The 101,747-nt window shown below is 50.3% G+C and overlaps 2 protein-coding genes and 3 non-coding genes across 10 annotated transcripts in view; 2 read left to right on the top strand and 3 right to left on the bottom strand.

Annotated features, from left to right (window-relative positions):
* The first annotated feature begins 2,880 nt into the window (after positions 1–2,880).
* Positions 2,881–80,479, top strand: LOC140403928 (BAR/IMD domain-containing adapter protein 2-like 2). Of its 4 annotated transcripts, none has more exons than XM_072492189.1 (14): positions 2,881–3,037; positions 23,900–24,035; positions 33,486–33,572; positions 45,223–45,284; positions 48,405–48,476; positions 50,203–50,319; positions 53,623–53,769; positions 55,312–55,434; positions 56,369–56,501; positions 59,499–59,706; positions 63,792–63,863; positions 66,057–66,279; positions 77,836–77,876; positions 80,260–80,479. In XM_072492189.1, exons 4-14 carry the CDS (start codon positions 45,240–45,242, stop codon positions 80,333–80,335), a joined length of 1,257 nt encoding a protein of 418 aa, XP_072348290.1. In that variant the 5' UTR covers positions 2,881–3,037; positions 23,900–24,035; positions 33,486–33,572; positions 45,223–45,239; the 3' UTR covers positions 80,336–80,479. The 4 variants fall into 4 exon arrangements, with proteins under 4 accessions (XP_072348290.1, XP_072348288.1, XP_072348287.1 ...); XM_072492187.1 differs by having other exon boundaries at positions 2,883–3,037; positions 23,900–23,975; XM_072492185.1 differs by lacking the exon at positions 2,881–3,037 and adding an exon at positions 17,608–18,001 and having other exon boundaries at positions 23,900–23,975.
* Positions 21,523–21,626, bottom strand: LOC140404163 (U6 spliceosomal RNA). The gene has a single exon (XR_011938463.1). It is a non-coding gene; the product is annotated as a U6 spliceosomal RNA (small nuclear RNA).
* LOC140404173 (U2 spliceosomal RNA) lies at positions 67,895–68,088 on the bottom strand. The gene has a single exon (XR_011938473.1). It is a non-coding gene; the product is annotated as a U2 spliceosomal RNA (small nuclear RNA).
* A 10,297-nt stretch (positions 80,480–90,776) lies between the features above and the next one.
* LOC140404171 (U2 spliceosomal RNA) lies at positions 90,777–90,959 on the bottom strand. The gene has a single exon (XR_011938471.1). It is a non-coding gene; the product is annotated as a U2 spliceosomal RNA (small nuclear RNA).
* Positions 90,960–95,825: 4,866 nt separating this feature from the next.
* Positions 95,826–101,747, top strand: part of LOC140403739 (cytochrome P450 3A5-like) — a 36,452-nt gene continuing 30,530 nt past the window's right edge. For 2 of the 3 annotated variants that reach the window (XM_072491899.1, XM_072491900.1), the window contains exon 1: positions 95,826–95,987. In XM_072491899.1, the coding sequence (XP_072348000.1) occupies positions 95,854–95,987 (134 nt within the window). In that variant the 5' untranslated portion in view covers positions 95,826–95,853. The remainder of the gene's footprint in view (positions 95,988–101,747) is intronic. The other variant, XM_072491901.1, reaches the window with a different exon arrangement.

Here is a 101,747-nt window from a genome sequence, read left to right on the forward strand (position 1 = left end):
ATGCTAATATGCTACACCACAGTTTCCCAAACCTTTCGAGCCTCGGAACCCCTCGTGATGTCCCAAGTGCTTCAGGGAACCCCAACCATTCCAATAATGTTGGCACCCTTTAATGCCACAAAATCGGTGCAAACACAGAAATAATTGTAGACACATCTTTTCAAGCTAAATCTATCTATACACATGTCACCACCACACACAAGCACATGTTCTCCCCCCACATGCACTATGTCCCCCCTCTCTTTCTTTTAAAAAATAAATTTAGAGTACCCAATTATTATTTTTTCCAATTAAGGGGCAATTTAGCGTGGCCAATCCACCTAACCTGCACATCTTTGGGTTGTGGGGGTGAAACCCACGCAGACATGCTGTAGCCCTTCACCGGTACCGGAATCGATGAGGGGTCCGCTCCGATTTTCCTGTCGTGAACCTCCCGTGGATTCTGCGTTCGTGCCGGCACTTAGCCTCGGGAACGGAGAATCCAGCCCAAAGGGTGGGATTTTCCCCCTCGCTGTAGCACGGCTGGCGTGATCTTCCGGTCCCACCGATGTCTTGCGACACTTTACGTTGGTCACCCGTCCCGTGGGTGGGACATCGGGCTGCAAAGGTCCTCCCCAAGACTTCTGTGGAAAATAACTTTGAAAACATTTGCTATCAATGTGGAGACATTTCATATTCCCATGACGTATCCGGAGTGGCGAGGTGCGTGAGCAGCACTAGTGAATTCACTGCTCTGTTTAAAAAGGAAAAACAATGACATCAGCGCCTCTGCGGTGTGCTTAACGAGGAACAACCTCTAGATTTCCGTCGCATGTTTGAAACGCCTGAAGTGGCAGCGAATTTCAATGGGGTAATGACCTCAAAAGCTGACGGTTGAAGTGCGATTGACACAACAAATTCTGGGTCACTGTTTGATGCAATGCACTTAATAGCCAATTGATAAGGAAGCAAATTCTGTCTTCCCTCCAAAGCACAGTCTTAGTCACTTAATTATATTCCAGGTCAAATTCCACTTTGGTTATGGCACGCATGAATAATAAAGTAAAAAGGTCTCTTTGTCCGGAATTCGTTTCCGTGAATGTTGCACAAGACGTTCTCAGTGGTCTACCGATGCACACCGGAATAGAAGGGGGGTGGGGGGTTGCGGGAAGGTTAGGGCTGAAGCTGAGACTTGCCGGAGCAGGTAACTGTCGTGGAGAACTGTACGATGTCACCAGCAGCAAGCGCCTTCCCTTTTTGAACCCCAGTTGGACACTAGGAATTTCACACGTCCAATTATTGTCAATGAATGCCCACCATTGACGAGGGACATTCAAAGACACCCTTGAAACCAATTTAGTCGTTGCCGGGCATCCCTGAAGGGGGAGCGTGCGGTGTCCACTGACATTATCGAGACCTTCCGTGCTCGTTGGGCGCCGCAGGAACTGGCTACTTTAATCACATTTTGGGTTGATGTTTTCAGTTTGGTTTGTGAATTGTTTCTGCTTAGGGCACTGTCCCTTTAAGGGGCTGCCTCTTTTAATTTGTCCCTCAGTTCATTTGATTTAGTTGAAATTGTTTTGACACAAAATAGTTGAGACCCATTTATTTGCTACATGAAAATGAAATGAAAACCGCTTATTGTCACAAGTAGGCTTCAAATGAAGTTACTGTGAAAAGCCCCTAGTCGCCACATTCCGGCGCCTGTTCGGTGAGGCTGTTACGGGAATTGAACCCGCACTGCTGGCCTGCCTTGGTCTGCTTTAAAAGCCAGCTCTTTAGCCCTGTGCTAAATCAGCCCCATACTATTGCTTAGGAGTCTGCACGTTCTCTCCATGTCTGCGTGGGTTTCCTCCGGGTGCTCCGGTTCCCTCCCACAAGTCCCGAAAGGCATACTTGTTGGGTGAATTGGACATTTTGAATTCTCACTGTGTATCCGAACAGGCGCCGGAGTGTGGCGACGAGGGGCTTTTCACAGTAACTTCATTGCAGTGTTAATGTAAGCCTACTAGTGACAATAAAGATTATTATTATTCCTAGGGCAGCACGGTGGCACAATGGGGCTGTTTAGCACAGGGCTAAATCGCTGGCTTTGAAAGCAGACCAAGGCAGGCCAGCAGCACGGTTAAATTCCCGTAACAGCCTCCCCGAACAGGCGCCGGAATGTGGCGACTAGGGGCTTTTCACAGTAACTTAACTGAACCCTACTTGTGACAATAAGCAATTTTCATTTTCATTGCATTTCATTTCACAATGGTTAGCACTGCTGCATACGGCGCTGAGGACCCAGGTTCAGCCCCGGGTCACTGTCTGTGGGGAGTTTGCACATTTCCCCCATGTCTGCGTGGGTTTCACTGCTACAACCCAAAGATGTGCACGTTAGGTGGATTGGCCATGCTAAATTGCCCCTAAATTGGAAAAAAATAATTAATTTGGTATTCTAAATTTATATTAAAAAAAACATTGCTTATTCCTGCATTTCGACAGTGACCACAATTGAAAAGTGCTTCACAGGCTAAATAGTAGTTTTCGATGTTCCTGATATTGTGTAAGGGGTTATATAAATGCAATTTTCTCTCTTTAAAAGGTAACAGTAAGATACCAGCCTTGCGTCTTCTAAGATCAGATAAGACCACCTCTGTGCTCATGTTGGACTGGAGGAACATGGTGGCAGTTTTGCCTCTCCTGTTGCTAAAATCACGAGTATTAACAATCCCCGCGGGGAAACCTTTGATCAAATTTACTGATTGAGCCCCAAATAAAAAAGCATGCCAACAAGATTCCACTTTGTTGTAGCTTTTACTTAACCGTGAACCAGACTCCGTAACATTCATTAACAGGCAAATAATGTTCAGTACTGACTATAAATGACACGTGGGTTAGCAGATCAAACAAAAGTTGCCTTACGAGATAACAAGCATTCATATCGCTCCTCACACAAATGTGGCACCAAGTGCGATCTCCGTCTTTCCAACTTGGGCTCTGATGTGTTAGGCAGGTTGGTTCGATGTGGGCTGCACTCGATGCAGGGAAGTTAGAAACAGACGTCTAACACAGGGTAAGATCCAACACTGTTTTATTCAACTAGATGAACTGCTGTACATATTCAGCTGTGGGTCGACACTGTGAGGAGCGGTTGAATAAACTCGGTTTGTTCTTCACTGGAACGACGGAGGTTGAGGGGAGACCTGATAGAGGTATGCAAAATTATGAGGGGCATAAACAGAGTGGATAGTGAGAGGCTTTTCCCCAGGGTAGAGGGGTCAATTACTAGGGGGCATAGGTTTAAGGTGCGAGGGGCAAAGGTTTAGAGTAGATGTACGAGGCAAGTTTTGTACACAGAGGGTAGTGGGTGCCTGGAACTCGCTGCCGGAGGAGGTGGTGGAAGCAGGGACGATAGTGACATTTAAGGGGCATCTTGACAAATGCATGAATAGGATGGGAATAGAGGGATACGGACCCAGGAAGTGTAGAAGATTGTAGTTTAGTCGGTCGGCATGGACTTGGAGGGCCGAAGGGCCTGTTCCGGTGCTGTACTTTTCTTTGTTCTTTGTTGTCATGTATGGATCAGTATTTCCTATTATTGAAGACAATTACAATTCATGCAAACTCTTTCTTTTCAAACATTCTTAAAAACGATGACAGTTGCCACAGATATTTTAAAGAAATTACAACTTCTACTGCTTTCTAGTGAAAAGTCGTCACAAAAAAACTCACTCCAGCTTCAGCACATTCTGTTGGCGGCTCCTACCATCTACTTTGATTGTGATTACTACCACTTGACCTCCATCCACCGGGTGGCGAGTTCTTAGTTCCGGAAGCTGGTGCCAGGCTCTGGGTGTTGGCAAATGGCGGCTGGAGACTGCGATGTGATGATGGTCCCGGAGCCGGAGGGGCCGTCCCGGAGAGAGTGGCTGAATGATTTTAAGAAGAACGCAATGCATTTTACGAAAGGAAGGAATGCAACGAAGGGTGTGGCATGGCGGCACAGTGGTTAGCACTGCTGCCTCATAGCGCCGGGCCCCAGGTTCAATTCCGGCCCTCGGGTAACTGTGTGGAGTTCGCACTTTCTCCCCGTGTCTGCGTGGGTTTCCTCCGGGTGCTCCGGTTTCCTCCCACAGTCCAAAGATGTGCGGGTTAGATGGATTGGCCACGCTAAATTGCCCCTTGGTGTCCGGGGATGTGCGGGTTAGGTGGGGTTATGAGAATAAGGCGAGCGAGGGGGCTTAGGTGGGGTGCTCTTTCAGAAGGTTGGTGTCGTGTTGGGTGCTCTGCTACACAGACGAACCAACATGGTTGCGGAAGGTACAACTCAGTTTTATTACTAACAATTATTAACATTTATAAACTGGTTGCTGTGGTTCGTTCATTACCCTCTAACCTGTGGACCCAGCCCTAACACTATCTTAGAGAGGCACTCAGCACATGGTGAATGTCTGAGTGGCTTGCTGTTAGCTCTGTGCCCTGAGCTGTCTCCTGCTGGAATGAATCGGAAGTGTCGTGTTCCCCGTTTTATAGTGTGTCTGCTCTTGCTTGTGATTGGCTGTGATGTTGCGTGTGTATTGATTGGTCCATTGATCTGTCCATCAGTGTGTATGTGTGTTTACACCATGATGTTTATCTGAATATCATGATATCCCCCTTTTTTACAAGAATATGTGCCTATGTGGTAATAAATATAGATGTGTACAGAGTGCAGCTGAATGTGTGTGTGCAATATCTACAACATGTACATGAGGTTAAACTGTATAGGAAGGTGTCAGGTGCAACATAGCAACGAGGTTGTACCATCAACAAAACAAGTGCAAACATCAAGCATCAAAATGAACTCCTGTAACGACAAAAGAGAAACTTATTAACATAGTGGCATAAAACTTTTAATGAGTCCAATGTTCAAACAGGCTCATAAGTCCAGCCCAGTAGGTGGGCGACGAATTTGGGTTGATCGCCTCAAGGATGGGTCAGGAACCACCGGCTGAGGAATGGGCCTGGCCACAGGCAGCAGAGGAATGGGCATGGTGGCAGGAAGCTCCACAAATTCAACATCAGGAACAGGAGGGCGTGGCACCGGCGTATCATCACGTAGCGAGCGCGGAAGCAGGGGAACAGCCCGGCGATTGCGCCGGTGAATGGAGCCATCAGGCATGCGAACCAGGAACGAGTGGGGAGCCACGCGTCGGAGAACTTCGGCAGTTGCCGACCAGCCACCCTCTGGTAGGTGAATGCGGACGTTGTCTCCAGGCGCCAAGGCAGGAAGATCAGTTGCCCGAGTGTCGTGTGCCACCTTCTGCTGAGCACGCTGCTGTCGCATCCTTTGCAGTACTGGAATGTGGTCGAGTGTAGGGACAAGAATGGATGGCACAGTGGTCCTGAGGGCACGACCCATCAACAGCTGGGCTGGTGAGAGGCCAGTGGCTAGTGGGGCCGAGCAATAGGCTAGCAGGGCTAAGCAGAAATCCAATCCGGCATCAGCAGCCTTGCAGAGGATCCGCTTGACGATATAAACGCCCTTTTCCGCCTTGCCATTTGACTGGGGATGCAGAGGGCTGGACGTCACGTGTGTGAAGCCATATGAAGCAGCAAAAGAAGACCATTCTTGGCTTGCAAAACAGGGCCCATTGTCCGACATGACAGTAATCGGAATGCCATGTTGAGCGAAGGTGTCTTTGCATGCCCTTTTGGCAGCGGACGATGTTAAATCGTGCGGGCGTATGACCTCTGGATAATTTGAAAAGTAATCTATGATGATTACGTAGTCCCTGCCAAGCGCATGAAAGAGGTCCACACCCACCTTCGCCCAGGCCCGAGAAGCTGTGTACTGGCCGGGCATCAGCGACAACATCGCCAACATGGTGCTCAACTGCCCCACCTGCCAAAGGTTTCAGCCGGCGCAACCCCCCGAAATGCTTCAGCCCCATGAGATGGCCTTTGTGCAGTTGGTCGAGGACCAGCCTGTGCATGCTGTGTGGAATCACAATCCGGTCCAGCTTTAGGAGGACACCGTCAATGACGGCCAAGGCGACCTGGACATTGTAGAATTGTGGGCACTGTCCTTTGAGCCACCCTCCCGTCATGTGGCGCATCACACGTTGTAGAAGGGGGTCAGCCGCAGTCTCCCGGCGAATACGGGCCAGATTTGAATCATTAGCTGGCAGATTGGCCGATGTGAAGGCCACCTGCGCTTCGACCTGACAGACGTACCCCTCCGAATCGGGCGGTGTGCTCACTGCTCTGGATAGGGCATCCGCGATGATGAGGTCCTTACCCGGGGTGTAGACCAGTTGGGAGTTGTACCTCCGGAGCTTGAGCAGGATGCGCTGGAGGTGAGGGGTCATCTCGTTTAGGTCTTTATGTATGATGCTGACCAGGGGACGATGGTCGGTTTCCACGGTAAACTGGGGAAGACCATACACGTAATCGTGGAACTTATCTATTCCGGTTAACAAACCCAGGCACTCCTTCTCAATCTGCGCATAGCGCTGTTCTGTGGGAGTCATGGCCCGCGAGGCATAGGCGACCGGGGCCCATGATGCAGTGTCGTCCCTTTGCAGGAGTACCGCCCCAATGCCGGACTGGATAGCATCAGTCGAGATCTTCGTGTCCCGAGAGGTGTCGAAGAACGCCAATACCGGGGCTGTGGTGAGCTTAATTTTGAGCTCCTCCCATTCCTTCTGGTGTGCGAGCAGCCATTGGAACTCCGTGGACTTCTTAACTAGGTGGCGAAGAGCCGGTGTGTGGGAGGCAAGGTTGGGTTGACCATGCCTAGAAAGCATAGCACTGCTTTCTTGTCTGCCGGCTGCGGCATGGCTGTAATGGCGCTCACCTTGTCTGCATCCGGACGCACTCCCGACCGGGATTTATGGTCCCACAGAAACTTTAGCTCAGTTTGGCCAAAGGAGCACTTTGCTCGGTCTCAACCGAGATGGACCGGATTGTGATTTTGCACAGCATGCACAAGCTGGTTCTCGACCAACTACCCGAAGGCCACCTGGGGGTTGAGAAGTGCAGACGGAGGGCTCGAGGGGCGGTATACTGGCCGGGCATCAGTGACGATATTGCCATCATGGTGCTCAACTGTCCTACCTGCCAAAGGTTTCAGCCGGCGCAACCTCCTGAAACGCTTCTGCCCCATGAGCTGGTGACGTCCCCCTGGGCGAAGGTGGGTGTGGACCTATTTCACACGCTCGGCAGAGACTATGTCATCATAGTTGACTACTTCTCCAACTACCCAGAAGTCATGCGCCTGCACGATTTGACGTCGTCTGCTGTCATAAGGGCCTGCAAAGACACCTTCGCTCGCCACGGCATTCCGATGACTGTCATGTCGGACAATGGGCCAGGAATGGTCATCGTTTGCTGCCTCGTATGGCTTTACACACGTGACGTCTAGCACTCTGCACCCCCAGTCCAATGGAAAGGCGGAGAAGGGCGTTCACGTTGTAAAGCGGCTCCTCTGCAAGGCAGGATGCAACTGCAGCGCGGTCGCCAGAAGAGGTCAATGACACACGGGCAACTGATATTCCCGCCCTGGCCCCTCGAGACGAAGTCCGCATCCACCTACCAGAAGGTGGCTGTTCAGCACCTGCCGAAGGTCTCCGACACGTGGCTCCCCGCTCGTTCCTGGTTTGCATGCCTGATGGATCCGTTCGTAGGCGCAATTGCCGGGCTCTTCGCCTACTTCCACGCTCGCTACGAGACCTTACACTGACACCGTGTCCTCCTGTTCCTGATAGCGACTTTGTGGAGCTGCCTGCTACCATGCCCCTTCCATCGCCACCCGTGGCCAGGCCCGCACCTCAGCCGGTGGTTCCAGACCTACCCTTGAGGCGGTCAACCTGAATTTGTCGCCCACCTACTAGACTGGACTTATGAGACTGTTTACACGTTGAACTCTTGCAATCACTGTGTTAACATGTTTATGTTCTTCTCGTTACAGGCATTTGTTTTATCGTTCCACATTTCCCCGTTCTTTGTTATGGTACAACCTTGTTATTATGTCACACCCGACATCGCCCCTTGTATATAGTTAAGCCCCATGTACATGCTGTAAATATTACACACACACACATTTAGCTGCACTCAGTACACATCTCTATTTATAACCACGTAGGCACATAATCTTGTAAAAAAGGGGGGATGTCATGATATTCAAGTGAACATCACAGCACATACACACGTACATAATGATGGACAGATCAACGGACCAATTAGCACACAACACGACAGCCAATCACAGACAAGAGCATACAAAGTACAAAACAAGGAACACAACACTTCCTGGGCAGTCCATCAGGAGACGGCTCAGGGCGCAGACCTCATTGCCAGCCACTCAGACAGTCACCATGTGCTGACTACCAGAGTTTACTATGTCAATAGTTAAATGAAATAAAACTGCGTTGTACCATCCGCAACCGTGTTGGTTCATCTGTGTCTCAGAGTACCCAACACTTCATGGTACCAGAAGTGAATTAATACCTACCCACAAATCTGCCATCCTGCACCATGGACACCGTTAACACACCGCAGCCGTTTCAAGTCGCTGGGAACCTGGGCGTAAATTGGACGTTGTTCAAACAGCGTTTCGAACTCTTTCTGGAAGCCAATGACAAAGAGAGCGCCTCGGACAAAAGAAAGATCGCCATCCTCCTCACCACCGCAGGTCAGCACGCCATCCATGTCTACTGTAGCCAGTTAAAATGGCTAATTCCCGATTGGAATGGCCAAACCCCGATTTAAAATGGCAAACGGAAGAGGCTGATGGGAAAATCAGCCAACAGGACTCAAACAGGCAGCTGCAGGTAAAACAGTGTATTTGCTTCTGGAGAGGCCAGACAGAATCGATACCTGCAGCCATCAGCATAACAACACACCAGCCATCTGAATATAAATGAGCAATCCCCGGGAACAATGTGCAACAAATTAGACACACAAAGCCAACCCAGACTTTTCGGTGCCAGCAGGAGTCTACACAATGAGAGGTGAACGACCACCCCAAAACCGCCCATCGACCAAGGAATCCCTCCAGCATTGGAGAATATCGAACCAAGTGATTGGGACAAAGTCCAATCACTTGGAACCAGGTACACGGTCCGCCCCGAAAGGCGGGAAGCCCCTGGGGACTATAAGAATAGAGTCCAAGTTCAAATCGGCCCTTCTTCACCCTACTGCAACCCCTGCTGCCTTCTGCTGACCCTCTGCAACAACCGCTAGAATCGTAAGTCTTACTTCAACGCTCGCTACGAGATAGGCGCTCCTGGCTACCGACCTGTACCAGCTTTGAATCCCGCAGGCTCAGAACCCATACGAAAGGCCATTCGTTTCCCTGACCTGGTGGGCCATTTCCAAAGTTAAGTATTGGCCTGTTAGTTGCAGGACGTAGCTTAGAAGTAGAATTAATGTATAAGTATTGATTACTGTATATAATAAATGTGCGTTGATTTAACTCTGACTAAGCGGTGAGTTGGATTATTGATCATTACTCGGACTTGAACCACGTGGCGGTATCAGAAAGATACCTGGCGACTCAAGAGCAAAGGTGATAGAACAAGAGCAATTAAACTAAGGCTAAAACGAGCAACACTGCAACTCCCTGGTGTTCGCGGAAGGCGAGGACAAATCTAAATACAAGACGTTCCTCCTCAAGCTCGACCAACACTTCAACGTCGAGGTCAACGAGAGCTTTGAGAGGTATGTCTTCCAGCAGCGCCTGCAAGGTAAGGATGAGCTCTTACAGTCATTCCTGACGCATCTCCGCAAACTCGCGCAGTCCTGCGGTTACGACACCACCTCAGAATCCATGATCCGGGACCAGATCATTTTTGAGATCACCTCAGGCACCTTACGCCAGCAGCTTTTAAAAATAAAAGGCCTAACCTTAGCCTCTGCAATCGAAGCCTGTGTCCTGCACGAGAACACAACTAGCCGCTATGCCCAATTTCAGGCGACCGAATCGGCGTGGAGGGGATCCTACGCGACCGGATCGGCGAGCCAGGTGCCCCACGAGGCCGAATGGGTCCAGGCGATCGAGTTCCTCCCGGCCCGCGGCCCGAACGAGGGCGGCCGTTTTGCGTGCTTTTTTGCGCGCCAAAACCTACGGCAACACCGAGGGACGTGATGCGCAGGCGCGCCCGAACGCAAGACCGAACTGCGCATGCGCAGTGGCGCAACGAATGCCATGACGTCATGACGTGCGGCAACTGTGGAGCTGCACATTTAAAAGGGCAATGTCCCGCAAGAACCCGACAATGCCTACGCTGTGGCAAGGTGGGCCACTACACTGCTTACTGTCGTGCGGCTCAACCTGTGGACCTTCCACATCTCCGACAACCTCGCAGGGAGGTGCGGACCATTCAGCCTCCACATTTCGAATCGGGCCCAGACGACATCCAGACCGGTGACACAGATGACCGAGACGCCTTCCGGGTTGCGGTCATTGATGGGAACCGAGTCAACACGATCTATCCGGGTGATGAATGGTGTGCCACCCTGATGGTCAACCGATCGCCGATCACTTTCCGCCTGGACACTGGCGCCTCCGGAACCTCATAGCATGGTCAGCCTTCTACGCCATGAAGGTCAGACCACCAATCCAGCTGTCCCGGTGCAGGATAGTTGACTACAACGGGAACGTTATCCCGGCTATGGGATCCTGCCAGCTCCAGGTGACACACAATACACACACTCTCGTTCGAGATAGTCGGCTCATCGAAGGACTCCCTGCTAGGCGCACAGGCATGCAAGGCTCTCCGCCTCGTGCAACGGGTCCACTCTCTCTCTCCAGACGGCACGTCTGACTTCCCAGATGCAGAGTTCAACGCACAGCTCCAATCGCTCCTCGCCCACAACCAGGAGGCATTCGACGGCATAGGAACACTGCCATACACCTACCGAATTCGCCTCAAACCAGACGCCATCCCGGTCAGACAAGAGCATACACAGTACAAAACAAGGAACACAGCACTTCCTGGGCAGCTCATCAGGAGACGGCTCAGGGCACAGACCTCATTGCCAGCCACTCAGACAGTCACCATGTGCTGACTACCAGAGTTTACTATGTCAATAGTTAAATGAAATAAAACTGCGTTGTACCATCCGCAACCGTGTTGGTTTGTCTGTGTCTCAGAGTACCCAACACTTCACCGCCTGCATGGCCTTCAGACCCTCCACTATCTCTTCCAACCCGATCGGGGCCCCCAGCCCTTCTACCAGCTACAAAGAGAAAATGCTGGAAAATCTCAGCAGGTCTGGCAGCATCTGTCGGGAGAGAAAAGAGCTAAAGTTTCGAGTCCGGTGACTCTTTGTCAAAGCTAACAGACAGAGAAAGTGGGAAATATTTATACTGTGGAGTGAGAATGAAAGATGAGTCATGGCCACAGAAACCCAGGGAAACCGGGTGCTAATGGCCACAGAAACCAAGGGGAAAGTGTGCTTTACTGCCCACAGTCCAAAGATGTGCAGGTTAGGTGGATTGGCCGTGATAAATTGCCCTTAGTGTCCAAAATTGCCCTTAGTGTTGGGTGGGGTTACTGGGTTATGGGGATAGGGTGGAGTTGTTGACCTTGGGTAGGGTGCTCTTTCCAAGAGCCGGTGCAGACTCGATGGGCCGAATGGCCTCCTTCTGCACTGTACATTCTATGAAACCTCTGGGACTGCTAGAAAACAACATAACAATAACATTTATCATTGGCAAATGACATTCAAAAGATTCACCCTAATGTTGATGCTGCATGATATTGCCTAATGATTTTGTGCATTACTAAGGGAATGCTGCACTGTTCAGCGTGTCAACTTTCAAATGATACCCTAAATCAGCCTCCATCTGCCCGCTTAGATGGATGCACAAGATGCCATTATTTCAAATAAGAGCAGAAGGGCTCCCCCTGCAGTTCTATATAATATTCATCTCTCAGTCAGCATCACTAATTAATGGGAGCTTGCTATGCACAAAATCGCTGCTGTGTTTCTGACATTACAACCATGACTACACTTTAAAGGAAGTTGTCATAATATACACCAGTATATCATGGTGCAGCCACACACTGATGGACACACAGTGGGACCAATCAACACACACAACACCGCAGCCAATCACCAGTGAGAGCACACGCACTATAAAGACAGGGGCATCAGAGTTCCCGCTCATTCGAGTAGCAGCTAGCTAGGAGGACAGAGCTCACAGCCTGCAACACAGACATTCACCATGTGCTGAGTGCATCGACTGGTTAGGACAAGGCAAAGGTCTTTAGTTAAAGCTACTATCGTAATAACCCACAGTCTGAGTATGTTTAAACAGTTAATGATTCAATAAAATAGTGTTGCACTATTTCAAGTGTTGGTGACCTGTATGTGATCCAGAACACCCAACACATCATGATACCAGGAGTGGTGGGATATTAGCACTTCTTAGACCTACCTGCAAGTGATCTGCCTTCCGCCAAGCATTCCGTCATCCTGCAACATGGACAACATCAGCCCGCCGCCGCCGCTCCGCGTCGCCGGCAACCTCGGGGCCAACTGGAAGATTTTCAAACAGCGCTTCCAGCTCAACCTCGCAGCCACGGACAGGGAGGGTACCTCGGACACCAGAAAGATTGCTCTTCTCCTCTCCACGGCCGGGGACCATGCCATCCACATTTTCAACTCTCTCACCTTTGCAGATGACGAAGATAAGGCGAAGTTCAAGGCGGCCCTCCGATTTCTGGGCATGGTCAACTTCCTAGGGAAGTTCATCCCTAACCTCGCCTCTTATACCATGGCTCTCAGGAACCTGGTCAGGAAGACGACAGACTTCCAATGGCTTCCTGCCCACGAGCGCGAATGGAGCGAACTCAAAACCAAACTCACCACGGCCCCGGTCTTAGCGTTTTTTGATCCAGCGAAAGAGACTAAAATTTTGACCGATGCCAGCCAGTCTGGCATTGGGGCAGTGCTCCTGCAATGCGATGAGGCCTCATCATGGGCCCCCGTTGCATATGTGTCACGCGCCATGACCCCCACGGAACAGCGCTACACGCAGATAGAAAAGGAGTGCCTGGGCCTGTTGACCGGTGTCGTCAAGTTTCATGATTATGTGTACGGCCTTCCCCAATTCACCGTCGAGACCGACCATCGCCTGCTGGCCATAATAATACAGAAAGACTTGAATGACATGACGCCTCGCCTCCAGCGTATTCTGCTCAAGCTCCGGCGATACGACTGCCAGCTGGTATACACGCCGGGGCAAAGACCTAATCATTGCCGACGCTCTCTCCAGGGCTGTTAACACTCCGTGTGACCCAGCGTGATTCGTCTGCCAGGTTGACGCCCATGTGGCCTTCGTGGCCTCCAATCTACCTGCCACGGATGAACGCCTCGTCCAAATTCGCCGCGAGACAGCGGCTGACCCTTTGCTACAGCGTGTCATGCGCCACCTAACAGACGGGTGGCTCAAGGGCCAATGTCCGCAGTTCTACATCAGAGGTGATCTGACGGTAGTCAATGGTGTTCTCCTGAAGCTGGACCGCATTGTCACCCCGCACAGCATGCGCCAGCTCGTCTTGAAACAGCTACACAAGGGCCATCTTGGCGTGGAAAAGTGCCGCCGACGGGCCCGAGAGGCAGTGTACTGGCCCGGCATCAATGACGACATCGCCAACACAGTGCTCAACTGCCCCACTTGTCAGCGCTTCCAGCCGGCCCAACCACGCGAGACCCTACAGCCCCATGAGTTGGTCACGTCCCCTTGGCCCAAGGTCGGCATCGACCTCTTCCACGCACTGGGCAGGGACTATGTCTTGATTGTAGACTACTTTTCAAACTACCCGGATGTGGTACGTTTACACATCACATCGTCTGCAGTCATCCGTGCCTGTAAGGACACCTTTGCTCGTCACGGCATCCCACTCACGGTGATGTCGGACAATGGCCCCTGCTTCGCAAGCCAGGAATGGTCCAACTTTGCCAGGAGGTACAACTTTGTGCATGTGACATCCAGTCCCCTGTACCCCCAATCCAACGGCAAAGCGGAGAAGGGCATCCACATAGTCAAACGGCTCCTCTGCAAGGCTGCCGATGCTGGGTCTGATTTCTACCTCGCCCTGCTGGCCTATCGCTCGGCCCCACTGTCCACTGGCCTGTCGCCAACCCAGCTGCTCATGGGTCGCACCCTGAGGACGACGGTGCCGTCCATTCATGTCCCAGACCTCGACCACGTTCCGGTCCTTCAACGAATGCAACTGTCTCATGCACAGCACAAGGCGGCTCATGACTCCCGTGCAGCTGATCTCCCTGCTCTGGCTCCAGATGACAACGTCTGCATCCATCTTCCGGATGGTGGCTGGTCTGCAACCGCTGTGGTTCTTCGGCAGGTGGCCCCCCTGCTCGTTCCTGGTTCGCCAACTGATGGCTCCATTCTGCGCCGCAATCGACGTGCCCTTCGTCTCGTTCCGCGCTCGCTACGTGATCCTCCACCATTGCCACGCCCTCCTGTTGCCCCTGACCTGGACTATGCAGAGATTCCGGTCACTCTGCATCCTCCTCACTCTGACGCAGTCCAGCCCGCTCCTCAGCCGGCGGCTCCCGACCCACCCTTGAGGCGGTCAACCAGAATTCGTCGCCCACCTCAGAGAATTAATTTGTGAACTTTGTGGACTTATGGACTTTCTGATTTGTTCTGTTCTTCCGTTTAATCGTTCAAGTGGTTTGTATATAGTGTTCATCTCGTTATTCTTGTGACACACTGTTTTTCTGCACCAGGCTCCTTCCCATGTAAATAGCTTAGTTTTTACGTACATAGTCCTGTAAATATTTCGCACACACGTAGTCAGGAACATTCACCACACACTATTTATTGCCACGCAGGTACGTTTTTTATAAAAGGGGGGATGCCATAATATGCACCATGATATCGTGGTGCAGACACGCACTGATGGACACACAGTGGGACCAATCAACACACACATCACCGCAGCCAATCACCAGTGAGAGCACACACACTATAAAGACAGGGGGCATCAGAGTTCCCGCTCATTCGAGTAGCAGCTAGCTCGGAGGACAGAGCTCACAGCCTGCAACACAGACATTCACCATGTGCTGAGTGCATCGACTAGTTAGGACAAGGCAAAGGTCTTTAGTTAAAGCTAGTATCGTATTAACCCACAGTCTAAGTAAGTTTAAACAGTTAATGATTCAATAAAATAGTGTTGCACTATTTCAAGTGTTGGTGACCTGTATGTGATCCAGAACACCCAACACACCAGAAGTAATTGAGTGATTGTGAGGCTGTGACAGCCGCTACACAAATGCAAGTTTATTCTTTGACTGTCTTTGCCTTTCGAATTCATACTTTTTGCTCCCTACATTATCTGCGATTGCTCGCATTCAGTTTTAAACACTAAAAAAACGATGGCCTGCCTGTTTAAAGTAAATTAGAGGGTAGTTACTGGGTATCAGTCTATAGAAGCGTGAAAAATAATTCAGCACTGGAGTTAAGAACCAGGGAAAATTGCTGAAAAAAAAGTGTTGTCGAAGCTTTTCATCTTGCATTCATCAAGACAATTCGCAAGAATGCCAAACATAAAGGGAGCATCAGTTTATACTTTAGTTAGTCAGTCATTAGTTAACTGGTGCATTCCCCATGGTGAAGCCTCTACCAATCGGAGTGCACTTTCCAACCAAATAGCACTCTCCTCTCGTGAAGTATAAATTGGTGTTTTTTTTATTCATTAAATGTGGGCGTCGCTGGCTGGGCCAGCATTTGTTACCCATCTATTTGTGTGCTATATGTAAATAAATTATTTTAAACGAAACATGAACCATTTTGATAATTGTCCTTGAACTGAGTGGGTTGCAAGGCCATTTCGGAGGGCACTTTAAGAATCAACCATACCGCTGTGGATCTGGAGTCACATATAGGCCAGACCAGGGTCAGGATGGCAGATTTCCTTCCCTAAAGGGGCATCAGGGTTTTCACGATAATCGGGAATGGTTTCATGGCCACCATTAGGCTTCTTAATTCCAGATTTTTATCGAATTCCAATTTTGCCGTCTGCTGTGGTGGGATTCAAACCCAGGGGTCCTGGCATTGCCCTGGATCTCCTGATTGCTAGTCCAGAGACAATACCACTATGCCTCCCCCATGAGCTGTCCAATTATTCCCCCCTTCTGCCTTCATCCGGTCATTACGATACAGAAGGAGGCCATTCAGCCCATCAAAGTTATTCCAGCACCCCCCCCCCCCCCCCCCCCACAAGGGCCCGGCAGGTTGATTTCCCTCCAGTGCCCAGTTATCCTTTTGAAATGGGGTAGGGAATCTGCTTTCATCGTCCTTCCAATGTAGAGTACTCCAGATCATAACACAAGAGATTGAACTGAAGGGGCTGATACATGTAGGTTAGGTGGATTGGCCCAGCTATATTGCTCCTTCCAGTCCAAAAGGTTAGGTGGTGTTTTGGGGATAGGGCGGGTGCATGTGGGCCTGGGCAGGTTGTTCTTTCGGAAGGTCGGTGCAGACTCGATGGGCTGAAAGGCCTCACCGAGGAGAGTTGGATAGGTTGGGGTAATATTCCTTGGAACAAAGAAGGCTGAGGGGTGACTTGATTGAGGCGCACAAAATTATCTGGGGAAGAGATAGAGTGGACGGGATAAAATTGTTTCCCCTGGTGGAGAATTCAAGCACCAGGGGACATACTGAAGTGGGCAGAAGGTGTAGAGGGGACATGAGGAAGAATGTTTTTTACGCAGAGGGTGGTGGGTGTCTGGAATTCGCTGCCCGAGTTGGTGGTGGAGGCAGAGACCCTAAACTTGTTTAAAAAAGTAGCTGGTGTCATGATATGCAGACATGCAGATAATGATATACAGATAGGCACAGACAGGCAGCTAATGAACACAGAGAACAGGACATGACCAATGAGCAGGCAGGGCACTCAGGGGTGGTATCTCACTATAAAAGGCACGAGGCACTCACACTCCGCCTCTTTCCACTGATGAACATCTGCAGAGTGAGTCAGGGTGTATGTACAGTATCACACCTCCAGCACGTGGCTAAGAGCTAGTCTGGTTCAATCAGACAGAGTAACCACACTTAGGTTAGCAGAGAGTCGAACTCATAGAGAACTGTGCTAACTGTGCTACTGGTTCAATAAATCAGATTGAACTAACTTCAAGGTCTGGAGTATCTTTTGGTTAAAGCTGCAGCCAGTTGCAGCCTGTGTTATCCCAGAGTACATAACACGTCAGCTGGATGATCAGTACATAACATCTTAAGCGCTGGAGGCTGCAGGGCTACGGACCGGGTGGAGGAGGGCGGGATTAGAAAGGGTGCCCTCGGACTTGCATGGACTGCGCTGTACCTTTTCCACGGTTCTGCACTGTGGGGATTCTGTGGATTTTATTCCAGGTGGTGTAAGGCAGTGTGCAGTTTAGCATTTAGAGTTTGTAACAGGGTAAGGTTGTTCAGCCAACTTCACCCAGCTCAGTTTGTAATCAAGGTCCGGGGGGGTGGTGGTGGGGGGAAGGTTTGGTGACAACAGCTGTCAACACACTCACCATCTCATTACATTCACCTTTCCTCCAGAGTCTGCATTTGCAGTTCGGCTCGTCCGGGGTGGGGGGGGGGGAATCACAGGAGGACCGAGCGAGAGAGAGAGAGAGAGAAGGAGAAAATCCGAGGATAGTAGATCTTATAAGAAGCGACCGCAAACGTTGCTGAACCTTCAGCCCTCGTTCCATTTTAATTCGAGCTCTTTAAACCGGCTTCCTGGGAAAGGGTTCAGAGCGAGGGAGGTAACAAAGAGCAAAGGAACTTCTTCGTTACCAGTTAATAAATAATTGACCGAGCGATCCGCGTTTCATCTGGACTGTAGCTCCCCCTCCGACGAGGAGGATTTTACTATCGGGAGGGGATTGAAGGAAAAGGTGTCTAATTTGTGCTCCAAAGCTTTCCCTGCATTTCCCAAATTCATAATATTTATATTTCTTCGCCCTGCTCCGCACCATGGCTCTCTCAGCGGAACAAGCCTATCGATCGACCTTGAACACCTACCAGGTGAGTCCGGAGTCTGGCTGTGCCTAGCTGTATGATAGACGGGGACTGAGTGATTGGAAGTCTGAATGCTGGTGGTCCCTGTACTGCGTTCTGGGAAGAATGGTCTGCACGCAGTGAGCTTGCAGTTATTAATTGCTCCCCACCTCCCCCTCCCCAAAGTTTCCGCAGTGTTTATCACGAATAACATTCTTGGAGCCCCGTGGTGGCTTCGTCGACCTGTAGGATCCTTTCAATCCTCGTTGAAGACCCTTCTTAAAGACCTACCCCTTCTCACTACCTGTCCCAATATCGCCTTGTGTGCGTCAGTTAAAAAAATAGAGTTGGATTTGGAGAACATTTTGGACAGACGCTGCACATCTCAGAGTGCTGTGCAGCCAGCGCAGTGCTTTCTGTAGTGTAGCCACTGTTGGATTGCAGGAAACGTGGCAGTGAATGTGTGCAGAGCAGGATCCCACAAAGAGCTGGGCGACAATGACTGGATCAGGCTCTTTTTGCGATGTTTAAAAAAAAAAAAATTTAGAGTACCCGATTATTTTTCTTTTTACAATTAAGGGGCAATTTAGCGTGGCCGGCCAATCCACTACATCTTTGGGTTGTGGGGGTGAAACCCACGCAGACATGGGGAGAACGTGCAAACTCCACACGGACAGTGACCCAGGGCCGGGATTCGAACCCGGGACCTCAGCGCCATAGTCCCAGTGCTAACCACTGATCCACCGTGCTGCCCCTTCTTTTTATGATGTTGATTGAGGCACAAATATTATCCAGGACGCTGAGGAATAAACCCCCTCCCCCTCCGCCCGCCCCACCCCTCCAATTCTTTGGGCTGGTGCCCATGAGATCCTGTTTGATTTTGTCTTGTAACGTTGGCTGCAGCAGCAGCCTGGGGCACCGAACCACGTTAAAGGCGGTATATCAATGCAAGTGGTTGTTGTTGTTCGAATCCATTGAATCCCCAATGTGCGGAAGGAGGCCATTCAGCCCATCAAATCTGCACCGGCCCTCTGAAAGAGAACTCTACCTAGGCCCGCTCCCCTGCCCTATACCCATACCCCGCCCCACCCCGCCCATTGATCATGGCCAATCCACCCTAACCTGCGCATCTTTGGACTGTGGGAGGAAACCGGAGCACCCGGAGGAAACCCACGCAGACACGGGGAGAACGTGCAGACTCCGCACAGACAGTGACCCAAGCCGGGAATCGAACCTGGGACCCGGGCGCTGTGAGGCAGCAGCGCTAACCACTGTGCCACCGTTACGGGAAACAGTTTGAGAGCAAGTAGGAGAGAAAGCAATTAGTTCGTAGAACCCAAGCAACATCTGTCCCTGCAAAGACAGTCAAAGACGTTCACGGCTGGATTTCCAGTTATTATTGCTGCTGCCTTTCAACTACCATTCCACCCATGTACATTGAGACCCGATCCTGTCACACACTCAAAGGTATTTTGCCTCCTTTTACTAGCCACCTATTCCTCACCCCTTGTTAAACAGAAAGTATCTCTCCCTCTTGCACCGTGTGGGAGTGGAAAATATCAAGTTCCATTAATCAGTTAATTGGTGATCCAAAAGCTATCAGTTTAACAACTCATTATTTATTAACACCAAACCTGGCCAGTGTTCATGTCCTATTCTTAGCTCATTGTCCTATGGGGAGGTGGTTGTGGAGCGGTATTGGCATCGGACCAACAACGCAGCTCTGCGGACAGGGGTCCGGATCTCACCATGGCAGATTCAAAAAAGAATCAAAAGCCGCATGTCAAAAACAATTCTAATGTTTAAAGCCGCATCTGGGGTGGCAGGGTGGCACAGTGGTTAGCGCTGTTGCCTCACAGTGCTCAGGACGTGGGTTCGATTCCGGCCTCGGGTGACTGTCTGCCTGGAGTCTGCACGCTCCCCCTGTGTCTGCGTGGGTTTCCTCCGGGTGCTCCAGTTTCCTCCCACAGTCCAAAGACGTGCTTGTCAGGTGGATCGGCTGCGCTAAATTGCCCCTTAGTGTCCAAAGGTTAATAATAATCTTTATTATTGTCACAAGTAGGCTTACATTAACACTGCAGTGAAGTTACTGTGAAAATCCCCTAGTCGCCACATTCCGGCGCCTGTTCGGGTACACAGAGGGAGAATTCAGAATGTCCAATTCACCTAACAAGCATGTCTTTCGGGACTTGTGGGAGGAAACCGGAGCGCCCGGAGGAAATCCACGCAGATACGGGGAGAACGTGCAGACTCCACACAGACAGTGATCCGAGGCCGGAATCATTCCCTGTGAACCCAGGAACTGTGCCGTGCGGTGCCCCCAATACTCTAACTGAGGCCTAACCAGTAACTTATAAAGATTAGAGCAGAGGATCTCTGCCGCTGTACTATCAGCCCCTATTAGAATTCCATATATTTCTTTCACAGTTTTAGCAACTTGGTTCGTTTTTTTTCCCATCTCGTGCTAACTGGAGACAGATCTCGGCCTCACCTGATGACCACGCAGGAACATCCTCGTTAGATTGCTGACTCCACTTGGCCACACTCACGGAGATGTCACAAGTAGATGACCAGGTAGAAAACAGTCGCCACATTCTGGCGCCTGTTCGGGTACACAGAGGGAGAATTCAGAATGTCCAATTCACCTAACAAGCACGTCTTTCGGGACTTGTGGGAGGAAACCGGAGCGCCCGGAGGATACCCACGCAGACACGGGGAGAACGTGCAGACTCCGTACAAACAGTGACCCAAGCCGGGAATAGAATCCGGGACCCTGCCGCTGTGCGGCAGCAGTGCTAACCCCTGTGCTACTGTGCCGCCCAGGTTTGGTGGGGTTATGGGGATAGGGTGGGGGTGTGGTGCTCTTTCAGAGGGTTGGCGCAGACCCGAGGGGCCGAATGGCCTCCTTCTGCACTATAGGGTTTCGATGGATTCTATGTATACGGATAGAGGAAGGTGCTGATGAGGGACTCTTAGTGAGTTGCCAACAGTGCAGACTACACTCAGAACTCAGTATCGCAAAATCCATAGGAGGCAAAACATCTGTGATCCCGAGAGATTACCTGGCTGTGCCAGTGATGGAGGGAGTGAATGTTTAAGGTTATAGACAGGGTGCCATTCAATTAGATCTTGGCTGACCTGCAACCCATAGTGCCTGATCTCTCTACCTTCAATAATCGAACCATAGAATAGAACCATAGAATCCCTATAATGCAGAAGGAGGAATTTGGTCCGTCGAGTCTACACCCTCCCTCAGCCCACACCCCTGTCCTATTTCCGTAATCCCACCTAACCCGCACATCTTTGGACACTAAGGGGCAATTTATCATGGCCAGTCCATCTAACCCGCACATCTGTGGACTGTGGGAGGAAACTGGCGCACCTGGAGGAAACCCACGCAGACACGGGGAGAACGTGCAAACTCCACACAGACAGTCACCCAAGGCTGGAATCGAACCCGGGTCTTTGACGCTGTGAGGAAGCAGCACGAACCACCGTGCCGCCCCCTCAAAGGCCTCATGGGCCTACTGTTTGCCTTGGTTTTTAAAAAAAATATGCAACGCTTCACGAATTTGCATGTCATCCTTGTTCAGGGGCCATGCTAATCTCTGTATCATTCCAATTTTAGTATCTGTGCTGCCAAAGCGAGCTCTTGTTTGCCTTGTTAAGCACCTAGCCAGCCAGTGGACAGGCCCAGGCCCGGGAGTGCGTGGTGCACCCACACGAATTGCCCGAGAATGGGAAATCCCGGGCATTGGTCTCCCAGCAGGCATGGCTTATAGAGGACAACCCCGCGTTAAGGTAGCTAGCGAATGATAATTAAATCTCCGCTGGTAAACTGAGCACTGGTATTGGGGGGTGATTACTGTCCCCCACCCTGAGGCAGAAAAAAGGAATGAAATGAAAATCGCTTATTGTCACAAGTCGGCTTCAAATGAAGTTACTGTGAAAAGCCCCTAGTCGCCACATTCCGGCGCCTGTTCGGGGAGGCTGTTACGGGAATGAGGAGAGGTTGGAGTTTCAAAGAAAAATCAGGAGAATTTCCTTGTCATTCTGCTTACAACAAGTTTACTCTCATTTCTGGAGACTTTGCTCGCTTGTGATGTTTCCTGGTTTTTCATGTTTTTTCAGTCACTTTATTGTCTTGCAATTTCTCGGGAGCGTTCTGCGGTGAATGTATTATGCCAATAATCCACCATTGTATTTGTATCTGTGTTGCCCTTGTATTTGTATCTGTGCTATGCTGTTGCCCTTGTGGGCTCCTCCTATGGGCCATTGTTTGGCATTATCCATAGGGGAACATGTTGAGGCCTGTAGGGGCTCCGCCCATGGCTCCTCCCCTTGAAGGGAGGTATAAAGTGCAGTCCACCTGTAGGCGGTTCTCAGTATTGGATCAGTCGCAGGCAGGCACTGTTCTAAGTTGATTAAAGCCACAGGGGTGGCACGGTGGCACAGTGGTTAGCACTGCTGCCTCACGGCACCGAGGTCCCAGGTTTGATCCCGGCTCTGGGTCACTGTCCATGTGGAGTTTGCACATTCCCCCCGTGTCTGCGTGGGTTTCAAGTCCAGCTTCAGGGGGCCTCGAACGCAAATACCGTGACGGGCAAGTCCAGTGAACTACTGGGGAATGAGTAATTTTTTTGAATGAGACTAAGGGGTCTCCTCTGCTTGGTCAGGAGGGGGCAAAAAATATCCCATGGCACTATTTTGAAGAGAGGCCATTTCTTATCCATGGAACCACCTTGTAAAACAGATGAATCCTCCCACCCAACTGTCTGCCCCTCTCCCATGGCGGCTATGTGTCCTTGGAAAGGGAGCTTATAATAATAATCTTTATTGTCACAAGTAGGCTTACATTAACACTGCAATGAAGTTACTGTGAAAATCCCCTAGTCGCCACACTCCGGCACCTGTTCGGGTACACAGAGGGAAATTCAGAATGTCTAATTCACCTAACAAGCACGTCTTTCGGGACTTGTGGGAGGAATCCGGAGCACCCGGCGGAAACCCACGCAGACGCGGGGAGAACGTGCAGGCTCCGTGATCCAAGCCGGGAATCGAACCTTCACAGCACCAGTGTCCCAGGTTCGACGCAGCCTCCACCAGCACGCATGGGGCCTTCCGCAACCAATGGCCACCATAGGGGTTGAGGTGCATTATTGGCCCCCCAATCGACATTTTAGTTTAATTGGGTAAGGTTCCTTTCAAAAAAATCCTTTAGTCACAGCGCCCCTTGGAGGGGGCATCAATTGTCTTTTATTTTCCAATTGGTTAATTTGTCAATTTGTTTGCATCACATTGCTGCCTCTGGGACTTGCTGCACGCAAATTGGCTGCCATGGTTTCTACCTCACAACACCTGACCACACTTTAAAAGCTCTCGATTGGCTGTGAGGTGCGTTGAGACGTCTGGCGCCTGGGAGAAACGCAAGTCCTCTTGGCCTCTTCAACATCAGATCCCCTCAAAAAACGAAACCTTCCACCCTTCTTCAAAATTGCTGAAGTTTTCAAAAAGTGGAGCGTGCTTCCATTTGAATCCCCCCCCCCCCCTCCCCGTTGCCCCCCTCCCTCGTTACTGACCGGGAAGGTTTTATTTTAACGTTGCTTTGCCGCCGCCTCCAGAAACCGCCACAGCTCTGGTGAGGGAAAGTAAATCCCTCTGCGTGCCTGACCAAACGCCGCAATGTTCCGTATCCGTGGGCCCAAACTCTGACCTTAGAACCGTAAGGTGATTCCCGGGAGGCCGAGGAGGGGCACAGTTTTCAGTTTCTCCTGTTGCGCGGATGATCTTGCTTCCATTCCCTGAACTCAGTAGAAATGCTCAGTGCTTCGATCGACCTCTGCAGACCGAAGCAAGATACACTTGGTCCTTGCGGTTCAATGCCTGTGACGCCTCGCTGGTTAATCGTTTTGTGTTCTATTGCAGAATATCACAGAGCAATTCAATCCCGGACTGCAGAATCTGGTGTTTCTCGGAACCAACTTTATCAGAGCCTTCAGAAGTAGGTATTTCACCGGAGGGTTCCTGTGACATTTAGCTTTCAGCTTGGCGTTGTTTTCAGGTTTGTTGAAACTCAAGATCGAACGATAACGGGAGCAGATTTATTAAAGCTTTAAAAGGCCTTCAAAAACACCAACTCCAGCTGACAAACCGGCTAACCCTTCTGATCTGGCTCTCGCCAGCTGCCCAACTGGCTGTTTGGGGAACTTTCTACGCCGTTGGTCACGCCCTGGAGGTCTTGACCATTTAGGCTGCTGTCTGTGGGACCTTGGTGCGCCCGACATGCCTGGCTTGCAAGGAGGAGCCTAACAGAGCATGAAAGCCATTCAGCACATCAAGTCCATGCAAGTTCTTTGTAAACCAATCCGCTCAGTCCTATTCCTCCCACTCTATCCTGCCAGACCTGTCCCCATCCTCCCCCAAGTGCCCGGCCAATTCTCCTTCTGAAGTCGTTCTTCGTCTCTATTTCCCCTGCCCTAGTCACCAGCAAGTTAACATTATGGGGTAGTAGTATTGTCGCTATTAATCCAGAGACCCAGGGTAATGCTCTGGGGTCGCGGGTTCAAATCCCACCACAGAAGATGGTGAAATTTGAATTCAATAAAACTCAGGATTTAAAAGTTTAACAATAGCAATGAAACCATTGTTGATTCTCGTAAAAACCCATCTGGTTCACTCATCCCCTTTAGGGAAGGAAATCTGCCGTCCTTACCCAGTCTGGCTTATATGTGACTCCAGATCCGCAGCAAAGTGATTGACTCTTAACTGCCCCTCTGAATTGGTCGAGCAAGTCACTCAGTTCAAGGGCAATCAACAATGGCCGCATCCCATGTAAGAATTAAAAAACCACTCGCTGCGTTAAAACGTGCCTCATCGCATCTCCCTTAAATCTCATATTCACCTGCGTTGCCACAGGTCGCTGAAAGTGGCAACGCAGGTGGATAAGGCAGTCAAGAAGGCATACAGCAAGTTTGCCTTCATCGGCCGGGTATATTGAGTATAAAAATTGGCAAGTTATGCTGCAGCTGTACAGAGCCTTGGTTAGGCCACATTTGGAATATTGCGCACAATTCTGGTCGCCACACTACCAGAAGTATGTGGAGGGTTTGGAGAAGGTACAGAAGAGATTTACCAGGATGTTGCCTGGTATGGAGGGCGTTAGCTATGAGGCGAGGTTGGAGAAACTCGGTTTGTTCTCACTGGAACGATGAAGGTTGAGGGACGACCTGATAGAGGTCTACAAAACTATGAGGGGCATAGACAGAGTGGATAGTCAGAAGCTCTTTCCCAGGGTGGAAGAGTCAATTACTAGCGGACATAGGTTTGAAGTGCGAGGGTCAAAGTTTAGAGGAGATCTGCAAGGTAAGTTTTTTTTTAAATGAATTTAGAATACCCAATTCATTTTTTTCCAATTAAGGGGCAATTTAGCGTGGCCAATCCACCTACCCTGCACATCTTTTGGGTTGTGGGGGCGAAACCCACGCAAACACGGGGAGAATGGGCAAACTCCACACGGACAGTGACCCAGAGCCGGGATCGAACCTGGGATTTCGGTGCCGCAAGGCTGCAGTGCTAACCACTGCGCCACCATGCTGCCCGCAAGGGAAGATTTTTTTACACAGAGGATGGTGAGTGCCTGGAACTCGCTGCCAGGGCAGGCGGTGGAAGCAGATACGATAGTGGTGTTTAAGAGGCATGTTGACGAATACATAAATAAGATGGGAAGAGAGGGATACGGACCCCTGAATTGCAGAAGGTTTTAATTTAGATGGGCTTCATGATTGGTGCAGGTTTGGAGGGCCGAAGGGCCTGTTCCTGTGCTGTATTATTCTTTAAATTTGTGTTCCTTAGTCCTTGTATCATTAGCCCATGGGAAGAGCTATTTCCTTTCTGTACCTAATCTAAACCAATGTACACATCTATTAAATGTCCCCTCAGTCTCCTTTGAGGCACCTCGGTCATAGATTCAGACCCCAACCTGTATCTAATCAGACCTCAGCTGGGAAGTGGTGGGGACGGGACAATTGGCCTTTGGGGACCATGGCTTAGCGAGGGGAGAATCAGGAAATGTTCTGCTGATTGTTATCCAGAGGTTGGGCTGGGCCAGGCCGGGGTGTAATTTCCCCATGATAGACCGACCTGGCAATTTTCAGTATCCTGGCTCAGGTAGAAATGATGGTCACTTACATAATAATAATCTTTGTTAGTGTCGCAAGTAGGCTTACATTAACACTGCAATGAAGTTACTGTGAAAAGCCCCTAGTCGCCACATTTCGCCGCCTGTTCGGGTACGCTGAGGGAGAATTCAGAATGTCCAATCCACCTACCAAGCACGTCTTTCGGGGCTTGTGGGAGGAAACCGGAGCACCCGGAGGAAACCCACGCAGACATGGAGAGAACGCTGTTGCTCGAATCCATTGAATCCCTAATGTGCGGAAGGAGGCCATTCGGCCCATCAAATCTGCACCGGCCCTCTGAAAGAGAACTCTACCTAGACCCACTCCACCGCCCTATACCCATATCCCCCTCCCCCCCCCCCCCCCCCCCCCGCCCATTGATCATGGCCAATCATGGCATCTTTGGATTGTGGGAGGAAACCGGAGCACCCGGAGGAAACCCACGCACACACGGGGAGAACGTGCAGACTCCGCACAGACAGTGACCCAAGCCGGGAATCGAACCTGGGACCCTGGCGCAGTGAGGCAACAGTGCTAACCACTGTGTAACCGTGAGGAGTTGGCGAGCACCTGTTGCCCGCGGCAACAAGGAACACCTTCAGACTGAAGACCATCAGGAGATTGGTTTGATTTTGCACATACCAGTGGCAATACTCTGAGCTATTTAAGTCTCGTTCATTTAATTTAGCCCAGCTTAGCGTATCTCATCAGAGAGTCCGCGTGGGAGAATGCGAGTGAGTGCGTGAGGGAGCGGGCAGTGACTGGGCAACCTCGGGTCCTTGATGAAAATGGCCACTCTTAAAGTCTGAGGCTGGGGACTGAGGGAGGGCGTGAATCAACATAGCTTGCAGGCCGGTAGACAGCTCCAAATGCACTTGGGCCTCGTTCCACAAGGGCATCAAGACCTCCCAAACTCAAACAGAATTAACAGAATACCAGTCAAGAACCTGTGTTCAAATCCAGTAAGGTCAGGTTTCTAGGCAATAAAATCCGTTCCTGGACACCGAACAAAGACTCATGAACACATGTTTTTTTTTTTGTTGTATTCAAGTTGACTTGCCAGTTCTGATGTGTATCACTATCGTAATGTACGATTTTTTAATGCTGCTTTGGTGCCAATTACCATATTTGTCTGACTATTTTTGCTGTGTTCAGTCTGGTATCGAGCTGGGTGGGGGGGGGGGGGCTGACATTTTGTTTTAAGTCGCCTCTTCCCCCTATTGGCTAAAATTTCTGTCAGTGTTGACTCCTGTTTTGGGGGGGTGGGGGGGGCGGTGTCAGGGGAACCAAGTACTTTCTCCTAGCCCTCCATAATAACGGTGGTCAGCATTGCCGTCTCCCGGTGCCAGGGCCCCGGGTTTGATTCCGGCCTCGGGTGACCGTCTGACTGAGGGACACAGATTTAAAGACGGTTTGTACGTCCTCCCCGTGTCTGCGTGGGTTTCCTCCGGGTGCTCCGGTTTCCTCCCATAGTCCAAAGGTGTGCAGGTTAGGTGGATTGGCCGCGCTAAATTGCTCCTTGGTGTTCAAAGGTGTGGTGGGGGTTCCAGAATTGTGGAGGTGTGGGCCTAGGCAAGGTACTCTTTCTGAGGGTGGGTGCGGACTTGATGGGCTGAATGGCCTCCTTCTGCACTGTAGTCGGGTCTATGCACCTGGTAAATCTCCTCTGCGCCCTCCAAATCATAGAATCCCTACAGCGCAGAGGAAGACCATTCGGCCCATCGAGTCTGGACCAAACCTCCGAAAGAGCCAATCCACCTAGCCTGGATCGTTGGACTGTGGGAGGAAGCCGGAGCACCCGGAGGAAACCCACGCAGACACGGGGAGAACGTGCAGACTCCACACAGACAGTGATCCGAGGCCGGAATCATTCCCTGTGAACCCACGAACTGTGCCGTGCGGTGCCCCCAATACTCTAGCTGAGGCCTAACCAGTAACTTATAAAGGTAGAGCAGAGAATCTCTGCCGCTGTACTATAAGCCCCTATTAGGATTCCACATATTTCTTTCACAGTTTTAGCAACTTGGTTCGTTTTTTTTCCCATCTCGTGCTAACTGGAGACAGATCTCGGCCTCACCTGATGACCACGCAGGAACATCCTCGTTAGATTGCTGACTCCACTTGGCCACACTCACGGAGATATCACAAGTAGATGACCAGGTAGAAAACAGGAGCAAGAGTGAGCCTGCTCTGCCCACCCAATAAGATCCTGGCTGACCTCCGACTGCAACTCCACTTCCCTGGTCTATTCTATAACCCTAGACTTCCATACCCATTGTACTGTTCGATGGTTAAATTGCTCCAGGTATGATGAGGTGAGTCTGCTAACTGATCTATGCTCACTGCACTTGATTGATTAAGACTGGGTGCTGACTCAGAGATAAGTAAACAGACACAGAAGATGAGCATTGTAGACATTTTTAAACATTATAAAAACTCGGTAAATAGATTTTGTGCACACTTAGAGACTAGTGTCATCTTTGAGTTGCTGTGAGGAAAATCAAATATATAAAATATACAGCACCCACAGGGTGGTGTGGTGGTAATGCCCCTGGACTAATAATCCAGAGGGCCAGGCTAAGGCTCTGGGGAAATGGGTTCAAATCCCACCACGGCAGCTGGTGGAATTTAAATTCAATTGATAAAATCTGGAACTGAAGACTACCACGGTGGCACAGTGGTTAGCACTGCTCCCTCATGGCGCCAGGGACCCGGGTTCGATTCCAACCTTTGCTGACTGTCTGTGGGGAGTTTGCACCTTCTCCCCGTGCCTGCGTGGGTTTCCAAGGGTGCTCCGGTTTCCTCCCACTGTCCAAAGATGTGCAGGTTAGGTGGATTGGCCATGCTAAAAAATTGTCCTTTAGTGTCCAAAGGTTAAGTGGGGTTACGGGGATAGGGCGGGGGAAGTTGGCCTAGGTGGGGTGTTCTTTCAAGGGTAGGGGTAGACTCAATGGGCTGAATGGCTTCCTTCTGCACTGTAGGGATTGTCTGATTCTAATGGTGACCATGTAACTCTTAACTGCCAGCTCTGAAGTGGCCTAATGAGCCTCTCAGCTGAGGGGCAATTAGAGATGGTCAACAAATGCTGGCCCCACCTGCAATGCCCGTATCCTATGAAAGAATTTAAAAAAAAACACTTGACCTCCAGCCTTCAGCCTCCCACCCCAGAACTCAAGCTATTGGTCACTCGTAGAATTTAGATGCAAAGCTATGGGTCAAGGCCTGGAAAAGGAGATCAGAATAGTTAGCTGGTTGTTTTTGACTGGCGCAGACGGGACGGGTCGAATGGCCTATTCTGGGCTGTGGACCCCTGCGACTCTATAACACGTCTCTCCCCGTGGCCTTGCCTTCCTGGCATTTCCATTTTTTTGTATCGGCTGTTTCTTGGGCTGGTTTAGCACACTGGGCTAAATCGCTGGCTTTTAAAGCAGACCAAGGCAGGCCAGCAGCACGGTTCAATTCCCGTACCAGGCGCCGGAATGTGGCGACTAGGGGGCTTTTCACAGTAACTTCATTTGAAGCCTACTTGTGACAATCAGCGTTTTTCATTTTGTTTCATTTTCATTTCTTGATCGCCAGCCATAGTTCCTTATCCCAGCACTTCTTAGAATTAACAAATGCACCATTGTTCTCAGACTGTCCCCTATTATTACTTCCTTGTACGTTGTTTGTTCAGGAGATTAGTATTTAATTCCTGGAGACTCCAGGAGATTCCTGGAGACTCCGGGGCGATTGTGAGGGTTTGACAACCTGACATTAATGCTTTCCTGGCATTCGCCTTGAGAGGGGTTTGTTGGAGACATGGCAGAGCGTGGCGGATCCTGGGCTATTCAGTCTGAAAGTCAGGAGTTGTTTGTGGCAGTAATTGAGTGCGTGCAACTCCCTTGTTAAAGTCATGAGTCATGGTAACATATTGATTTATTGTCCTCATTATGCTGTGCTTGAGCAACGCAGATCCACCGTGTTGCTTATTTAGTAGCCGCTTGCTCCGAAGTTCTCAAATGGCCAAGTGAGCACACACACAGTGATAAACCGATGCTCCCTTCACGCATTTTATGAAGGGGTGTTAAACCTTTAACTTTTTTCCCATTTTCTTGGGCGGCGGGGCAGCGCAGTGGTTAGCACTGCTGCCTCACGGCGCCGAGGACCCGGGTTCGAGCCCGGCCCCGGGTCACTGCCCGTGTGGAGTTTGCACATTCTCCCCGTGTCCGTATGGGTCTCACCCCCCCCCCCACACAACCCAAAAAGATGTGCAGAGTAGGTGGATTGGCCACGCTAAAATTGCTCCTTAATTGGAAAAATTAAAAAAAGAAATTCCAGTTTTCTTGCGCTTAAAAAAAAAAAAATCTATGGATGGGATGTGGGCGTCGCTGGCGAGGTCAGTATTTATTACCCATCCCTAATTGCCCTTGAGCTGAATGGCTTGCTCGGTCATTTCTGAGGGCAGCCTCATGGCTGTGGGTCTGGAGTCACCTGTAGGCCAGGCCGAGAGAGGATGGCAGGTTTCCTTCTCCGACGGGTCAGGTGGGTTTTTACGATAATCGGAAATGGTCTCGTTGGATTCAAATTCCTCCATCTGTCACGGTGGGATTTGACAGCGGGGTCTCCTGATTGATTACGAGTCCAGTGATCTTACCAGCACCTCCCCACAGCGTACAGCACCATTAACAGTCCCAAGGCACCACTCAGGAAGGAATGTGGAGACTCCGCAGGGCTCTGCTTGGTCTTTCTTACCAAACGGTAGCTTCAGCAAGGTGGGAGGCAGGGCTGGATTCTCCGGTTTTGAGGCTAAGTCCGGAGGAAGTGTCTAGTTTAACGATGAAAAGGTTAACGATGCTGCCCTTGGTGCGGGGCTAGCAGCCGCGCCACGTAAACCCCCAAGGCGTTCCCGACAGAAGCGGCTGGAGAATTGCCGGGTCCTTAGCCGCGCATGTGCATGGTGACGCCTGCAGCGCTCGCGCCGTACAACATGGTGCAGTCCGCACGTGGACCTGGCCTGCCAGATAGTGCCCCCCTGTAACACCACTCGCCACCCCCGGACCACCCCCCACCGGTCCCCACAGACCTCGCCGAAGACCCCCCCGGTCAGCGAAACGCCTCCCCCTCCCCCTCCCCCCGCCTCCGACTGTGGCGCCGCTGGACACAGTCCGCAGCCGCCACGCCAGGTTGACGAAAACTCAGAGCACAAGTGTCCCGCGTCTTCGGGAAGTCGGCCCACCGGGGGAAGAGCATCGGGGGAGGGTCTTCAGGTGACATCCTGAGGCCGTCCCAACGGCGTGCCGCATACTCACTGATGATGCGGGAGCATCTAATTTTCGTCATCAAAAGGGATTCTCCGCCCAATCGCCGAATACGATTTCAGCGTCGGCAAGCGGAGAATCCCACCCATAATCTTTATCCTGCACCCCGCTAACTCTGCACTGGAGTTTCAAAACCGCCAGGCAGACTTGCGTTTAGTTATTGGCTTTATTTAATTTGAAATATTAATTTACAGCGGAATGCTGGCCCAACCCATATCCAATCAGGTTTCCTCGGCCAATGACCTCGCCAATGTAAAACCACATCTCAATTTCGGCAGCCACAATGGCGTTCGTCCGGGCATCCTTTACAGTCCTTTGTCTGTAATGCCCAGCCTCAAACGATGCTATAAGGCCCTTGGGGCTTTTCAACAGCCAATGGAAAATGGAAAAGCACAATCAGTTCGGCCATGATCTTATCGCCTGGCGGAGCAGGCGTGATGGGCCGAATGGCCTCTTAATCCTTACGATCCTTAAGGAGGAGTGAGAGGTGCTGGCGTTCAGGTCGAGGATTTTAGATCTTTGGGACTAGCTGAAGGCTCGGCCGTCGGTTAGGGTGCAGCAGTAAATGTCGCGAGGCCAGAATGGGAGGGAGGCAGGTATCTCTGAGGGTTGGTGTGGCAGAAGGAGACATCAGGAAGAATCACGGAGTGATTTGAATGTAAGGATCGGAATTTTAAAATTGAGGCATTGCTGGCAGTGCCAGTGGGACTTTAGTGCCAATGAGGATACGGGCACTCGAGCTTTGGATCAGCGCTGATTAACAGGCCGCGTGTATTCTATGACCGAGTGCAATGGTCTGCTCCCAGATGGTAGCTGGTCCACCTCAATATAGGGCTCTAGTAGCCAGAGAGAATGATCCAGGGTAAAGAAATTCAAGAACCAGGAAGGAAAAACCTTGCCTTGCCCTTGGCGCCTTCTCATTATGAAATACAAAAAGGACGATGAACGTTTGCGTAGGTCAGCGGAGGACAACCTGCGGCCTGGGGGCCACATGCGGCCCACCTGGGTTCCGAGTGTGGCCCGCACGAGATATTTTGTTGATCGTTGCCCACGCGCAGGGTCGCCACATTCCGCTGATTTCCGTCGGGGTCGTTTTTTTTTCCTGCCGGTATGGCTGAAGTGATTCGCGCGTAAAGCGAGGGCGAGTGAGGCGAGGAGCGTGCTGATTACTCACAGCGTTGACTGTGAGAGCCGTGCGCTCCCTCTGTGTCCAAAGTGTCAATATTTCTGTTAATATATAAATGATGAAGCATTTTCTACAACTCGTTATGAAATATTTGGCGTGTATTAAATGTGTTTGATCGTATTCATGGGATCACGGTTAGTGAACGAGCCCCGACTTCAATCTTGTGGCCCCCTGAGATGAAGGAGGGCCCATCATGTGGCCCACTCACTCACCGAGATTGCCCATCACTGATATAGGACCGCGGGATGTTCCAAAGTGCTTTATAGCCACAGTGAGTAGCACTGTTGCTTCACAGCGCCAGGGTCCCAGGTTCGATTCCCGGCTTGGGTCACTGTCTGTGAGGAGTCTGCACGTGTAAGGTCAGAAATGCAGCAGCCACTTTACATCCAGAGCAAAGCCCCCAAAGACAAAGAGCTGATGATTAGATCTGTTTTTAGTGAAGGATGAGAGTTATCCCGGATGTTAGGGAGAATTTGCCTGCTCTTCTTCAAAACGGCAAAGGTAGAGTCCTCGGACGTCGACCCGGGAGAGCAGATGGGGGAGGGGAAGCATCCAAAGGTCAACGCCCCCAACACTGCAGCACTCCCTCTGTCTACACTCAATTGTCAGCGGGGAAATACGCTTCCTACGTGACAATTGGGCTGATTTTTCAGTTCAACTTGCCAATGGAGCTCACTTGGGGGCAACATGAATCTGGAAATCACATGATGTTGCCCGCTATGTTCTAACCATGGCTGGAAATCCAAGGGCGATAGTCCCACATTTTCCCTCTGCCTACCGTCACTGACCTTTGAGTGAACCCCCCCCCTTTTAAAGCCTTTCTAATTGTCTTCTTACCCTTTTTCCAGTGTTGGCCACGGCAGCTAACGCCTACTTTGTCGCGGTGGGGAAATTCGGCGAACAGGCCTTGCAGACGTCCACATCTCAGACACTGGGTAAGAGTCAATTCTCCTGAGGATCAGGTCTCCTGGGGTCCCTAGTCTCTCCTGAGGTAAGATGGCCACCTCACTTGGGGGGTGTGGGGGTGGGGGGGGCGGGGGTGGGGGTGGGGGGGGGGCGGGGGTGGGGGGGGGGGTGGGGGGGTGGGGGGGGGTGGGGGGGGGTGAGGGGGTGGGGGGTGGGGGGGCGAACCTGCTAGCAGAGTGCAACTCTCGGCGAGGTTTGGCGAAGTGTTCTCCAAGGTGAGGAGTATCAGGTGCTGTCAAATGGAGTGCTTTCATCGGACAAGGTATGGTTCAAGGGGGAAGCGATGTAAACCTTGATGACGCCCCTGAACTTCGCCAACGCGAGAGCCGTGTGTTTCCACACTTTTCTATAACCTAAATGCATTTGTCTCTTGGAGTCCATTCTCCTTATACTCCTTTTGGGCATGGGCTGATGCTGGTTAAAGTCACTTCATGCAGGGTTTCACTCACGACCAGCAGACTGAGGACGCTTTAGGTTGGACCTATTGATGCACGATCAATTGCACAAAGACTAAAGTTGGTTACAACTGTGGCTTTATTACAGTCAGATGCGAGGCCTCCTGCTGCAGCTGGCGAAATGGCTGGAGGTCATGCATATTTAGACAGTTCTCCCTGGGCGGAGCCAGCCGGCAGGAGCTACCAGCGAACCTGTAGTGCAGGTCCTACCTTACATCTCCTATTACAGTGGATCACCACATTCACCCCCTGTTAAAAATGAGTCCGGCGGGGGTGACGTGAAACTATATACAATTAGTGCAATTATGTACAGTGGTAGGGAAAGAAAAGTCCATGTTGACGGTCCGGAGTCCGTCAAAGGTTCAGCCGGTCCGGTGCTTTGGTGCTTCGTTGGGATCGGCGTAACGGTGGCGGCGAAGTTGGTGCTGGCGGTGGTGGAGGTGGCAGCGATGGCGGTGCTGATGCTGGCCAGTCATCGGGGAACTCTGGGAGCGTGCAGAAGTCCTCTTCATCCTTTTGTGCTGAAAAGGGGGGGAGGATGGGTGGGTGGTCTGGTGGGGTCAATATTGGCGGCGCGGTGGGAGGTGGGGGGGGGGGGCGCATTGGTGGGGATGGGATGTTGGGGTGGAACCTGATGGTGCCAGGTCCCTGAGTGAGACAGTATCTTGGCGGCCGTCGGGGAACTCAACGTAGGCATATTGAGGGTTGGCGTGGAGCAGGTGAACCCTGTCCACCAAGGGGTCCGCCTTGTGGAGTCGGACGTGCCTACGGAGAAGGACCAGTCCAGGAGCAGCGAGCCAAGTCGGGAGCGACACCCCGGATGTGGACCTCCTGGGGAAGGTAAAAACACGTTCATGGGGTGTGTTATTAGTGGCGGTGCACAATAGTGACTGGATGGAGTGTAGAGCGTCAGGGAGGACCTCCTCCCAGCGAGAGGCTGGGAGGTTCCTGAACCGTAGGGCCAGCTGGACGGCCCTCCAAACCGTCCCATTCTCCCGTTCTACTTGCCTGTTTCCCCGGGGGTTGTCGCTGGTCGTCCTGCTGGAGGCTATACCCCTGCTGAGCAGGAACTGATGCAGCTCATTGCTCATGAATGAGGATCCCCTGTCACTGTGGATGTAGGCGAGGAAACCTAACAGGGCGAAGATGGTGCTGAGGGCCTTGATGACGGTGGCAGACGTCATATCGGGGCATGGGATGGCGAAGGGGAACCTGGAGTACCCGTCGACCACACTGAGAATGTACATGTTACGGTCGGTGGAGGGGAGGGGCCCTTTGAAATCCACGCTGAGGCGTTCAAAGGGGTGGGAAGCCTTCACCAGGCACGCACGGTCCGGCCGGTAGAAGTGCGGCTTGCACTCCGCACAGACCTGGCAGCCCCTGGTGACTGTCCTTACTTCCTCGACGGAGTAGGGCAGATTGCGAGCTTTGACCAGATGGTACAATCGAGTGACCCCCGGGTGACAAAGGCTGTCGTGTAGGACCCGGAGTTGGTCCACTTGTGCGCTGGCACATGTACCTCGGGAGAGGGCGTCTGGGGGCTCGTTGAGTTTACCGGGGCGATACAAGATCTCATAATTATAGGTGGAGAGCTCGATTCTCCACCGCAAGATTTTATCATTTTTGATCTTGCCAAGCTATGTGTTATTGAACATGAAGGCTACCGACTGTTGGTCCGTAAGGAGAGTGAATCTCTTACCGGCCAGGTAATGCCTCCAATGCCGCACAGCGTCAACGATAGCTTGGGCCTCCTTTTCGACGGCTGAGTGTCGAATTTCAGAAGCATGAAGGGCGCGGGAAAAGAATGCCACGGGTCTGCCTGCCTGGTTTAGGGTGGCGGCAGGGGCGACGTCGGAAGCGTCGCTTTCTACTTGGAAAGGCAGTGACTCGTCCACTGCGCGCATCCCGGCCTTGGCGATGTCTGCTCCGGTGCGGGCAAAAGCGTGTTGTGCCTCGGCCGTGATGGGGAATTGGGTGGACTGGATGAGTGGGCGGGCCTTGTCCTCATAGTTTGGGACCCACTGAGCGTAGTAGGAAAAGAACCCCAGACAGCGTTTGAGGGCCTTGGGGAAGTTCCATGAGGGAGCGCATGCGGTCGGGTTCAGGCCCGAGAAGTCCGTTTTGGACTATATAGCCGAGAATGGCTAACTGGGTCGTGCTGAACACACACTTCTCTTTGTTGTAGGTCAGGTTGAGAAGAGTGGCAGTGCGGAGGAATTTATCGAGGTTGGCATCGTGGTCCTGTTGGTCATGGCTGCAGGTGGTGACATTATCTAAGTACGGAAAGGTGGCCCACAAACCGTACTGGTCAACCATTCAGTCCATCTCTCTTTGGAAGACCGAGACCCCATTTGTGACACCGAAAGGGACCCTAAGGAAGTTGTAGAGGCAACCGTCCACCTCGAAGGCAGTGTATGGCCGGTCCGACTTCCGGATGGGGAGCTGGTGGTAGGCAGATTTCAGGTAAATTGTTGAGAAGACCCGGTACTGCGCAATCTGATTGACCATATCAGATATGCGTGGGAGAGGGTACGCGTCGAGCTGCGTTTACCGATTGATGGTCTGGCTGTAATCCACGACCATCCTGTGTTTCTCCCCAGTTTTAACCACTACCACTTGGGCGCTACAGGGGCTGTTGCAGGCCTCGATAATACCCTCCTTAAGCAGCCGCTGGACTTCGGACCTGATGAAGGTCTTGTCCTGGGTGCTGTACCGTCTGCTCCTAGTGGCAACGAGCTTGCAATCTGCAGTTAGATTGGCAAAAAGGGAGGGGGGATCGACCTTGAGGGTCGCAAGGCCGCAAACGGTAAGGGGGGGGTAAGGGCCCACCGAATTTGAGGGTGAGGCTCTGGAGGTTGCACTGGAAGTCCAGGCCCAACAGGGGTGCAGCGAAGAGATTAGGAAGGACATAGAGGCGGAAGTTACTAAATTCTACGCCCTGGACCGTGAGGGTGACTGTACAAAAGCCTCGGATCGGGACGGAGTGGGATCCGGAGGCGAGGGAGATCCTTAGATTGGCAGGGTGGACCGCGAGGGAGCAGCGCCTTACCGTATCTGGGTGAACGGGCGAGATTAGTCCAGCGTCATCGAAGCGAGCTGCGGGTAGCCATTGGATGCTTCAGGTGGCGAGCGTGTGTGGTCCGATGTCGGGATGTCCGGGGACCCTGTGGGGAACAAGATGGCGGCGCCCATGGCGCACATTGCGGGGTTGAGATAAGATGGCGGCGCCCATGGTGCGCACATTGCGGGGTCGGGACAAGATGGCGGCGCCCATGGTGCGCACATTGCCGGGTCGGATCAAGATGGTGGTGCCCATGGGGCGCGCATGGCCGAAGGGGAACAAGATGGCAGTGCCCATTGGTCGCACATGGACCCAAAAGGAGAAGATGGCGGCTCCCATTGTGCGTCTGGCGTGGGGGAGGGGGGCGATAGCAGGCGTGATCGCAGCGACTGCGTGAGCCTGGCACAGAGCCGCGAAGTGGCCCTTTTTACTGCAGGCTTTACAAATTGCAGTGTGGGCCGGGCAGTGTTGGCGGGGGTACTTCTGCTGACCGCAGAAGTAGCAGCGGGGACCCCCGGGGTGCGCGGAGTGGCGTGCGGCGCAGGCGTATTGCGAAGGCAGGACCCCGGCTGAGGAGGTTGTCGGCAGGGTCCAGGAGGGGTAGGAAGGGGTAGAAGGGTGGGCAGCGCGGCGGGAGAGGTACGATTGTACATTACGAGATGCGACCATCATGGAGAGCGCCAAGGTTTTCGTCTCCGCCAGTTCGAGCGTGGCACCTTCCAGCAATCGTTCTCGGATGCGGTCCGACACAATCCCCGTCACGAAGGCATCGCGCATGAGGAGGTCCGCGTGTTCGGCGGCCGTGACGGCCTAACAGTCACAGTCCCGGACGAGCGGAATTAGGGCCCGCCAGAAGTCTTCGATGGACTCACCAGGTAGGTGCGAGCGGGTGGCAAGTACATGCCTGGCGAAGAGCGTGTCCGCCTTCTGTGTGTAGTGTTCTTTGAGGAGTTCCATTGCTTTTGTGTAAGTCGTGGCGTCTTGGATCAACGGGAACACGCTGGAGCTCAGTCTGGAGTACAGGACGTTTATCTTCTGAGCCTCTGTTGGCGCGGGGTCCGCCGCGTTGATGTACGCCTCGAAACATGCTAGCCAGTGAGCAAAGTCTTTCCTGGCGTCGGGCGAGTGCGGATTCAGCTGCAGGCGATCGGGTTTAATTCTGATATCCATTCTGTGGAAAATCTGACTGTAATAAATTGATGCACGATCAATTGCACAAAGACTAAAGTTGGGTACAACTGTGGCTTTATTACAGTCAGATGTGTGGCCTCCTGCTGCAGCTGGCGAAATGGCAGGGCACTGGAGGTCATGAATATTTATACAGTTCTCCCTGGGCGGAGCCAGCTGGCAGGAGCTACCGGCGAACCTGTAGTGCAGGTCCTACCTTACATCTCCTATTACAGTGGTTCACCACACCTATCGCTTCTTACACTCTTCTACCTGACCCGACTGTTTCAGGCCCAGAGGGTCCTGCTCCTTGGCCTACAGCAGGCAGTGTCTCCCCCTTGAGGCCTTCTCTGGAATTGTCAATCTTTGATGACTCTTTCCGTCGTGATTCAGCCAGAAGGGGGGAACTGAAACCCAAAGGCCTAAAAGAAGCTGTTACTGCAGGCCAACCATGCTAGAAATAGGCCCGATTGTAAAACCCATCTATCCGTGGAGCACCATCAACTCCCATCTATTCCCTGGGGCACCAACACAAGGACTAACTTTGCCGTCTCGTTAAAAGAAAAAAAATTGGCAAATACTTTGACCTGGGTCTTAATTTCCACTGTACAGTTTTTGTTGGTTGCTGAGTAACGATATCAGATATTATTTGCCTGAACTGGATGGCAGAGAATCAGGAACTGTTGTAAAATGTGTTTATCACAATCCTTAGATCCTGCAGGTATCATAAAATACCTGCCTCCCTGCTGCTCACGTTCTGTGCCTTTGTGCTGGAGGTGTGATGAGCTCTTCAAAGTTCTTGTCGTGTAAGGGAAACAGTCTTTATCAGTTTAGTATGCGGGAGAGTGGGTGGGAGGGGCATCCATCTCCCCCCAGTTATTTGGATTCCTCCGACATATAATGAGGTGAACTCCCAGTGGAAACTCATCTTCATAGAATCATAGAATTTACAGTGCAGAAGGAGGCCATTTAGCTCATCGAGTCTCCACCAGCCCTTGGAAAGAGCACCCTACTTAGGCCTACACCTCCACCCTATCCCCGTAACCCGACCTAACCTTTTGGACACTAAAAGCAATTTAGCACGGCCAATCCACCTAACCTGCGCTTCTTTGGACAGTGGGAGAAAACCGGAGCACCCGGAGGAAACCCACGCAGACACCGGGAGAAAGTGCAAACTTCGCACAGTGTGTAACCCGAGGCCGGAATTGAGCATGGGACCCTGGAGCTGTGAGGCAGCAGTGCTAACCACTGTGCCACCGTGCCGCCCCATCACACCCAATCCAGTGTCCACCATCCCCAATCCAGTGTCCACCATCCCCAATCCACCGTCCACCATCCCCAATCCAGTGTCCACCATCCCCAATCCACCATCCACCATCCCCAATCCAGTGTCCACCATCCCCAATCCAGTGTCCACCATCCCCAATCCAGTGTCCAACATCCCCAATCCAGTGTCCACCATCCCCAATCCAGTGTCCACCATCCCCAATCCAGTGTCCACCATCCCCAATCCACCGTCCACCATCCCCAATCCACTGTCCACCATCCCCAATCCACCGTCCACCATCCCCAATCCAGTGTCCACCATCCCCAATCCACCGTCCACCATCCCCAATCCAGTGTCCACCATCCCCAATCCACCGTCCACCATCCCCAATCCAGTGTCCACCATCCCCAATCCAGTGTCCACCATCCCCAATCCAGTGTCCACCATCCCCAATCCAGTGTCCACCATCCCCAATCCAGTGTCCACCATCCCCAATCCAGTGTCCACCATCCCCAATCCAGTGTCCACCATCCCCAATCCAGTGTCCACCATCCCCAATCCAGTGTCCACCATCCCCAATCCACCGTCCACCATCCCCAATTCAGTGTCCACCATCCCCAATCCACTGTCCACCATCCCCAATCCAGTGTCCACCATCCCCAATCCAGTGTCCACCATCCCCAATCCACCGTCCACCATCCCCAATCCAGTGTCCACCATCCCCAATCCAGTGTCCACCATCCCCAATCCAGTGTCCACCATCCCCAATCCAGTGTCCACCATCCCCAATCCAGTGTCCACCATCCCCAATCCACCGTCCACCATCCCCAATCCAATGTCCACCATCCCCAATCCACTATCCACCATCCCCAATCCAGTGTCCATCATCCCCAATCCAGTGTCCACCATCCCCAATCCACCGTCCACCATCCCCAATCCAATGTCCACCATCCCCACCCAATGCTCATCATCCCCAATCCAGTCTCCACCATCCATAATCAGTGGCTATCACCCCCACACTATGCTCTAATGGGCATCTGGACACACATCCAATTCTTCACCCCTTTCCCCACCCTTGCACGACTGGGAAAGCCCTTGGCCCCAGCACAGTGAATGTCATAGAGCTGCCTGGTCCGGGTACGGCATGTAGCTCAGCCCTCCAAACCGGGGTTATACGGCTGACTCTTCTCGGTCCCGCGGAGGTGGGTTAGGAGGCAGGACAATGGGGGGGGGGGGGAGGGGGAGCAAAGTTGCAAAACAGCGTGTCGAATGACCTTACCCGAAGCGGAGTCAACCTGGCAGAGGCCTGCCTGCCCCAGCAGTAGCCACTTAGGCCCCATTGGAGGACCCGTTGCCATGTGAGTGTCCCTTTAAGAAAGCTTATGTTCTAATCACATGGCTTGTAGCACGGCTTCAGTGATGTCATTTGTGGGTGGAGCTGGGCTGTGGCTGGCAGGTGAGAGTGAGTTTAGTGTTTTGGTTTCATTTTCGGTTTGTTCGTTTGGACGGCAGGAAGTTTCCCTGTTTTCTCTATTTTTATTTTAAAGTTGTTCCAGGGATCTGAAAGCACATTGGGTGTGGCAAACGGCCTTGGTAACCTTAAAGCTAGAGTTGCTTTCCGGAAAGAGTTTAGAATCTGCTGGTTGGAAACTGGACCAGAATCTCAGGGAAAGGACCAGTCCCATTCAAATGAGATTACAGAGTGCTGGGCCACGTCCTTGAAAGGGGTTTTGGTTTATTGGATTTTGTATTGAATTGGAACAGTTACTAAGGGGGATTCATTCAGAGTTATATACATAGATTACTGGAGCTGTTGTGTGTTTTTTCATGCTTGTAATTGAGAACAACCTCTTGCTAACTGTTTTATATAGGTTAACTACATTATTATAATAAACTTTGTTTTGATAAAAGCGCCCAGGAAGTCTGATGAGTCACACCTGAAGTGAAGTCTCTTGTGCTCATCCTAGCCAAATTCAACATAAAAGTTATAGGTCAGGTGAGCTTCATAATACACTTTGGAGTTTTTAAGCCCTGGCCCATCACACTGCTGGGATATTCCTGATGGCAGACTAACTTACACCAGCACCACCCGTTGGGATGCGTTGGGCAAGGCTGCAGCCATTAAGCCAGCCTGTGATGAAATCTGCCCTCCACAGTGCTCCCCTGGCAGGACCGGACGGGCGACGGTTTTTCACTTTTGCCCAACTCGACAGAGAGCGCCCTGATTTTGAGGTGCCCGAGCGGGCACTGGCCTGGCCCCTGGCAGCATCCTACACACCACCCGGTGGAGCTGCAGGCTAGACACTGCTGTGGATGCTCCCACTGGGCCTCCCACTTCCCTGGTCCAACCACCATCCTTAATTGGTTGGGGCACCAGGACAGGGCTTCTTAATTGACCACCCCAAGGAAGATAGCATTCAAGATCTCACCATGGCCACCGATTGGTTCCAGACCCGGAGTGAAGACTGAAATGTGAGGGTAGGGGACAGGAGTCATTCTGATCCAACTGGGTTAATTCAGCCCTTACTACGTCCCTCGTGCAATTCTCTGTTCCTCTGGTGTTCGCCTGTAAGAATTAAGATGGCTGCCTTCGTTTTCTATTGGTCCGGCTCAATAGCATGTTTATAAGGTGTCCAAAAGCTCAATGGATCACCTGAGGACTATTTAAACTCACCTCCCTGCCAGATCACAGCGATACAGAGTGTGAGGTTCAGTGGTGTGGGATGGCTTGACTGCAGTGAACTGGGGAATCAAGATTGGAGCGTTATTCCCTGGCTACTTTGCCACATTCACATTGATACCAGCAAGAAGCTGGTGTGAAGGGGCAGAATAACTGTGGACTTTTCTGATACAAAACACATCGGCAGCCAGATTTGCTCCACCAAGGGGCAATATTTGGTGGGCAATTGACTGTGTAACCTAGAGAACATCATTCCCTCAATGGGTGCAAAATTTACTCCCGCCCTTCATTATGCTCATGGCCGATCATCCAACCTCATAGCCCAATCTCGCTTTCCCCCCAGCTGGTGCTGGTCTCCCTAATCTAGACGGGTAGAAAGTATCAGAGGTTTCTGTTCCTAATTGATACTGGCCGACTACGCCTTTCGTCACTCATTCATAAAATGCTGGCCAAAGCCAAACTCTGTTTCCATCCCTAATTGCCCTTCAGAAGGTGTTGATGAGCTACCCTCTTGAACCGCTGCAGTCCCTGAGGTGTAGGTGCACCCACAGTGCTGTTAGGGAGGGAGTTCCAGGCTTTTGACCCAGCGCCAGTGAAGGAACGGCCGATATGTTTCCAAGTCGGGATGGTGAGGTGGCTCGGAGATGAGCTTCTGAGTGATGGCGCTCCCATGAATCTACTGCCCTTGTCCTTCTAGCCGGTAGAGGTCGCGGGTTTCAAAGGTGCTGTTCAAGGAACCTTGGTGAGCTGCTGCAGTGTTTCAGGTCGATGGTGCACGCGGATGTTGCGATGTTTTTGGTGGTGGAGGGAGTGAATGTTTTAAGGTGCTCGATGGAGTGTCAATCAAACAGGGCTTCTCTGTCGTGTACAGTGTTTAGCGTTTTGAGTGTTGTTGGAGGCAAGTGGGGAGTATTGCATCAAACTCCTGACTTATATCTGTGGGGAGTCAGGAGATGAGTTACTTGCTGAAGAATTCCCAGCCTCTGACCTGCTCTTGGAGGCAAGGAATTTATACGGCTAGTCCAGTTTTGTTTCTGGGTAATATTAACCCCCTCCCCCACCCAGGATGTCGAAGGTGGTGCGGTGGGGGGGGGAGTCTGGTGGAAAGGTGGGGGGGTCCAGCGATGGTTAAATTCTCTCTTGTTGGCGATCACTATCATCATTCAGACTGCAGAGGTTCAAGGAGAAAGTATCTTCTTGGGAGCAGCCAGGAATGGACAAATGTTGCATTTCATTGTTTGTTATACATTTGATTTTTCCCTCAGAGCAGTACAGAGATGGTACCAATTCCGAAGTGTGCAACGGGTTTATCATACAGTGCTTTTAAATATCTCTGCAAACATCAAATGTAGAGTACAGGAGGGAGATAGAGGACCGAATGGATTGGTGTAATGACAACAATCTCTCCCTCAACGTCAGCAAAACTAAGGTCATCAACTTCAGGAAGCGAAGTATCATACACACCCTTTCTGCATCAATGGTGCCGAGGTGGAAATGATTGACAGCTTCAAATTCCTAGGTGTGCACATCACCAACAATCTGTCCTGGTCCACCCAAGTCGACGCTACGACCAAGAAAGCACAACAGCGCCTATACTTCCTCAGGAAACTAAGGAAATTCGGCATGTCCACATTGATTCTAACCAACTTTTACAGATGTACCATAGAAAGCATCACAGCCCGGTATGGCAACTGCTCGGCCCAAGATCGTAAGAAACAACAGATAGTCGCAAACGCAGCCCAGTCCATCACATGAACCCGCCTCCCATCCATTGACTCTGTCTACACTTCCCGCTGCCTGGGGAAAGTGGGCAGCATAATCAAAGACACCCACCCCCCCACCGGGTTAATCTTTATGCGAACCTCTTCCATTGGGCAGGAGGTACAAAAGTCTGAGAACACGCACTAACAGATTCAAAAACAGCTTCTTCCCCGCTGTTACCAGACTCCTGAATGACCCTCTTATGGACTGAACTGATCTCTCCACACATCTTGTCTACTGAGTAGTACTACACTCTGTATGCTTCACCCGATGTCTGTGTCTATGTATTTACATTATGTATTTATGTATGTCCTATATTTTCCATGTATGGAACGATCTGTCTGGACCGAATGCAGAACAATACTTTTCACCGTACCTCGGTACACGTGACAATAAACCTAAATCAAAATTCAAATCCAAATGTCTACACTCACGCTTACAGCTGAGCTTCTAGGTTTTTCTTTGTGTCTGTTTATTTAACTCTGAGTCAACTGTAGGTAGTTCCCCCCAAAACATTTAAAGAGCAGGGGGTTTAAATGACTTGACATGTTGACAGTTTGACTAACCTCATCTGCTTTTTACCCACATTCATGTCCACAATTAACAGTCCTGAAGAGATTCCTGACATCTCTCAAATGGGTACCGTAACTCTCCCAAAGGGATACCTGACCTCACCAAAAAGGTATCAGACTTCCCCAAATAACTGGTAGGTTTAGACGTTTGAATCAAATTGGTAAATCTCAAGCTTTGTGTTTCAGAAGCCTGGGTTACCAACACTTCTTCTGCTTGAAGGCAGCTGCACTTTTAAATGTGCCACTGCATATGTTAAGTACACCCCCCCCCCCCACCCCCGTGGAAAATGGTGGGTGCCAGATAGAGCTGGGGAGGAACTTCTAGATGCTGGGTCCAGCATCATTTTGGTTAAGGCATGGAGCCCTTTTGGCTTTGTAAAAATTTGGGTCAACATTTAGGAAGGTCTTCCTGACAGAATGTTGGAGGGGATAACGTTGGATTCATCGAGGGTCCTTTCGATGCCAAGTGGGAAGGACTACAATGTGCGATTTGCCAAGACGATCGGCCGAAATGCCCCCTTCATCTGTATTTAGCCTCTGCATTTTAAATCCTGGTAAAACTTCAAACCAGGTCGCGAAAGGTGAATGTGGATTGAATCTCTCCACTGTTACCTCCTTAAGTTGATTTGCCCCCTTGTTCTCCTGTTTTCGTGAAGGTCAGGTCTTGCTGCAGATGACAGACACTCAGAGGCAACTCGGCAACGACCTGGAAGTAATTGTAAGTACCTCCTCTTTGAGGTGGGACAAAATTCCACATTACACAGATTGCCTTCGTCCCCGATTGGTGTGAATACTTGGAGATTGGAAAATTCTCCAGACTTAGTCACAGAAACATGAGGTAGACGTGGCAGTGGGGTAATGTCGCCGGACTTGTAATCCAGAAATCCACGTTTATGCTCCGGGAAATGGGTTCAATCCCCCGATAGGTGGGAGGTGGTGGGATTTAAATTCAATCAATAAATCTGGAATTTGTCTCAGTAGAGGGTGACCATCTGGTTCACGAGTGTCCCCTCGGCTACAGCTTGAGGCCCTTGACACTGGATCCAGCGGAGCTGCACTCACAGGCAAAGTAAGGGACAATTTATCACGGACAATCCACCCAACGTGCACTGTGGGAGGAAACCGGAACACGCGGAGGAAACCCCGCAAACACGGGAAGAATGTGCAAACTCCACACTGACAGACCCAAGGCCGGAATTGAACCTGGTTCCTCGGCGCTGTGAGGCAGCTGTGCTAGCCACTGCGCCACCATGGTGCCCATTACTGGGTATTTACAAGGGGCACATTCTCTGATCTGCGGTTCCGGGGGCATTGTAGCACCTCTATTCCAGCTGCCCCAGCGCAAGCAAAGCCCATAACAACTGGGATTAATATATAATGAATGTTTTCATCGTGATTAAATATGGAAAGATTTGAATACTCTAAATATGACCAACTGACGTGTCACAGCGCTTTACGGCCAATGAAATACTTTTGAAGAGTGAACGGGTGGGCCTCGGCAGGCGGGAGGGACTTGGAGTGAGAGGGCGGGCTTCAGAGCTGCCAGGAGCTCTTCATAGGGCTACTGTTGCGATCATGATTGGTCTGTATCAACTCTACTTTTCTGCCCAATCTCCCCCATGTTCAGACTTTCGGGCCCTGGGAAACACTCTGTAGGATTTTCCGGTCCCTTCTTTCCAGCGAGATCTTCCGGTCCCATCGAGGTCGACAGAGATTTTGAATGGATTCCCACCTTCCCGCCGCGGGGGAACACATCCCGGCGGGGCAGGAAAATCGCTGCCTTCCTCGCAGCATCCGCCCTGTCAAAGTGTCTAAATTTCATAGAATTTATAGAATTTACAGTGCAGAAGGAGGCCATTCAGCCCATCGAGTCTGCACCGGCTCTTGGAAAGAGCACCCTACCCAAGGTCAACACCTCCACCCTATCCCCATAACCCAGTAACCCCACCCAACACTAAGGGCAATTTTGGATACTAAGGGTAATTTTATCATGGCCAATCCACCTAACCCGCACATCTTTGGACTGTGGGAGAAAACCGGAGCACCCGGAGGAAACCCACGCACAGACGGGGAGGATGTGCAGACTCCGCACCCAAGCCGGAATCGAACCTGGGACCCTGGATCTGTGAAGCAATTGTGCTATCCACAATGCTACCGTGCTGCCCACAAAACCTTTATACAGTTCATTGCGATCACCCCTCTTTCTTCTAAACTCCAGAGAATGGAGGTCCGTTCTGGTCAGTCTCTCCTCATGGGTCAGTCTTCTCACCCCAGGTATCAACCCAGTGAACCTTTGACTCCTCCCTTGAAGGCCTTATTAGCTCAGGAAAGGTCAACTGTACACAGTAATCCAGCTGTACACACACCAGAGCCCTATGTATAATTGCAGCAAGTCCTTCATACTCTTATATTCCAAAGTCCTTGCAATAAAGGCTGGCATACTATGAAGACCCAGAAGACCAGAGTTGGTTAGTAAATGGTGGTTTATTTAGGTCAAAGGAAACGGCCGCTGCGGCGACGCACACACGCACACTTACATAATAAGTCGCAGTCTGGACTACCGGAATGCCGGTCCCTTTCCGGGCCAGCTTTGACATAATCTAATAATGAGCCCCAGCTGGGCGGGACTCCGGCCATAAGCGGTGAAGTTCGTATTCCATGAGTCCCAAAGGGAGATCGATTGGGGTATCACCCTGGGCCTCATGAGGGTTATTACGTATGCCATTCAAAATAAACCCCATACATTTATTGTCTGAATGTAATAATCCTCCATTTCCCTCCCCAACCTCCCTCCCACACCAGGCCATCTGTATTTTCTTTTTGATGTTGCTGAATATTGTTGTAACCTTTCGCGGCTACAGTTTAGTATCTCGTACATTTCTCCCTCTCTTTAGTTCTGATGAAGAGCCCGATGCACTCGAAACTTTAATTCCTGTTTTCCCTGCCTGCAGGTGCTACCAGACCTGCTCCCTTTTTCCAGCGTTCTCTGTTCCTGCTTCAGATTCCAGCATTTTGCTTATTATACCATTTGCCTTAATTACGTGCTGTACCAGTATGCTATCTTTCTATGGTCCATGAACAAGGTCACCCAGCTCCCTCTGAACACCATTTTCTTTTTACCAGTCTCTCACCTTGCAAAAAATATTCCGTCCTTTTATTCTTCCTACCAAAGCAGATACATCCACATTTCCTTGCACTATACCCCATTCTGCCCCCTTTCCCAACATCTTTGTATCCTCCTCACAGCTTACTCTTCCCCCCCCTGTTTTTTTCCCATCTCCTTCAACCTTATTCATCATCGTCTGTGCTACGCTACGTGTCTTGGTCCTTCATTTATGGTCAACGACAGCACAGTTGACGGGCGGCACGGTAGCACAGTGGTTAGCACTATTGCTTCACAGCGCCAGGGTCCCAGGTTTGATTTGTGGCTTGAGTCGCTGTCTGTGCAGAGTCTGCACATTCTCCCCGTGTCTGCGTGGCTTTCCTCCGGGTGCTCCAGTTTCCTCCCACAAATGCTGAAAGACGTGCTTGTTAGATGAATTGGACATTCTGAATTCTCGCTCCGTGTACCCGAACAGGCGCCGGTTTTTAACAGTGCCTTCATTGCAGTGTTATTGTGAGCCTACCTGTGGCAATAATAAAGATTATTATTAATTTAATGTCTAATAAAACTTGCATTCAATTCTGTGAACTTACTAACTGAATGCCATGTTTAGAAACAACAATAAGTCTTCCCAAAGATACTAAAAACGTTCCAACACTGCCAGGTGCTGGCCGGCCTGTCAATGAAGCTTCACCATTGGCCTTGTGTTCTAATATTTGACGTTTAATTTTCTAGTTTCGGAGATTCAATGATGATCTCCTACGTGAAATGGACCGTAACATGCAGTTGGACGTAGAGTATATAACTGTAAGTAAACTGCGACAGGCTTCGTTCATTATTTGGTTTCAACATGCGTGTCAGGAGGATGAGTTGGCCATTGGGCCCCTCGAGCCTACTCCGCCTTCTGTCAAGACCATGGCTGGCCTGATTGTGGCCTCTACCTCCCTGTGTACCCCCTGAACCCTTTGTCTCTCTTGGCCAGGCAAGAAGCAATCCAACCGAGCCTTCAAAACATTCAATGAGCTGGCCTCCGCTGCTCTTTGGGGAAGAGAGGCTAGCAACCCTCGGAGAGAATAAAATTCCCCTCGCCTCTTAAACAGGAGACCCCTTATTTTAAACCTGCATTCCCAGGTCTCTCCCACAAGGGGAAACACCCTTTCAGCATCCATCTTGTCTACTTCCCTCAGGATTGAAAATGTTGTAGTAAGATCACTACTCGGTCTTCTAAACTCTCATGGGCGCAGGTCCGGCCTGTCCAAGCGTCCCTCGTAAAACAAATCCTTCGCCCTGGAGATCGGCCTGGGCCTGCTTTAATACAGAATTCCCATGAGCCTCAGCTGGGCGGGCCTCCGCCCACTGGCAGGGAAGCTCATACTCAGTGGTAGGTAACCTGTGCTACTCAATCCTTGGCTAATGAAGAGGTTTTCTGAATCTCGATGAAGAAGACTCAACCTCATCCAGTAGTAACAAAAGGTTTATTGAGTAACTATAACAATAATTGCATGAGTTCTTTACTTTAACTTTGATACTAGTGATAAGGTTAACAAGATCTAACTACAGTAACTATACGTAACTCCACTAACCATCTGAACTACTCTGCTATTGCCCTGGTCACAGTGAACCCCCGAGACAGCCAGAGACCCAGTGTGGTGCCTTTTATACCCCTGTTGGTCCGGCCCTCTAGTGATCATGTGGTGCTACTAATTACACATTAACCCCTTGTGTACATGCACATACAGAGATCACTACAGTCACGGCTGATCTGTAGCCTCAACCCCACATACCCGCCCACCCCCGATAACCTACACCTACCTTGCTTACCAAGAATCCATCCACCTCGGCCTTAAATCCCGATCCCGGAGAAGACTCGCCACTGTCCGGCTAAGTGCCCGATTAATGCCCAAGGCCTTCCTGGAAAGAGGCGAAGAAGGGGTCTCGCCAAATCTCCAGCCTGCGAGCAAGACTCCTGTCACCACCATTAAATATACTGGGCGGGATTCTCCGTCCTGCCTGCCCCGTTTTCAGGTGCAGCGCACCCCCACCGGCAGTGGGATTCTCCGTCCACACAGCTGGCCAACGGGATTTCCCATTGTGGCCACCCCCGCGGGTTTCCCGACGGCCGGCCCCGCCAACGGAGAATCCCGCAGACTGTCCGAAATTCACTCCTGAAAGTTTTGGCTCTAATTTTTAGCCTGTCCTAAATATCCCAACCAACAGAAATAGTTTCTCCCAAATCGACCCTATCCGCCATCACCCGCTAACCTCTTAAGGTTCAGATGGCACAACCCTAGATGTGGTGCAAACTATTACGTAAGATCACGGTATCCAGTGAGGAGTATCATTGTCACACCCGCCCCATTCTCTCACCCCCAAAGCATAGAGTACTGACGATGAACGCCAGGTCATTATGGATGCAGGAGCTACTCCTGGGAGCGACCCTTGAACTCGAGAATATCTGTCACCAGGCTCAAGATTTATGTTGCCCCCAAAACATTCCAGTTCTTAAATTGCGAATGATTCTATTTCGTTGTAGGATAGCAAACGTCGATTCGAAATGGAGCACAGGAAGAGGACGGAGGTCCTCGGAAGTGCGAATGCGGAGCTACAGCGATTGGAGAGGATGAGAAGCACGCAGGCCAGGGACATGCAGGTCGGTGATGGGGCTGGTGGAGGGTCTACGGGCCCCTGTTGCTCAGAATTCTTTATTCTGCGGCATTCAAACCACACGCCAATCAGTTGCCATGTAATCCTTGCTCCACTGCCTTTTGCGTGGGATTGGAGCTTTCCTGTGAGCCTCTTTGCTGTTCCCTTCCTCGTTTCTTCGAACTGTTCGTTGTGCATGACTCTGTAAAGAAACGGTGGTGCGGGCGTCTAATCTGGCCAACAGATCAGTGATTTTCAGACAGTTTATGACTTTATTGGTGTTCTTTCGTAAAACGGGTTGGTCAAGGTCTTTACCTATTGATTTTAAAAATGCTGACGTTCCCCCCAACATTAGGACGTCCAGCTGGCACATTTGCAAACTTGTCACCCTGCCCAAGAGTCTCCCAACCAATCCTCTGCCAAGCCCAGGCTAAGCAAAGAGCACGTCCCATTGTAACTAAGCCAAGAGGACCCAGGCACAAGTTGGCCCAAAGATAAAGAAAACCTCACTCTCGGCAAAGAAATAATACTTCAACTAACCGATTAAATCAACATAATGCTTATGTTCATTCATGGGCTATGGCAAGGCCAACATTTATTACCCATGTTTCCTGCAAATTTGTCCATGCAACTTAAAAGAAAATGTAATTGGATGTGGACTGTTGACATTTCAAGGGAAATTAGGGATAATAATAATCTTTTTATTGTTACAAGTAGACTTCATTAACACTACAATGAAGTTACTATGAAAAGCCCCTAATCGCCACATCCTTGAACTGAGGGGCAGTCAAGTGTCAGCCATATTGCTTATCACATGCAGGGCAGACCAGTTAAAGATGGCAGATTTCCTTCTCTAAAGGGCATCAGTGGCCATGAAACCAGATGGGTTTTTCTTATGGTCAAGAATGAACGGTTGGGTCTTAGTGTTCGGGGCAGCACGGTGGCACAAGTGGATAGCACTGTAGCTTCACAGCGCCAGGGTCCCAGGTTCGATTCCCGGCTTGGGTCACTGCACGGTCTCCCCGTGTCTGCGTGGGTTTCCCCGGGTGCTCCGGTTTCCTCCCACAGTCCAAAGCCATGGATTGGCCATGGTAAATTGCCCTTAGTGACCAAAAAGGTTAGGAAATGTTATTGGGTTACGGGGATAGGGTGGAAGTGAGGGCTTAAGTGGGTCGGTGCAGACTCGATGGGCCGAATGGCCTACTTCTGCACTGTATGTTCTATGCTCTAGTCATACAGTACAGAAAGAGACCATTCGGCCCATCGTGTCTGCGCCGGCCATCAAGCTACCTATTCTAATCCCATTTTCAGCACTTGGTCCGTAGCCTTGTAGGTTATGGCATATCCAGTTGCTCATCTAAATGCTTCTTAGATGTTGCAAGGGTACCTGCCTCTACGGGACAGCGAGTTCCAGATTCCCACCACCCTGTGGGTGAAAACGTTTTTCCTCAAATCCCCTCTAACTCTCCTGCCCGTTACCTTAAATCTATTCCCCCGGGTCATTGACCCCTCTGCTAAGGGAAAAAGTTCTTTCCTATCTACCCTATCAATGCCCCGCATAGTTTTGTGCACCTCAATCAGGTCCCCCCTCAGTCTTCTCTGCTCAGAGGAAAACAACCCCAGCCTAACCAGCTTCTCTTCATAGCTGAAACGCTCCAGCCCAGGGCAACATCCTGGTGAATCTCCTCTGCACCCTCTCCAGCGCAATCACATCCTTCCTATAGTGTGGTGACCAGACCTGCACACAGTACTCTAGCTGTGGCCTAACGAGCATTTTACACAGTTCCACCATAAACTCCCTGCACTTATATTATGTGCCTCGGCCAATAAAGGCAAGTATCCCCTATCCCTTCTTAACCACAATGGTTTAATTATCGGCGGTTGAGCTCTCGATGCCAGATTTTTAAAAAACTTCAAGCCCGCCTGCTGCAGCGATGGGATTTGAACCCACACCCTTGGGCGTTACCCTAGTGCCTCCTCGTTCAGTGATACTGCCACTACACCACCACCACCGCTGAACAATAGTATCACAGAATCACAGGATTTACAGTGCTGAAGGAGGCAGTTCGGCCCATCGAGTCGGCTCCGGCCTTCGGAAAGAGCACCCTACCCAAGCCCACGCTTCCACCCTCCCCGCAACCTGGTAACCCCACCCAACCTTTTTGGACACTAAGGGCAATTTATCATGGCCAATCCACATAACCTGCACATCTTTGGACTGTGGGAGGAAACCGGAGCACCCGGAGGAAACCCACGCAAACACAGGGAGAACGTGCAGACTCTGCACAGACAGTGACCCAACCCCGGAATTGAACCTGAGATCCTGGAGCTGTGAAGCAACTGTGCTAACCACCATGCTACCGTGCTGCCCCATATAGTATGGTATGGAATTGAAAACATGCGTTAAAACTCCAAGTTTCCAAACCAGTGACCACTACCATCTAGAAGGACAAAGGCAGCAGACACATGGGAACCCCACCTGGAAGTTCCCCTCTCAACCACTCACCACTCTGAATTGGAATATTCACTCCATCACCATCGACACACAGTAGCAGCCGTGTGGAACATCTACAAGATGCGCTGCAGGAACTCACCAAGGCTTTTCGACAGCCCTTTCCAACCCACGACCACTACCATCTAGAAGGAGCAGACACCAGGGAACCCCACCACCTGGAGGTTCCCCTCCAAGTCACTCACCACCCTGACTTGGAAATATATCACCGTTCCTTCACTGTCGCTGGGGCAACATCCTGGAACTCCCTCCCGAACAGCACAGTGGACGTACCTACACCACATGGACTGCAGCAGTTCAAGAAGGCAGCTCACCAACACCTTCTCAAGGGGCAATTAGGAATAGGCAATAAATAGGTGGGGGAGGAGGGGGAAAGTGTGGGGGGGGGGGGGATTGGGAGCCATGGTAGTGTAAGACAAGGACAGGGAACTTAGTACACGGGTAATTAGGAAATAGGGCGGGGGTAGTAGGGAACGTTGTTTTTAGTTTTTTTGCGTGTGTTAGCCCGCGTGGCCGTTTAAGGGATGTTAAAGTGTTAAACTGTAAACTGTGAAAATTATAAATGCTTCAATCAAATATTTTCTAAAACAAAAAGGAATAGGCAAAAGATGCTGGGCCTGGCCAGCGACGCCCACATCCCGTAAGCGAATAGAAAAAAAAAATAGTTGGCCCTTCAACCTCACGAGAATCCTTGGTGGTGACCCATTTGTGAGTATGGTTGTGATATAACAGGCTCTGCTAGCACACTGATTGTGATTCACTCTCTCATGGTGAATGTGTGTTTATGATCTGTTTCAGGAGAAGATCTACAACCTGGAGTCCAACATGGAAGTGTTTCTCAAGAACAGTTACAGACAAGCGCTGGCTGAAGAGAGGCGGCGTTATCGGTTCCTGGCTGAGAAACACTTCCACCTTACCTATCAGTTCCTGAGCTTCTACAGCAAGGTTGGCATCAAACACAGATTATCAGTTCCTTTTGGCTCCTAATGATGACCATCTTGGGCCCCAAACACATCCCTCCAAAATATCCGGTACTGGGAGCAATGTTTTGTAACTGACACACCAGCCTGCACCAATATTTGTGTCACCAACACACCACTTCTCCTCCCCGATTCTGTCCCCTTCATTGGGGGAATCCCATAAATTCAACCTTCAGCAGTTTGTTGTCAAAGCCCACCTGAGTCACTAATCTCCTCCAGGGAAGGAAATCTGCTCTCCTTACCCAGTCTGGCCTAAGCGTGGCTCCAGATCCTCACTATTGCGACGCTTAAATGATCTCCGACATGGCTGGACCACCCATTCGGTTGCATTCAAGATGGCGGCTCACCACCTAACTTCCCAAGGGCAATGAGGGTTGGACAATAAATGCAGGCCTTGCCACTGATGCTGGCATCCCGCGGGCGAATAAGATGATCTGGTTTCAGTGCTGTGGTGTTCAATGGTTCAATTGCTCTGCGTTTGATTATGCGAGTCTGGTAACTGACTGGCTCTTTCCAAGAGCCAGTGTAGACTCAATGGGCCGGATGAAAATGAAAATGAAAATCGCTTATTGTCACAAGTAGGCTTCAATGAAGTTACTGTGAAAAGCCCCTAGTCGCCACATTCCGGCGCCTGTTCGGGGAGGCTGGTACGGGAATTGAACCGTGCTGCTCACCTGCTTTAAAAGCCAGCGATTTAGCCCAGTGTGCTAAACCAGCGCTTAGAGTCCCCAAACCAACCAGAAGGATGGCCTCCTTCTGCACTGTAAATTCTATTCTATGAAAAAAACTGATCAATGCTCACTGTGCTTGATTGGTAAAGCCTGGGTGTTGACCCAGAGCAAAGCAAACGGATACCACAGATGCTACTAGAAGCTGGGCTGTAAGCATGTGATTTCAGAGATAATTTAAACTCTTGTAATAGACCTGTTGCACACTTCAAAACTAGTGTCTCTGCATAGTTTGAGATAGGTCAAATGTACAAGTGCTACACTGGGTGTGCACTAAGCTATTGGCACCACTGATGTATTTTAAACCTGTCACCATGATAATGCAGTTGAGATGGCGGCACGGTGGCACAGCAGTGAGCACTGCTGCCTCACAATGCCAGGGTTACGGGTTCAATTCCGGCCTCGGGTGACTGGTTGTGTGGAGTTTGCACATTCTCCTCCGTATCTGCGTGGGTTTCCTCCGGATGCTCCGATTTCCTCAGACAAACCTTGTGAAGGTGAGGTGGGGTTATGGGGATAGGGCGGGGAGTGGGCCTAGGTGGGGTGCTCTTTCAGAGGGCCGGTGCAGACCCGATGGGCCGAATGGCCTCCTTCTGCACTGTGGAGATTCTAGGGGAGACAAGAATTGTTCCGTGTGGAGCTGCATTGGGCCTCAGGCTCTTCCCTTCCCAACATGAAACGTGATTGTCAATACCAAAAGACAACAGCACCCACTCCACCATTAACCTTCTGGATGCTGTCCGCCACCCGCTATTTCTTTGCTTCCTTGTCTGTTTCAGGCTCAAGAGGCTCTACACAGCAAGGTTCCGGGGTGGAAAGAACACACCAGCTCTGCGACGCTGGGGAACACCTCCGGAAGAGCGAGTCCACGGCCCTCTTCCACGGGAATGGCTCTCAATCCGGTAATCAGCAAGTCGGGAGCGGGGCACTTCCCTTCCTTATCGTTTTCCGAGGCGGAGGTGGCAACTGACCTGTTTGGCGGCCACGTTCGCGGATTGGGTGAACAGGACGAGGGTTTCGCGGCATTCTGGGTGAACCAAGTAGGGGGGTGGAGGACTAGAGGGACAGAGCTGGAAGAGTTCAAACGCGATGAAGGAAAGTTGAACGGTGACTGAGGGCAGGTGAATGGTGACCGGAGGAGGGTCGAAGATGACGGCTCGCGGGCTGAGGGGGTTGGAGGGGAGCAGCCCTTGACCGACAGACAAATTCTTAAGGCCGGGCCATAGTGGTGGAGGGGAGGTCGAGAGCGATGGAGGGAAGGTCAAATATGACTGAGGGAGGGTGGAGGGTGATGAGTTGCATCTCCAGGGTTCCAAGTGTGGCATCTGGGAGGGGATGCAGCAATTCCATCTCCAGATCCTCTCCGACGGACAGGATGGTACTGCCTACTCACCGCCTCTCTGAGTGCAGTTCAATATGGTGACCGGGCCTTCAACTCCCATGAGGCGATCGAGGGGTTGGTGATTCCCTGCCCCCTCCCTGTCCCACAATTGGCCATGCCCCGCGACCACGCGTAGCTCATTGGCTAGCCGCCAAGTGATTGCTCACGGCAAACTCCCACTCACTTCCTATCCCGCCCGTTAAGTACGATGCAACACCCTGCCCTCTCTACACCCCCTCCCTGCCCCCCAACCGGTCCGACAAATCTCCCCAAAGACAAAAATCAGAGAACCAGGCTGATGTATCCCTGTCCCCTCATTACAATACTGTTTAACTGGACCCTCCTGGTGCAGTGAATCGCATAACCTGCAGAAGACAAATTGATTGCAAGCTGAGGGTTTCGGCCGATGACAGACTTGTGCTTTTCTGTTTTGTTTTTTAAAATTCCACCCGCAGAATGAGGACAGCATCTCGAGGTGCAGCTATGTTGCCAGTCCTCAGCCGTCGAGGCGCGAGTTAAATGGGGCTGAACTGACCCCATATCCACACTCGAACCCCAGGGAGCCGGAGAAAAGGAATCCCGCAATGAGTAAGATGTCAGCTAGCTTCCTATACCTGCACCTTTCTTTCTCTATGCCTGTTGATCTCTTTCACACTTTATCAGCAACCTCACATCCGCCACTACTTCCAGTTCACTGGACATATGAGTTAGGAGCAGGAGGAGGCCACTCAGCCCCTCGGTTCACCCCATTCTATAAGATCCTGCCTGATCGGGTTGTAACCTCTGATGTGTTACCTGTGTGGTCGATAACAATTGTTACTCAATCCTAGGTTGATTGATGGTGAGGTCCTCTGAATCCTGATGAAGAAGACTCAAACTCGTCCAGTAACAGCACAGATTTATTGAGTAACTATAATAATAAGTGCATGAGTTCTTTACCTTAACTTTGATACTAGGGGGCAGCACAGTGGCGCAGTTGATAACATTGCTGCCTCACGGCGCCGAGGTCCCAGGTTCGATCCCGGCTCTGGGTCACTGTCCATGTGGAGTTTGCACACTCTCCCCGTGTTTGCGTGGGTTTCGCCCCCACAACCCAAAAGATGTGCAGGGTAGGTGGATTGGCCATGCATGCTAAATTGCCCCTTAATTGGAAAAAATTAATTGGGTACTCTAAAATATTTAAAAAACATGATTAATAAAGTTATCTTTGCCAGATATAAAAATATTGAAAAGGGTTGGGAGGGGGCTGGGCTTTGATACTAGGGACAAGGTTAACAAGATCTAACAACAGTGACTATACATAACTCCACTAACTATCTGAGCTATTCTGATATTGCCCTGCTCACAGTGCACCCGAGAGAGAGAGACTGCCAAAGACCCAATGTGGTTGCCTTTTATACCCCCATTGGTCCGGCCCTCTAGTGATCATGTGGTGCTACTGATTACAGATGAAACCCTTGTGTACATGCACATACAGAGATCACTACAACCTCAGCTCCACATTCCTGCCGACCCCGAAAACCGTTCACCCCCCGCCTTCTGAATCAAGAATCTATCCAGCTTTGCCTTAAAAATAGACTCTGCTTCCACCGCCTTTAGAGGAAGGTAGAACATAGAACATACAGTGCAGAAGGAGGCCATTCGGCCCATCGAGTCTGCACCGACCCACTTAAGCCCTCACTTCCACCCTGTCCCCGTAACCCAATAACCCCTCCTAACCTTTTTTGGTCACTAAGGGCAATTTAGCATGGCCAATCCACCTAACCTGCACGTCTTTGGACTGTGGGAGGAAACCGGAGCACCCGGAGGAAACCCACGCAGACATGGGGAGAACGTGCAGACTCCGCACAGACAGTGACCCAAGCCGGGAATCGAACCTGGGACCCTGGCGCTGTGAAGCCACAGTGCTAATCCCTTGTGCTACCGTGCTGCCCAGGTAGTTCCAGAGCCACACGATCCTCTGAGAGAAAACATTTCTCCTCATCTCCGTCGTAAATGGGCGACCTCTTATTTTTAAACAATGACCCCCTAGCTCTAGATTGTCCCATGTCCTCTCCACATCCACCCCGTCAAGTGATGTGTTTCAATCAAGCCGCCTCTTACCTTTCTAAACTTCAGCGAATACAAGCCCAGCCTCTCCAACCTTTCCTCATAAGACAACCCGCCCATCTCTGGTATTAGTTCCGTAAACCATCTCTGAAATTTTGCCAATGCCATTTACAACCTTCCTTAAATAAGGAGACAAATACCATACACAGTAGAGGGACGGTTTAGCTCAGTTGGCTGGTCAGCTGGTTCGTAATGCAGAGTGGGTTCAATTCCTTCACTGGCTAAAGTTATTCATGAAGGCCCCGCCTTCTGAACCTTGCCCCTCGTCTGAGGTGTGGTGACCCTCATGTTAAATCACCACAAGTCAGCTCTCCCCCTCAAAGGGGAAAGCAGCCTATGGTCATCTGGGACGATGGTTACTTTACTCCAGATGTGGTTTCATTAGTGCCCTGTATAACTGGAGCATAACCTGTCTACGTGTGCATTCAATTCCCCTCGCAATAGACTAGAATTCATAGACGTTACAGTGCAGAAGGAGGCCATTCAGCCCATTGAGTCTGCACCAGCTCTTGGAAAGAGCACCCTACTCAAGGTCCACACCTCCACCCTGTCCCCACAACCCAGTAACCCCACCCAACGCAAAGGTAAATTTTGGACACTAAGGGCAATTTAGCATGTCCAATCCACCTAACCTGCACATCTTTGGACTGTGGGAGGAAACCGGAGCACCCGGAGGAAACCCACGCACACACGGGGAGAATGCGCAGACTCTGCACAGACAGTGACCCAAGCCGGGAATCGAACCTGGGACCTTGGAGCTGTGAAGCAATTGTGCTAACCACAATGCTACCGTGCTGCCCATGGTCACTGTGCTGCCCACCATGCTGATATGGTCAATCTGATTGCACAGTACCGGGTCTTCTCGAAAGTGGTCCTGAAATCTGCCTACCACCAGCTCCCCATCCGTAAGGCTTACCACCCATACACTGCGTTTGAAGCAGACGGCTGCCTTTACCATTTCCTTAGGGTTCCCTTTGGCGTCACCAATGGGGTATCGATCTTCCAACGGGAGATGAACTGAATGGTTGACCGGTACGGGCTGCGGGCCACTTTCCCGTACCTTGGCAACGTCACCATCTGCGGCCATGACCAGCAGGACCACGACGCTAACCTTTCCAAATTTCTCCACACCGCCACACTCCTCAACCTAACTTACAACAAGGAGAAGTGCGTGTTCAGCATTAGCTTTCCTGATTACTTGCTGCAATTCATGCACTAGGCCACCCATGTCCTTCTGTATCTCAGAGCTCTGCAATCTCTCGCCATTTTGACAAAATGCTCCTTTTGTATTTCCTGCCAAAATGGAAAAGTTCACATTTTCCCACATTATACTCTATTTGCCAGATCTTTGCCCACTCGCTTAACCTATCTATGTCCTTTTGTAGCCTCTTTATGTCCTCGTCACAACTTATTTCCCTACACATCTTTGAGTCATCAGCGTCCATTACTGATAATATTTGCTCTACCTTTTCCCAGGATCAGGCTCCGACGGTCATCTATCAAGGACCGGCTCACTTGGAGAAAAGATCAATGCAATGAAAAACCCTCGTGTCCAGGCCATCGCCTCTCATTCTGCCGGCGCCAATCAAACCATGTTAAGTTTTGAAAAAGGGAACATCATCGCAATATTGGTACCAGAGGCAAAGAATGGCTGGCTTTATGGAAAGCGGGAAGGAACGCCCAAGTACGTAATTTTGACGGTCGTTTGGCAGCACGGAGCTTCAGTGTCATTGATGAAAGAGAGACATGCTGCCGAAGTTTTTTAGCGTACAATCATCAGGACAAACTTAAGAATGCCAGATTTCAAATGATCACAGCAATTTACTGCCTTTCCTCCTGTGATACAAATTGTTGTGATTATTTGAAATTTGGCATTCTCGCATTTGTCGTGATGAGTGTACGGCAAAAAACTTCAACAGCACGTCTCTTTTTACAAGTATGCAAATCTTTTTGGCCTTTTGCCCCCCCCATGATGTCCACCTAGTAACAAGCTTAACTGTGTGTTCCCTCAAACGTCCGTTTACCAGAGAAGACATTTGACGTTAGTGCATGATCATCCACGTACATCCGAAATTGCGAGTGAGTAATGTACACCTTTCGTGGGTTTTATACAGTCAAGAGAAAATGTTCCTTTCAAACCCCTGAGGGATTGGATGGTGCAGTGCGTTATCAAACTACCTCATCACCTCTGAGAATCGAGACTGAATCCAGCCTAGACTAATGGGGGCAGAGTCCCTCTGAATTAGACCGTATTAAGGCATGGTGGTGGTAAATGCCAAGTTGCCCAAATCCCAAAGGGAAACTTGAAACAGCTGCCAAACGATTTTGCAATTTGCATATTATGAGGAGGCTTTCTGAAATCAAGAGATTATGACTCCGAACATTTGTGATGATTTTATATTGAAGAAATGTTCATTAAAATAAAGAAAATGTAAAAAAACTCAACTTACAAGAATAGCTCCAAATAGTTTACAGTACGTTAAAACAGCTCCAAGAAGATCTCAGTTTAAACTACACTTAGAGCTAATCTTTCCTTTTCTGATGGCAACAGTCCTTACAGATTTTTAAATCTATAGAATTCCAGTAACGTTGTCACACAATGCCTTGTTGCTCTTGGGCTGTCCTCTGAGGGTGACAGCAAATTGGTTCTCCAGGCCTGGCCTTGTCCAGGCTGTGTTTTCTTTTACTAGCCACCACACTATCTGCTTGGAGATATTACCAGCTTCCACACTGTCTTCTGGGAGTTCTACACAGCCAACCCCTCACACAAGCGTTTTCTTAAATGAATTCTTTCCTTTTCATCTCTTTACCCTCTATTGCTTCATGCAGTTTCTCAGAAGACCCCTTTTCCTCAGAACTGATGAAATTCCTTTCTTTTACCCAATTAGCTCTTATACTTCCACATGTAAACTTTCCCCGGCCGGGATTCCCCGAGCCCACGCTGAGTCGGAGAATCGCCGGGGGGAGCGCTAGAATCCCGCCACGCCGCTCCGACGCCGGGACGCCGATTCTCCGGCCGAGTATCCGCTGAGTCCCGCCGGCGTGGTTCACATCTGGTCCCACCCGGCGGCACCTCGCCGTTCTGGCTGCGGGGGCCGTACTGGTGGGGGGAATCCAACTCTGGGTTGGGGGCCTCCATGGTGGCCAGGTCCGCGATCGGGAGCTACCGATCGGCGGGCGCGCTCATTTCGGGGGGGGGGGCCTATGTCCCTCCGCACCGGGCCCCTGTAGGGCTCCGCCATGTTGCGCGGGCACCGGCCCGGAGACGGCCATCGCGCGCATGCGCAGACCCGTGCAGGGCCGGCTTTCGGCACCGGAGCAGCGCACAGCGCTCTGACGCAGTTTTAGCCCCCAAAGAACAGGAGAATTACTGGGCCTGGAGGCCCGTTGACGTCAGCATCGCTCGTGCCGGTTTTGACCCTTCGGGGCATATATTCCAGCGGCTGTCTGCCATTGACAGTTGGCTGAACCTTCCGATCCTGTCCCGAGTCCTCCCCCCCCCCTGGGGAAAGCATCGCATGGCGGTGGGGGGTGGGGGGTCACTCTCGGCGGACTGGAAGATCGGTGGGAAGGACTGGAAAATCTAGCCCCTGCCTCTTAATCCAATTGCTCCAATCACAGCCCCACCAACCCGTTAACCGGCGTATGAGAAACATGAGAGTGGTATTACCAACGCAGAAATATTAGAGTTCCTCATTTTCCTCACAACCGTAAGACCTAAATGACATGAGCCTCAACACCATTTCCAAAGGATAAAGTAGCAGTTGAAAAGATAGAGAGACGGGCAACTGGAATGATTAAAGGGATGGTGGGTTTACATCATGAGGAGCATCATGGAAACTGGGCATGTCCTCATTTGATATGAAGACGAGCTATCATATTATTTTTCACTTTTACGATCGTAACGGGACTAATTACTGCTGGACATGAGAAACTTATATATTCACTCCTCACAATCCAGGCCCTCCGCTCACTAAATTGTTCCAGTTTTTCTTCTCTGTCTCATTTTAATAACGGGACTATCTTTGTTTTACCAGATGATGGCAGAGTACGCTGCCTGGAACTTCGAGGTTTACCAGTTCTTCTAGGGAACTCTTTACAGAGTAACTTTCACCTGGTATAACGGTAAAATCGTATTCCTCAGTTCTACCGCTCCCGCCACGGTAACCTTCAGGCAAATCTTTCTTGTACTGTGGCAACCAGAATAGTATGCAGCATTTGAAGACCGCGACCATCTAGAAGGACAAGAGCAGCAGATACCTGGGAACGCCACCACCTGGACGTTCCCCTCCAGGTCACTCACCGTCCCGCCTTTTAAATATATCGGCCGCTCCTTCGCCGTCGCTGGGTCAAAATCCCGGAACTCCCTCCCTAACAGCACTGTGGGTGTACCTACACAGCAAGGACTGCAGCGGTTCAAGAAGGCGGCTCCCCACTACCCTCTAAGGGGGCAACTAGAGGTGGGCAATAATTGCTGGCCTAACCAACGAAGCCCACATTCCATGAAAGAATAGAGAAAGAAGCATCAATGGATTTATTGAGTGTCAGAATTATCATAGATTATCGTAGAATTTACAGTGCAGAAGGAGGCTATTATCTTGCTGTTTCAGCTGAATATTGATCTTTTCATCGATCATGAGAAGACTTTGGCCCAATGCAGCAGCTTACCAACATGACCGTGGCATATTTTCACACCTCGACCTTGTTTGATCAATATTACTATTGTTGATCTGACTGTCTCAGCCCAGTCTCTCTCTTCAGATAGAACAGGCATTGCCTCTCCTCAAATGGTGAGGTACCCCTTCCTTGGACACTTCCCTTCAATTGCCTCCATCCCTTTAAATTTGACCGAAACACAATTTTCCGCACTCACCTGGCCGTTGCATGCGTCTCCGTTCGTGCTTGAATATAATGAGTTGTCCGTGAGGAATGCAGTGCCTAACAACGCACGTCATGTGAGCTTATGGGGGCAGCACGGTGGCACAGTGGCCAGCACTGCTGCCTCGCAGCGCCAGGGACCCGGGCTCGATTCCCGCCTCGGGTGTCTGCCTGTGCGGAGTTTGTACGTTCTCCCCGTGTCTGCGTGGGTTTCCTCTGGGTGCTCCGGTTCCCTCCCACAGTCCAAAGATGTGCAGGGTATGTGGATTGGCCATGATAAATTGCCCCTTAGGTTGGGTTACGGGGATAGGGTGGGGGACTGGGCCTAGGTGGGATGCTCTTTCAGAGGGTCGGTGCAGACACGGTGGGCCGAATGGTACTGTAGGGATTCCATGATTTTATATTGACCGATTCAAATCGTTCGGTACACACAGTCAATGAAAGTAAGCTGAGAGAACATAGAACAGAGAAAATACAGCACAGAATAGGCCCTTCGGCCCACGATGTTGTGCCGAACCGAAAGGTGCAAGTAAAATCTCATTGAATGGTCTCTCATGCATAGCGAGTTAGGTCGGAGGAGAAAAGGTCCCTCTTTTTTTTAAAATATAAATTTAGAGGACCCAATTCATTTTTTCCAATCAAGGGGCAATTCAGCGTGGCCAATCCATCCACCCTGCACATCTTTGGGCCGTGGGGGCGAAACCCACGCAAACACGGGGAGAACGTGCAAACTCCACACGGACAGCGACCCAGAGCCGGGATCGAACCTGGGACCCCGGCGCCGTGAGGCAGCAGCGCTAACCACTCTGCCACCCTGCGGCCCAGGTTCCTCTTTTTGACCTTCATTAGCCTACGATCTTTTCATGGTGTACATTAAATCTGTGCTTACAGACAGGGTTGGTTCCCCTGCTCATTTGTGAGGCCATTGGAAGAAGAGATGCAGAGACAGGAGCCTTCAGCCAGGTAACTGGGCCAGTGGGCCTTTGGGGGATGAGTATTAATTTGAGAGATGTATTAATCTTATGGCTACAGATTCAATATTCCCGGTCGAGGATTGGCATCAAGTCTGACTCCTCTGCTTGGCATTCCTTCCATCTCCCACTAAATGTGAAACCAATTGTTTCGAGGAGATAAAAGAGCAGAGCTGTTTCGACTCCTTTGGCCACTTATTCCTATTTTTAGATTAAATTAAATCGAATAAACCGTGGGCCAAACTATGTGGCAGCCCCTTAAAGGGGCACTGCCTTAAACAAAAATCAAATCACAAGGTAAACTTTAAACATTAGACCAAAACTTGAATAAGGCACGCGGGTCCCCACGGTGCCCACCGGGCATGGAAGGCCTTGACGGTGCCGGTAGATTATTGCTGAAAGGAGAGTCATGTGGCCGATACCTTTCGTCAGGTCCCCAACAGCACAATTGCAAGAGTGCCAAATTTCAATCAATCACAACAATTTATACTACAGGAATAAAGGGTGACAATGGATTGGCCGGTCGACTCTGATTGGCCGAGGTGTTGCCATGTAGAAGGCAATGGGGAACTATAGACAACCCAATCTCCCGGACCATTCAAGAAGGGGGCAAAGCATTGGGTGGGGTTACTGGGTTATGGGGATAGGGTGGAGATGTGGGCTTGGGTAGGGTGCTCTTTCAAAGAGCCGGTGCAGACTCGATGGGCCGAATGGCCTCCTTCTGCACTGTAAATTCTATGAAATCTATGAAAACAGATTATCAGAATACAGCGATACCCTATGCTGCACCCGCCCCCCCCCCCTCCCCCCTCACTATCCCCTTCCATTTATCTGAGCACTTCAGCGCTATGGCCAAGGACTCTATCGCAGCGCAAACAGGAGGGGGGACATGAGGCACCCCTGCCCCATTCCCTGAATTCACCTCATTCTTCTGCACACTCGCCTTCTGTTCTTTGTACAGCAGTTTTTTTAAATAAAAAAAAAAAACATTTAGAGTACCCAATTCATTTTTTCCAATTAAGGGGCAATTTAGCGTGGCCAATCCACCTACCCTGCGCGTCTTTGGGTAGTGGGGGCGAAACCCACGCAGTCACGGGGAGAATGTGCAAACTCCACACGGACAGTGACCCAGAGCCGGGATCGAATCTGGGATCTCGGCGCCGTGATCAGCAGGACTAACCCACTGCGCCACCATGCTGCCCTCTTGTACAGCAATTTAACCCACGCCACAAACTTAGGCCCAATCCCAAACCTCTCCAACACCGCAAACAAATAGCTCCACTCCACGCGATCGGACGCCTTCTCCGCATCCAGCGCCACCCCCAACTCCCTCCCTGCTGCCGGAGAACGCACCACATTCAACGGACGGCGAGTGTTCGACGACAACTGCCTGTCCTTTACGACTCCCCAATCACCTTCGGGAGTTACTCCTCCAACCTTCGGACCTTTCCCACCCGCTTGACCTCAGTTGGAAGAGTCGCTTTAAAAACAGCGCCTCTGACAGTGCAGGTGGTCCCACTCCCCCTCTCTTTCCCCATACTCCTGCAATTATTTTCTGCTCCAAGTGGTTATCTAATTCCTTTTTGAAGCTTACTATCTCTACATCCAGCAGCCTATCAGGCAGTGCATTCCAAATCCAGCCACCATTGCATAGAAGACATTCCTCCTCAGGTCGCCTTTGGCTCTTTTGCCACTTCCCTTAAATCTGTGCCCGCTGATTATCCAACCTTCAGCCAATCGAAACACAACTTTTCGACTGAATTGTGGAATCACATCGGAAGGTCGACATTTTATTTTGGGGTTTGCGAGGCTAAATGAGCAGGTGGGCCTTTTTTAAATTACCCAGGAGCTTGGAGAGCCTGTAGTTCCCCATCGCTTTGCCGTGGCAACAACTCAGCCAGCCAATCAGCGTCAACTTGCCAACCGAGCAGCAGACTTTTCTCCCGCAGTATGAATTGTCGTGATTGTTTGAAATTTGGCATTCTTGCATTTGTCCTGGTGAGTGCAGGATGAAAAACAACACTGAGACACAACGCTATCAATTGGCCGATCAATCTATACAGCCCATTTTACACCGATGCTAATCGCTAGGATTACTCCCTCAAGTGTGTCGCGAGCAAAAGGGTGGTCTCCACCCACAAAGCTTTGAGAGAGAGATGAGCTGGATGTTCCCTCTCTTTTGCAGGACATTTCCTTTGCGGAGCAGCCGGAGTGCCGAAGATCTGTTAGACACGAAGGATTACGTGTTGCCGCCGGCGGATTACAGTAGCAGCACAGCAAATGTGCCGCTCGCACCACCGCTGCCTTCCGGCACCTCCACAAGAAGCCATAGTCCAGCCCCTCCCAGTATGAACAGCAGGAGAAACAGTGCAACCAGCCTGGCCGTGTCGGAGAGCGGTCGGAGCAGGGTGAGTTCTGCAATCTCATTATTCCTGTTGAAGGAGGAGTTCTTCTATGGGCCAGGGTTTAGAAAACTCCAAAGTATATTATGGAGTTCACCTGACCTACAACTGTTTATTGAATGTGGCTAGGATGAGCACACGAGCCTGCCTATCAGGTGTTATTCAACAGAGTTCTTAGGCACATTTAATAAAAAGAAAGCTTTATTCTAAGAATTTAGTTAACATTTGTATAAACACACAGCAGTAAGATTTTTTATCAACTACAACCATAAAGACCCCACACATCTACAGTAATCTATATATAACCTTAATGGATTCTCCCTTAACTGTTCCAATTCAATGACAAAATCCAAGTAAAACCAGAAACCCCTTTTCAAAGGTGTGGCCCAGCACACGACACTCTTACTGGTATAGGACTTGTCATTGACACTCTGTTCCCCTTTTCAAACAGCAGGTTTGTATTCCTTCGAGAAAACAATGACCTCTTAAGTTATCAAGCAGTCTGGGAACAGCTTTTAAAATTAAGATAGAGAAACACTTCTTTCAACCTGTGCAGTTCGAGCCCAGTCCAAACTCAAAGCAAAAGTAAAACTCAGAGCCACAGCCCAGCTCCACCCACACAATGACACCACTGAAGCCATGTGATAAGACAAAACCATTTCTTAAAGGGACACTCCCATGGCAAGAACATCCAGTGCATTCTCTATGTTATGCTCCAGGAAGCCAGGTGATGAAGGATAGAACTGGAGCCAATATTTACACACTTTCAGAAGTGTTTACTTGCACATCGATAGAGAACAAGCAAGCAGCTCCTAACCCAGCACCCACAGTGTCTGTATGTGTCTATTTATGGGAGCTTAAGTGAATCACCAGCTAATACCCATCACCTGCATACAATTAAATACTATTAATATACCAATAAGTCTTAATTGCTGCGTGAATGTGTACGCATTGAGATGAACCTCCCTTCTTAGTGTTGTCCTATTTCCTGAATCGTGGATTCGCTCAGCTGTCCAGTTAGTCCTCCACCCTCATTCCCTCGCCATGATATTTTCACTTCCAAAACTCTTTTGAAATATTTCTACTGAATTGCCTTTCATCATTGTTTTGGGTCATAACTCGCTCGGCAGAAAGAAAATAAATTGAACTTTCTTTGCTCTAAGGAGAACATCCTCAGTAGGTGTCACAGTGGTTAGCACTGCTGCCTCGCAGCGCCAGCGACCCGGGTTCGATTCCGGCCTCGGGTGACCATCTGTGTGGAGTTTGTACATTCTCCCTGTGTCTGCGCGGGTTTCCCTCCGGGTGCTCCGGCTTCCTCCCACAGTCCAGTGATGTGCAGGTTAGGTGGATTGGCCGTGATAAATTGCCCCTTAGTGTCCAGGGATGTACAGGTTAGCTGGGGTTACGGGGATAGGGCGGGGATGTGGGCCTAGGTCGGGTGCTCTTTTGGAGGGTCGGTGCAGACTCGATGGGCCGAATGGCCTCCTCCTGCACTGTAGGGATTCTTACGTTTCACCTCATAGGTCACTCCCGGCCTCTAGTGACAATTCCCCAGAGATCCCCTGCTACATCTCCATTCTGTCAGGAATTTTTTAATTTAAAAAATTTCAATTTTTTTTTAAACCTTTTCTGAGTTACCAAGCCAGGGCTCAGAGTGTGGGTCAGGGGCGAACCCCTAATCCAGCTCCTCGCCTGCTCCAAAAAACGAATTCAAATTGAATCCAATTCATGGTCCCCACAAGAGAGACATACCAGATCTGAACCAAAGGCTCCATCTACAGACACTTGATCTTAGCCAAAAGGCCGAGAAGCGATTCAGGAATGTGCAGTAGGTTGACACCTGGTGGCCTCCTGGTGTATTGACACCCGCCCATGGACCCCTTGATATTTGACGCACCCCTGTACCATCACCCTTCCAGCCCCTGCCCTCTAGCAACCCCATACCCAATTGCCTGAAAGGCAATGCCAGTTGCCCATACATCAGGGTTGTTAGTACAGCAAACCTTTCTTTGGTCTACGACAATTGACATTGGTGTTAACTCTCTGCTCCCAGTGCCTGGTGCCCATTTATAAGGCCAACACATTGTATTCCCCAACTTTCTGACCCACACCCCTTTGTAAGATTGTCTCTCGTCATTAGGAGCAGGAAGTTGGCCCTATTATGAGCTAGTAAACTGACATAAACAGAACATTACAGATATGTGATCACAAACTGAGAGGTGTATGATCTTGCGATTATCTTGCAACTTGCCCCTTAAGACCTGGTTGCCCGCGGTACGAAGTCTTGCTCCGCACTTGAGGCCAAAGCTGGTTTCTTTTCCAACTTTATATCCGACTTGAAAGGCCGGCAGGGATTCTTTTGATGTTGTGGTGGGGGATTGTCACTTTCAGACCAGCCTTACTTTAAAAATTTTTTTTAGAGTACCCAATTCATTTTTTCCAATTAAGAAGCAATTTTAGAGTGTTCGATCCACCTACCTTGCACGTACTTGGGTTGTGGGGGGTGGGGGGGGCGAATCCCACGCAAACACGGGGAGAATGTGCAAATTCCACACGGACAGTGACCCAGAGCCGGGATCGAACCTGGGACCTCGGCGCTGTGAGACTGCAGTGCTACTCACTGCGCCACCGTGCTGCCCTCAGACCAGCCTTACTGAGTAAGGGTCACATGGGCAGAACGATCAGTCCACACCTAGCCCGGGGAATCTCCCTAAGGGAGGGACACTTCCGAGTCAGAGGGTGTGTACGATGGACGAGCTTGCAGCACGCAGCTAATGAAACAACCTTGTAATTAAAGTGGTTTGCTCAACCTAAGGTGCCTCAGGGGAGTACACCGCCACATGTGTATCATCATCCTCTTTCCCTGAGGATATTTTAAAGTCTGTGGGCGGGATTCTTCAGCCGCGCCTGCCGCGCGACTGGAAAACTCCCGCTCGATGTCAATGGACCTTTACATTGCCCGTGCCCATCTTGCGGCGGGCACGACCGAAGAATCCAGCTCCGTACTTTTTTATTTTATTTTACAGGATGTGCCAGCCTTCATTGCCCGTCCTTAGTTGTCCTCGAGGAGGTGGTGGAGAGCTGCCTTCTTGAACCCGCTGCGGTCCCTGAGGTGGGTGCGGGCACACCCACCGTGCTGTTAGGGTGGGAAATCCAGGCTATGGACCCAGCAACAGTGAAGGAACGCCGATGTATTTCCAAGTCAGGATGGGGAGCGAATTGGAGGGGAGCCTCCAGGTGGTGGTGCCTCCCATGTATCGCTCAGTTATGTTGTACTCTGAACAGCGGATGGCGGATGTGTTTCCTGAGGCCAGGGTTTCTATGGGGTGTGTTTCCTTCCCTTCAATCCTCTCTCTCCAGCCATCCTTAGGAAGGAACAATCCATTCTCACCCAGTAACCAACATCTCGGCTTCATAAAGCTCGGTCAAAAGGCGGAACGTGTGAGGCGGTTGAGAACTTGTCTATTGTGTTTACGAGTCCATCTCTGTCCTGCTGTAGTGACAGGACCAGTGTCCCCCCCCTGAAGCCCGCCAATTGCATCATTTTGACTTACGTTCTTCTCCCTCCCTCCACCCGCAGAAAAAATTTGCCTCAATCCTCCTGGACACGACCTCGCAGCCAGATTTCTGGTGGCTGCAGGGCAGCACCTCATTCTGCTAAATGTGGGGACACTCTGTAAGGACGCATGACTGTTTGACCCCACTGCTTGCAATGTTTAACCCTCTCCCACCCTGTGCAGTTTAAACGGCCCATCGCATAGTTGCAGATGTCCCAGGCCCATCGTGCACTTGACCCTCCCTTTTTATTAGGAGCCAGTCCTTAAATCGTTTTAATGTCGCTCATGTAATTCGGGAAGAGGGTGGCGTAGTGGTTTTGTCACTCTTCCAGTAATCCAGAGGCCCAGGGAAATGTTCTGGGGACCCAGGATCGAATCCCGCCAAGGGAGATGGTGAAATTTGAATTCCGTAAAAAGCAGCAATTAAAAGTCTAACGGTGACCATGAAACCCATTGTCGATTGCCATATCAACCCATCTGGTTTGCTATTGTCCCTTAGAATCATAGAATTTACAGTTCAGAAGGAGGCCATTCGGCCCATCGAGTCTGCACTGGCCCTTGGACAGAGCCACTTAAGCCCACACCTCCACCCTATCCCCGTACCCCATCCAACCTTTTTTTGGACACGAAGAGCAATTTAGCGTGGCCAATCCACCTAACCTGCACATCTTTGGACTGTGGGAGGAAACCGGAGCACCCGGAGGAAACTCACGCAGACACGGGGGGAACGTGCCAACTCCGCACAGGCAGTGACCCGAGCCGGGAATCAAGGCTGGGACACTGGAGCTGTGAAGCAACTGTGCTGACAACTGTGCTACCGTGCTGCCCTTCGGGAATGAAATCTGCCACGCTAATGTCCTTTAGGGAAGGAAACCTGCCATCCTTACCCGGTCTGGCCTACACGTGACTCCAGACCTCACAGCAATGTGGTTGACTCTTAACTGCCTCTCTGGAAATGGACACTCGGTTCAAGGACAATGAGGGATGGGCAATAACGATGCCCATATGAATTTAAAAAAACAAAGCAGTGTTCCCAGAGCACCTCACAGGAGTGTTACGAGATGCTATTTGACACCGAGCCAGAGAAAGGGACAACTGAATGAAAGTTTGGTCAAAGAAGGAAGGTTGGACTCATAGATGTTTCCAACACGGAAAGAGGCTCTCGGCCCATCACGTCCGCGCCAGCCATCACCTTATCTATTAGGGCAGGGAATTCGAGAGCTCAGACAGGACAGCTGGTGGGACAAAGGAAGTTGGGGATTCACCAGGGGAGAGCAAGGGTGAATAAAGTCTGCGGATGAAATTCATAGAATGAACGGCAGCCAAGAGCTTGCAAAGTACTTGTTATTGGGCTATGAAGTTGGTGCATTTTGCATTTAGTAAGTTATTCTCTTCTCCCCACTGAAATGTGACCTCTATACGTGCTTCTCCTCCAGTACCAAGTCCTCTCCCCCGGGTACATAGAACAATAGAACATAGAACATTACAGCGCAGTACAGGCCCTCGATGTTGTGCCGACCTGTGAAACCACTCTAAAGCCCATCTACACTATTCCCTTATCGTCCATATGTCTATCCAATGACCATTTGAATGCCCTTGGTGTTGGCGAGTCCACTACTGTTGCAGGCAGGGCATTCCACGCCCTTACTACTCTCTGAGTAAAGAACCTACCTCTGACATCTGTCTTATATCTATCTCCCCTCAATTTAAAGCTATGTCCCCTCGTGCTAGACATCACCATCCGAGGAAAAAGGCTCTCACTGTCCACCCTATCCAATCCTCTGATCATCTTGTATGCCTCAATTAAGTCACCTCTTAATCGTCTTCTGTCTAACGAAAACAGCCTCAAGTCCCTCAGCCTTTCCTCATAAGATCTTCCCTCCATACCAGGCAACATTCTGGTAAACCTCCTCTGCACCATTTCCAATGCTTCCACATCCTTCCTATAATGCGGTGACCAGAATTGCACGCAATACTCCAAATGCGGCCGCACCAGAGTTTTGTACAGCTGCAACATGACCTCATGGCTCCGAAACTCAATCCCTCTACCAATAAAAGCTAACACACCGTACGCCTTCTTAACAACCCTCTCAACCTGGGTGGCAACTTTCAGGGATCTATGTACATGGACACCGAGATCTCTCTGCTCATCCACACGGTGTACGTGGGTACATGGTGGTCGAGCTCTCCATTTCCCTCCACTTTGGGGTATTGTCGATTCCTGGCTTCGGCCATTCCCTATCTGACAGTTCGGCCGAGATCAGGCATCAATTTTAATGGAGATTGTTGGAATTTAGAAGGATGCGGGGGGATCTTATAGAAACATATAAAATTATGAAGGGAATAGATAGGATAGAAATGGGGAGGTTGTTTCCACTGGCAGGTGAAAGCAGAACTAGGGGGCATAGGGTTAGGGTTAGCACAAAATAAGGGGAAGTAGATTTAGGAGGAACCTTTTCACCCAAAGGGTTGTGAATCTATGGAATTCCTTGCACAGTGAAGCAGTTGAGGCTCCTTCATTCAATGTTTTCAAGATAAAGCTAGATAGTTTTTAATAATAATAGCTTATTGTCACAAATAGGCTTCAATGAAGTTACTGTGAAAAGCTCCTAGTTGCGCAAGGCTGCTGGCCTTGTTCTGCATTAAAAGCCAGCTGTTTAGCCCACGGTGCTAAACCAGCCTTATTTTTGAAGAATAAGGGAATAAAAGGTGTTCGGGGGGGAAGGTGGAGCTGAGTCCACAAAAGATCAGCCATGATCTCATTGAATGGCTGAGCAGGCTCGAGGGGCCAGATGGCCTACTCCTGCTCCTAGTTCTTATGTTCTTATCTCAGAGGGTGATTGATGGCCCGAATTTGTCGACTGCGCACAAGCCTGCTATCATTGTTAGCTTGTGTTCAGCTTCCAAACACTCATTTCACCCTCCTGGGCTGGTGGGTGCATGTTGAAACTAATTGCTGCAGAATCTACAGAGATGTTGAAATTTGGAAAGGCGTGGTTAATGTGCTCCACGGTATCTCTCTGTAGTCAAGTAGATAGCTTGTTGATGCTTGAAGACCCCATCACTTATTTTGAAACTGTTTGGCACACCAAAGATTATGTGTGGAGTTTGCACGTTCTCCCCATGTCTGCATGGGTTTCCTCCGGTTTCCTCCCACAGTCCAAGGACATGCAGGTTAGGTGGTTTGACCGGGCTAAATTGCCCCCGAGTGTCCAAAGGTTGGGTGGGGTTCCCGGGATAGGGTGGGAAATTGGGCCCAGGTAGGGTGGTCTTTCAAAGGGTCGGTGCCGAATGGCCTCCTTCTGCACTGTAGGGGCTCCCTGATAAATGGTGAACAGCTGCAATTATGAGGTGAGAGAGGGTTAATAGAAATTGTTTAACCTGATGGCCTTTCCTCTGACACTGTGCATGCACGCCTCACGTGATCTGTGAGGCTCCACTCTCTCTCCCTGTCTTTGCCCCTGAGTGTTGTACTACTTAATGATAAGGCAGCTTCTCAATTTTAGCCTCAAGGATTTGCACGACTGAATGAGCCATTTGTAAGGCTGTGTTTGAGTGCGGTTGAAAATATTCTAGTGCTGTGTGTTTCTCCTTATCGCCCTGCCCTGAGCATTGTACATTGTCCTGTGGCGTTACAGCCACTGTTCAAGGGATGGAGCATATCGGCCAGAGCAATGCAGACAGCCCTCGGACGTACAACACAATTGGTCCCCGTAAAACCACGCCGTAAGTCGAAACAAAGTTGTAATCGATTTTCCCATAAGGACAATGGGGGATTGGTTCCTGATCCAAGGCTGGGAATCCTCATTGATGCCCCAGGGTGTTAAATGCCCAGTCATGTCGCTGAGGTGACTAATGATGACTGCACGCCTTAGCACAAGTTCCTCGGTTCGTATGGAGGATATAGTGAAGCCATTTGATCGCTGTCAGTAACCTGTTTAACCTTGAACCTTTGCGAGTCTGAGCACTTATTGAAGATAACATTAGTATATAAATGCATTAAAATCGCGACAGTTGCAGCAACAATATAAAAAATAATAATAACTTAGAGTACCCAATTTATTTTTTCCAATTAAGGGGCAATTTAGTGTGGCCAATCCACCTAACCTGCACATCTTTGGGTTGTGGGGACGAAACCCACGCAAACACGGGGAGAATGTGCAAACTCCACACGGACAGTGACCCAGAGCCGGGATCGAACCTGGGACCTCGGTGCGGCGTGAGGCAGCTGTGCTAACCACTGTGCTGCCCCCCCAGCAATAAAATTTAATGGGATAAAACACTCATATCCAACCTAATAAAGATGGTTTGACCTGCCCAGCCATCCATATGCATGGCACAGAATGCCAATGCACCCCCATGAACGTGCTGGCGTGGCGTTGTAAAGTCGAAACTGATGTTGTAGAGTAGTAGAGTACTTCTACAGCACAGAAAGAGGTCCTTCGGCCCATCGTTTTTGAGCCGGCCTGCATGCACCTATCTATCCTACTCCCATTTCCCAGCACTTGGTCCATGGCGTTGTGTGCTGTGGGGTTACAAGTGCTCTTGTAATGCTTCTTAAATGTTGTGAGGGCTCCCGTACCTCCCACCCTTCTAGGCAGCGAGTTCCAGATTTCCACCACCCTCTGGGTGAAAATGTTTTTCCCTAAGGAAAACAACCCCGGCCTCTCTCCATAGCCGAAACGCTCCAGCCCAGGCAACATCCTGGAGCATCTCCTCTGCACCCCCTCAAGTGCAGTCAGATCCTTCCGATAGCGTGCCGACCAGTCAAAATGGGGTGTCAATTTATAATCGTCGTGAAGTGCCGCCCGTTGTGATTTGAACGTCGTAAAGGCGAGAACTGCCTGTGAGGTAAATACTCACACCCTTTGAAAGGTGAAGGAAAGAGGTGACAGCAGGTGGCGCTATTGCATTGTGGAAGATGAAGAACAGATTTGGCCTAGTTCCCCATCACTGTGTTCAGCTTTGGGAAAGACGTCAAGCGTATGCCTTATACATGACTAATAATGTGGCTTTTCCCCTCATTCTTTTTTTTTTAAGAAACATTTTATTGAGGTGCTTTTGGTACTGTAACAACAACAAAAATAAACAATATACATGAAACCATAAACATCGTGCAAAAGCCATTTACCTTTTATACAGGTGCCACCCTTATTGACCCCACACTCTAAGCTAAACTACTCCCCCCCACCCCACCCCCCACCCCCCCATCTGCTGACGATTAATTTCCCGCAAAGAAGTTGACGAACGGTTGCCACCTCCGGGCGAACCCTAACAGTGGCCCTCTCAAGGCGAACTTGATTTTCTCCAAACAGAGAAAGCTAGCCATGTCCGATGGCCAGTTCTCCGACTTCAGGGGCTTTGAGTCCCTCCATACCAATAGTATCCGTCTTCGGGCTACCAGGGAAGCAAAGGCCAGAACGTCTGCCTCTTTCTCCTCCTGGATTCCCGGGTCTTCTGACACCCCGAAAATCGTCACCCCTGGACTCAGCGCCACCCTTGTTTTTAACACCGTGGACATGTGTCCACAAACCCCTGCCAAAATCCCCTAAGCTTTGGACATGTCCAGAACATGTGGACATGGTTCGCTGGTCCTCCCGCACATTTTGCACACCTGTCTTCCAGCCCAGAGAATCTGCTCATCTGGGCCACTGTCATGTGAGCCCGGTGCACAACCTTAAATTGTATCAGGCTGAGCCTGGCACATGTTGTGGACGCGTTGACTCTACTCAACGCATTCGCCCATAGACCATCCTCTATCTCACGTCCCAGCTCCTCCTTCCACTTGCGCTTCAGCTCCTCGGTCTGCGTCTCCTCCGACCCCATAAGCTCCTTATAAATGTCCGAGGCGCACACACACACACCATCTAAATTATTGATTCTATTTAATCACATTGGTTGAGGGATTACTAGTGGCCACGATAAAATCCCCTGCTCAAATCCTTCATGTCCACCTGAGAGACGTTTGATTCTCCCCTCCAACAGTGTGCACTCCCTCAGAACTGTGCTAGAGTGTCCGTTTACTCTTTCTTTTATGCTTTTATTGGATATGGGCATCGTTGGCTAGGCTAACATTCATTGCCCATCACTAATTTCCCTTGAGAAGGTGCTGGTGAGCTGCCTTCTTGAAAGGCTGTAGTCCGCATGGTGCAGGTACACCCACACCGCTGTTAGAGAGGGCAATCCCAGATTTTGACCCAGCGTTCATGTCACCAGAGTGGGTTTCAATGGGATTCCTACATTCAACGGCATGACCATCGCAGAATCCTCTATCAACATCCTGGGGACTACCATTGACCAGAAACTGAACTGGACCAACCATATAAATGCGGCGGCTACCGCAGGCTAGAGGCTGGGAATTCTGTGGTGAGTAACTCACCTCCTGTCTCCCCAAAGCCGGTCCACCATCTACAAGGCACAAGTCAGGAGTGTGATGGAATACTCTCCATTTGCCTGGATGAGCGCAGCTCCCAACAACACTCAAGAAGCTCGACATCATCTAGGGCAAAGCAGCTTCATTGGCACCCCATCCACAAACATTCACTTCCTCTACCAGCAACGCACATTGGCAGCCGTGTGTACCATCTACAAGATGTGTTGCAGCAACTCAGCAAGGCTCCTGAGACAGAACCTTCCTGGACCCCGACCACTACCATTTAGAAGGACAAGGGCAGCAGATACATGGGGAACCCCACCACCTGGAGGTTCCCCAAAGTCACTCACCGTCCTGACTTGGAAATATATTGGCTGTTCCTTCACTATCGCTGGGTCAAAATCCTGGAACTCCCTCCCTAACAGCACCAGGGGTGTGCCTGCACCACATGGATTGTATCTGTTCAACAAGACTGCTCAAGGGGCAATTGGAGATGGGCCATATATTCTGGCCTGGCCAGCGACGCCCACATCCTGTGACATGAGTGAGAGTTCTACTCACCAAGCCACAAATCTTAGACTTGCCGCTAGGGCGAGTTGACCTTCTGTACTGTTCTCAAGTTTGGTGTGGTAATTGTGAACAGAACACCTGAACCTTTTACTTGCCATGGCATTTTTTATGAGGAATGAACGGAGATATTTCCAAGTCAGGCTGGTGTGTGGCTCGGCGGGGAACTTGCAGGTGGTGGTGTTCCCCTGTGTCTGTTGCCCTTGTCCTTCAAGGCGACAATGGTCGTGGGTTTAAAAGGAGCCTTGGTGAGTTGCTGCAATGAACCTTGTAGATGCCCCACAGGGCAGCACGGTAGCATTGTGGATAGCACAATTTCTTCACAGCTCCAGGGTCCCAGGTTCGGTTCCGGTTTGGGTCACTGTCTGTGCGGAGTCTGCACATCCTCCCCGTGTGTGCGTGGGTTTCCTCCCGGGTGCTCCGGTTTCCTCCCACAGTCCAAAGATGTGCAGATTAGGTGGATTGGCCATGATAAATTGCCCTTAGTGTCCAAAATTGCCCTTAATGTTGGGTGGGGTTACTGGGTTATGGGGATAAAGTGGAGGTGTTGACCTTGGGTAGGGTGCTCTTTCCAAGAGCCGGTGCAGACTCGATGGGCCGAATGGCCTCCTTGTGCACTGTAAATTCTATGATAAGATGGCGCACACGGCTGCCACTGTGCGTCAGTGGTGGAGAGAGTGCATGATCGAACCTCGCCTAAAATATATTGCACAATCTATATTCTAAATTGGACCCATGCATAATTAACTCTCCATAATTCTTCGTCGCATACAATCTTGAAGTTTTATTTCTGCGGAATGTTTGATATACGCAAATGCAAGTTATGGGCAGAATCAGATTTGATGATAGTCACCGTGACAGGGTTTTAGAGATCTTGGTGTGAGATAGCCTCCCCGACAAAAAATTCACAGCTCAGAAAACTTTTAATAAGCATGGATATATGATTTTCTTTCAAAAAAATGCATGTGTGTATCTGTCTGTCACTGAGGGTTTCAACTAAATGCAACACAACATCTTATTCTTTAATGAACAATGATAACCCCAGATTCCTTCTTCTCTTCTTAGGTCTTAAGTGGCGCCGATTCCCAGCCGGAGCTCTTTCCACGGTGAGATGTATTTACAATCCAGCCATTCTCCAGAGTCTGGGCATGATTTGAATAATGCTTGACAAAATGTATTTACTGTGCATCTCCTTCAGGCACACTTCCTGCGCATGTCCCATGTGTTCTGTCAATAAGTCTGGGGTCACCAGCCAACCCTCTCCCTTGCCAGCTCTGCCCTAGAGACCTCCAGGAATTAAATCATCTCACAAAGAAATCGATCTGTGCGCACTTTTGATTTTGCTGTTGTTGGGGCTAGTTTAGCACAGTGGGCTAAACAGCTGGCTTGTAATGCAGAACAATGCCAGCAGCGTGGGTTCAATTCCCGTACTGACCTCCCCGAACAGATGCCGGAATGTGGCAACTTGGGGCTTTTCACAGTAACTTCATTGAAGCCTACTTGTGACAATAAGCGATTATTATTATTAAACATTGGTCATGAGGAGGAAGGCTGTTTGATTGAAAGTCAAGTGTTATCCAATTAATGAAGGAAGGGTGTGCTCACTTTCTGATTGGTGTGGGAGGCCGGCGTTGTTAGGATCCCGGACGGGAACCCAACAATTTGCAATGGGAGAAACTGTCTCACAGGAACGATGAAGGTGACCAATAGGTATCTTTTGTGTTCAAACAAACTTTAATTAAATCGCAGCATTAACTACATTAGCAACAAATAAATAGCGTTATAGTTAACAGTTAGAACAGTTCTTGAGTAAAAGAGAAAGCCTTAACTTACTTCCTAAATCTGCCACTATATTCCAATTAAGCAAACCAATATATTCCAAATGCCACTCATGAATAAAATTAACAATCAGTTTTCTACTTACTTTTCTGTGGAGAAACTTCAGAGAGAGAACTTTTCAGGACCAAAATGAAACACCTCTGTTCAGATAAGGGTTCTAGGACCAACTGACTTTTCACACAGACCTGGCTCCTCCCATTAACTGCGTCATCTGTACCCAAAACATAAGGCATTTTTTTTCCTTTTTACAAGATGTTCCTTGACTTGTTTAGCCAGGGCACAATACCCCTCATAAACTATCTACACCCCAGGTGTCCTTCAAATGTAAACAATATTCCATTAGCCACCTACCTGAAAACAAGTAAATGGTTCACAAGATCTGTTAACAGAACACTTCACCTGCAAATCAATGATTACCTCACTCTTACAACATCTTAATCACAACTCTAGCAGTCATATTGTCTGTATGCATCTCAACCCAGGTTTTAATAGCATTACTGCAAAACGTCTAAGATATAAAATATGGCAATTTCTTATCTTCATCACAGTGCATTGCAAGCCAGGTGACCAGTGGCAGGAGTGTTGGGCTAGGGCAGTGGGAGGCAGGAGATCATGTGATGTAATCTCCAGGGCGGAATTTTCTGGCCCCTCCCACCGGTGGGATTTTCTGCTCCTACCGAAGTCAATGGAGTTTCCAGTGGCTCACTGAATTTTACAGCCCCCTACCCCTCACTGCCACGGGGTTGTAGAACATGTCCAATCAGGGTTGACAACCCCATATCTAGACCAGTGCTATACAATTGGCGGAGCTCAGTTTAAGGCAGGTTGGGGTAACCTGCAGCTCAGGGATCACATGTGGCCATCTGGGTTCCGAGTGCGGCCCACGAGACATTTTGTTGACCGTTGCCCACGCGCATGGTCCACATTCCGCTGATTTCCGTCGTTGTCGTTTTTTTTCCTGCCGGTATGGCTGAAGTGATTCGGAAGTAAAGCGAGGGCGAGTGAGGCGAGGAGCGTGCTGATTGCTCACAACATTGACCGTGAGAGCCGTGCGCTCCCTCTGTGTCCAAAGTGTAAATATTTCTTTTGTTTTTACCATTTGAAGTTGATGACAGTTCTATTGATATATAAACGATTAAGCATTTTCTGCAACTCGTTATGAAATATCCAGCGTGTATTAAATGTATTTAATCTTTTTCACGGGGTCACGGTTAGTGACTGAGCCCCGATTTCAATCTTGCGGCCCCCTGAGATGAAGGAGGGCCCGTCATGGGGCCCACTCTCTAGCCGAGGTTGCCGATCACAGGTTGAAGGGGTCTCCCACTTAGGACGGATTTGAGGAGGGTTTTCTTCACTCTGTTGGCCTTGGCATTCTCCTCCTCAGCAGGAGATGATGGAATGTGGCCGTGGCTGAGTTAGGCAGATTTTTGATCGCTCAGGGGGTCAGGGGGTTATGGGGTCAGGAGTTACGGGGGGCAGGCCACAATCACGGGGTGGAATTTAACGGCCATGCCGTGGCTGGTGGCTTACGTCTGCTCCAATTCCTGACGCTCTTATGACATTTAGAAGAACAGGGTGAGAATGGGAACGGTGGTTAATTCTTGTTTGCCTTTTTATTTAAACCTCTCTCTCTCTGTCTCTCTCTCTCAGAGGAACCAATCCTTTCGCCACTGTGAAGCTTAAACCTACCGTCACCAATGACCGATCGAAACCCTTCGTGAGGTAAAATGGACATCTTACAAAGCAAATCCAATTGCACTTTATTACCAGCAGGGGGAGCATGATCAGTAATGCTGGCCAGCTGCGGAAACCTCTTGCCTCTTGCATTTAGACGCCAGAGGAAAATAAAAAATCTAATTTTCTACCAGAAGCTCTTTAATTAGGAACTATTTCAATGCCTCTACTTCGCAAAGCCTGTCACTGGGAATTTTGATGATGAGCGAGGTAATTACAGATGTCACAAGAGAGAAGATGAATGACCGCTCTGCCTGCCATCGATTCTTGATTCTGTGAACACAAGCGGACAGTTTTAACCATCAAGGAGGGGAGGGGGGGGGGGGGGGGGGGGGGGGAGAGGGTGGGGGGGGGGGGGGGGAGGGGGGGGGGGGGGGAGGAGGGGGGGGGAGTGGATTGTGACGGGAATTAATTTATTTCCGCGTGGTGCGCAGTGGGAGGCACAGTTCTTTCAATTTGGGCTCTATGTAGCGATGTAGGATTTGGCATATCGCTCCTGATTGGGTAGGAGATACAAATAATTATTGGTAAGCGGGAGGCCCCATTTGTCCCGGGGGCAGGGGGGGGGGGGGGGCAGGGGGGCTAGGCGGTGCAGAGATCCACTTGAGCCCCGTTGTGTAATCATCACCTTCCAGGATGTCAAAGGAAGAGTAGGGAGACCCTTTGCGAACTGGGATGCGATCGGAAGAATGGGAAAGAACATTTGCCCCGGGGTTCAATTAAAATTGGGTCTATACTCTCCGGAGGTTAGAATGATGAGAGGCGATCTAACTGAAACATGTAAGATTCTGAAAGGACCTGGCAGGGTAGGGATCGGAGAGTCCGGGTTAGGACTCAGATGAGGGCGTCTTCACTCAAGAGGAATTCTTTGGAATTCTCAATCCCAGAGGGTTGTGGGATGCTCCATCGTTGAGTATATTTAAGATTAAGAGAGAGAGAGACAGGTTGCTGGTTTCTTCGGGAACGAGGAGTCGGCAGAAGAGCAGAGTTGAAGATCGGCCGTGATTGCATCGCTGAACCGGCTTGAAGGCCGAATGGGCTACTCTTGCCCCTATTTCTTCTGCTCCAGAGTTCCAGCACCTGCCGCACTTCACCTTTGTAGAAGTGGCACATTTGGTCCGTGTCACTGAGCTAGAGAGAGGACAATAAACTCAATTCAGTGGCTCTTCACAGAAAGGGCACAGGCTCAGCTACGGGATAAGGACCAAAGTGGTTAGGTCTGTAATAGTCAAGTGACCTCTGACCCTCACTATCATGCCTCCCCCATGCAAGAAAGATAATGCAGAAAGAAAGGCTGATGTATATTGTGTCTTAAATGTGCTCAGGGCATTCCTAAGTGCTTTACGAACGATGAAGATTATTTTACAATGTTATCACCATTGTATTGTTGGAAAGGCGGCAGTCAGTTGTGCACAGCAAGCTCCCACAGACAGCAACGGGACGATGAACAGATAATCTGCTGTAGTTATGTTGTTCGAGGGGCTGATCTTTTCAAAATATGGTCCCATGGGATCTTCCCATGGGAGGGCCGATAGGGCATTGGTCGAACGTCTCATGGGGAAGGCTGCACCCCCGACAGTGCAGAGTCCCCTCTCCGCTCTGAGCTGGGGGAGTGCACTGGGGGAGTGTCAGGACTGAGATTTTTGTGTAGCGGAGCGGGGACTTGAACCCACATCCTCCTAACTCAGAGCGTCTGGCATCGAGCGTCTGGAGTGGGTTTCCAGTTCTGGAGGAGGCAACCACAAGAGGGCAGAATCAGGTGACAAAAACAGAGAAGGGGAGAAGTAACATGAGAGTGAGCAACAGGCTAGTAGTAATATAATGTAGCCTTTACGGGCAGCACGGCGGCACAGTGGTTAGCACTGCTGCCTCACAGCGCCAAGGACCCGGGTTCAATTCCACCCTTGGGTGACTGTCGGTGCAGAGTCTGCACGCTCTCCCCGTGTCTGCGTGGATTTCCTCCGGGTGCTCCGGTTTCCTCCCACAGTCGAACGATATGGGAGGAGGATTGACCGTGCTAAATTGCCCCTTAGTGTCCATAAAAAGATGTGTAGGTCGGATTAAGGGGTTAATGGGACAGGACGGGGGAGTGAACTTGGCTGAAGTCCTCTTTCACAGGGTCGGTGCAGATTCAATGGGCCAAATGGCCTCCTTCTGCACTGTAGCGATTCTATGATTTAAACCTTCAGCACACGTAGAGGTGAAATTAAAAACAAAGATGGGTTGAATCAGTTAGTTTTTTCTGTCCTTTGCAAAACACTGAGCTGTCAATTACCTTTGTAGACTGTTTCCTTTGCTTTTCAGCCTCTTTGAGTGGCAGGAAAGCGCTAACTCTGGGCTGAACTGCAAACCTGTTTTTGCTCCTTAACAGCATGTTGGTAATTGCTTCCACCCTGGGCTTTTGTGGATTAACAGTGTGGTTTTCACACCTTTCAATGCGTTGGTCCCTCCTGCAGAGATTGGCTCTGTCCCAGGACCCCTGCAACATAGGTGTTGGTGTACTGGTATTGCCACTCGGCTAGCAATCCAAAGACCCAGCGGTAATTCTCTGGGGAGCTGGGTTTGCATCTACCACGGCAGATGATGCAATTCGAATTCAATAAAAAATTCCGGAATTAAAGTGCACAAAACCATTGCTGATTGCCGTAAAAACCCACCTGGTTCACTAATGGGCTGGATTAGCTCAGTGGGCTAGACAGCTGGTTTGTGAGGCAGAACATGGCCAAAATTCCCGCACTGGCTGAGAATTCTGAATTCTCCCTCAGTGTGCCCGAACAGGCGCCGGAATGTGGCGACTAGGGGCTTTTCACAGTCACTTCATACTTGTAACAATAAAAGATTATTATTACTATTAATGCCCCTTAGGGAAAGAAATCTGCCACCCCGGCTTGGGTTACTGTCTGTGCGGAGTCTGCACGTTCTCCCCGTGTCTGCGTGGGTTTCCTCCGGGCGCTGCGGTTTCCTCCCACAAGTCCCGAAAGACGTGCTTGTTGGGTGAATTGGACGTTCTGAATTCTCCCTCCGTGTACCCGAACAGGCGCCGGAGTGTGGTGACTAGGGGCTTTTCACAGTTACTTCATTGCAGTGTTAACGTAAGCCTACTTGTGACACTGATAACGATTATGATTATTGTTGCTGTTGCAGGTCTTAGAATGCAGAGGCCCCAAGCTAACGCTCTGGGGAATCATCCAGAGGTGTAATACTCTGGGTTCGAATCCCACCATGACAGATGGTGAAATTTGAATTCAATAAAAACCTGGAATTAAAAGTCTAATGGTGACATGCCGTTGCCATAAGAACCCATCGGGTTCACTAATTTCCTGAAGGGAAAGAAATCTGCTGTTCCCACCTGATCTGGCCTAAATGTGACTCCAGATGACACTTAATAAATGCCCTCTGAAATGGCCGAGCGAGCCACTCAGCTCAAGGGCAATTCGGGATGGGCAACAAATGACGGCCCAGCCGGAGGCGCCCACATCCCGTAAATGGATTAAAAAAAAATTACCACTCTGCCACCAGTGCAGACTCGGCGGGCCGAATGGCCTCCTTCTGCACTGTAGGAATTCTGTGGTGATCTGATTCCCCCATGATTGGTGCGAGCTCCACATGAGCCCCCTCTCCTAATCTAATCCTGTCCTCATCTAACCCAGACCCTCCTCCTGTTCCTCCATCATGCTTATCTGCATTCCCCGAGCATGACCCAAAGTGAAAATGTCCGCTGCGTGCAGCCTGACTCCAAAAGACCCCTGGTTCACCCGACTGGTAAAGGGCAGATATGATTCAAGTCAACATGCCCTTCTAATGAGACACCGAGGCTGCTGGGTGCGTGATGCTACATAGATATGGGATCCGATCCTTCTCCAGTTTCACAGCTCCTGTGGATTCTTTTGCATTGGTTCAAATCCAGCTCGGGCTGAATTACTGATGGCTCCAGTTTCGTGCTGGATACGGATCTTATTCTTTCGCCTCTAGGGCCAGGGTTCATGGGCAGTGCAACTAGTTTAATGGAGGCTCCTTGGTAAATTGGACCATTACAGTTCCAGGTTGGCATGAGTTCCCCAAAAAACCAACACGAATGGCCCAACTGGAGATATTGGGTAAGAGATATTCAGATGTTACGCGACTGGGTTTAGTATCAAGACGGCATGTTCTGTTCCTTGCCATGACAGGGCGAGTCGGCAGGAAGTGGGGGGAGGTCTGTGATCCGCCACGCAAGATCAACCTTAGCACTGGCATTAGGCGTAGGAGCAGAAGTAGGCCATTCAGCCCATCGTGTCTGCTCCGCCATTCAACTGATCCGAACTGATAAAATCCTCAACTCCACTTTCCCGCCTTAATAAATAAATAACCTTTATTGTCACAAGTAGGCTTACATTAACACTGCAATGAAGTTACTGTGAAAAGCCCCGAGTCGCCACATTCCGGCGCCTGTTCGGGCACACTGAGGGAGAATTCCGAATTCTCAGCTGGTACAGGAATTGAACCCGCGCTGCTGGCCTTGTTCTGCATCACAACCCAGCTGTCTAGCCCAGTGAGCTAAACCCGGTCTATCTCCATAAACCGCGATTCTCTTACCGATTAAAAAATCTGTCAATCTCAGCCTTGAACATTATCAATGACCCAACCCCCACAGCCCTCTGTGGTAAAGAATTCCATGGATTTGGGCGGCTCAGTGGTTATCACTACTGCCTCACGGCACCGACGACCCAGGTTCGATCCCGGCCCCGGGTCACTGTCCGTACGGAGTTTGCACATTCTCCCCGTGTCTGCGTGGGCCTCACCCCCCCACAACCCAAAGGTGTGTAGGGTAGGTGGATTGGCCATGCTAAATTGCCAATTAATTGGGGAAAAAAACAATTGGGTACTCTAAATTTATTTTAAAAACTGTTTAAAAACTTCTGAGAGAAGAAACTCCTCCTCATCTCTGCTTTCAATGGGCGACTCCCTCACTATGAGATGATGCCCTCTGGTCCTAGACTCTCCCACAAGGGGAAACAACCTCTCAGCATCGACCCTCTCAAGCCCGCTGAGAATCCGACATGTCTCAATAAGGTCGCCCCTCATTCTTCTGAACGTCGATGAGCACAGACCCAACCTACTCAACCTCTCCTCATGAGAAAATCCCCCCATATCCGGGATCAACCCCGTGAACCTTCTCCAGCCTGCCTCCAATGCCAGTATATCTTTCCTTAGATAAGACGATCAAAACTGTTCACAGTATTCAGGAGATAGAGAGTTGGGCTTCAAAGAACTAAGTACACTCGTTGTCTTTGAGTCATGGATCATGAAATTATTACCACACACAAAGAGGCCATTTGGCTCATTGGGCCCTTGCCAACTTGTTGTAGTTGGGCAATCCAATCAGACTCATTTCCCTGCTCTATGCTCGTGGCTGTATTCTTCTCAAACGCCCTCTCCGTTTCTATTTGAAATCTATAATTGTCTCTGCTTCCATCACCCTGATAAGCAAGTGTTGTCCAGGTCATTAACACTCACTGCGTAAAATGCTCTTCCTCACATTCCCTTGCCCAAGACGTTTAATCTGTGTCCTTCCCCCATTCCTCGTATTAGCAACGAATGGGATCAGCTCTTCTTGGTCTGTCTTTTCTTTACCGTGATCTGATTGGCATCCTTTCCATGATGGGAATGCGGCCTCAGGGTCTTTATCATAGAATCTACAGTGCAGAAGGAGGTCGTTCGGCCCATCGAGTCTGCACCGGCCCTTGGAAAGAGCACCGTACCCAAGACCACATCTCCACCCTATCCTAGTAACCCCACCCAATCTTTTTTGGACACTAAGGGGCAATTTAACACGGCCAATCCACCGAACCTGCACATCTTTGGTCTGTGAGAGGAAACCGGAGCACCCGGAGGAAGCCCACGCAGACATTGGGAGAACGTGCAGATTCCGCATAGGCAGTGACCCAAGGCCGGGAATCGAACCTGGGACCCTGGAGCTGTGAAGCAACAGTGCTAACCACTGTGCCACCGTGCTGCGAGGTCAGATGCGATCAATCTGCTGTCCCTCTTTTACTAGCCAAACAAAATGGTCTGTTAAGGCACAAGTGCCATACAGGAGTTTGACCCTTGCCAGTGATCCAGGGTGGTCCCTGCTGACCTCTTACGTTCAATGTTGGCGTCTGCCTACATGTCACCGTGGCGAATTCCTGCCCGCTGCTGGTGCCGCCATTTGCACCGATCGTCGGCTAGGGTCTCCCACATTGAGCGCCCTGCTGGTCTCTTGGTATGGGCTACCCTGTAGCGCACTCTTGGGTGTGTGGCCACCTTCCATCCTCTGCATATCCCCAAGGACTGGAGATCAAGGACAAATTCTCCACTTTACCACAAATACTACACACTCCTTCATCTCCAGCGATTGGGGTTTTGCCACTGACCCATCCCCTGCGTGGGGCATTTCCCACCAGGTAAGCAAGGTTGCAGAGAATATGTGCTGTACGTTAGCAGCGTCAGGAGCATTTATATGCTCGGGTGCTACATTCATTCCTCAATCTCCACCCCAAGCTCCCAAATCCAAACTGGACAAAGCCTGGCCATTCCCAGCGTCGGTCCCAAATATGGATTGACTGATGTTAAAATATAGTTGCACAGACGCTGGCTAATAAGATTAGAGTTCAGGCCAACTGTTATTTGTTATGTGGCACCCAGACCTGAGAAACTATAATCATTGGGCAAAAGGACTATTAATTACATGATATAATGATATACAATCAAAACGTCTATTTTATTTTTAATTGTAATTTATCTGCTCATTCTGTCTGAACTAAAAGTTGGATGATTCCATTCTGGGGAGCTTGTAGAAACTAATGTATTTCCCGTAAGAGTGCATTTTACAATAAAGTACTGAGCTGGTGTGTGTGCGTATCTTTAATGTGTGTGAGGAACACAGAGGCTACTTGTCACTTCTATATGGTCAAATATCTTGCCGTAAGTTTGGGGCAAAGCAGCAGAGGGTAGGCTGAATGCAAGAGGGTAAGACATTTAAGCAGATGAAATACAATGTGGAAAAGTGTGAGGTTATGCACTTTGGAAGGAGGAATTTAGGCATAGACTATTTTCTAAATGGGGAAATGCTCCGGAAATCAGACGCACAAAGGGACTTGGGATTCCTTGTTCACGATAGGTACATGGATTACGGTAGAATAATATAGTGTAGATTAATTTGTTCTTAAGGGCAGCACGGTAGCATTGTGGTTAGCACAATTGCTTCACTTGGGTCACTGTCTGTGCGGAGTCTGCACATCCTCCCCGTGTGTGCGTGGGTTTCCTCCGGGTGCTCCGGTTTCCTCCCACAGTCCAAAGATGTGCAGGTTAGGTGGATTGGCCGCGATAAATTGCCCTTAGTGTCCAAAATTGCCCTTAGTGTTGGGTGGAGGTGTTGACCTTGGGTAGGGTGCTCTTTCCAAGAGCGGGTGCAGACTCAATGGGCCGAATGGCCTCCTTCTGCACTGTAAATTCAATGATAATCTATGATTAATCTAGAACAAAGGTTCGGCACAACATCGTGGGCCGAAGGGCCTGTTCTGTGCTGTATTTTTCTATGTTTTTCTATGTTCTATGTTCTCTTAAGGTTAACATGCAGGTTCAGTTGGCATTGTTAGCATTCATGTCGAGAGGGCTAGAATACAAGAGCAGGGATGTACTTCTGAGGCTGTATAAGGCTCTGGTCGGACCCCATTTGGGGAGTATTGTGAGCAGTTTTGGGCCCCGTATCTAAGGAAGGATGTGCCGGCCTTGGAAAGGGTCCAGAGGAGGTTCACAAGAATGAACCCTGGAATGAAGAGCTTGTCGTATGAGGAACGGTTGAGGACTCTGGGTCTGTACTCGTTGGAGTTCAGAAGGATGAGGGGGGATCTTATTGAAACTTATAGGATACTGCGAGGCCTGGATAGAGTGGAAGTGCAGAGGATGTTTCCACTTTAGGAAAAGCTAGAACCAGAGGAAACAATCTTAGACTGAAGGGATGATCTTTTAAAACAGAGATGAGGAGGAATTTCTTCAGCCAGAGGGTGGTGAATCTGTGGAACTCTTTGCCGCAGAAGGATGTGGAGGCCAAATCACTGAGTGTCTTTAAGCCAGATATAAGAACATAAGAACTAGGAGCAGGAGTAGGCCACCTGGCCCCTCGATCCTGCTCCGCCATTCAATGAGATCATGGCTGATCTTTTGTGGACTCAGCTCCACTTTCCGGCCTGAAACACCATAACCCTTAATCCCTTTGTTCTTCAAAAAACTATCTATCTTTATCTTAAAAACATTTAATGAAGGAGCCTCTACTGCTTCACTGGGCAAGGAATTCCATAGATTCACAACCCTTTGGGTGAAGAAGTTCCTCCTCAACTCAGTCCTAAATCTACTTCCCCTTATTTTGAGGCTATGCCCCGAGTTCTGCTTTCACCCACCAGTGGAAACAACCTGCCCGCATCTATCCTATCTATTCCCTTTATATTTTTATATGTTTCTATAAGATCCCCCCTCATCCTTCTAAATTCCAACGAGTACGGTCCCAGTTTACTCAACCTCTCCTCGTAATCCAACCCCTTCAGCTCAGGGATTAACCTAGTGAATCTCGATAGATAGGTTCTTGATTAATAAGGGGATCAGGGGTTATGGGGAGAAGGCAGGGGAATGGGGATGAGAAAAATATCAGCCATGATTGAATGGCGGAGCAGACTCGATGGGCCGAGTGGCCTAATTCTGCTCCTATATCTTCTGGTCTTCTGGTCTTATCTACATTACGGTGTAATCCAGAAACGCAGTAGGTTGTGTGCAGAAGTGGGGATTGAACCCACCACCTAACTCAGGACGCTATCAACTAATACATCCCGACGTTTACCAGTGTGAGCTTTCATGTCCAGCCTTTGAGGTTCCTTGACATCAGTGCGGCGCAGCGCCGGCTTTGATCGTGAGGTCGCCCTGATGACTTCACAATCAGCTCAGAACACCACCAACAATTTGAACAAAACTGTCGGTTGGAAAGGCTGGAAAAAAATATGTTCAAAGGCTCTGAAATCTCTCTAAGGTATGGCTGTAATCATTGTCCAATTCTTCTTCAACCGTGCGTGGGATGCTGGTCGGGAAGCTAATCATTCTGATGATTATGCAAGGCCATTTTGCCATTGACGACGCCTTATCAACACTTTCCTTTGCGGCCGTTTGAGTTAACCCTCCCCCCCTCCCCTCCCCCACTCTACTCCTCCTTCGTCAGCCCTGTGTGGTCATCCCCAGTTTCAAAAACAAAATTTGTGCACACGCTCCAAAAGCAGAACTCTGCAGATGCCAGAAATCCGCAGTAAAAACCAAAAAATACTCGAAATACTCAACGGGTCAGGCGGCTGCTGTGGAGAGAGAAGGAGCGTTAACGTTTCTGGCCTTGCATTAGAACTATGTTCTAGCGGACAAGACAATCTTTTCTCTAACACCCCACAGTGTGCTTGGAAACCAGTGTTCATTTTTGAACATCTGATGGTTATTCCATGTATTCACCCTCCGCCGCTTTCCCTGATGTGGAGTGGCAACCCCCTCGAGCTAAAGCCTCAGGCAATAGGCCGGTGACCTGTCCCAGGGAAAATTAGCTCCAGAAACAGGAATATGTCTGCTGTGTAAGGTGGTTTCCATCTAAATGAACAGGTGCGCCCATTGGCAAGGCATCTACTAATTGCAAGATTTGGTCAAGGTTGACACTGTTTGTTTTACATGCGCCGTCACATGGCCACCGATATCTGAATGTTTCCCCCAGTTTGTGCCACCACATCGATATGAGTTTTGTTGAGCTGATGGATGTCTCAGCCCAAGGTGGTGTACACTGGATCCGGGATGGGGTTTGACCTCGCAAGCGACTCGCTCGAGAGCGTGTCCCAACTGAGCTGAACTGAAACACTTACATGGTCAGGTTTATCCCAGACTTCCCGGGCGGGATTCTCCAGTTCCACAACAGCTTGTCCTTGGGATTTCCCATTGAAGTGCCTTCGGGAAACCCCGGGGGGGGGGGGGGGGGGGGGGGGTGCTGCCACAAAGAGAAGAGACTCCTGGCCCCTATGTCAATTTGATCGGATTCCGTTTGGTTTTCAGTCAATTGTAAGTTAACCTGTGGCCGAGGTGTCCTTAGTGCTCTTCGAACGAGGAGCAAGAGTGGGCCCCTCGAGCCTGCTCCGCCATTTAATAAGGTCATGGCCGATCTGATAGTGACCGCAAACCTGCATCCCCCCCCGTAACTTACCACCCCACGTGCATACCAAGAATCTCTCTACCCCTGCCGGAAAAAAATATTCAACGACACTGGGCGGGATTTTGCGCGCAACCCGCTATTGGCCGCTGGGAGGATCTTCTGATCCCGCTGATGTCAACGGGTTTTCCTGTCGAATAATAATTATTATTAATTTTTTAATATAATTTTATTATTTTTTCTGCGTTACAAAGAATGGGCCCAGAGTGTGGACATTCACGAACCCCTAATCCAGCTCCTTGCCTGCTCCAAAAACCAATTCAAATTCAAATTGAATCCAATGCATGGTCCCCACAAGAGAGACATACCAGATCTGAGCCAAATGGCCGAGCAGATACTTCACTTGATCTTAGCCAAAAGGCCGAGAAGTGATTATTATTAACAATAATAATAATAATCATCATTGCCACAAGTAGGCTTACATTAACACTGCGATGAAGTTACTGTGAAAAGCCCCTAGTCGCCACACTCCGGCGCGTGTTCGAGTACACTGAGGGAGAATTCAGGATGTCCAATTCACAGAACAGCACGTCTTTCGGGACTTGTGGGAGGAAACCGGAGCATCCGGAGGAAACCGGAGCAGACACGGGGAGAACGTGCAGACTCCACACAGTCAGTGACCCAATCTGGGGATCGAATCCGGGACTTTGGCGCTGTGAAGCAACTGTGCTAACCATTGTGCTACCGTGCACCCCGCCCCCCCCCCCTCGTTGCCCGGAAATCCCCCTTGGGAAAAGATTTCTTCTCATCTCCATTTTAAATGGGCGACCCCTTATTTTTAAGCAGTGACCCTCGAGTTCTAGATTCCCTCACCTGAGGAAACACCCTCTCCACATCTCACCCTGTCAACACCCCTCAGGATCTTATACGTTTCAATCAAGTTGCCTCTTATTCTTTGAAACTCCAGCCGATACAAGCCTCGCCTGCCCAGCCTTTCCTCATAAAACAACCCACCTAATCCTGGCATTCGTCATGGAATTAATCCTGGTCTTAATCTAGTAAACCTTCTCTGTACAGCTTCCAACCCAATAATATCCTTCCTTCTTTTTACACCTGATACACTTAACAAATGTCATGCGAGACTGGAAGAGGGCTGACAGCATGGCAAGAACAATAGAATTTTATACGGCAGAAGAAGGCCATTCAGCCCAACATATATCTGTCTGCGCTCTGACGAGCTATCCTGCTATCCCTTCCACCTCCTCTTATTAATTACTTTCTTTGCCGAAAATGTCATTCACTTCCCCTCGGAAAGAGTGCTCCAGCCTTGAAAGCATTGCAGCAAAGATTCACTACAGCTGTACAATGGTTCTACATGTTAAGATAAGATGAAGGGGTTATTGGGTTACGGGGATAGGGTGGAAGTGAGGGCATAAAGTGGATCGGTGCAGACTCGATGGGCCAAATGGCCTCCTTCTGCACTGTATGTTCTATGAAGCGATGCCTGGAATATAGAAGGATAAGAGGTGATGTGATCGAGGTTTTAGGAGCTTGAACGCACAAAGATCGGGTCGTCATGGTCGGGATGGAAAATCTGACGGGCCTCTTAAAAGTCCGTTGACCCCGGGTGGGAATTTACGGTCTCGGAGTGGGCGGGACCGGACAATCCCCAAGGCAGGTCCAGGATTTTCCTGGCTTCCCGTGGCAGAGACGGTGATCTCTTGGTCGTCGACGGAACCTCCGACCTCGCCAAAGTCAACGGCAATCTGCATGGCTCACTGCCCCCCCCCCCGCCGCGGGAAAACCCGCCGTGTGGGGGGGGGGGGGCGCGACATCGGCGGGCCTGGAAGATCCCACTGGCCAAGGTCTCAGTTTGAAGATCTTTCATCAGAACTGAAGACAGGTGGAAATGTCAGAGTTTTAAAGGTGGCGGCAGTGGGGGAGGAGCAGGAAGGACAAAGGAGAAGGTCTGAGATAGGGCAGAGGCCAGCGAGGGGAGATGAGGAATCCATGATGCAACAGAGAGTGGTAACGGATGCAGTGAGGGAAATAAAGGTTGGGTCCAAATGATACATGAATTGCAACATAAAAATAATCTGAATTAACATAAAGGGAGAAAGAAACAGGATAAGACCCAACCCAGCAACACGCAATAAGAGGAAATAGAACAAAATGGGGGCAGAGGTTACGATCGAACTTTGTTGAGCTCGATGTTGAGTTCAGAAGGCTGTAGAGGGCTGAGTCGAAAGATAAGCTGCTGTTCCTCGTGTTTACCTTCACTGGAACACTGCCGCAGGACGAGGACAGAGAGATCAGTGTGGGAGTAAGGAGGAGAGTTAAAATGGGAGTGGCCGAAAGCTGGGGATTGTGCTAGCGGCCTGAATAGATGGGGGGGGGGGGGGCAGGGGGGTTCCGCAAAGTGGTCACCTCGCCTGCCTGTGTTTGGCCTCCCCAGTGTAGAGGAGGCCCCATCGCCAGCAGCGAGCGCATGGACGAAATCGAAAGTGGCACACGCAAATCTCCGAGTCACCTTGAAGGAGTGTTTGGGAAGGGAGGAGGTGAAAGGGCAGGAGAGAAGGGAGGGTTAGGAGTGGACTAAGGTGCAGGGGAGGGAGCGGCCCCATCGAAATACTGAAAGGGGTGAGCTGGGAAAGACGTGTTTGTTGGTGCCACAACCCTAGGGTTGCCAGAAATTGCAGAGATTTCACTGAATATTGAAGGCTTGTGTGGTGGATGTGGGGTCAAACGGAACCCTATTGTGGTTCTGGGGGGAAGCGGAAGGGGAAAGAGCAGAATTCTGGGAAATATATTGGACAGGAGGGCCCTGTCAACCACACTTGGTGGGAATCATCAATTGAGGAAAGGGAAGACATAACAGAAGCGCTGGGGTGGAAGTTGCATCATTGGAACGGATGTGAGGAAGAAGGAAACACTGGGAGACTGGAGAGGAGTCCTCACAGGAAGCAGGGAATGAGGGAGTCGAGGCAGCTGTGGGAGTCCGTTGGTTGCTTGATGAGCATTTCTCGATAGTCCATCTCTAAAAAAAGGAGAGGTCGAGGAAGCGATGGAAAAAGTCAGTGATGGATCGGGTGAAGGCGATGGAAGGGTGGAAAGTGGGAACAAAGTCAATGAAATTTTCCAGTTAGTGACGATAATGATCTTTATTGTCACAAGTAGGCTTCCATTAACACTGCAATGAACCTACTGTGAAAATCCCTCGTCGCCACACTCCAGCGCCTGTTCGGGGAAAGACAGCACGTCTTTCGGGACTTGTGGGAGGAAACCGGAACACCCGGAGGAAGCCCTCGCAGACACGGAGAGAACGTGCCGACTCCGCACAGACAGTGACCCAAGCCGGGAATCGAACCTGCGACCCTGGAGCTGTGAAGCCACAGTGCTACCCACTGTGCTACCGTGCTGCCCGTATATTTAATCCTCGTCTTAAAGCAACGTGATATTCCCACAGGAGGTGGCACAGACACACTCACAATGTAGCAGAAAAAGGAGAGGAGGGAGGAGGCCCTAGTGGGCCTGGAGTAATGAATATTCCGTATTTCCCACAAAAATAAGAAGAGGCACAAGGACTCATGCAGGGGCCCATAGCAACACCTTCCATTTGGAGAAAGTGAGTGGAGTCGTAGGGAGAAGTTGCTCAGAGTGAGAATATGCTCAGGTGGGTGGAGGAGGGTGGTGGTGGATGGAGATTGGTTGGTCCTCCCCTTGTGGAAGAAGCGGGCAGCTCTGAAACTGTGGGATGGAGGTGTGGAGGGAGAGGTGACATCCCTAGCAGTATACACTAGCTCTCTGAAGCATTTTAAATCTGAGTCTGCTAGATTTTCTTTCTCTGACCAAGCGCATTAAGAAATATCTTCTTTTTCCATTCTCTTCCCGCACCTAGTGGGGCACTAAGGCAGACTTTAATCTGTTTCCATAGCTAGTTATTCCCGGAACAGGTCCGTAGTCTGTCTCCAGGGGCTTTTGGCTTGAAGGGGGAGGGACATCATTCCACACCGAACGTGGCTGATCAGGAATCTCTTCCACTCTTACCGCCAACCATTGGCGTATCTGGAAGGATTTTGCAAGTTGACTCTCAACCTGTGTGGCCGCGTTATGGACGCACCCTCCTTGGCCATCCGATCCCGGGGCAGGATTTGATCCCGGGGCGGGATTTGAACCCGCAGCTGTAGGCTCAGAGGCAGGGTCATTAACCCGCTGCGCCACAATGCCTCCAAATCAAGGAATATGATCTGATGGAATTTAGAATCATACAATCATAGAATTTACAGTGCAGAAGGAGGCCATTCGGCCCATCGAGTCTGCACCGGCCCTTGGAAAGAGCACCCTACCCAAGCCCACACTTCCACCCTATCCCCCACCTAACCTTTTTGGACACTAAGAGCAATTTAGCGCAGCCAATCCACTTAACCTGCACATCTTTGGACTGTGGGAGGAAACAGGAGCACCCGGAGGAAATCCACGCACACACGGGGAGAACGTGCAGACTCCGCACAGTCACTGACCCGAGCCGGGAATCGAACCTGGGACCCTGGCGCTGTGAAGCAACTGTGCTAACCACTGTGCTACGGTGGGGACTGACCGTCTAGCTGCTGGGTTCCTGCATTCCTCCAATCTCCCGATGTTTCAGGGCAGTGTTTCCTCTCGTCTAGAAAACATTCTCCTAACCTCGCCCATCAGGCGCCATGGGAATTATTAGCCACCGTAGTGACCCTGAAGAGGAAGGGAAATGAGAACGTTAGAGTTGGGTGGGAGGGTGGGTGGGGGGGCCGGAGCGAGGGTGCTGGGGTGGAGGGGGACAGGGACGGCAGGATTGGGGCGGGGGGGGGGGGGAGGGGGAGGTGCCTGGTGCTTGGACCTTGCCAGCGTTCGAGCTCACTGCAGAATGACGATCACATTATTGAGAAGCAGCACATTCAGACATGGGACAGCTGCAGATGCAAAAAAAAAAACCTGAGTGGCCAACTGCTGTGTAAATGAAGCCTTTGCGTGTCCTCGGCTGCTATACTTAGTCCTGAATCTCCAGTATTTGTGCTTTAAAGCCTTAAGTTCGAGGGCACGAAAAGAGCCAAACCATACGACAAAAACCTCCCCTTGCCTTTGAAGACCCAGGCGGCGCTGATGTTTTGTGACAGCCGCCATGCCAACGTTGCCAGGCAGGGTCAACTCCAACAGTCCCGGCGCGCTCACCCACCAATGCTCCCAGACGCTTCCCGCATTAAACCGCCGTGACAATTAGAGATGAGCTGGCACCAGGGAATAATAATGAGGAAATCTTATTTACTCTGCAGGGCTTTGTGATATCGCTTTCAATGGACCTCATCCAAGAATTTCTGATTCCTCCCTGGGTGATTCCTCTCGTCAGCTCCGAGTCCTGGCTATTTCTGTGCGACATCACGTCAAACCCCTGGCTATGGAGAGTACTGATTATTTTATTGTTTCTTTTGTAAGTATTGGCCCCTGGCTCCCAGCGTCTTCTCACTTCCTCTGCCCCGCGTGCAATTGTAGATTTGGGTTCGTTCCTTCCCTTTCCCCGTCCCAGGTTCTCCTTTGTCCCCTCCACACGCCACGCCCTCCCTCTTTAGAAAATGGTTAACCCACAGGGCGCCACTCCCACCAGGCTCTGGGCCTTCGCTTGAGAGAGGCTGTTTCTAATGTGTAACCCGAGTGTGTACAGTGCACTAAAACAACGATGGTGCCAGAGTTAAATTTGGTCCGTTGTACACACCTTGTCCAGATTTCAACCGCGAAGTAAGAAATCGCATTTATTGACCACGATGAATGACCCGTCACCGTGCTTTTTTGGTGGTTTGTGCTCATACATCCGACATGGCCTTGTCCCACCCTGTCACTACGACCTCCTTACCCCCTGCAGCCCTCCCAGAATTCCGCTCCCCTCCAACCAGTGGCGGATGGAATTCACCGCGGCGAAGTGTGAGGTGGGCCGGAATTCTCCAGCCGATGGGATTCACTCTTCCCGGTGGCAGCAGCAGGGGTTTATCAGTGGAGGTCAGGCGGAACGGTACTTTGGGGGGGGGGGGGGGGGGGGGTGTCTCGCAGGTGATCGGAGGCCCTCAGGTGGTTGGGATCTGGACAGGATGGCGTCTTCGCACGGCTGGTGCCACCTGGGCACCTTGAAACTGCCAGCCCGGCAGTGCCACCTTGGCCCTCTGGAAGTGCCAGGATGCCAGGGTGCCAGTGCCAAGGTGCCTGGGTAGCATTTTGCCCGCTTCGGAGATCATCCCCAGGGGTGCCCTGTCCTTGTCCTTATGTGGTGAGGTGCGGGGTGGCTCAAGAACCCCCTTACAGTTGAGTTGAGGGGGGGGGGCGTCCGGGGTCGCATTGTAGGGGCGAGAGATCAGGGCGCCATTTTTAAATGGAGCCCCAAACTCTTCCTGCACTGAGGAGCTTCGCTCGTCGGAGTTCCTCAGCGCAGGAGATGACACTAAGTGCGGCCTCGGGGGGCTGTTAGATAGCGGAGTCATTCCCGGCGTTACAGGAGATGGCTCCAATGGGAAGCAGCGGGAGCAGAGAATCCTGCTGCCAGGGAACGGCACGCCGCCAAGAAACACGCGGCTGGGGGACCGGAGAATCTCGCCCGTGGTTTATTTTGACAAGAGCAATACAGAGAATCAGTATAAAATAAAGGAGAAATTGTCAAGGAGGTGCACAAGTTGTGTTATGCTTCTTCATGTAGCATAAGCTGCTTCCTTGATGTATACTCTGACAAAGGAAGGTTCAGACTTGGAGATAGGTTTAACACATTTATTGAACAGTTAACAATTCTTACTACTTGAGTTTGACTCTCCTGCTGATCTTGCTATAGTAACTCAATCTAACTAACCAGTCTGCTCTCAGCCATGCGGTGGGTGTGATGCTTCCGATCTGCCCCTGTCTCTCTGAGTGCCGCTTATGGAAAAGAGAAAGAGCCTGTGTGCACTGTCCTTTTATATGGGTTGCCCCCTTGTGGTAGTATCACCTCTGGGTGTCTTGACTGCCCATTGGTCGTGTCCTATCTTACTTACCTATTGGTTGAATGTCTGTGTCATGATGTCTCTGGTGCTCCCTCTAGTGTTTACTTAGTCTTATTGTATTTACATTAACCCCTTGTGTATTTACAGTGATGCATATCACCACAGCAGGGACAGAGAGGCCTCGGTGTATATGTACATAAGTCATTGAAGGTGGCAGCACATGCTGAAGGGGCAGTTATAGAGTCATAGATGTTTACAGCATGGAAACAGGCCCTTCGGCCCAGCTTGTCCATGCCGCCCAGTTTCTATCACTAAGCTAGTCCCACTTTCCCGCATTTGGCACAAAGCCCTCTATACCCACACTGCCTATGTAACTGTCTAACTGTTTTTTAAAGGATAAAATTGTAGCCGCCTCTACCACTGCCTCTGGCAGCTCGTTCCAGATGCTCACCACCCTCTGTATGAAGAAATGTCCCCTCTGGTCTCTTTTGTATCTCTCTCCTCTCACCTTGAACAGTCAGTGAAGTATATAGTATCCCAGGTTTTACCAGTAGGGTCATTGAGTGCGAGAGGAAGGAGGAACTTGAATAAGACAGTAGTGAGGCATCAACTGGAGACTGCGTCCAGTTCTGGACGCCGTACTTGAGGGAGGCATTGTAGAGACTACAGAAGAGGTTCACACAAATGATTCCAAGGATAAAGAACGGTAGCTATGAGGATAGTTTGGAGAGGTTGCATTTCTTTCCTTGGTGAAAAGAAGGCTGGGAGGGGACTTGATTGAGGGAATTCATGATACTGAGGGGTATGGACAGAATAGTGAGAAACTGTTCCCACTCAAGAGGGCATCAAGTACTCGAGGGTGCAGATGCGAAATGGGCAAAAGGATTAGAAGTGATGTGAGGAAATCTTTTTTCTTTGGACTGTGGGAGGAAACCGGAGCACCCTGAGGAAATCCACGCAGACACGGGGAGAACATGCAGATTCACCCAAGGCCGGAATTGAACCCGGGTCCCTGGAGCTGTGAGGCAGCAGTGCTAACCACTGTGCCACCGCCCCGCCTGGTTGTTAGCGTTTGGAATTCTCATTCCCACCGAGCAGTGGAAGAGTCTCTGAATATATTCAAAGATGAATTAGTCAGACTGTTGACCGACAAGAGAGTCAAGGACTATGGGGGACAGGCAGATCTTATGGAGTAGCGGAGCAAGCTCGAGAGTTCGAATGGCCTCCCCCTGCTCCTAATCCTTATATTCGTATGGGCCATGCCTCTGCCAATGTGATGAGAGATTGGGGAAATGGCAGCAGTTCAGACAGCCTCGGGCGCTTAGCAACATGGAGGAGCACAAAAACCTCTTTCCTACAAGGGAAGCGAACAAGGCCTGGTAAAGTGGCTTCTGCGATTATGAATGCTTGCGACAAGAAAGTGTTTTCAACACATTTCAGAACCCGTTTCTCTCACCACGACCTTGTTCCTCCTAAGCTCCTCTTTGGCAGCTTCTGCATTGCCCTATTGTGAAAAGATATTCCTCTCAGTTGAGCGCATTTACATCAATTACAAACTGCCATTGCCATAGCAACTCCAACCAGCCCCAGAACATATCGGATAGGTTCATTTCAAAGTGGTCATTCCGCTGTTTCTCTTACAGAAAGTCAGAATCTCCCACCCTATGCCGTAACTCTACCCAACCTCTGGACACTAAGGGCAATTTATCGTGGTCAATCCACCTAATCTGCACATCTTTGGACTGCGGGAGGAAACCGGAGCACCCGGAGGAAACCCACGCAGACACGGGGAGAATGTGCAAACTCCACACAGACAGTCACGGGAGGCCGGAATCGAACCCGGGTCTCTGGTGTCGTGAGGTAGCCGTGCTAACCACTGTGCCGCCCTTTTCTTTCAAACGATTCTCCCTCAAGTTTCGCTCTGGATCTTCAAGTCCCACGAGCGTCAACCTGATCTAGTCATCTAAATATAGAGTCCGGTCACAAGGTGCTCTTAGCTCATTTACAGATCTCCTCCTGTCAATCGCCCATTCCTCTTCCAATCCCGCTGTGTTTCAAGTCGCTCACCTCCGCATCTTCCCAAAAGATCTTCAGCCCATCCACTTCCCCTTTTCCTGGCTGTCCCCATCACTCGCTTCACCACATTTCCTCCCTCGCTCACTCTTTCTCTCTCTCTTTACGTAACAGAAGACCAGGCCGAGTTTCCAATGTGCCATTTCCTGATTGTCTCCTTTGTCGTCTGTCCGTCCATCCATCCATCCATCCACCCACCCACCCACCCATCCATCCATCCATCCACCCACCCATCCATCCATCCACCCATTCATCCATCCATCCATCCATTCATCCTTCCATCCATCCATTCATCCTTCCATCCATCCATCCATCCACCCATCCATCCATCCATCCATTTATCCTTCCATCCATCCATCCATCCACCACCCATCCATCCATCCACCCACCCACCCATCCATCCATCCATCCATTCATCCTTCCATCCATCCTTCTATTCATCCTTCCTGCCATCTTCCCTTCCATCCTTCCATCCATCCAACCATCCACCCACCCATCCATCCATCCATCTGTTCATCCTTCCATCCATCCTTCTATTCATCCTTATTTCCATCCTTGCATTCATCCATCCTTCCATCCACCCATCCATCCATCCATCCATCCATTCATCCTTCCATCCATCCTTCTATTCATCCTTCCTTCCATCTTCCCTTCCATCCTTCCATCCATCCAACCATCCACCCACCCAGCCATCCATCCATCCGTTCATCCTTCCATCCATCCTTCTATTCATCCTTCTTTCCATCCTTGCATTCATCCATCCTTCCATCGACCCATCCATCCATCCATTCATTCATCCATTCATCCTTCTATTCATCATTCCTTCCATCCTTCCATCCATCCATCCATTCATCCTTCTATTAATCCTTCCTTCCATCTTTCCTTCCATCCTTCCTTCCATCCTTCCACCCATCCATCCATCCATCCACCCACCCATCCATCCATCCACCCATCCACCCAACCATCCATCCATTCATCCTTCCATCCATCCATTCATCCTTCCATCCATCCATTCATCCTTCCATCCATCCATCCATCTATCCATCCATCCATCCATCAGCAGTCCTTCCATCCATCCATCAGTCCTTCCATCCTTCCATCCATCCATCCAACATCAGTCCTTCCATCCATCCATTCAGCCATCCATCTATCCATCCATCCATCATCATTCCTTCCATCCATCCATCCATCCACCCATCCATCCATTCATCCATCCATTCATCCATCCTTCCATCCATCCATCCATCTATCCATCCATCCATCCATCCATCCATCCATCATCAGTCCTTCCATCCATCCATCCATCCATCGATCCATTCATCCATCCTTTCATCCATCCTTCCATCCATCTATCCATCCATCATCAGTCCTTCCATCCATCCATTCATCGATCCATTCATCAATCCTTTCATCCATCCTTCCATCCATCCATCCATCATCAGTCCTTCCATCCATCCATCCATTCATTCATCCATTCATCCATCCTTCCTTCCATCCATCCATCCATCTATCCATCCATCCATCATCAGTCCTTCCATCCATTCATCCGTTCATCCGTCCATTCATCCATCCATCCATCCACCCATCCTTCTATCCATCCATCCATCCATCCATCCATTCATCCATCCATCCATCCATCCATCCATCCATTCATCCATCCACCCATCCATTCGTCCATCCATTCATCCATCATCCATCCATCCAACCATCCATTCATCCATCCATTCATCCATCATCCATCTATCCATCCATCCATTCATCCATCATCCATCATCCATCCATCCATCCATCATCCATTCATCCATCATCCATCATCATCCATCCATCCATCCATCCATTCATCATCCATTCATCCAACCATTCATCCATCCATTCATCCATCCATCTCATTCATCCATTCATCCTCAATCCATCCATCCATCCATCCAGTACATCCATCCATCATCATCCATCCATTCATCCATCCATTCATCCAACATCCATCCTCCATTCCATCCTCATCCTTCATCCATTCATCCATCTATTCATCCATTCATCCATCCATTCATCCACCCATTCATCATCATCCACTATCATCCATCCATTCATCCATCCATCCATCCATCATCCTCCATCCATCCATTCATCTGCATCCTCATCATCCATCCATATCCATCTTT

The sequence above is a fragment of the Scyliorhinus torazame genome, chromosome 29 (assembly GCF_047496885.1).
Source record: "Scyliorhinus torazame isolate Kashiwa2021f chromosome 29, sScyTor2.1, whole genome shotgun sequence".
Taxonomy (NCBI): Eukaryota; Metazoa; Chordata; class Chondrichthyes; order Carcharhiniformes; family Scyliorhinidae; genus Scyliorhinus; species Scyliorhinus torazame.

Coding starts and splice junctions, on each gene's coding strand:
- LOC140403928 (XM_072492185.1), top strand. CDS start 17,951: ATGGCTCTCTCAGCGGAACAAGCCTATCGATCGACCTTGAACACCTAC. Junction 23,976..33,485: donor CTTTATCAGAGCCTTCAGAA/GTAGGTATTTCA, acceptor CCCTTTTTCCAG/TGTTGGCCACGGCAGCTAAC. Junction 56,502..59,498: donor GAAAAGGAATCCCGCAATGA/GTAAGATGTCAG, acceptor ACCTTTTCCCAG/GATCAGGCTCCGACGGTCAT.